The sequence below is a fragment of the Monodelphis domestica genome, chromosome 8, assembly GCF_027887165.1.
Source record: "Monodelphis domestica isolate mMonDom1 chromosome 8, mMonDom1.pri, whole genome shotgun sequence".
In the NCBI taxonomy this organism is placed as follows: domain Eukaryota; kingdom Metazoa; phylum Chordata; class Mammalia; order Didelphimorphia; family Didelphidae; genus Monodelphis; species Monodelphis domestica.
The window spans coordinates 38,343,901-38,488,079 of NC_077234.1; the positions used below are offsets into that span (position 1 = coordinate 38,343,901).

The following is a 144,179-nucleotide window of genomic DNA, read 5'->3' on the forward strand; positions in this document are numbered from 1 at the left end:
TGCAGACAATATGATGGTTTACTTAAGGAATCCTAGAGAATCAACCAAAAAGTTACTCGAAATAATCAACAACTTTAGCAAAGTTGCAGGATACAAAATAAACCCTCATAAGTCATGAGCATTTCTATATATTTCCAACACATCTCAATAGCAAGAAATAGAGAGAGAAATTCCATTTAAAATCACCCTAGACAATATAAAATACTTAGGAATCTATCTGCCGAGACAAAAACGGGAACTATATGAACACAACTACAAAACACTTTCCACACAGCTAAAACTAGATCTAAACAATTGGAAAAACATTGATTGCTCATGGGTAGGATGAGCTAACATAATAAAAATGACAATCCTACCCAAATTAATTTACTTATTTAGTGCCATACCCATTGAACTATCAAAAAACTTCTTTACTGAATTAGAAAACACCATAACTAAGTTCATTTGGAAGAACAAAAGGTCAAGGATATCCAGGGAAATAATGAAAAAAAAATGCAAAGGAAGGAGGACTTGCAGTACCAGATCTCAAACTATACTATAAAGCATTGGTTATCAAAACAATTTGGTACTGGCTAAGAGACAGAAAGGAGGATCAGTGGAATCGACTTGGTGTAAATGATCTCAGCAAGACAGTTTAAGACAAACCCAAAGACCCCAGCTTTTGGGACAAAAATCCATTATTTGATAAAAACTGCTGGGAAAATTGGAAGACAGTGTGGAGAGATTAGGTTTGGATCAACACCTCACACCCTACACCAAGATAAATTCAGAATGGGTGAATGACTTGAACATAAAGAAGGAAACTATAAGTAAATTAGATGAGCACAGAATAGTATACATGTCAGACCTTTGGGAAGGGAAAGATTTTAAAACCAAGCAAGACTTAGAGTCACAAAATGTAAAATAAATTATTTTGACTACATCAAATTAAAAAGTTTTTGTACAAACAAAACCAATGTAACTAAAATCAGAAGGGTAGCAACAAATTAGGAAACAATCTTCATAAAAACCTCTGACAAAGGTTTAATTACTCAAATTTACAAAGAGCTAAATCAGTTGTACAAAAAAATCAAGCCATTCTCCAATTGATAAATGGGCAAGGGACATGAATAGGCAATTTTTAGATAAAGAAATCAAAACTATTAATAAGCACACGAAAAAGTTCTCTACATCTCTTATAATCAGAGAGATGCAAATCAAAACAACCCTGAGGTATCACTTCACACCTAGCAGATTGGCTAACATGACAGCTATGGAAAGTAATGAATGCTGGAGGAGATGTGGCAAAGTGGGGACATTAATTCATTGCTGGTGGAGTTGTGAATTGATCCAGCCATTCTGGAGGGCAATTTGGAACTATGCCCAAAGGGCAATAAAAGAATGTCTGCCCTTTGATTCAGCCATAGCACTGCTGGGTATGTACCCCAAAGAGATAATGGACAAAAAGACTTGTACAAGAATATTCATAGCTGCACTCTGTCGTGGCCAAAAATTGGAAAACGAGGGGATGCCCATCAATTGGTGAATGGCTGAGCAAATTGTGGTATATGTTGGTGATGGAATACTATTGTGCTCAAAGGAATAATAAAGTGGAGGAATTCCATTGGGACTGGAACAACCTCCAGGAAGTGATGCAGAATGAGAGGAGCAGAACCAGGAAAACATTGTACACAGAGACTGATACATTGTGGTACAATCGAAGGTAATGGACTTCTCCATTAGTGGTGATGCAATGTCCCTGAACAATCTGCAGGGATCTAAAAAACACTATCCACAAGCAGAGGATAAACTGTGGGAGTAAAAACACCGATGAAAAGCAACTGCTTGACTACAGGGTTGGAGGGGATATGACTGAGGAGAGACTCTAAATGAACACTAATGCAAATACCAACAACATGGAAATGGGTTTGAATCAAGAACACATGTGATACCCAATGGAATTGCGCATGGGCTTTGGGAGAGGTGGTGGGAGGGGGGAGGGAAGAAAAGAAAATGATCTCTGTTTCCAATGAATAGTGTTTGGAAATGACCAAATAAAAATTTAAAAATTTAAAAAAATTTTAAAAAAATTAAAAAAATTAAAAAATTAAAACAACCCTATCTTAAAAAAAAAAAAGTTACTAGTGAAGTGGATAGGGGACATGGAAAAATAACCCAAGGGGACACCAGGGTGAGTTTTTAGAGAAGTCTCCAAACTGAGAAATTTCTCTTTGAATTCATCTATTTTTGCCTCTGAAATTATGGATTAGAAAATGAATAGGAGGTACTGATTTTAAAATACTAATTGGCTTGGTGAATCTATCAACAAGTCTAATTAGCAAAAGACCAATTAACTTGGCAAAGAGAGCTCATGAATAGCACCATATCTGTAGGGTACTGGGGTAGCAGACATCCGATTAGTCTCCACATTCCCTAAACACCTCTGAGGGAATGGGTAATTAAAGATAGGCAGGAAGTAGTTTCCCTATCCAGAAAATTGATTATTTTTTTTTCAATTTTCCTATTTTCTATTATGTAGACACAACCTAAGAAAGTGCAGTTGGAATAAAACAAGCAATTTGCAGGGAAAAAGATGTGATTTCTTTGAATGAAGGATTAGAGTTTCATATAAATGAGAACTACTTTTTTCTTGGTTGATTCATTTTGTTTTGACACAAATCACTGTCCAACAATCCAACCACAAGGAAAGTACATCCCTTGTCTCCCCATTCTTTTCATTTCAATCAATAAATCAGCCAATCAGTCAACAAACATTTTTTCATCAGCTGTAATATTTCAGGTACTATCTTAAGTTTATGCATATCTGCTGATCTATCTATCTATCCATCTATTTATCTATCTATCTGTCTGTCTATCTATATCTCAATCTTTTCTATGTTCTGGCCACCCAGCTGTTTGTCTTTAAGACCTTTTTTGAAGTCTATTTAATGTAAACCTCATAGCAACTTGGGAGGAATCTACAACTTTTTTTTTCCAGTTCTCTCCTTTGTCAAATGATTTAATAAAATTATTTTTTAAAACTTTTTTTTTTAATTTGGGGTAGGGGAGTTGTTATCAGTTGATGATTTGGTGTAAGACGTGTGATCATGGCTTGAACTCTCTCCAAGACCCCACAAGATGAATAAGATCTCTGGACTGAACTAGGCCAGACTGACAATATGTTATCAATGAAATTGGGCATAGCAAGAACAAGTCCCTTGGAATTCAGTTTGAACACAATGAAAGCCCTGGTTTAGGACTGAGGATTCCTGGTATTTAGAAAGTTAAAGGATGTGTTTGGCTTAGCCCAGGGAATTACTCAAGTTTGATTAAAACTTGCCTTACTGCTCTGATTTGCAAACATTTATTTCCCTTAGCTTGATCACCTGAAGGCTTTAGAGGTGGCCCTGAAATTAGTTAAAATTAAATCATGAAATTCATGAACATAATTTTAAACACTTTTTATATAAAGTCAGATTTAAATAATTGGAGAAATATTAATTGTTCATGGTTGGGCAGAGACAGAAATAATCTATCTATACAATGCCATCCCAATTAAATGACCAAAAAATGTGTTTTATTGAACTGGAAAATATAATGACAGAATTCATTTAGAAGAACAGATGGTCAAGAATATCAAAGGAATTAATAAAAAAGTGTAAAGATATAGCAGTTCAAGATATTAAACAATTATAAATAAGTAATTATCAAAAGTATGTTTTATGAAATAGAAAGGCAGATCAATAGAACAGAGAAGATATACAACAGATGATAGTAAAAGATTATAATAATCTTATGTTTGAAATAAGTAAAAATGGAAGATTTTGGATAAGAATTAACTAACAAGAATAATTGGGAAAACTAGAAAGCAGACTGGCAGCAGCTAGTTATAATTCAATATCTTACACCATTTACCAAGATAATATCAAAATGGATACATGATGTAGGCATTAATGGAGGTATCACAAGCAAATTAGAACTCAGAACATAATCTCTATTAGACTTACAGAGAGGAGAAGAATTTATTAATTAACAAGAGATAGAAAGTATTATGAGATATTTAATAGAAAAATTTGAGTACATTAAATTAAAAAGATTTTGTCATAAAAAAAGAATGTAGCCAAGATTAGGAAAAAAGCAAAAAATTGGGGGGGGGGGGGGGAGGGAGTGATTTTAGAAACAGTTTCCCAAATTGAGATCTCATATCTAAAATATATATAGAACTTTGTCAAATTATAAGATCTGAGTCATTCCTCAATTAATAAATGGTCAAAAGATATAAACAGCTTCAAAGCTATATATAACCCCTTGAAAAAATGCTTTATTATTGATTAGAGAAATGAAAATAAAAACAACTATGAGATATCTCACACCTATCAGTTTGGCTTAAATGATAATGGGGCAAAGTGACAAATGTTAGAGAAAAAAATGGAAAAATTGGTACTTGTATACATGTGTTGATGGAACTATGAATTGATTCAGATTGGTTTTGATTGAAGTTGTCCTAAAACTAAATTATAATGTGGTCCCAAAGTGTTGTAAGAGAGAAAGTTTGTTATGGGAAAGATAATTCTGATTATTAATCAAAGAACTACAGCTCAGACCCATTCTATTTGAAGACATGACAATGTTTATTCAAAGAGGCTACAATGAGTGTAGTGTGAACTTTAGATTACTCCACCCTACTTAGTCTAACAAAATCAGGAATGTCTACACCCATACTTAAGGATTAAGTTTCTAGGAGGATGGCCCATGATAGACATGTGCTAGCAAATGACAAATCAGAAAAAGCTGACAGACCCCTGGACTGTCCTAAGTCAACCTTAAGCTACCATTGGTACATGTAAGACACAGGAAAGTGATGTAAAATCGTCTATATATTTCACATCACTTCCTCTCTCCGGCCTCTTTGGAGGCAGAGAGGTGTCTGGTGGCAGCTGGTGCTGGGTGTTTCGGCATCTTGCCGTGGCGGCAGCTATTGTCTAGGTTAGCTGTGAGTTTTCCTTGATACCATACTGGAAGAAGCCTAGTAAGCTAGTTCAGGTGAGGTGTTCTTCTCTGAGCTCTCTCAGAGTTAAGGCTGATTCTTTCTTCCTTTACCTTCCAAACACCACCCTCTTAGAAAAAGCCTCTAATCTTCAAAGACCTCATGGTGGAGGACTTTGAACTCTCCTTGGCACAGGCCAGGCGGGAGAAATGCTATACCTTTCCCTCTCTCTTCTTAATTCTTTCCCTTTATATTAATTAAACCACTATAAATGTCAAAGCTGACTTGGGTATTTTATTTAGGATATTCCCTGGTGACCAAAAATTCATTTAGATTAGGTCACAACCCTAAAATTATCCTTACAGTAGTCAGGATAATGGAAAAAGCCATGGTGGGATTTTAGATTTCTGGAGTTTATTGAGGGTCTGGGAGATTCCCCTCCATCCATATTTGGCAATTCTGCACCTTCCCTCAGCTTATTCCTTCCCTAGGCATTCCAGAAAGCAGGGGAAAGGGCATGGACATCTCCAGGAAGAGGTGTGTTTTAGGGACTGACATGCCATAAGGTGACTTAGGGCATTAAAAGAGGAAGGGAGAATGCTCAGGGCTTGGGGAATTTCTTCTCATCAAAAAGATATTCTCTTAATTGCAAATATTCCCAATTTGCACATGTTCCCTCCTTTGTCCTGTTGATGTAAGATCATCTCTCTGGCCCTTTGAGGTGGTTTGGGCGTATAAGTGTCCTTTGTCAGCCGTGCAAACTCTCATCAAAGGGAAGAAAGTCATAATAACATCAAGTTAGCTCGGGTGCTCCCTCCTCATTTAAGGCTTGGAAGAACAGGCAAAGCCTTTGTTACATTTAAAATAGTGGGAGCCATAAACTGTAACAATTAAAATAGTTGTCTGCCATAAACTGTAGTGATTAAAATAGTTGAGGTATAAATTATAGTAGATATAAGAGTAGGTGAGTAAATTTGTGACCGCAGAAAATATGTTTCACTACAGTGTCTTGTTTTTAAATCAATATATAAGGTGGTCGCCAGGGAAATATTCCCAATTATGAATATACCCAAGACAACTGGGTTTTATAGAGATTTTAATTAATATTATAATGAGGGATTAAAGAAAAGAGAGAAAGACAGAAAAAGGAAATAATTATGAAGGGCCTCAAGCCAATATGGCCTAGACCTGAGTCTTAAGAGAGAGAGATCAGTCAGTCAGTCTTTTATCACTCACCACAAAGTCTTTCTAAGCAAGGATTCTAGTGACAGAGTCTCCTCAGAGAGAGTTCCAGCCAGAGTCTTCCTCAAAGAGCCTTCCAGCCAGAGACTGTTTCAAAAGGCCTCTCTCCAGAGCCTCCAGAGGGACAGAGTCCCCTCAGAGGAGCTCCAGAGAGACCTCCTTAGAGATTGTCCTCCAAGAGCTTCCCTTCTCCAGAGCCTCCTTAGAGATCTTCCTCAAAAGGATTTTTCTCAAGCAATCCTCATAAGAGATTCTGCTTTTTCTTATATAGGGGTTTTCTCCTATGTCACCTCCCCTAAGTTCTTACATCTACCAATCACAGTAGACGTTTTCTAAAGGACAGCCCATTACTGCTGGGTCGACTAATCCCTTTAGTAAGTTTGAATCAGAAAAAACACTGCTGGGTAGACTAATCCCTTTAGTACATTTGAACCAGAAAAACTTCAGAATAAGTTTTCACTTCTTTGCTCCTGGCAAGTTTACAAGTTGCCTGACCTTTTAATAGGTACTTAGCACCCCATTGTATTAATTCTAAAAATAGGCATGGCTTAAAGAACTTTTTGCCTCATTATAAGTATGGGTTAAAGTACTTTCATTGTTTAGCAAGGAGTTCTCTCCCCCAAAGCAGTCCCAAGTAAGGGTGGAGCAGAGGTCCTCCCATTTCTGATCCAAGTAGAGTTTTCACAGCCAAATGTGGAATGTTCCCAGTAGGGAATTGTTCCAATTGAGAATTCCCCGATGGGGAAATTTTTAACATTCACAAGTCTGAGAAATTTCAAGATTTACACCTTATCAACTGGAAGAAGGGAACACGATGAAACAGACATTCTATTCGGCAATATCTATTAACTAGTAAAAAGCATATTGTCTAAAAGCACCATTTAAAAAAAGATTTCAATGCATTTCTAAGATTTGAAAGCACCATTCCCTACTGCCAACCTTCATCAAAAGTGAGATGATTTCTCCTTTTAAGATAATTGTGCTCTTTGATCCTTTATAGGTAGATCTGAACTTAATGCAAAATACACTTGATATTTGTCATTGAGGTGAAATGCTTGGAAACTGCATAGATCAGGAAAGCCTGAGTTCAGATCTGTTCTCTGAAACTTACTAGCTCTGTGACTCTGGATAAGTCATTTCACCACTTTTTGCCTCAGTTTCCTCCTATTAAGAATAGGCATGACAATAGCACCTACCTCCCAGGGTTGTTGCAAGATCAAAAGAGAAAATAACTGTATATATAAAATAACTGAAGTGCTTAGCACAGTACCTGAAACATATAAAGTATCATATAGGTGTTAGCAATTATTTTAAAATATAATTGCTTCAAAATCACTCTATATTGGTTTTCGAATGTAATGAACAAAGAATGTCAAATGAGTAGACAGATGAAGTGATTTTTTATGTCAGGATTCAAAAAGGCTTTTAGTGGAATCGTTGCCATTTGACTGGCTTAAAATTTTATTTTGCATTTTAGAAGTTCATAATATTGTTTATGCTATTGTTAGGTTTCTAATTTCTCTTCTTGCATGATTTTTGGGAAATCATTATATAAACAATGCTATTAATTTGAAAAATGATACACATAGTGATATAAATATGCCATTAGAAAATGAACTTTTAATCTGGGTGCTATTAGATTATGAATCGAACTGTTCAAGAATGTGGCCATAATGTCTGAAAATGAAGTATTTAATTGAGCATCTTTTGCTTTTAGATGGATAAATAATAATATCCACTTTGGGGGAAAAATACCAGAGATCTTGTGAATTTTCCTTATCTATGAGTTTTTGAGTCGGCGTGGGGGACAGGGGGAAGGGGGAACCTTTTTTGGGACAGAGTTATAAGATCTTACTAGCCTTGCTGACAGCATGTTGTGAAATTCTACAATAATTCAGGGATATGATGAGGAACTAGGACTTTTCAAAGCTGAAGCGGCTGTTCAGTTTATTTTATGAAGAATGGTGGTTCCCTAATAAATTGTTTTACTTATATAATTATATAAAAATTAGGAAAGTATACCTGGAACAGCAGGTATTAAAGGTAAAACTTTGAGCCCATTTTGTATTAACAGATCCCAGTTTAAAGGATTTTGTTTTTGCCTTGGAATTAATATGTAATATCTTCAGATACAGATATTTATTAGTTTAGAGGCTGATAATAGCCAGCATTTTTCCAAGTTCTGAATGAACTATCATGTCTTTACTTTCTATGTGAAACTCTTAAATATGATTATTCCTAATTTTAATGTTTGATTTCCAATTTCTGTTTAAGAATGTATTTAAACTCAAAGCGATAATAAGACCTCAGATACTTATTAGCTGTGTGATCCTTGGGAAGTCATTTAACCTTGGCTTTAATTCACAGGAGAAGGAAATGGCAAAGTGCCCCAATATCTTTGCAAAGAAAACTCCATGGACAATATGGTCCAAAGGGTCATGAAGACCCAACCAATGACCTGACATGGTTGTCTGAATTGTCATGTTTATCTGCTGCTCAAAGAGAGTGCAGTCTGAGAATTGCTAGAAGTTAATGTCTATGCCTGGGAAAGTTATGGGGACAATGTTGCTTTGGCAACGAAAGGACCCTTGACTCAGTTTCTTCATGATGCTATTTCTTTGATGAATAGGAAATTTGGTGAATTCTGAACCTGTCCATTCACCCTGTGAATAATATGGAATTTTGCTGTTTGATTGGATATTACAAAATAAAGGTTAACTGTGACACTGAAAATAAACAGAACTAAAGGAGTTCTTTCCTGTTTAGGCGAGCCTGTGCTCTTAAAGAAACAGTATTGATATTATTATAACTATATACTTTTTCCTTTTCAGAGCAAATTTCTATATTAAGAGAAAGTGAATTTCAGATGTCTTTTTTATATGATGAATCTTTTCATTGCAATATTTATACATCTTTGACTTGCTATAAATTGGATGCAAGCATGAAGGATCTTGTTCAGTTTAATTTTACTATCCTGAATTTGTGGTCACTATTTTTGGACAACTTCCTATCCTAAGCAATTAGATAACTGAGTTCTTGGGTTTTCCATACATCCCCTTGTTAATGATTATGTATTTATGTATAGTATCAAGTTTGTATCGAATCAACTGTTTTCTAGATGACATGATTACATATATATATATACACATAGAATTATCCATAACATCAATCATGTCATAGATACATGCATATTGTGTATTGTGTATGTATATGTGTATATACATATATATTTATTGCTCCTCAGGAGAGACCAGCTCTTTCCTCTATCAGATGAATTAATAAAAATCTTTTTATTTATTTTATTTTTTTAAATTATTTTATTTTATTTATTTTATTATTTTATTTTACTGATGGCATAGAAGTTGCTGTACTCCAGAGATCCTACTCCTATCTGCCTATTGGTAGCAGTTGGGTCAGCAGTTATTGATGTTGGTACTATTCTATAATTAATTTTCTTGTTCTCTTGATGAACTTTAGATGTGTTCTTTCAAATACACTTGCTTACTTTTATCATATCTTTTTATAAATTTTGCTCGAAGGTGATTTTATTTTGCTTCAATTCTATCTATTGATGTTTTCCTATATTTATCAGCCCATGATTCCATTAGTGTACATTTTTATCCCCTTGATCATATTGACTGGAAACTTCTACTTTTATTCATATCTGTCTCTTGTCATGTAAGAGTTGTACAGGTAGATTTAAAACAAGATCAGGAACAGGCTGGAATAACTCAGGAACAGACAGGATCCAAAAAGCAGGACCACACAAGGAGAATCAGAGAGAGAGAAATAGTAGTCCAGAAACTGGGAACTTTTCGACCTGCCCCCAACTGCTCCTCAGGGCTGGCAGTTAACTCCTAGAAGCCCCCTCAGAGTTCTGAGTGACTGAGAAACTCCCCAGCTTCAGCGTCACCTCCCCTCTTTATCTTGGTTTTCCATTCTTTTTCAGAATCCTTCTCCTTTGCATTCTAGCCAAGACCTTGTGCTTTTCACCCTGAATCTCTTTGCACTTTTCTTTTTCTCTCACTTCATTCTCTCAGCTCCTTCTGGAACTCTAGAAATTGGTAAGTACATTTCTGAATGAGTTAAACTTGTGGCTCTTCTCTGTTGGCAAACCAAATATTCTGGTCAATTGTGCTTTACTACCTGGTTCTAATACTGCTAGTGGATTTTCTTTTATATACTCTTAAAATATGATATTTAGACCCTTTCACTGTTTTTTTCTTATTCTGAGTAGAATAGTGATTCTTGATTTATCTCTTTGAATTTTATCTGAGTCATTTACTTTAGATTGTAGAAGCCTAAAATATTCTTCCAAATTTGTTGTACAATTTTAATTTTTCTCAAGTTTTTTTCTTGACCTTTCTCATTACTTATGTTTCAACTGTCATTCCTTGTTTCACAGAAAGCCCTGATTTAACTTTTGCTTAATTTTATATAGAATAAATTATTTTATTTATTTTCAGAATTCAAGGATTCTAATTTCAATTCTTGTATCTTCTCTAATTTCTTTAATTAAAATTTTTAACCAATTTAGATGTTATTATTGTAGTTCTGCTCTCATTTTAGTGTACTTGTTCTTATTCTTTTTTTTTTTAAACCCTTACCTTCCATCTTGGAATCAATACTGTGTATTGGTTCCAAGGCAGAAGAGTGGTAAGGGCTAGGCAATGGGGGTTAAGTGACTTGCCCAGGGTCATGCAGCTGGGAAAGTGAATGAAGTCAGATTTGAACCTATGACCTCCCATCTCTAGGCCTGGCTCTCAATCCATTGAGTTCCCAGCTGCCCCTGTTTTTATTCTTAAAAACCCTTTATTCTTTAAAATCTATTTTGATTTTTCTTTAATGTTTAGAGTTTATTGTTTCTATTAATTACCCCCCACCCCAACACACATATCTTTTAATCAATGCGCCTATGCAGGTTTTGCTTCAATGTTCCATTATGATGATTTCTTTACTATCTTTTTTTGGTTATTTTTCTTTTCTTTTATTTCTCACAGAAGATTTCCCGCTATTTTAAGTGATGGGAAGCAAGCTTAGACCCAACTGTTTATTCATCTTACTAAAGGTTTTGGATTTTTAAAATTTTTAATTACATCGAGAGTCTGCTTATTGTGGAAAAAAATAGATTTAAAAAAATCCTTATCTTCATCTTAGAATCAATACTGTATATTGATCCCAAGGCAGAAGAACGACAAGGGCTTGGCAATGGGGGTTAAGTGACTTGTCCAGGGTCACACAGCTGGGAAGTGCCTGAGGTCAAATTTGAACCTTGGACCTCCTTTCTCTAGGCCTGACTCTCAATACACTGAGCTACCCAGCTGTTGTCCAAAATAGATATTTTTAAAAGATCCTACTTCCTACCCCAAATTATGATGTTTTAGGCTGTCAAGTCAGCAGTCTAATGTTTAGCTTAAATAATCATATATAACATATATTAGCATAAATAATCACAACCAAAATAACACATGTGGAGGTACATGTTAATAAGAAAAAAGTAAACATGAGGCTTGTTTAATCAATGATGACTAGATGATTTAAAGCTGAATTTAATTCAGATGTAACCAACATTTATTGGATTAGTCCATGAAGGAGAAATAAAGATAAAAACAGCCTATTCTTTCTTTCCAAAAGTTTATGATTGAGTTAAGGAAATAAAATATGTACACAAATAATTATAATTATTTCCAAAAGAGAGCCATTACCAGACCTTATTCCCAATGCTCCCCACAAAGTTGCCATGAGAAAAACATGATGCTGGAGAGTGATCTGTTACTTGGAAAACATTAGATGTAAAATTATACATATTTCCAAAATATTAGTTATATAGGGCATCTTCCACTATCCTGGTGTTATCATGTACTTGGAATCAAGAGAATATATGGCTTAAACCTCCATTGAGTAAAAATGTTAAGTATAGGCCAGACACAAAAAGATTTGATCAAGGTCCAAACTAGCTTCTCTTTCTGGGGAACAGAAAGAAAGAAAGAAAGAAAGAAAGAAAGAAAGAAAGAAAGAAAGAAAGAAAGAAAGAAAGAAAGAAAGAAAGAAAGAAAGAAAGAAAGAAAGAAAGAAAGAAAGAAAGAAAGAAAGAAAGAAAGAAAGAAAGAAAGAAAGAAAGAAAAGACAAGAGAAGAGAAGGAAAGGAAAGGAAAGGAAAGGAAAGGAAAGGAAAGGAAAGGAAAGGAAAGGAAAGGAAAGGAAAGGAAAGGAAAGGAAAGGAAAGGAAAGGAAAGGAAAGGAAAGGAAAGGAAAGGAAAGGAAAGGAAAGGAAAGGAAAGGAAAGGAAAAAGGAAAGGAAAGGAAAGGAAAAGAAAAGAAAAGAAAAGAAAAGAAAAGAAAAGAAAAGAAAAGAAAAGAAAAGAAAAGAAAAGAAAAGAAAAGAAAAGAAAAGAAAAGAAAAGAAAAAAGGGAATTCTTCAGATCACCCCTGCTCCACATTGGGTGCAATGTCTAGGGGAAGTCCCTGAGGGAAAGAGATAAGATAAAGCCTTTACTCTAGAGGCAGTAATTGTTACAGTGGATAGAGTTCTAGACTTGGAGCCAGGAAGGTTTGAGTTTGAATCCAGCCCCAGGAACTAGTTGTGTGACCTTAGCTGTGAGACTCTAGACAAATGGCTTAATATTTCCATGTCATTGTTTACTCTGCTAAAAATGAATAGTTTAAACTCTGAGGTCTATTCTAATTCTAAATCTATGGTACTATGATCCCTCTTGGATCTTACAATCTAGTAAAAGAATATTATGCGTATAAAGATATTTATAAATACAAAATAATATTACAAGAATACATGATATGTGGTGGGAAAAGAAAGTGTGAACTTTAATGGAGAGAATGTAAAGGTCTTTTTATAATTATTTTCTAATTAAAGGTTTTGTTTGTCATCATGAAATATGAATTCTAATACATGGCTCTCCTGGGAGAAGGGCCAGGAGTCATTCCTGAGTCAGAGCCTGAACACTGAACTTTGAAGGCCAGCTGCATAAGAATCAAAGGAGACAAAGACAGAAATGATGCTTCATAGAGTGTGTATTACAAATTCAGACCTTGCAAGAAGGAAATAAAAGATGAATGTAAGAAACAGACCTCAAGCTGGCATGAGCACACATCATATTAGCGAGATGGGATCAATTATCTGAGCATCTGCTAGAGCTCTTTCTTGGCTACAAGCAAAATACTTGAGAAAAATTTGACTTGCCTCAATAAAAATATCATCCATCAGGAGATGAAGGAAAGAACTTTAGAACTCGACCCTTGACAATACGGGGAAAATGCTTGTTTATTTTATTTTTTAAATGGCAAGAAACTCAGAAAAAAGGACTGTGCCCTCTTAGGATTTATGAGTTTGAGAAATTCTTAGTTTGGAGAGATTAGATGGAACAGAATGCAGAGAATTGATGGGTAGGATCCTATGACCCAGATTCCATAAAGGTAATCTTTTCAAGAGGGTCAGAAATGTTTTTGTTTACACTAAGAACTCTGATACATTAATCAAATGCAGACTGAGTATTGCTCATTGACGCTGACAGGCTGTTTGAAAAGCATTTGATCTTCCACTATTGCCAGTGATGACGCGACAGTGAAAGGAACACTGAGTCATAAGATCATTGATCTAGATTTGTAAGGGATAGTGTAGTTTTAGCCCCTCACTTTTACAGATGAGGAAACTGAGGCTAAAATATTAAATTAAAAACAGCAAACCAATTCAGAGTTGGGCAGTCAAGCCGTGAATTAGTCTAGTGGTAAAAGAATTCTACTTGAGAGGAAACCAGGTTACCAGTTAAACACAAGAGAGGGGATTTTTGGAGAGAATGCAGAATGTTTCTCTTCTTCTCCTTCCCAGCCTCCATTCTTCTACTGAAGAGGATGGTAATAGCAGAGAGTGCACTGTAAGAAAGAAAAGGAGTTCTTTCAACGGAGGAAAGAGCCAGAGCCCAGAAGCCAGCCCCACTGGAGTCCAAGAAGAGAGCAAAGATTGCTCCCTGTCAGGGACCAGCAAATTTATAGACCAACCCACGCCAGGACGCAAGCAAAGGGAATCCTGGGAAATCAAAAAGAATGCTGGGAAATGAAGTCCCCAGTGTGCAAATTTTTAAAACATAGCACGTTTTATGTGCTAAAATATAGCGTATTCTGTATGTATAAAATCATAAGGACTGGACTAATAGAAGATAGTATATCTAGCCAGAAGCCATAGTCACCAGAGGAAAGACTTCATGGTAATCACATGACATGGAAAGACATGGTGGCAATTCTCTAGAGAGCTGCACCTCCGGAAAATTTCATAAGGACGCTACGAGGAAGAGAGGCAATTCCAGTTCCAAGAATTGTGAATTATTTCTTTGCCAACAGGTATTCCCCAAATATAGGCTTCACTCTTTTGTATTTTAAGATGATACCTATTCTCTTTACAGAGACTACAGAGGTGCAATGCATAGAGTGCTGGGCTCCCTGTCAGGAACATCTGAGTTTAAATCCAGCTTCAGATTTTTACAAGCTTTGTGATCCCAAAGAAGTCACTTAACCTCTGCCTCAGTTGTCTCAACTACAAAATGGGGACAATAACAGAAGCTGCCACTGGACGTTGTTGTGGGAATTAAATGAGCTAATAATTTTTAAAAGTGTCTGGCACATAGTCAGTCTTATATAAATGTTTATTCCTTTCTTTCACCTACAGATGTGTTTGTATTTTTGAGAGACTGTGGCCTGGACTTTTGTAGGGAATGATTTTGGAGCTACTGTTCTTCCTATAATATCCTAGAAAGTCCCTTTCCTAAAAAGTTGTCTGGCTGGTTATTTGTGGAAAATATACTAGTGTAAAGATTAAAATCAATATTCAATACTCCGAGTATTATTTTAATACTGTTTATTAAAATACACTTAGAGCAAATAGAAATTAAAAACAACCGGAGAAATTTAAAAAAGACAACAAAAAGCAGAAAAGCCAAAAGCCGCTCCCTCCTTCATGCTGATAACAGCCCCAGAGACTCATGGGCTGAAAGGTAAACTCAAAACTCACAAACAGGGAAAGGAAAACGGGATTATGGGAAATGTAGTCTGTAGGGTTCAAGATTCTAAATCAATACACTAGTAAGCAATAGAACTAGAAAACTGATCCCTCAAGGTTAATTCTGGTATTAAAAAAAAAAAAAAGTAGTAATAACTTTCCTATATGAACCTGACCTACCAGTAAAAGTAAACATGTATTTATATGCATTTTCATACACATGTATATGTATGTATATAATATGAATATATACATATGTATATGTGAACAAGTACACATAAATGTAAAATAGTTAAATAAAAGAAAGCTTGGATAGGAGAGAACCAATACTTGAATAGTTTCAGAAAAGGTTTCATTTAACATCTGGTATTTGAGTCCCATTGAAAGAAGATAAGGTAAAGAGGAACTCAAGTCCAGGTAAGGGGATGTCTAGTTTATGGGTACAGAAATAGGAGAATGAGGTTTATGTGTAAGAAAAAAGAGAAGACCAGACTTTTGTAGGTTTGGTTCCTGCATTTCTAAGGGTCTACAATGTTCTTGGCATCTGAAATGTCAGTTTTCTTCATAAACCAAAGAGAGACATATGGAGAGGAATATGGCAGGGTAAGGATCCTTGGGTTAAAATACCAATTCTTTCACTTGCTAAGTCATTTATGGAAACACTTCCTATTTTAATAATAAAATGGAAAAAAAAACAAAGAAACAAAGAAAGAGAAAGGGAGAAAGAGGGAGGGAGGGAAGAAGGAAGGAAGGAGGGGAGGGAAGGAGAGGAGAGGGGAGGGGAGAGGGAAAAAAAGTAATTAAGTATTTCGATGAGCCAAGTACTAAACAAAGAGCTAAGGATGCCATTACCAAAGCAATCTTAGTTCCTTCTAGGAGTTTTATTAATGTGGAAGACAATATTCAAAAAACTATGATGGCCTGGGAAGGGTACTTGGTCCAGAAAGCTACAAAGATGGTCACTGGGGACTCAGGGAAATAGACTGACATGCCCCATCCAAGAGTAATGGCAGAGTTTATTCAATCATGGTTTGTGGTGACAGAATTGAGTGAGAGGGGAGGGAGGAAAAGATTGGTGAGAAGCAGCTGGTGATAAGTTCCTGCAAATCTTCCCATGTTTCTGCAAATTCTTCATGTCATTTGGTCACTAGTCAACAAGCATTTACTAAGGATTTACTATGTGTCAGTCTCTGTATTAAGTTCTAAAGATACAAATAAAAAAAAGGGCAAAAAGAGTCCTTGGCTTCTAAAAGCTCACATTCTTATAGGGGAGAAAATATGTAAATAGCTAGGAGATAGAGAAATAGAAAAACAGAGAGAGAGTCAGAAAGGGACAGAGAAACAGAGACAGAGAGAAGGTGGAAGATGGTAGAAGGTAATAAATACAAGATGGAAAGACACTAGTAGCTGAGGGAAGATTGAAAGTGGAACAGGCAAAGCCTCATGCAAAGAGGGAGAAATGAGCTAATAATTGAAGGAGATCAAGAAAACCAAGAGGTAAGAGTGCAGCATAATTATCCTGACTGTTTAAAAATCCCATTGCAATGCTAGCCATCCCTTTCTTAGAGCCTACTTTCCCATAACCCTCATGGGAAGCCAGGTTGCACTCTGTGGGGAAAGAGTTGCCCTTTCACCCTCCCATGACACATTATCACCTTTAAGCAAGCTCTTCTCTGGGCATCTACTCATTCAAAATTGCCCTAAGCACAAGACTTTTGAGTTACTTATCTTGGGTGCCAATGGTTCAGTGAAGAAGAAAATTAACTTGCCCACCTTGTAAATTATTTGTTTCCTGACATTTTTTTTTGTAATTTCTGGAAATTTTATTTGGAGATATTTCAAAATAAAACAAACAGATATAAATTAAAAATAACAAACTCACCACTTTTTTTGTACGCATATTTCCTGGATAAATCATTGAAGTAATTTACAGGAAGAGTTAACAAATAAATCCTTTTCAGATCAGTTTTCAACTTTCATATATTCTTTCCAAGTTATAGATGTTGTATTGTCAATTACAGTTTATAAGATGACCAAAATTAATGTTTGTAAAATATTACAGAACAATATTAGTTATTATTTGATGTAATTAAAGTATTTATTATATGAATAAGTAGGCTGCTCTAGAATGAGAAATCAAGAAATTGGAAAAGGTGAGTTCAGGATAGAAATATGGTCATATTTCTGCATTTCACTTGGTGATATGTTAAGTATTTTTAAATCGCATGGCAACTTTTAGACTGATTTTTGTATTTAATTGCTGAAATTAAGTAAATGGGTTTAGCTTCTTCACTTTATGCTAACAAGGCAAATACAAAGGCAGTCTTTCTTTATTGAAACATAAAATCACCTCTCTCCAGCATTTATAGGAAGCTGGGTCTTGCCTAACTGCCTCCCAATAATTTTTTATTCTGTATTCCTTTTAGCACTCCTCGGAAACAGGTCAGTCTTATTAACTAAAGACTGAAGGAGACAAGAAAACTGAGGGTCAGTTAGGTTAAGTGTCTTGACCACACTTCTACCTACAGTCACTAGCTGATACTGCTCTCCATATCCCTTGGAAATTTCATTTAATTGCTCACGTCTAATGATGCTGTCAGCCTTCCCCCTGTACAGAGCTGGCTTATTAAGTGTTTTTATATGTAGTTAGTAATTATTATGGTGGCTGAAAAGTAATTTTGAGCAGGAACTTCTTGTTCCAAATTACAACAGAAATCAATCATTCTTAGTGATCTCAGATGTCCTTTTCTTATTATTACCAAATCGTAAAACTAAAATGAACTTCGTCAATTTTTTAGAAAAAAATTTCAATCAGCTTCTATTTCATTAAAATTTGGAATTACTTTTTTTCTTGTGGGTGAATTAATCCATAAATGCTTCAGGTCTGTGGCTTTTTGAAGAACCAATTAATGCCCCAGGTTAGGGACAATCTAACAGTTCTGAAATTTCCATTAAATTGAAAAGCTTCACATTAGTTAGGAAATGTTTTTGTTCCAGCTGTCCCCCATAGCTCCTCCAGCCAAATAAAAAGACCAGAGATGAATGCTAATGTTTGAAGGAAGAGAGAAGGGGGAACATGGATAAAGGACCAAGTATCTTTATTTTCAAATTCAACAAAAAGTCGTCATTATATAGAAATGACAACCTTGAGAAAGATAGGATGTTCACTTCTCTCTCCAGATAGGACCTACAAATACCATCAATCACCAATGTTCTCAGAAATGAGGTCTTTGTTTTAGGGTGAGTCTAGACTAAATCACCTACCTATGATAAAGTTCCAAAGACCTACTGCTTGAAATCAATGAATTAATCATTTACAAAACACTTCCATCTTGCCAGGAACTCTGGTAGACACTGGGGATACAAAGACAATAGAGAAACATTCCCTGTCCTCAAGTATCAAACTTTCTAAAGAGGGAGGCAGCTTGTATGTTTATAAATATACATAAAGTGGACATCTATCAAAACAGTGCTGCTATGAATATTTGGTATATATGCAACTGTTCACCAATGGAATGGGGTCTTTTGTGGGCTGACTAATTTCTTCATCAATCAATCAACTGATCAACAAGCATTTAGCAATCTCCTTCTCTGTGCCAGGTACTATTCTGAATTCATCCATAGATACAAAAACAAAAGTGATACAATTCCTTACTTCAAGGAGCCTATATTCTAGTTGGAGCATAAAACACAAGTAAATATTATCCATATATACAAATATATGTATGAATATGTTTGTATGTATGTATATTGTGCAGAGAGACAGACAGAGACAGAGAAAGAGAGGGAGGAAAGAAGGGAAGAAAAGAAGGAGGAAGGAAGGGAGGCAAAGAAGGAGGGAGGAAGAGAATGGGAGGGGAGCATTAAAATTTGGGAGAAAAGGCCACCTTTCCCCTACATCCTTCTTAGTATTTATTCAAACTCCCATCACTTTCCAGCATCAAAAAGAGTTTGGGTAGTTGTGTGTACTCCATTCTTGTATGTACCTTATTACAATACTCAGTGCACCATTTAAACCAAAACACTTGCTCTATACTACATAACTAACTTATAATTGTCTTGTGATCACTCACTAACAGTGACTGCCTTTCTCATCTTAAAAAACACTGTTTGGTTCATATTAAACATTATGGAATTTTCAAATTTATGTACGAGTTAGGTGCTGGATTTGGGGTCCAGAACTGGGTTTGCATCCTGCATCAAATACTTATCAACTACGTGACTCTAATCATGTTTACTGCTGTTGTACTAAAAGGTAAATAATGCAGAATTTATATTATGCATTTGGGAACTTTCAAATTCATGTGCAGGTTAATGCAAACTCGTTGGCACCACAATGCACAGAACATTGGACCTAGAGTCAGAAAAACCCGAGTTCAAATTAACCTTAGACACCTACTAGCTTTGTGACTCTGTATAAGTCACTTTATCCACTGTTTGCCTCAGATTCTTCATCCATAAAATAGAGATCACAGTAGCTCCTACCTGCTAGGATGTTGTAAGGATCAAATGAGATAATATAAATTGTAATGTGCTTTGCAAACTTTAAAACTATGTAAATGCTAACTAGCTATTATTTTAAGTTATATCTTATTTGCTTCATTCAACAAAACTTGTTTTATTCCGTTTCACTTCTCCTCATCACCCAAATGAGAACAAAAGAAAAATAATCAATTACAAACTTGTTTAATTAATCAAAGCAAATTTCTTCATTAGCAGATTTTTTTTTTTGATGGCTCATTCTATTCTCTTAGACTTTCACTTCTCTGTTAGAGAGTGGGTAGCATGTTTCCTTATTAGTCCTCTGGAATTATGATTGGTCATGATGGTGATTAAGTTTCTAATTCCTTCAAACATTTTTTTTACCTTTGCATAAATTGGTTTCTTGATTCTACTCACTTAATTCTTATCTAATCATGCAAGTCATCCTAAGTTTCTCTGAAATCCAATTCTCCATCATCTCTTACAACACAATAGTATCTCACCACACTTATATAACCAAATTTGTTCATCCAGTTCCCAATTTATAAACCCCCTTTCAGATTCTCATTCTTTATTATCTCAGAAAAAGCTATAAATATTTTTGGATATTCTTAGAGTTTAATTGGATTAGGAATGATCTTCCCTTAACCTAGCCTCCCTCCGATTCTTTTCTTCCCCTTTCCCTATTTCTGTGTCCAGATATATTTGCAATATGTATTCTTCCTTCCTTTGACCAATTCAGATGAGAGATTGAAGTATCAGCTGCTTCTTCTCTCTGCCCCTCTTTGTGTAGACATCTCTTTGCACACCTTGATTATGTATAATTATAGATATTTTTTTCCAAACCTTCCTTACCAAAGAATTCTGCCCCTGTAGGCAGTTCTACTTCTCAGGCTGCCCTAGATCTGTGACCTGGAACTGAGTTGTGGGCACTAAAGCTTCCAGTTAGCACTTGTCCCCATCACAGATTCTCCAGGGTGGGTCTGGGACATCCTTTTGGGTATTGCACAGTCTCTCCCACTGCCCTGTAATGCTAGCTATTATTATTTGCAAAAGCAAACTTGGTTGACTTGAAAAAGCTTAAAGGCAAACTTTGGTTAAATGTGCCTCACTGACAGGTACACTATTACAATGGAAGGTTTGTTTCCAGTTCCCATTGACTGAGTCAGTCCAGAAGGCTTTGATTGTATCTTCTTTTAGCTGACAAACCACAGGTATTGGAGGTAGCTCCTTTGACATGTTAACTCATTCACTGGGTATGAAGATGAGTGTTTAAATCTCAGTACTATAAATGATTTGACTTGCTGAGTCTATGGTTGACTGAATCACCCTCTTTGTGCTAAGACAAAGAAATCTTCCCTATGATGAGATTTAATCAAGCCTCTTTTTTGAGGTGTAAATGAGTTGGTAAGTACCAATGCTCAAAGTACTTCCAAACACCCATCATTAGGCAGATGTCCTAACAAATTTCAATAAGGTCTCCATGGCTAGGTCCCTCTCTTTCACAGGATCATACAATGAAAGATCTTGTACCTGCCCATCCAGTCTGTTCAGATGTACACATCTATCCAAAGAGTCTGTGACTATCTAGAAAGTAAGTTGCTAAAGTTCTGGGTTTAGAATCAGGAACACCTATGTTGGAAAGCTGCCTTGAATGATTACTAGTTCTGTGACCCTGGCAAGTGTACCTCAGTTTCTATAGCTTTTAAGTGGGGATAAAAATAGCATCTGTCTCCCTGGGTTGTTGTGAGAAAGGTCCTTTGAAATCTTAATATTTTATAGCAATAGCTCCCCCCTGAAATGATTTTCTATTTACTTACTTGTGTGTGTGTGGTATAACCTGTGTAGAGTGTAAGTTCCTTTGAGGCTTCTAGCTTAAAGAGAGAAGATGGAAGAGGTCAACCTCACTTTAGGTTACTGAAGGAGAAGACTCTGGAAAGAAAGGAGAGGAGCCAGCAGTCTTCATCATGTCCCTATCCTCAACTTTCTATATTAGAGATTTTGGGAAATTTCCCCTTGGGTGAGATCCAGTTTGTCAAACTGAGTTTTCTCATCCCAATGGGAGAGCGCCTTCATTCTTTGTTATTCTTATATATTATATATTATATATATATATATATATATATATATATATATATATATATCCTCTGATTTTTGTTTTGCTACAGTTTGAACAAATGAGCTTTTTTGTTATTCTTTGTTCATTGTAAAAGTGGCATTTGGTGGAAAAGGGGTCAAATTTTGGAGTCTCTCCCCAAATGATGTCATAATCAAAAGTTGGATGAAATTGGATCATATCCTCAAGATGAACAATATTTAAGGGAACAAATCAATACAATTTTAGCTCCAGACCCCTTTTTCTGTAGAGAATAGAGTGGTGGCTTCTTGTCACATCCTCATGTTTTCCTTCCTGGCAGGAATATAAGCCTCTCTTGGAGAAGGGGAGGAGAAGAAAAGACTAAAGATGTCTATTCTGCCTCCCTTCAAACCAAACACATGTACAGGTCCCTAGTCTTACACATAGAGTCCTCTCTACTTTTGTGGGGTCCATTTCCTCTCCATATTGCTACACACAAATATATTTTAAAAAGCCAATCCACTTTTTATTAAAAGAAACATTTAATAATTAAAAAATGCTGAAATGAATGCTGTTAATATTACAGATTAAATGCTCTTATGGCTGATCTTTGCTGTGAAAAGTCTACAACAATCAAATAATCAATCTAGTGAGATATGTAGGGCCGATAGCCTCAGTTTCCTTATTTGAAAGTAAAGAAGGTGGATACATTGATCCCTAAACTCCCTTCCAAGAGTTTTGTTGTAGTGGAGAAAAAAGAATATTATAGTGGATAATGGTCTGTCCTCAGAACTCCAAAGACCTATATTCAAGTCCAGCTCCAGGCACATTCTGGCTATGTGAGACAGAGAAAGCACTTCACTGCTCTGTGCTCAAAGCAGCTCTGCCCATTTGAATTGGTAGAGGGAGATTCTCATACAGGAGTTTACGAAATCAAGGAAATCCTAAATCCAGTCCCCCTCACCCCCCTCCTACCCCCATGCCTATGTTCTGATTATTTAAGTGATGAGTACTAGAGCAAGAAATTATAGACCTGTGTTTGAATTTCCTAGTCGTCAGTTTTAAAGTGTGGTCCCTGGGGAAGTGCATCCCCCAGGTGCCCCAGGGGTCCCTCCCTACTACTTCCTGGTGTGGGATGGGTCTTGAGTGGACCAATCCCGTGCTGAGGGAGGGACCACTGGCATGGGACTGGTTTTGAATTGGACCAATCCTATGCTGGGGGAGGGACCATTTCCCCCCCCCCCCACGTCCTGGCATGGGATTGGTCTCAAACTGGTCCAATCCCGTGCTAGGGAGTGGCCATGTCCTACTTCCCTGGGTGGGATTGGTCTATATAAGGACCAATTTCAGGCTTATGAGAAAACAAGATTCGAGGTGGAGGAAGTCAGTTCATTTCAGCGGGAGGAAACTGGTTTTTCTTACTTTATTAAAGTTAATAATATAAAAAGAGTTTTTCTTATTTTAATCACTTCACCATCCCACTCACACAATTACCAGGTGCTGACTATAGGAAATCTTTTGTTTTCTCATCTGTAACATAGGGATAATCAAAACACCCATCTCCTCAGGATTATTGTGAGAACTGATATATATGCAAAAATGCTTTCTTAAAGAGATATGCATAAATATTGGTAGTTATTATTCTGGAGTCATTAGGACAGCTCCTCTCTTCTTTACTTTTGTTGATAGACCATACCCTCTGTGATGAATAAACAAAATCCTTCTGGTTAAAAGGAAGAGGAACAGAAAAGGACCATTCTTCAGGGATTTGTCTTGAGCATTGCCATTTGGTATTCGTTAGCTTTTGCCGCATGGCTAGGAGGAAAAATAAGCCGGAACAGATTTTAAGAGCTTGCTATCTGTTCCTTCATCTGAGGAATAAATGCCTGACACTGGCATCCTTAAGGAAATAATCAACAGATTTGCAAAACAACAGAAGGTACCAACTTTTACTGTCTGTCCCCAAATTACAATATTAAATTATGTGTTAAAAAGGTAATAGGAGCACAGTCTTCAGGAATAACCATTAGAGCCTCTGCTTTCCATTTGAATTAGCATATAGATGAGCAGAGAGAGCCAAAGAAACAGCTAAAATGAGAGATGGCACCCTAAGCCTTTAGTTGTCTTGGAAGCAAAGGTTGGTAACGGGACACATGGCAGGAAGCATGATGCTGGTATTTGTATTGTTTCATTATTCTGGAATTAAAATAGGAATTGGAACAACATAAATGCATGCAAAGCAACTTGGCATGATGGAAAGGGCACTGAATTTGGAGTAATTCAAATACAAATTCTACAATTTACTATCTTGAACAACTTGTTTAGTGTCTATGTCCCTCAGTTTCCTCATCTGTGAAATGAAGAGTTTGGGCTATCTCTTTTAAAGGGATCTCTTTTAAAAAATAAAACAAAAGCCCTTACCTTTTATCTTAGAATAAATACTATTCTTTGGTTCCAAAGTAGAAGAGTGGTAAGGGTTAGGTAATGGAGTTTAAGCAACTTACCCAGAGTGTCTTAAACCAGATATGAAAACAGGACCTCCCATCTCTAGGTCTGGCTCTCAATCCCTGAGCCACCTAGATGCCCTAGATCATCCTAGATGATCTCTTAGGATCTTTCAAGTTCTAAGTCAGTTATTGGTATAATCATTCATCCATTCATCCACTAGACACACTAACCATTATGGCCAAAGTGTTATACTAGATATTGGAGTAGATATAATGAATAACAATGTTATAAACCATGCTCAGAATCACATCATTTGAATACACTGACAATAATTTTACCAGAAAGGGCATACAATTCTAAAGCAGCTTACTTCTAGAGGGACAATTCCTTTAGGGAAAGCATCTAATTTATGATTAACATGTAAAAAAATGTCTAATTTTTCTATGACTCCACATCTGTCCAAAACTAAACTCTCCATCCCATGGTGCTTCCCCCCCCCCATTTCTGTCATTATCTCCTAAATCTTTTACCTTAGTACCCCATTAAAATGTCCTTCGTGTGGATCTAAGGGCTCAAAGTCCTTCCCCAGATCTGTCATTTGGAATTAAGTGCTGACAATGTGTATAATGGGCTGGATATTTCAGAACATTCCACCCTCCTCCTCTAGAAACCAACTTTGTCGGAAGATATTGATGTCGATGCACAGGAAACTCACCAAACAATTAACTTGGATTTTAAAAAGGTATATGAAAGAAGACAGACATAGTCAATTAAAATAATGAATAAATAGGAGTGACTTGTCCCTGTAAGATTACATGTCCAAGATGCAAAAGCCCAGAATGAGCTAAGAATAAGAGGAGCTGAGATCACACACACACACACACACACAGTTTTGTTAATTGTTTGCTTTGGCCATTTTTCAGGAAAAGAAAAAGCTCAAAAACAGGATAGAAAGTCTGCTTATGGTGGATGGGATGATGATAATTAACAATAGAGAAAAGGAAAAATGACTATTTTTATTACCCAGAGAATAAGAAAGAGTTGCATGGTAGACATAAACATGTTGCAACAAACTAGATACTAATAAGGAAATACAAAGTAAAAAATATCATTGAACAAAACATAGGATGAAAATCCATGGAGATGGCAGTTAGCAAGAGTGAGACTTTCCAATGGATAATCCATGTACATAGTGTTATTGTTGAGATGTTAGAAGAAAGCAAGATAAGCCCCATAATGCTAGATCAAAATCCTGTAGACAGTTTATGGGAAGATACAGATTAGGGTTGCATAAGGAGACAGGCATGAATAGGTTTTGGCATGCCTCCTTTGAGGAAATGTTTGCTTTGATGAGGTCTCTGATCCATTTGGTTGGATGAATATGAACTGGTTTATTTCTGATGTAAGCTCTCACTCATTGCTAGGAAGATATGAATAATCATGATCTTCTAGACAGGTGAATTACATTCATATCATATAAATAATATTAAAAAAATGAAGAGATGACTTCTATTTTATAGACACAGAAACCCCTTTAAGTAATTTCATTTGATCAGAAATAATGATTTTCTGTTCTGATATAACCATATCCTTGAAAGTCTAATTCATAAACAGAGGTGTGATGAATAAGTCTCATTTTAATTCTTTGGTTTAACTATATTTCTGAAATTATCTCATTTGGTAGTCCAATAGAATCAGTCAATTGCTGAAAGAAAAATTCAAACAAAAGAGGAAAAAGTGGGAGGACATAATATGATTAATGTTATCATGAATCTCCAATCAGGCCAACAATGATGTTTTATTCAAACACAGAAATCTTTATGTTAAGGATTAAAAAATGACAAACATTTGATGAACCGTTTCTAGACATGAATTTTCAGTTTGATTCTTCTCAATTTTCTGCTCTAGGAATTCTAGTGAAGATGCTTGAAGAAATATATCCTTACAAGGGATATATCTTTCATGGCTCAAGAAGGACTATTTCCCATTCTATTGAATATGGACAGAGAAATTTTGCATATGTTTATTGCAAATGATGACTATTTAGATTGTACAATTGGTAATGGAACAAGTTGGGCCTTGGCTAGTTTTGGCAATGAGATTTGTGTAAATTTTTAGATTTATGCATATCCTGGTCATACTTCCCCATTTCTTCCCAAGGGAGTGTAGGTAGGCAACCCTAGGGGCAATTTATTATTGGGAGGAATTTATTAAGTGCCTACTATGTACTAGGTACTTTTCTAAGTTCTGGGGATACAAAGGAAGACAAAAATAGTGCTTACTCTAAAAGCTCACATCCTAAGGGATACAACATAGAAATAGCTATGTTGTATCAAATAAGATATACACAAGATAAATGAAAATAATCCAGAGGGAAGTCAATAGGATTAAGAGGGATTGGAGAAGACTTCCTGTTGAAATTAATGTTTTATCTGAGACTAGAAAGAAAGCAGCTAAGTTAGGAGGCAGAAACAAGGAAAGAGAATATACCAAGCTAGGGCACTAGTGAAAATGCCTGGAACTGATAGCAGAACAACTTGAGCATACCCCTAGTACATGGACAGAAGTCTGAATAAAGGGGAGAATCTTGGGGGAAAAGGAGAATGTTCCTCTTCACACAAGGCCAATTTCCTTTACACCTAGGAATGTGATCAAATTCATTGTTTTAAAGTTTGTTGTTATTATGATAACAAAAGGAGATAGTAAGAAAGTGATGGGGAAGTAGGAGTAGAAGGAATAAGAAGAAAAGTAGAAGAAAAAAGAGAAGAAAGAAGAAAAAGAAGGAACAAGTAGAGAGGAGATGAAGGAGAAAAAGACAAAGAATGGAATGGGGGAGAAGGAAAAAAAGACAAGGAAGGCCAATGAAGAGAAAAATTCAAAAGTATTAAAAAGATAAGAAATAGAAGGGAAAGGGAAATTAGAAAAGAGAAATAAATAAAGGATTGTAAATTGAGGGAAGAGATGAGATAAAAGAAAAGGAGGGGATAAACAGAAGGAGATGAAGGAAGAGGATGCAAAAGAGGAAGAATTGAAATAGAAGGAAAAATGAAAGAGGAGGAGGAAAGAGACATGAATGAAGGAGAAGAGAAGGAAGAGAAGGGAAAGATAAGGAGGAAAGGGTAGAAGAGATGAAGAAAGGAAGAGCAAAAGGAAGGACGAAAAAGAGGAGGAGCAAGACAAGATCATAGTAGAGACAAATTAATTGAAGGAAAAAGAGGAAGATGAGAAGGAGGAAGGAGCAAAATTTTCCACTAACATCCAATATGGCTGTTTCCCAATAGTATGACAGTGACCTTTGGTTCTCAAAGACTGTTCTAGAGAAGTGGAAGCTATTGTAAGTCATACTAAGCTGGCAATATTTTGAATACACGAGTTCATCCATAGTCTATGAGACTGTTCTTTGAGAACCAGTCTTCCAACATTTGGAAAGGCTTGTCACTAGATAATTTACTGTCATAGGATGATTTGGCAGGGGGACCAATTATTATATGAAGAGAATCTTCTAATGATCAGAGAGGCAGCAATCAGCTACACTGAAGAGTTGCTTTTTTTCTCCTCATAAAATTGCTTAGAAGTGTTGTAATAAAAACAATAGTAACCCTTGCCTCTTCCTCTGATGGAGCATTTTATTTTCAATGCAGAAATTCACAGGTGGAGGCCATGTGTTGCTTTAGGTAGAACTCAACATGGTAGTGAATATTTTTATAAAAGGTCTCTTGAGGATTCCACCTTAATTAAAGACTTGGAGAAAAAAGAAAACTAGGGAGAAGACAAAGAAAAATTTTTAAAAAGTTGTCAAGAAAACTATTTGTAGGCTTTCTCTATATGTGGCCTAGTTGTTCATCCATTATTATAGGGTTAATCCTTCAACTGTACAAAGCTCTAATATGTATGTTTTCTCTACAGTGAATAATGTGAACTTTATTGACAGTGGACTATCCATCAAACAACATGAACTTTAACCATCTGTATTGACTTGTAATTACACATTCCAATGTCATTGAATAATAATATTTCTCTGCCATTGTTATTTCATTTTCTTTTTTTATTAATATGAACTTGACAAAAATCAGAAAACATGAAGACATTTTTATACAAAGGAAAAAAGAAAAGGGATAACATAGATACCAGAAATCTTCGTTATATACAAATTGAGTTTATAAAGTATATTATGAAATCAACATGGCACAACCAACAGTTCCCTGCTTGTCTGTGTCTCCTTCTGAACTTCTTTCTGCTGTCATCTTCATATTTTTTAAATGTTTCATTGACATTCTTAAAAATATCTTCCTCTTTCTCTTCTGCATATAAGTCAGAATCTGGAGATCTGATAAGGATTTTCTACAGCCTAAAAGATGGCAAGATCTGGGATAATGATAATACTCTGGCAGAACCATACAGCAGAAAATTGTGCATAACCAGAAAACACAAAAGAGAGCAAATCGACTGAGTGAGCAACCCTGAGCAAATAATTTAATTTTTACATGGCTCAAGAACACCTTAGACTGTAGCTACTACATCATCAATAGATTGCTATCTACAATAATGAAGTTTCCATATAATTACCTATACTGACAAAATCATAGTTCCCTACTATATCTGTGCAAAGGAGAACTTTCTAGTTATCAGTTATTCAGAAATGGAGCAGGTTGATCCAAGAGGTACGAAGTTCTTTGTATTGATCACATGTAGGTTATTATGATCACTTCTTGCTGAAGGCAAGAGTAGGAATTCTGTCAATCTTTGTATTTGCATCATCAGAACCTTAAAAAATGCCTAGAATATAATAAAACCTTAATAAATGTGTGTTAAGTGATTGATGTAAAAAGACTCATGTTCCAGGTTGATTTACCAGATCAAAAGTTCTCAACTTTATCTATGTTTGTGTATGTGTTCTCATTCTTAGAATAATGTTTTTAAATGCATAAAATCATACATACATATGATTATAGAAGAAGCAAATTACATTAAAATGCTGTTATAATTATTTTTTATTCTTATGGACCTCTCCAGGCTATGTGTGTTATATTAAATGATCTCTGGGGACACTTTCAACCATGAGATTCTAGAATTTCTAGATTTGGTTCCCTGACAAAAGGCAGGTTTTTTTTTTTCAAGTTTAATGTTTGCTTTGCTCTGATAAATAACAAACTATACTGTTTCTATTCCATATAAAATGGTTCACTTGGATATTGAAATAAAAATTCATTATTTCAGGAATCCATACTGCTATACATCATGGTAGAGGTGTGAATCCTCAGGCGAGTGCATAATTGTGTGAAACTGGTTCTCTTAATGCAGTTATGGAAACATTAAAATAAATTCTTGCCCTCTCTAAAGCTATTTTTCATCTTCACTCTTTTACTCACAAGCAGTCCATTTTAGGCCTCTTTCATCATCTTGGGGTACGTCTCAATTTCCTGATTCATCCACACTGGGGGTCTCTCCATCTCTTCTTTTGTTGAGGCTTATCTTTTCTGAAAATTCACATCTTAGATATAATTTAAGTTTCAGTAAGCAGATTTCCCTTCACAATGGCCTGTTTCCAATCAGTCAGCTACACTTAGCATAGCTGTCATTTCAGTATAATGAGTAATAAGAGACTGAACTGTAGCAGGTTTATATGTTGTCAGGTCAGTTTCTCATTTTGGAATCCCAAAATAATAGTGACAAGGAGCCAAGATGGCAGCAACCCAGCTGAATATTTCCACTTAAAACAATTTTAAAATAACACCTCAAATTGAATTCTGGAGTGGCAGAGTCAACAAAAAGTAGAGGAGGTGAGACATTTTTCCTGCCCAAGACAACTTAGAATGTTTGAAAGAGAGGTCCGTGAGGGTCAGCTCAGGCTTGGCAGCAGCTATGACAGCAGTGGCCACAGCAGTAGCTTCAGGAACTCTCAGCCCAATGAAGGTAAGGGGATTGGGCAACTGGTAAAAAAAGAGGTTATAGAGAGCCTTTTTCCAGTATTGAGTGTAGGAACTCATTGCATTGTCCATACACAGTTCCTGGTCACAATGACAGGGCAGAAAGGAGTACCAGAACTTGTGGCCTCAGAGAAGCAGGAGTCCTAGTCCCAGTTTCATGGTCAAGAGGAATACTAGTGCTTGTAGCTGCAGGAGAGTAGGGACCTTGGTCACAGTTCCAGGGAGGATAAGGGTACTGGTGGTCAATTATAAGGGAGCATGGGCCCTGGTCTGGTTCTGAAGGCAAAGAGGAGTGCTAGTGTTTATGATTGTAAGATAGCAAGGTACCTTCCTAAGTAGAGACCAGAACAAAGGCCAAGAAAACAGTGACCATATTTCTCTAGGATCAAACTACCTTGGTAGCACCAAAAATCGACAGACTCTCAGAACTAGCTCTGAAAATAGCACCTAAAGCATGGGGCAATGCTCCCTCCGTCTCAGGAGCAAAGCCCAGCTTTAATATAAAGTGAAAAGTCAAGAAATAGGCTAAGAAAGCAACAATAAAAAATGACATGATCATAAAAATATACAATTGTGACAGGGAAGATCAAATACAAACTCAAAATAAGGCATAGATATCAAAACGGCTAGAAGAAAAGCCTCAAAGGAAAAAAAAATGTGAATTGGACATAATCCCGGCAAAAATTCTTGAAAGAGTTCAAAAGACTTTTTAAAAAATCAAATAAAAGAGATAGAGGGAAAATTTGAGGGGGAGGGAAATGAGAGGGATATAAGAAAATTATGAAAAAGAGAGTCAATGACTTGTAAAAGAGAAAAAAAAACTGGAAAAATTATCTTCAAACATAAAATTGGCCTAATGGTAAAAGAGGAACATTTTTTTTTAAATCACTAAAGAAAAGAATTTCTTTAAAAGTAAAATTGACTAAGTGGAAAAAGGTACAAAAGCTGACTGAAGAAAATGATTTCTTAAAAACTAGAATTAACAAATGGAAGTTAGTGATTCCATGAGATATTAAAAAAATAATATAATGACGTAAAAAGAATGACAAAAATGTGAAATATCTAATTGTAAAAACAACTGTCCTTGAATGAAATGAAGGTAAAATACTTGAGTAATTATTAAATTATTTGAAAGCCTTAATATCATATTTTAAGAAATTGTTAAGTAAAATTGCCATGATATCCTAGGATAGTGATGATGAATCTTTTAGAAACCAACTGCCCAAACTGCAACTCTCATGATATATGTGAATCCCTGGCCTTACCCCAGACAGAGGAGTAAGGAAGAACTCCCATTGGGCAGCTGAGCAGAGCATTGAGTGATATGAGAAATGTCCTCAGGCACATGTGAAGAGGGGGAAGGGAGCACCCCCCCCCCCGGCATGTGTGCCATAGGCTTGCCAATATGGTCCTAGAACAAGAGAATTAAAAAAAAAAATGAAAAAAATCTAATGATCACCTGAAAGAGTTCACAAAATGAAAACTGTGGGAAATTTTATTCCCAAATTTTAGAGTTTCAAAGCCACTTAACTCCCATTGCCTAGTCCTTACCACTCTTCTGCCTTGGAACCAATACATTGCATTGATTCTAAGGTGGAAGGTAAGGGTTAAAAAAATATTACAAGCAACCAGAAAGAAATATTTCAAATATTGTGGAGTCACAGTTAGGATCACATGATATCTATCAGCTTCTACATTAAAGGAGTGGAGGGCATGGAATAGGATATTCTGGAAGACAAAGGAATGAGGATTACAACCATGAATGAACTATTCAGCAAAACCAAATTCAGTCCTTTAAGGGGAAAATAGATGTTTAATGAAATAATATACAGTGAAAAGACAATAGTAGAATAGATTAGGAAACAGACTCCAACTACATATCATTAACATACATTTGAAACAGAGGGATATACACACAGAGTAAATATAAGGAGCTAGAGTGGGATCAATTATGCTTCAGATGAACTAAAAGGAAAAGGGGTAGTAATCACAATCTTAGACAAAACAAATGCAAAATTTGACAATTAAAATATGTAAGCAGAGAAATAACAGTCTGCTAAAATGTATCATTGACAATGAATTAATATAAATTCTGAACATATATGCACCAAATGACATAGTGTTCACATTCTTAAAGGCAAAGTTAAATCAATTATAGGAGGAAATATGCAGTAAAACTATACTAGTGTGGAACCTCTGTTTTCCTCAATTAGAGCTAGAAAAGTAAAACCATTAAAAATAAGAAATAAGTTTTGGAGATGAATAAAGTTTTAGAAAAGTTAAATTTGATTGACCTCTTGACAAAATTAAATGGAAATAGGAATATACCTTTTTCTCAGCCATCACCTACACAAAATGGTCATATATTAGTAAATAAAAAACTCACAAACATAGAAATGCAAAAATATTAAATGCATCCATTTCAGACCATAATGCAATAAAATTACATTTAACAAAGAAACATGAAAACATAGATTAAAAGTTGATTTATAAACTAAACAATGTGATCCTAAGGAATAATTGGGTCAAAGAACAAATCATAGAAACAATAATTTTACTTTAAAAAGAAGAATAGTAATGAGATAGTATGTCAAACTTTGTGGGTTGCTGCAAAAGCAGTACTTAGAAGAAAATTTATACCTCTTAATGATTACATGGATAAAGTAGAGTAAAATCAGATTAATGAATTTATGGTATGCAATTTTTTTAAATGAAAAAGGGCAAATTAAAAATCCTCAATTAAACATCAAAATGGAACTCCTGCAAATCAAAGATTGATAAAATTGAAGGCAAAAAAAAACAAACCTAAAAAATAAACAAGATAGATAGATCATTGGTTCATTTCATTTTTAAAAGAAAGAAAACCAAATTATCAGTATTAAAAATGAGAAGGGTCAATGCATCATCAATGAAGATCAAATTAAAGCAATTGTTAGGAGCTATTTTGTCCAAATATATGCCAAATAAATTGAACAATATAAGTGAAATCAAAGAACATTAGCAAAAATATAAATTATTCAGATTAGCAGCAGATGAAATAGAATATTTAAATAATTCTATCTTAGTAAAAAAAGTTTAACAAGCCATAAATTATCTCACTAAGAAAAAAAATCCCACCCAGCTGTGTGACCCTGGGCAAGTTACTTGATCCCCATTGCCTAGCCCTTACCACTCTTCTGCCTTGGAGACAATACACAGTATTGACTCCAAGATGGAAGGTAAGGGTTTAAAAAAAAAGAAAAGAAAAAAATCCCAGGACCAGATAGATTCACAAGTGAATTCTACCAAACATTTAAAGAAGAATTAATTCTAATACTATATTAAACTGGTAAAATTGGCAAAGGAATCTTAACAAATTCCTTTAATGATACAAATGTAGTGCTTATACCTAAACCAGGAAGAGGAAAAACAGAGAAAGAAAACCATAAACCATTTTTAAGGAATATGAATGTAAAAATATTTTGATTAATTCCCCAGTTGTTAATTAGTCAAATGTTATGAACAGGAAGTTTTCATAAGAACAAATAAAAGCTATCTATATTATGAAAAATAGCTCTAAATCACTATTTATTAGACAAATGAGAATTAAAATAGTTTTGAGTTACCAACATATATTTATCAGACTGGATAATATGACAGAAAAGGAAAGCAATAAGTCTTAGAGGAAATGTGGAAAAATTACACACAAATGAACTATTGTGCATTGAGTTTTGAACTGATCCAACCATTCTGGAGAGCAAATTGCAACTATGCCCAAAATATTATAAAACTGTGCAGATCTTTTGGCCATGTAGTATCACTACTAGATCTATATCCTAAAGAAATGAAAGAAAAAGGAAAACGACATATGTTGTTTTCAAAACAAAATGTTGTTTTCCTTTTTCTTTCATTTCTTTAGGATATTTCCTTTTTCTTTCATTTCTTTAGGATATATATATATATATATATGTATATGTGTATGTATACAAAAATAGCATCTCTTTTTGTAGTGGCAAAGAACTGGAAATTGAGAGGATGCTCATCAACTGGGGAATGACTATAAGAAATGATGAGTAGAACAATTTCAGAAAAACCTGGTAAGACTTCTATGAATTGATGCAAAGTGAAGTGAACAGAACCAGAACACTGTACACTGTGATAGTAGTACAATGACTCACTGTGAATGACGTAGCTGTTCTGATCAATACAATGATCCACAAAAATTCCAAAGGACTTACGATTGCAACCTCCAGAGAAAGAACTGAGGAGTCTGATTGCAGATTAAAGTATTATTTTTTTACTTTATTTTTTTCTGAACTTTTCAGCAACGTGGCTAATATGGAAATGTGGTTTGCATGATTTCACATATATAATTGATATCTCATTTCTTGCATTCTCAAAGGGTGATGGAGGGAGAGAATTTGGAATAATTTTTTAAATGAATGTTAAAGATAAGGAATAGTGAATTCTGCTCAGATTTACAGTCTATTATTAGGGCAGACCTGTTCAAAACATTGACTAATATCCATTAGTTTTATCTCATTGGTCTTGGATATCCTTTAAGTCTCTGGACTGTGAGACAGTATTACTCATACAAGTTCTAATACGATGAACCAGGGATGGCACTCAGTACCAATACCCTCTGCCACCCATCTTTCCTGCTTCCTCATCTCTAATTCTTTCTGTCACACTAGCAATGAGAAGTCTATGAGAAACTATCAAAACAATCTATTCTAGGTCTTGATCAATGACACATGTAAAACCCAAAGGAATTTCATGTCAGCTATGGGAAGGGGTTGGGAGTAGAGGAGGGAAAGAACATGAATCTTGTAATCCTTGGAAAAAATATTCTAAATTAATTAATTAAATAAAATTTTCAAATAAAAAAATTTTAAAGTAAGTAAATAAATAAATAAAAAACAGTCTATTCTCAGGTTACTGGGGCCTGGAAGTCCTGCTATGACTCATACTATATGATGTACAAACCAAAATTTTTGAGATTCTTGGTAAGAAAATAAAAACCCATTGAGTACTTGTATATAGTTAGCTGTTTACAGATTGCGTGCCCCATTAGATTATGAGCTTCTTCGGGGCAGGGGTTATTTTCACCTTTTTTTTTTATCATAATTCCTGGCATGGAATAAGTGCTTAATAAGTGCCTATTACCTCACTGACAACTATGAATTTAAGAACTATCCATATGCAGGAAGGTTGAGCATGAGTTGAACTATATCTAGGCCATTAATAAAAATAGTCAACATTAATATAGCAATGTAAAGATAGTAAAATACTTTCTAGACATCTTCTCACTTAATCCTCCTAACAACCCACTGAGGCAAGTCCTACAGATATTTTTAACTCTGTCTTATAGAAGAGGGAAGTGAAGGTCATACAGATTAATGGCTTACCCATGATCAATTTCAAATGAATGATTCATACCTAAATTGCTCTCTACCTCAGCCCAATGCTTTATTCAGTAATAACTTACTGTCTACTTTACTCACATTACTCTTACTGGGAAATAAGTACTATTAATACTATTTTATGAGAAAATGAGTCACAGTGGCAGTGAAATTCATCCCTAACAAATAATCATAAAAATAATTTACATTTATATAATACTTTAAAGTTATCAGAACAATTTACATATATTATTTCATTTAATCCTATTGATATAAAAAATATCTTATCTAAACCAATCATTCTGATTTATTTATTTTCCACTTTTCTGTGTATCAGATAGGATTTGGGGCTACAATAGGACCATTTCACCATCTCTTCTGTCCAGATGCTTGATGCAGATGGCCATATTTTGAAAGATTTTCCAAATGGAAGGGATTTAGAAAGTAGCTGTGTCCATAAATGGCAACTTGTCCTTTATTTTAAGAATGCAGTTTCTAGAGAACAGCTGAGCCAAGAACTCTGGTGGATTCAGGGAAGGAGTAGTGTGGGGTAACATGTTCCATTTTGAACACATTGAGTTTGAGGTACTTATGGGATATACAAGTGGAGATGACCAATGGATATTTGATAATACAAGACTAGTTTTTAGGATAGAGTCAGATTGTCATAAGATCATAGATACTGAGTTTGAAGAGACTTTAGAAGTCATATATCTAGTCCAACCTTTTCATTTTTTAGGTGAGCAAATTGATACTGAGGGAATTTAAGTGACTTATACAAGATGGCAGAACCAGGATTCAAACCCAAGTTTTCTAACTACAAATCCAGTGTTCCTATTACTTCACAATATTTAGAATATTTATGCCTATTTATAGGGACAGACAGACAGACAGATAGATAGATAGATTGGATGGAAGGAAGGATAGATATAGATATGTATATGACCAAATGGAAGCCTAAGACTGTGGATAAATACTGGATGAAGACCAGGGAAAGATATTTAGAAAGGATGGTTATCCAGGAAGATGGAGAATAAGATTGGTATCCTAGAAACCATGGTGGAGAAGAGTAATTAGAAGAGGGTGTCCAACAGCATCAGAATGCAGAAGAGAGATCAAATAAAATTATGAGTGAGAAATAAATACAGTCTTACTGAAGTTTTGAACTTCTTTAAAAGCAATAACTTCAGCAGTTTAAAACTTCACTAAACTTTTAGGACATTGTGTTTAGCAGTTGAAAACATTAAGATTCTTGGAGAAAGGAATTTGGTAGTAGAGCAGATTTGGTATAAGGCAGATTGCAAGGTCTTACAAGGTGAGTGGAAGATGAGGTTTTGGAAGCAACAAACATAGAAATTGTCTTCAAAGACCTTGTCAATGAAAGGGAAGAGAAGTGTGTGATGATGGCTGGATGGACTAGGATGGTCAAGAGAAGGAATTTTAAAGGATGCAGAAAACCTGAGTATGTGTCAGGATCCATATCAGTGTGAGTGTTACACTTGTGAGACAGCTATATAGTACATTGGACAGCGGGCCAGGTCTGTAGTCAGGAATATCTGAGTTCAAATCTTCCCTCAGATATTCATTAGCTGTGTGACTTGGAGCAAGTCACTTAATTTTTGTTTGTCTCAGTCTCCTCATTTGTAAAATTGGGATAATAATAGTACTTACCCCCCAGGGTTGTTGTAAGAATAAAATGAGATAGTCATGATAAATGTGCTTAGCACAGTGCCTGGCACATAATAAGCATTACATTATTATAAAACATAGTATTACTTGAAGCCAGAAAGGATGTGCTTCTAGCATTTTCTGACTGTGTAACCAAGGGCATAGAAGTTAAGCTCTCTGAGCCTCAGTTGCCTCATCTGTAAAATGAGGTGACACTATTTTACCTTCTTCAAAGGTTTTTCCTAAGACTGGAATGAATTAATGATGGATGTAAGGATTGTGCAAATTCAAAAACAGGTAATCCACATAGCCCAGACAGCAGTACATGGTCTCAGAATTTCTCTTTCATTTTTGTGATTCAAAACCACAGCCACACACAAATAATAAAACAAGGATCTCACAGCTCAAACTATCTCTTAAACTATATCAACTACTCTTCCTTTTCCTAGCTACAAATGATTTATCTCATTTGATCTTCATAAAAGGTACACATATTATCATCATTTGACAGGGGAAATACAGGCTCAAAGAGAGAAATTGACTCATTCCTGAATCATATAATAATAATTTTCCGAGGCAGAATTTGAACTCAGATCTCTCCTGATTCCAAATCTAGTATACTTTTTATTATTCCCTTTCCCCCATACTACACTTAGCCCAATCAGTGAAAGACTGGGGATTTGTTCTGGCAAATATAATGGTTTTCTTTTTTCTTTTTTTTTCTTTTTCTTTTTAAAAATATTTTTGCATGTTTACAAGATTTATTTTCTTTCCCTCCTCTCTTCTCTCCCCCCTCCCAGAGCAGAAAAGAAATTCCACTGAGTTGTACAAATATTATCACTTGATACCTATTTCCATATTATTCATTTTTGCTAGAGCGATCTTTTAAAGCATAAACCCCCAATTACATACCCATATCTATATGTATATATATACATACATGTGATAAGTGATGTCATATGTTCTTCTTTCGCGCTTCTACTCCCACAGTTCTTTCTCTCCATGTGGATAGCATTCTTTCCCATAAGTCCTTCGGGAATGTCCTGGCTTGTTGCATTGCTACTGGTAGCAGAGTCCATTACATACAATGGTTTTCAATGCTATTTTTTAATATCAATAAATCAATCAACAAGATTATTGCCTGAGTTATTTACTTTAACAGCAAGTGAAGTAATAACCAAAATACCATTTAATCATTTGCCTTGTTTAATTAACCTTCCTATTACTTGTTTTTCATTGGTGCCTGATTCTTCATGGTCCCATTTGGGGTTTTGTTGGCAAAGACATTTGCCATTTCCTTCTACAACTCATTTTACAGATGAGAAAACTGAGGCAAACAGGATTAATTGACTTGCCCATGGTCACCCAACTAGTCAGTATCTGAGACCAGATATGAACTCAGGAAGATGAGTCTTCCAATCTTCAGACCTGTCACTCTATTCATTCTGACACCAAGCTGCCCAGTTAACCTACTTTGCTCCTAACAAACAAGACCCCAAACAGTCCATATGTATGATACTTGAATAATTAATTGATGATGAGAGGGGACAGTGAATTGAGAGCAAGGTTTAGAAATGGGAGGTCCTGGGTTCAGATCCAACCTCAGACACTTCCTTGCTGTGTGACCATGAGCAAGTCACATTATACCAATTACTTAGTCCTTACTACTCTTCTACCTTGGAACCAACACATTGTATTGATTCTAAGACAAAAAAGTAAGGGTTTAAAAAATTATCATGAAACAAAGCCTGAATTTAAAACAAAAAGAGAAGGGGGGATCTCTTACTACTGATATTACCTAGGAAAAAAGTAACAATATTTGAGAACTCCCATTTCTTGTCACATTTGTACTGACATCAATGGAAGAAAGGGGTGAAAAACCAGTGGAAGAGTAAATGCTAAGAAGAAACAGCTTTCAAAGTCTTTCGTATCAATAATTATCCACATTTGAGTCATGCTCCTGTGATGACTGTTATTTATAAGGCATTAATTATCTATATATTACCTATAATTCTTTTTTTAAGACAACTCCTGTAATTCAGGGCTACATTCTATAGCCAACTGTTCACAGCTGCCTCTGGTCTAAATACTCTATTCCATGACAAATCCAGTCCCACTGAGAATTCAATTATGGCTTTTAGCATTTATTAAACAAATACAAATAAAGCACTTAATTTGAATAATTCAAATCCTCACACTTCATAAAGCAGCAGATGCTATAGCGGAATAAAGCATCACTCTTTGAGGGTCAGGAAACCTAGAGTTATTTCCCACTCCATCACTAACGAGGTGTGTTTTCTTGGGCAAATGGCTTTCCATCTCTCAATGGAGTTTCTTCAATTGTTAAAAGGCTGGACTGAGATCTAAAGTGGGAAGGGACTTCAGAGCTCATCTAGTCCAAATTGGTCCTTTTGGAGATAAGGAAACAGTAACTTGCTCAGTGTTGCACAGCTATAAGAAGAAAAGGTAGAATTTAAAGTTAAATTCTCCGATTCCCAAGCCCACTGTGAGATGACTTGTTCATTGGCTATGGCAAATTTGGAAGTGAATTTTGGGGGACCAATCCTTCATAGCTATTGCTTTAAATCTTAATGCACTTGATTTGGGCTGCTCCTACAGGTCTGAGCCAAGTAAGTCATTCCTTAGATCTACACTGGTTCCTTTCCCAGGGACATATTCTGTCAAACTCTAGCATGGATTCTAGTTCCTGAATCTCTGGAGGCTGTCATTTGACTTTGGAAATCTCACAAGGTCCTGTACCAAAAAAAAAGAAGACAAGACCAGGAGTTGGCCCTATCACAGACGTAGTCTTGCCAAGAAATCTGTGCATTTAGTAGTTTTATGGTGGCTTAGATTGAGAGAGGACTTTCCCCTATACAGAGGACCTCACTAACTTCTCCTCTTTGAATGATTCACTGGGACTTTTTGTGTACCTATTCAGTTGGCTAGTTATTGGAAGAGGCGAGGCAAGAACCCAGGTCCAGACATGAGAGAAAACTTGAAAACTGACAGAACAAATTAGGGGAAATATCCCTGGTAAAAGGGCATGCCCCAGGGAGAGTTGGACAAAAGTTAAAGGTCTACAGAGGCTTTAAAAGGTAAAGTGGAAAACCTTCAGATGGAAAATAGATATTCACCATCCCAGAAAGGATGGGAGGTAGCAATGCCTTAATTGATTTGAAGAGGACAATAAGACATTGAATGTGCTTTTGGGCACAGACAATATATTTATATATTTGTCCCAGGGACTCTAGAAGAACCTTCTGGTAAGAAAAATGATGAGGATTCTACATTTCTGGAGATATGAATTGGCTGGATCCTGGGTGCCTCACTACCACTGCATTTCCCCTTTCTGTATTTGTGAGATCCTGGGTAAGTAACTTAACTTCTCAGTATTCTAGGCATATAATTATAAAATTATAAATTGCAAAATAGGTACTCACTTACATAAGTACAGGTGTTTTTTCCCCCTGTGGACTGTCTAATCACAATGAAATCATAAATCAGTCAATATCCCTCTAAAATGATGTAGTTAGACTAGACAAGTCTCGAAGGCTCCTTCCAGCTCTTGCCTGGGGCAAAGTCCCAGGCATCTTGCCCTAGTTATAACTCTCTCAGAGAGTGACTACCTGTCAAAAACACTTGGATGTTCATCTCAAAATTTGGTTAATGCAAAGCATGTTAATGTTTTCCAAAGTATATGTGTCTAGTATGCAGGTCAATGATCTCACAATGACATGCTTGTGTGGGAATAGTATTGCTACCACTCTATCATCATGAATAATATATAATGTTTTATCAGATATCTAATCAAATACATTTACTGCCTCTTGCCAGGTTCCCTCAAAATAAAACAAATTGAAATTTTGATTTCTAAAATGATTATTTGAATTTCTTTTTAATTCCTGAAATACATGAATTTTTTAACCTTAGAAATTAATCTTTTCCTATGAATTTGCAATTCCACAATTTTAAATGGAAGAGCCTGAACAGAGCACCTGAGATGATGACAAGTAATATAGAAATGTTACAGGGTGTCCCAAAGTGTTAATGCAGCTTTAGCAACTTAAAACTGCCAAAGATTTTCAGAATGACTTAGGATACCAGGAATTCAGAATTTTTCTTTGTCTTGGATCCCTTTGTTAGACCAGTGAAGCCTCTACAGGATCCCTACTCAGAATATTGTTTTTAAACTCATAAAAGGAAGCAATGTAATGATAATAAAAAACTATATTAAAATAATGATCAGTATGTTAAAAGTTATTTATTCATGTAAACCCTGAAATCTATCCATGAATGTCTTCTGGGTCTGTGGACACCAGTCTCAGAGCCTCTAGCTTTCACTATTTGCTGATTGCCTCTTAGAAGGGAAATGATACTTGGGAAGAAGCAGAGAAAAAAATTAACCATGTTTTTACTCTTATAAAAAAAGGAACCCCCCAAAATAAGGGGGTTTCCCTCAATTGGGGAATGGTGGAACAAATTGTGATTTATAATGGTGATGGAATACTATTGTGCTGTAAGGAATGATGAACTGGAGGGATTCCATGTGAACTGGAAGAACCTCCATAAACTGATGCAGAGTGAAATGAGCAGAACCAAGAGAACATTTTACACAAAAAGTGATATATTGTGGGATGATACAATGTAAACAGCTTTGCTACTAATAGCAATGCAATGATCCAGGACATCCCTGAGGGACTTATGAGAGAGAATGAAATGCAGAAGAAAACTATATGCTTTATCACTTTTTTATATGGGTATAGGATTTGGGGTTTTGGCTTTAAAAGATTAATTTATTACAAAAATGAATAATATGGAAATAACTATCAATTGATAACACATGTATAACCCAGTGCAATTGCTTGTCAGCTCTGGGAGTAGGGAGGGAAGAGGGGAGGAAAGAACATGCATGTAACCATGGAAAAATATTTTAAAATGAAAAAATAAAAAAAGGAACCCAAAGAGTCTTCATCTCTTGTTTTTAATCTGAAAAACCTCAACTGATTCCTTTTATATTAAGATTCCTCTTATATTAAGAAGTCAGTATATCACTTGTACTGCTATGCTTTATCCCAGTCCCTTCAGTAAGACCCTTGTTGTAAAGACATCTAAAGGTCAAGTCAACATTGGGAAATGGAGACAGAAAATGAAAGCAATTAGAATTCAGAACAAGAACCCTGTTTTTAACAGAAATATTGAAGCACTCAAAACAAAAGTTGATTAAAAAATATGGATCATTATAATAATGAGATTGATTCCCTACTTGCAGTTGCTAATGTAGACTATGAGTATCTATCTGCTAGAAGAAAAGAATAACTTAGATCTGGTCTTGTGTGACCATCAGGGAGAATTATGGAGCAATATAATGATTTTACTCCTTGAATTGCTTTTTACTTCTAGTGTGAGAAGGGTTGACTAAAAGCTATTCTTTTGTCTTTTCTGCAAAGTAATAGTAACAACAAGAGTTCACATTTCTAGAGTGCTTTAATGTTTACAAAGTGCCTTACATATATGATCTCTTTTGAAGATAGGTTTTTTTAAATACATATATATATTATACATATATATATGTATATATATATTCTGGTGGGGGGGAAATATATCTACATATTTGATAGTTTAATGGATTTGTGATTTTAATAATGATCTGCTATACAAAGACTAATGAAGAGTGGCTTATCACCAGAAAAATGACTTCCAGTTGATGAGTTTTATGACATTTTTTTTTTAGCCAATTATGACCTACAAAATGGACAAAAATGGCAGGGTGGCCCCATTCTGTTCCTTTGGGACTAGTTTTGAATAAGTGGCAAAAAAGAAACAAAGGAGTAAAAATGATCTATATATTATAATCATTAGAAAATACCAGTTAGACATAACACATAAATGTTTATTTGTTTGGTCCTAGTTTGTGATTTCCCTGGCATAATGAGCTCTCAGGATAGAAACTCCCTTCCCTGATGCAGATGTAGACTTTTCTGTGAGGCATAGCCTTACAGAATTGCTCAGAGGCATAAACTTTAAATGGCAGCACTCTGTTTTTGTATATGTCAAGGTAGCCACTGAATCCAGATCTTCTTGACTCCAAGGCCAATTCCTATACTATACTGTCTTTTGGATTGTACACAGTGCTTAATAAGTGAATCTAGCTGCTAGCTGCTATTGTTAGCAAAGTATAAACAAGTCTCCCTCATGCACAAACACCTCAGTAATTACTGATCTTTCAGGAGTAAGGGACTCCTTACCTGTGACAGGTCTGAACTCTTTAGTTGACCAACTAAACTACAATTTTCCATTCCATCCAAGCAAATCATGATCATATAGCTGTAGTTAAAACTTCCTTTTTTTTTTCTGGATTCAACTCTCCAGATAATTTGCCTGTGTAGACACAACCTTTATAATGACAAGCCAAGAGTAGGACAAATTGTATGTCAAGTTAGAGTAGCCTAGAAGAAAAGAAGAGTAGACACAAAATGCCAAGGGTACTGCCTAAGGGCATTGAGTAAAGTTTTCCTTTAATTCTCAATGAATTAGCATCCAATTTTAGGTCTTCCCTCCCACCCCCATAGCATTCTTGGAAGCATTTCATTTTCATCAAAGGATTATTTGAGTTGTTCTTATGTAACTGGAATTGGGCCCATTAATTACATTTGGATTAAAAACAACAATTATTCTAACTTTCAAAGTGCTTTAATAGACTGTCATCAGCTCAATGAGAGCTCTGCATGCTCTCTTGTCATGGCTTAAGGACAAGTTCAGGCTGATGTATTTTCATTTCCCAATTCATCTTCACAAATGGGTAAGAGATGTCAAGTTCTGTTTTACCCAACTGTTGTTTGCTTTGACCAACATGTTTAATTATAAGATAGCCTTTCCATTTGCTTCTCTTTTTAATTCCCATCTAGGGATACCTTGAATTCAAGGCTAGCTGCTTCTGGAAATTTGGTCCAGTGACCTTGATAGAATGGAAGCTACTCATTCCTATTTTGGAAGAAGCATCACTTTACCTGGAATCAAAACATATAAGAAAAGGTCAAAATGCGAACATTTTTCAATGTTAGCATGGGTCAAAGGAAGCCTTTGTTAGCCAGAAGGTCTAGCTAGGAACTTACTTAAGGAAAAAAAGGAATAAATTTATAGCAAGTTTATTTAATCAGAGAAATACCATGGTACACTGAAGAACTGGCCTTGGAGTCTGGAAGATTTGGAATTGAGATCAACTTCAGATGCATAGGAACTGTGTGACCACAGGTGAATTGTCTACTATCTCAATGTGCCCAGTGCCTATCTCTCTAAGACAATAAGTTACAGAGCACATGCTACTCTCCAATGGTAAAAGGGATTTCTTCACTGGGAATTCCCAAGGCCAATGAAATTACAGGTCTGGGAAAAAGATACAGTGTATAAGCGCTTTTAAAATAAATAGTTAATTTATACAAAATTGAGAGTTTATTTTGGGAGCTTTTTTGTCATTTCTATTTTAACTAAGAATATAGAGTTTTTTTTTAATTATTCAGATATTTCAAGTGAAACTGATAATATCTCAGCAGCAAAACAGGGTTAGCTGCCTTTAACCCACAGTTTAACATCCCTGGGTCTAGGCTTACAAAGGACCTGGTTCATTCTTGAGATAATACTCAACATCACTCTCTTGGACTTGTTTTGCTCCCATTTCAAGTTTGCTCTGAAAAAAAAAAATCTCAGGATGTAGCTTGAATATAATTCAGGTCTATCTCTCTAAAGATGTGGGTGATAGGATCTCCATTTCCTGTATAAGCATTCAATATAGGAATACATATCTGGAATAAAATCATTTTTATTTCTGGCAAAAATCATGGAAAAAGACAAAGTAATTATAGTGTCTCATAAACTACTAATAGAATTTTCTTTCTCTTACTTTCTCCTACAGAACCCAGATTCAAAACACCACCCTCAATTTTTTACTCCCTCTAGAAGGAAAATGAACTTGGGGTTGGTAGAGAGGTAATTTACTTCCTATGGGATCTTTGATATTCAACTTATAGAGATAGGTAAAGCTCTGTTGCTTTATCACTACTGGATGGCTAATGGATCAAGATTTTACCTACCCTCCTCCTTCAAATGCCACCTGTTTTCCACTCTCTCCCTCCTGCCTCCCTTCCCCTCCCCCCTCTTAGTCAGTCACCTTCCAAGTAACTCAAGGTAAACTATGAGGTTTAAAGAAGATAAGCTTTCTCTTTTTATCAAGTGAGGAGGTTTATTGGGGAAGACAGGACAAGGATAGAGGATGAGGTAAGAGGAATGGGGTTTTCCCTGGTCTATACAAGGAGCCTTGGTTTTGAGGATATTAGAAACAATGGCAGTTCAGTCAGAGCTGTGACACAAAGTCTGTCAGGGAGTCACTAGCAGGGACAGTCAGAGAATTTGGAGGAAAATTATTTTTCTTCTTTCTTCTTTTAACCAGCCAGTTAAATATCAGTCAGTCAGCAAAAGCTTCAGGATCTTCACCATCAGCCACAAACAGCTAAAACAGTTCAAAAGACTCTCCCCACCTCCAGAAGCCACAAGGGTCTCTCAGCCTAGGACAGAAAGAAGATACATCTCCCAGTTCAGCTGTTGGTTTGGTTCCAACTGCTTCTCCTGGGAACATTCCAATGGAATGTTCCTTTTGATTGACAGATGATGTCCTTTGCATGCATTGCAGATTCTCTCTTTTACACTCCTCCACTCCAACTATTGTCTTCCCCGACTTCCTTTAAGTTCCAACTAAAATCTTTTTTTTTTAATTCCACCTTTTCCTCCCCTCCCCATACCATAGGAGGCACCATCCAGCAAAATATATAGATTAAGTCTTTTGTGTTTCCACTTTTCACTTCATTCTCTGGAAGTGAACATTCACAATTTTTTTTCTTCAAATTTTAAATCTATAGCTCTACATAATGCTTTCTTGGTTCTCCTCATCTCACTCTTCATAATCTTTAGTAGTTCTTTCCAAATTTTTAAAATTAGCCGGCTCATTTCTTACAGTGCAATAGCATTCCAACACAATCATTTGTTTAGTCATTCCCAACTCATAAACATTCCCTCAACTTCCAGTTCTTTGCTGCTACTAAGAGAGCTTCTGTGAATATTTTGGAATGTATTGGTTCTTTTCTTTTTTTCCTGACAAAAATCTCATCTTCTACAGGAAACCTTTCCTAACTTTGATTCTAGTACTTTCCCTGTTATTTTCCCCATATGTAGCTTGTTTGTGCCTATTTCTTTGCTTCTTTTTTCCCCCATTAGATTATGAGCTCCCTAAGAAAAGAGACTGTCTTTTGTCTTTTTTTTTTGTGGTCCCCTTCCCTTTTTCTTTTGTTGAGCAGAGCCTGGAATTTAGCAGGTGATTAATAAATATTTATTACTTATTAATATTAATCTTACTATTTCTATCATATTTTTGGTCCATTCTACTTTTTGACAATATCTAAGAGGCAGGAAAAGAATAAAAGTATTAGCAGAATAATCTATTATTATGGTGAATGTATGTTTCTAATTCATGCTACTGTAAATGATTCAATAATATGGCAGAGACACACTTTTTGGGATGGGCAAAGATTTTTAGATAAAAAAGAGGATTAGGTATTCCAAAGCAGAGACTAAATAGAGTTGTACAACCAAATGTACCCGAGTGGAAACCAAGGTATTATTTCCCAATTTGGGATGTCTGAATTATATTTGGCATGGAGTTAGAGGCACAAAAATTAATATCTGCCCTTGAAACAACTCTGCAATCATTGAGGTACTCTTTCAAATTCAGAAAAATGGAGTAAATTGAGAAAACAATTGTAAGTCAACAGATTGGTGGTCAACCTCCTCTCCATCCATTTAGGCTCATTTCTGATACTGACCTTATTTTCTTCTCAGACAAATTGAAATGAAAGAAGCATTGCCAGTCAGTAAAACATGATTTTGTCTCAGGCTGGGTTCATTCTGCTCATTATACAAGTTGACCAGCAATAAGGAGGAGAGAAGGAAAAAAAAATAGAATTATAACTAAGACAGAGAAAAGAGGACTTTATCCAAGAGCACCACAATTTATAGGGTGCTAATCGGACTTTCCTTAAGCATTTGGGAATAACTAGGGTAGTATTTAGTTATAAGGATGATTAGTTGGAAGTGGCAGGTACCCCATGGCAGGCAAATATCTCACTGCCAACATTATCAGCAGCAACCTCCTAGTGTTCTGAAGTCTCTTCTTGCTTCCTCTTACCTAAATTTGCTTTCAAAGGTTTATTTGAGGTTACTTTTCATGCTGCTTGCTCAAGGTGAATTCAGTTGTTTTCTCTGACCACCAGAACTGCCATAATCACTGAAAAATTCACTGTTTTTTATTCCATAAAATATAGTGTCAACAGAAACCATTTATTGAGTAAAGACTGTCAGAATTTTGAAGCTTTTGATTTTTCTCTTATTTTCTCTCACTAATAAGATTGTAGATTTAGCACTAGAGAGGATATAGAGGTCTTCCAGTCTGACTCCTTCATTTTTCAAACAAGGTAACTAAAGATGAAAGCGATTAAATAATTTGCCCAGCGTCACACAACTTAAAAGTGTCTGAGGAAGGATTTGAACTCCGGTCTTCCTAAGTCTAAACTTAGCCCTCTTTCCATTGAACCACTCATATAGAAGATATTCCATTGCCTTGATCATATAAGTACCTCCTCTTGGAATCTTTCCCCACGCCTTTATATATTTCCTTTGGTGGAATAACCAAGATGGCAGACGGCATCCTTATATGCTCCTCTATAGCCATAGATTTAGCAGGTCTGAGTAAACATGACCAGGTGACCACATTGCTTTTGCAACCCCTCTAGTTTCCAGATTCCATAGTTCTTCCCATGAAGGTTGATTTACCAGTGAGAATTTGTAGTTAAAAATAGGAAGGCTATTGATATTCATGCAAACCTACTTCCTAACCGAACCTGTAGAAGTAATAGAGCATTTATTTGGAACTATTTATCACTCTCCTCTCTGTTTTGAAACATAATGTTCATTGCTTGGAGTACCAACTGCAAGGGCATGCCTGGGGATTGAATTTGGCTCTAAGGTGACAGGGAGATTACACGACTGACTTCTCAGTCATACCTCTGCTTCAAACCAGGCGGAAAGAATAAAGCTCTCTGTTATCCTAATGGGAAGTTTGTGTGGAGAAGTCACAGTTAAAGTCCCTGCTTCTTAACCCGAGTGCATAAAACACCATTGGTGTATTAGGAAGAAGACTGATAGAATCCATTTAATTTCCTCAGTGGCCTAATGAAGAAGGCAGCAGCCAGTGAGAGAGTTCCCTGGCTAAATTTGCCAGAAAGCTCTCACCGCATTATTTCTCCAAACAGGGATGGGCATGTAATGAATCTAGACCAAGAGAAATATAGAGTTACCAAGTAGTCATTTGGAACTGAATATTCAGTCATCTAAAAAAAGAAAGGTATTTTGTTCTAACGGTGCATTCAATAAAATAAAACATACAGATATGTACCTTGCTCTTTGTTTTGGCTTCTAGAGTTAAATGTAGATAAGCGCGATGCTGAATATGGGTAATATACAAAAAATTAAAATATTTTGTTCAGTCTATTTACAGGGAAATCCCAGACTTTCAAATTAGACTTTTAATGAGGCATAGAATGATAAAATAATGAAAACGATGCCCTTACCGTAGGATCAGAGAAACAAATTTAGAAGGGATATCAGAGGCTGTTGGGGCCATCACCCACATTTTAATGATGAGAAAATGAACAATCTTCATTTAAACAATGTTTATTTAGTGTTAGAACTAATACTATTGAGGACAGAAAAAAGCATATTCCAGGAGAAGCTAAGGAATTAGCAGGGGAAAAAGTATCCTATTTCAGAAAGATATAAAATATGTGGAGACAAGGTAGGATAGTGAAATCCTGAAGAAGACCCTGGCTCAAATCCCAATTCAGCTACCACTACCTGGGTATCCTTGGGTCTCCTTTTCCTCACTATAAACCAAGGACTCCCAGAATCACAGTTTTAGAGATAGAAAGGACCCATGAGGCCAATGTATTCAAATTTCTTCATTAGGTAATTGTGAGTTAGACTCAATGGTCCCTTCCAGCCTCAGATCTTTGACTCTGTAATAAGGCCACCTTCTAAAAAGAACTTCCTGTACTTCTCCAGACTATTCATCTCTTAAACACATCCTTAGAAAAACTTTAAAAAATTATAATTCCATATTTTTTTTTGTTGGTAGTCTTTTTTCAGGCATGTCTGACTCCTGAAGACCCTATTTGGAGTTTTCTTGCCAAAGATACTGGAGAGGATTGCCATTTCCTTCTCCAGATCATTTTACAGACACCTAACTGCTCACCATTATATATAATCTGTGTTAAATGACTATTGATTGAAAATGTCCCTCATAGGAGATGGAATAAAAACAAACAAACAAACAAGATGGAAACCAAACCAAAGTTTTTCTTAGAGACACTGATGAGAGGCATAGTCTCAATCAACAAGAGGAAACATAACATTTGCTGAAAAGTCCTCTCAAAGTGGCTCCTGTTCAGTCAAAGTATTGAAGATATTCTGATAGTGAGGGATAGAAAAGGGCACGTAGGTGGCACAGTGGATAGAGTGTCCAAACTGGAGTCAGGAAGACTCTTCTTCTTGAATTCAAATCTGACTTCAGCACTTAATAGTTGTGCGATCCTGGGCAAGTCTTGTAACATTGTTTGCCTCAGTTTCCTGATCAGTAAAAATGAACTAGATCAGGAAACACATTTCAATATATTTTCCAAGAAAACCTCGAATGTGGTCACGAAGAGTCAGGTGCGACTGAGTGGCCACAAATGATAGTAAGGGAACATGGATCCCAGTCTTCCAAGTAGGCTGTGGGACAGAACTGGAGAACAGACACAATTAGACTAATAGATTGAGGTGATAACGGATACAGACTTTCTTTGGTCTTCCTGAATCTTCTAAGAATTGAGGTAAAATACACTTTACTGTACTCTTTAAGCCTGGGATTATCTCCCAAGTATAACCTTCATGAGAACTTCAAAAATGCTGATTGTAGGCAAGATTGGGGTATATATACATGCCCACAATTCTGATCTACTCCCTAGATAAAATTAAGGTCATCACGATCCCTGGGAGGTCAGGGTACCAAGCAACAGCGAGCATCGGCAGGGAAGTGAGACTACCGAGAACCTCTTGGTTTAATCAGCAAAGGTATGGATATATAACTGATGGCAAACAACATTATTGGGGGCCTAGAAATGGGTTTCAATGGTACAGTAAGCTAAGAAGGTGAAAACAGGTCAAAGTTGTGCCAAGATGTGAAAATCTTAGAAAAGGTGATGGGCAATATGGGTATGGAGCAATATGATTTCTGGCTAATGTCAAGAGAAGCATGATGGCATTATATATCAAATGTGGATTTTCAGTAAACATTTTATAAGATTCAATAACATTGAGAAAAATCATTCCAATAGAAGGGAGCAAATAAAATGAATATAAATAGCATTTTTCCTCCTGACTGCTAAGTAGGGCATTACATAATTCATTATGAGAGCCTCTTTTATAATCCACATAAATGAGTTTTATGACAATTGCAAATCAGAGGTATGGGAGAAATATTGCAATCTGAATCAAAATAATTTTTAACCTTAAGATCTGGTTTAGTCGCTGATCATTTAAATTTATTATCCTGTGGGCTCATGAGAATGCAGAGCATGTGCCAGTCAGAAAACATTAGGAAGAGAAGAAAATCTTGGAAAGTGTGGTAGACTCTTTGCTGGGTTGAGGGTAAAGAAGTGACTCTAATCATTGGTTTAAGGACAGAGAGAGGACATCAGTACAAAGCCGTCATCTCTTGCCAATGGAGCACCTTGATTAGACACAGTATGAAATCATTTGGCTAGATGAAGAATTTTACTGCCCCAGGGGGTTACAGATTAGTACAGTGTGTAGGATAGCAGGTTATGAGAGGAAAAGAGATGAGAAAAAGCTAAGGGACAACAGCAATTGGATTGTTCTGATTGGTTATAAAATTAGGAGACACATTGAAAGGACAATAAACATATGAATTATGTTTCAAGGGATTTGAAACGAAAGTAATAACAAGGACTGAGAAGGAAACAGGACCTTGAGGTTGAGATTAATCAAAACTGATCAAGGCTCTCTGACATGACATTTCTTTTCTGTTGTCAAAGAATTTGTTTTTAGACCTTCCTATCAGAGTTGGTGGTTGAGTTTAAATCAGGACAAATTACTGACAACCTCAGATCTGGGGCTTCTTGTTAGTCTCTAAGATTGGGAAAGAGGAGGAAATGGACATGGCATGATTTATGGCAAAGCCTATCAGAATCCTTGAATACTAAAAGATAGAGTCGGTCAGTGTAACACAGTGGCAAAGAGGAATATGTTTGAATTCAGAGGACTTGAGTTTGAATTTGAACTCTTTTATTACCAGACTCACTTTAACTCTCCCGAGTCTCAGTTTCTTCAACTGTAAAATGAGCATTTGGAAAAAAAAAAAAGATTAAATTTAAATTCATTTTTAGCTCTAAATCTATGATCATCAGTAATGACATTTTGAAATTCATTGGTCTCTGCTTCTCTTAAAGAACCTATAAGTTATATATTTACTTATATAGTGAGGTATACCTTATGGGAAGATTAAGTTCTAAAGCCTTTATGTAAGGCAAAACCAGCATATACTCAAAAATTATAGTTAGAAATTCCTTTAATCACTTATAAAGTACAGTGAAGAATATTTAAATAGATGTACCTAGGAGAGGTTAAGGAACTCTTTATAAATAGGAAATGTCTAATTAAAAATCTGTTACCCTTAAAAAAGAACTACATTTCCCAGGAGCCCACTGACTTCCTTTCATTACATACTTCCTGTAGACAGAGGATATTAGTGAGTGGGCAGTTCTCTTAGGCCTCTTTCTTGGGCTTGCAGCCAGCATGATGGTAGTGGTGAGCTAAGCTGGGGGGATTTTAAATGGACTAATCAGCCATGGGCATGTGGTCTTTATTTTGTATCCTCTTTATAGCTTGATTTCTAATGATCATTAATAAATCCCTTTAAATATAACATTTTATTGTTTGGGATATAATTTTAATTTTTACAGAAGTTTGTATAAGTAAATAAGGGCCTGAGCTGCTTGCCCTGGAAACAATTGAATACAAATTTAATTTTTCATAAGCCCAGCTGGAACACTGATCAAGAGAGATCATGAGTATCAGTGTTCATTTTTATTGCCTAAATTATATATATGTGTGTGTATATATATACATATATATATATGTATATATATTCTAAATGAGGGTCCTATGCTTACTTGAGGACATTGATTCATTCATTCATAGAGTAAAATGACAATGGATTCATACTTTTAAATCTCTTTCTCTGTCTCATATGAGATAGAATTAAATCCATATAAACTAAGTATCCATAAAAGGTTACTCTGAAATTTTATTTATGTGCTTATATGTGTGTGTAGAGTATTAATTCTGTGAAAAACTATGAGATACCTGGACACCTTCTGGTATATCCCCAAACCAAAGGTGAGAGTCTTTGTTTGAATATTTATTTAATATGACTGTTATGCCAACAGGAGGGCAGAAAGAAATTCCCACTGAGGGAAAAACAACAGATGGAAAGGTGAGACTATTCTTTACAAAGCCTCTCAGGAAGGTTATGTCTACGTGACACAAGGTGTTAGGAGTGAAAGGTAAATATTTAGTCAGAGATCACAAATGACCTCCATGTGTGTTCTAGAGCGTAGATGCAAAATACCAGAGGGAAAAATCATATAGATTTTCAAGAAAGTAATTCTTCCAGTTTTTTTCATGGATGATTTAGGATGGTGGTTAACCCCAAACTCTGGTAAAATTGACATTTGTTGGCTAGTCTTAAAATTAGTTGTTATATACATCTGGGTAATGATGCTCAGTCTTTGACACATTAAGCAGAGATTATTTTCTTATTAACAGGACTATGAGATGTGTCAACCCCAAGCATGAAGGGCATGTAATTATTGGCTGTGAGTTTTTCTAATTGTTCATTTCCATTTTTTCCCCACTCTACAAGAGCCTTTGGACAAATGCTACTGTTAAGCTAAGTGATAATCACTACATTTTAGACCAAAGCTGCTATAGTGAGAAAATCCCCAAACCTCTTAAGTGATGAGTTACATACCCACAAACTCTATACCAGTGGATCAGTTAATTTCTTTACCAATCATTCAGCCCAATTCATAAATGTATAAGCTCCTGGAAGAGGATGTTAGCCATGTCTCATCTACCCGTATAGCTCTTGCTTCAGTCATGTCTAACTCTTCATAACCCCATTTAGGGTTTTCTTGGCAAAGAGTGCTTGGTCATTTCCTTCTCCAGATCATTTCACAGATGGAGAACTGACACCAATAGGGTTAGGTGACTTGTCCAGGGTCACACAGCGAATCAGTGTCTAAGACTGGATTTGAACTCAGGGAGCTGAGTCTTTCTGACTTCAAGGTCAGTGCTCTATCCCCTGTGCCACCTAGCTGAACAGTCTTTCTGACCTAACCCAAGCTAATTTGAATATGTTTTAACCCTCTAAAAAATAACTACTATTTGTACAATACTTAAAATTGTTTTTTGAACTTCAAGAAAAATGAAGATCTGTGCAAACAACCATCTTCATACACAAAAGATAATTGTTTGCATGGTGTTTTCATGATTAGAATATACTCTCCTGGAGGGCAGAGACAGGGTTGATTTTTTTAAAAATTTTTCTATCATTACTCCTAGAAGATGATGGAGAAGATCTTGTATCCTCGAAACGTGGGCAGATCCATGATATAAGGGGGTGTCATAGATTTTGTAAGAGATGGTTCTCTCTGTTTGATTGTTCATTAACAAGACAGACTGTACCCCAAAGAACTTAGAAATTGGCTGTTGCTTTTTTTTTTAAAGGTTTAAGGTTAAAGAAGTGGTAAGCAGGAATAGCAGAGGCAACCTGGTCCAAAAGGACTTAGCTTCTACCTCAAACCACAGAGATTTCTTATAATATCACAGCTGTCTTCACATAGTCTTCAAATATACCATATGGGTGATGAAATAATTTAAAAGGAATAGCCAAGAAGAAAATAAAACTATTAATTGAATATGGTATACTCTAGCAAAATGAGAGAGGTCTCAACAGTATTCAAATTATTATTGAACCATTTGGTGCATCTCTAATAAAAACCTTTATCCTTTAGCCCCCTGGTGCCTGCTTAGGCAAATTAACTCTTTTATATGTAGATCAAAAGAAAATGGTATGTTATAATGAAATGATCCTATGGGGGACTGTAAACCTCCCTTCTAACAGCTTGGATAGCGGCGTTGTGTGCTTTCTCCATCTTGCTAATCCAAGAACATTTCTTTTACAGGGCATGTGTTTTAGGAAAGTCTCTGAGGATTGTGCACTTGTGATGTACAAGACCAAGAAGAATTGAAGACTCTGCTCAGAGATGAATACCAAGTTTAGTTGGCCCTTAAAGAATCTCAATTTGTTCTATATTTTTCTATACCTGTATCTATCTTTATATGAGCTATATCTATGTTTAAATATACTTATATAAATATAGATATAAATGGAGAGATCTACCTCTCTGCAGATTTAGATATACAGATGCACACATGCATACATATTTATTCAGTGATACAATCATATAATTCACTTATATAATTATGTATATAATTATAGAATATGTAGATTCTGGCATTATATAGTCTTGGGGAGGTGGAGAAACATATTTTTTGGTAATTCTAATTTTAGAACAGTACCATAGAAAGAACTCAAAATAAAGAAGTCAATTAGAACTTTTCCCTGCCCATCATTTTCTTTTTTAAAAAATTATTTGTGATACTATTTTTCATTTCTTTTCTAATTTCAGAAGCCATGTGGTATAGAGAGGTGGCTGTGAAGTCAGGAAGACCAGGATTCAGGTTTTGGGTCTAAGACATGCTAGTTGCTCATCCCTGGGTAAGTCTTATTTTTTCCTGCACATGCCAACTCTTTAAGATAATAACAAAGAAGGTGCTGACTTGTATTCTAACTTTAAGGCTTTTTGATCCACTGTCTGTGACTTTCTTGGATAAAAGTAAACAACCCCAAATAAATAATCCTAAAGTTCTGCCTCTAAAAGAATTTTTTCAGATTGGTTATTTGTATTTAAATAGACACTAACTCCAGTTTGAGGTTGGGTGGTACCAGTGACTAATGGGAACATTTAAATGGAATATATCCTTTTCTTAGATTCTTTCCAAGAGTCACTTGGGATGCTTTGCTCTACCTAGTGGCAACATTTTGTTCATTTCTACCTTGGATGAAGATAATACAACCAGTTCTACCCCTAGCCACCCCTCCTTTTAATGAAATCATTTTACATTTTTAGAGGGCAAGGAGTAGTGTAATTAGATCATTGTGCTAGGTGGCACAATGGATATAATACCAATTATGGAATTAGGAAAACAAATTTTTCTGAGTTAAAATTCATCTTTAGATTCTTACTAGCTGTGTTCCCTGGTCAAGTCACTTAATCCTATTTGCCACAATTATCTCATCTGTAAAGTGATAGTGAAGGAGATAGTAAATGGCTCCAATATCTCTGCCAAGAAGCCCCCAATGGGATCAGGAAAGTCAGACATGACTGAAATATGACCATTCAAGATGTTGGTTATTCATGTTGTAAATCTATATTTTTATTTGCTTCATTTTATTTTTATTTTTTTCTTCAATTCAGCATATGTATTAATCATCTACCCTGTGCTAAGGATACAAAGATGAGAAGGAAAAAAGTTCTTGTCCTCCAGGAATATCCAATCTTTTTAAAGGAGTTTTCATTCCACTACTTCAAGAAATGATACTTTCAAAGATTCACCAAAGTACTTGTTTTTCAAGAAAAATGTTATGTCCTGTCCTAACCAAGAACACATGGATTATAGGGTCATACATCTCAAATTTGTTAAGGATCAATCTCTACCTCCCCCTTCTTCAGTCTCCTTTGTTTTTTCCCCTTAATTGCTTTCTGAGCTAAGCCTAGAAGGATTCAATGAGACAAATATGAGAAGGAGAATAGCTAATATTTATATAGACCAGCACTATGCTAAGCACTTTACAAATATTATTTCATTTGAACCTCGCATTGATCCTGTGAGGTAAGGGGATATCACTATCCCCTTCTTTTATCCCCATCTTAAAATAAAAAACAACAAAAAAAACCCTTACATTCTGTCTTGGAATTTACATTAAAAATCAGTTCCAAGGTAGAAGAGTGGCAAGGGTTGTAAGATGAGAAATAAAGTAATCCTTAATGATGTTTTCATCAATTGTTGTTGGGATTAATTGACTTGCCCAGGATCACATAGCTAGGAAGTGTCTGAGGTTAGATTTGAACTTAGGAAGATAAGTCTTCCTGACTCTTCTCCTGGTACTTTATTCAGCTGTCTGGGAAGAGGGGAGACAAGATAGATGGAGGAAATACTCACAACTCAGTTGGCTTGGTTGGTTTTCATGGAAGTCTTTAGTTGTTGCTCAGTAATATGTATGGGATGGATCTGTTTTATAGAAATTTGGAGGTTATAAATACAGTCACCCATCCAGGTTGCCCCTGAACTCACGCCTGGCTGCTAATATCTAGCACTTTTCTACAGACACGTCCTGAGACCAGCACTTTTCACTTTTCCAGCTTGGTGGGAGATAGGGAAGCTTATGCCCTTCCAATATGGCCTCGGTAAAGTCAAAAGCACCATCAAGAGATAGTAGAGGAGGCCCAGAGAGAAGAAAGATGTTTCTTGAGAAAATAGATTCCAGTTAGAGGGGACATAAAGACCAAAAAGCCTGCTGGAATTCCCATCCTTTCATCTCTACTGAGGCAAACTACAGATCATGTTGTACTTGTAAATAAATGGCAGAATTGAGAAAGAAACAGGGCATCTGATATAAGAATGAATCATTTTGGGAATGAAAATGACAGACTCCACTTTTCTACTTCTTACCAGAACTTAAAAATTGACTTACGTCAGTCACCACCTCCTCTTGGAAAAGGACCATTGACTATTCCTAAAACTATTTTTTAAAATGTAAATGAAAATAAACGAAGCGGGGATTTTAGCCAATAATTGCATTGTCGGGAATAAGCTCTGGGAGCTTTATCAAAAGGAAAATGAAAGAGAACTATCCATTCATTTTGCAATAGCATTATTTCTAATTTAAAAAAAAGAAGAAGAAGAAGCAATCTCGAACAATAGAGCAATGATGAAATAAATTGTGGTCCATTAATGTAATGGAATACTATAATGTCATTAAGACCAACTACTTTGAGGGATACAAAGAAGTCAGGAAAGACCTTTGTGAGATAATGCAAAACAAAAAAAAAAAATCCAAAAGCAAAGCCAGAAGAATAGAATACACATCAAATAAAACTATATAAGAGGAAAAAGGAAATGGGAAAGAAACTGGGAAAACTAAGAGGGAAGGATTAACAAATTATTAAATTTCATATTTTGAAATTAATTGATTTAAATGTAAATAGTTGCAAAGTAATTTCAATTAGGTATTGTCATTGTCTAACATGATCATTATAAATCCATTTTTAAAATGGGCTTTCAGTGATTGAGGCATTTTCCTAGAAGCCACAGAGTCTAAAAGTGTGAATATCTTTATTCTCTGAACTAAAAGCAAAAACGTGACTAATCAGAAAACATAATTCAATATGAGGAACCAGCAAGGAATACCAGAAAGGGAAACGACTTTTGAATGAGAGGACTTGTATTTGAATTCTAAGCCTTTTACTTCCTAGCTGTGTGACACTGGGAAAGTCACACTCTGGGTCTCAGTTTCCTCATATATTAAATAAGGGCAGGGGAGGTAGAACTATCTGGTTTCCAAGATACTTTCTGGTTCTAGGTCTATAATCTGCATCATCTTGTGAATCCTGACTTAACTAATTGACATCTTTTCTCACCTTAAGTGCATCAATTAACCACTCTTTAATTTTATGCTATACCAAATGAAGAAAGTTGGGATAGATGCCCTCTAAGGTCTCATTCAGGATAAAATCTATAATTTTATGACCAAAACAAAACAAAACACAAAAACCAACTACAGATACTCTTTGGATAAAAGTAGATTTAGATCTGGAAAGCTCATCAAAAGCCATATCCAATTCCTTTATTAAATAAGTAGGGAAACTGAGGCAGAAAGATTCAGTGACCTGCCCTGGGTCACAGAGGGAGTAAGTTGCAAAAGTGAAATTGGAATCCTTTGTCTTCAAAATCATTGCTTTCGTAACTGTACTGTTCAGAGACTGTCCCCTGGACTCCCTCTTGGCTTTTCTCCACCAGAGTAAAAGGTTTCTAGTTTCTGAATCTTCACCATGATGATTATTCTTAAGTCTAATGAGAGACTATGGCAGGGAAACTTAGTCTCATCTTCAGTCTTACTTTTGTAATTAAGGAGAACAAATAACAAAAAAGGTAATCCTTGGGGGATGGTGGACAGAATGATCTACTAAGCAAAGAAACTTCTAGACACCAATCCATAGCCTACCATCAAGCCTTTTCTACTTATACGGTCCCAAGATTGAAAAGTTTCTTTTTTCTAAACTCTTAGCCCTTCAGTGATCATTTATCCTTCCTGGGAAAACACTTTGAGAAAGGTAATTAGCAGCCAGTAATTGATCTCTTTTTGGCTTGGTGAGTACAAGGGGGTCACTAGTTCATTCTCTGTGAAGTACAACTTCTCTTAAGTGGTAGTCCATAACCGTTTCTCCCATTTCTTTAACGTCAGCAAATTGCTTAACCTTGAGGTTAGCTGCAGTGTGAGCCTCTCTCTCTAGAGCATGGCCATGAGCTCCATTTTTGCAAGGCACAGGCTGTAGCAGAAATATCTTGCCCTAAAGATGACGCCAAGTCTCAAGGGAAATGAGGATGTTGCTTAAAGTTTCACCTTGAGGTTGGAGAAAATTCTCAATGAACTCTTTAAGATGGTGGATGGCGTAACTGGCTTGCCAGTCATCTGATAAAATCAGTCTCTTAAATATATTTCTAATGTGGAACAGGAACTAGAGACAATCCAATTAGAAACAAAAATACTCAATGATCAGTTCCTCTCTTTCTCTCTCTCCTCTGCCTTGGACCCTGCTATTGTTGCCCTCCTTCCCTCTCTTAGAATCGCTGAGATTTTTCCAAGCTCAGCTCAAAAGTCTGGGACCTTCCCTGATCCCCTTAATAACTAGTACCCTATCCACAAAATGACCTTTCATTTGCTTATATATAATTGGTGTTTACTCATATGTGTCACTTTTGTTTCCCCTCATAGAATGTGTACAGAGTACAGAGATCATATTTGTTTTAGTGTATTTATTTTGTTGTTCTGATTTACATTTCTTGGCTTGGCCATTCTCAAGGGCAAGGGAAGATTTCGTTTTGTCTCTGTATCCTCAATGCTTGGCACGATATCTGGGGCATAAAGGTAGCTAATAAATACTATCACTTGATTCCCAGCTCATCTGGATGGAGAAGGGACAGCTCATTTTGTTCTTTGTGATAGGGAAGTGCTAGAGCATTCTCCAGAGAGCCAATCATTAAATTTTCAACATGAACATTTACATCTCAGAAATCAACACTCATTATCATTTACGGCTTGATTTCTTTTTCTCTTGATTGTCTAGGTTTCAGAACAGATGTAGAAAATGTTAATAATGGAGATTAAATTTGGAAGTACATCATTTGATTGTTCAGAGAACCAGTTGTCAGACCAATACCAAGGCTTTTTTGTTAATGCACATAGGCAGCACCTATCTTGTGCTTATTAATTGATTGATCATGTACATGTATCGAACTATCACAGAAAAAAAGGAGAATTAAATTATTGAAAGAATGGCAAGGCAACTTTCTGTACTGATAAACTTTGAGATTCCAAAAACAACAACAACAAAAAGCCCAAGCCCATGAGAAATGTGATAAAAACTTTTGCCCATTTCTAAAACAGAGGGTGCTTACATTCCAATAATATTTCATTAAATTTGTGTGTAACCTGAATCCCAAAGACTATTGGTATGGGATGCCCCTCCTCATTGGTAGAGATCTATAATCCTGAATGAAAGGTATGCCAGAGTAGTTGAGAGTGGGAGGGAAGACAGATCCTTTCTCTTCAGTCTCTTCATTTTCTTTGGAGTCTGCAATCACTTTAGGTGATTCTGGCTTTTGTCTCTGAGAGGGGAAAGGAAAAATCCCCTTGGATTGCTAAAAGGAAAAATAAGACCTTAGAATGAAGATGACATGAGAGGAACTAATAGCCTCCATCATGTTCCTATTCTCAGCTTGCTACACTGGAGACACTGGGGAATTTCCCCTTGGGTAAGATCTGAGGGGTTCTCTCCCTCTCTCTGTCTCTCTCTGTCTCTGTCTCTGTCTCTGTCTCTGTCTCTCTCTCCTCTCTCTCCCCCTCTTTCTGTCTCTCTCATTCTCTCTCTCTCTCTCTCTCTCTCTCTCTCTCATACCCCATGAAATTCCAAATCTGTGGAGAAGTCTGGAGCCCCAGCCCAGGAAATTGTAGTCTGGTCTTGGGACAAGGAGTTAATTCACACTTTGGGGTGGTTGATAGTACTAAGTACTAAGCACTGATCTTTTTGCCTAAAGCTCAGGGCAGGTCCAAGACAGGACAATCAAGGGTGTGCCTGATTGGATCAAGTACACAGTGACATCAAAAACTTGAGACTAAGCTTGAGGCTAGAATTTGACCAATCAATTACCTGATCAAGATCAGAGTGAGATCAAAAGCTTACACCTAAGTCCAAGGCAAGTCTTTAAGCTATCAGCTATTAACCAGAATCCTACTATATGTTGTTTATAAGAAACACATTTGAGGCAGGGTGACACAGATGCAGTTTCAAGGTAAAAGGTATCAGCTATGTTCACCTAATTTATTTATGATTTCACTATTTGTATTTGTCATTTACTCATTTTGAATTTGTCTTGGTATAGGATGTAAGCTTTTGATCCAAACCTAATTTTTCCCAAACTCTTTCCCAGTTTTCTCACAGTTTTTGTCAAATACTGAGTTCTTGTCCCAAAAGCCTGGCTCTTTGGGTTTATCAGACACTAGCTTGCAGAAGTTATTTATTGCTAGTCTATTACACTGATCCTCTCTTCTGTCTCTTAGCCAATATCATATTGTTTTGATGGCCACTGCTTTATAGTACAGTTTAAGATTTGGTACTGCTAGGCCCCCATCCTTCACATTTTTTAAAAATTATTTCCCTTGATATTCTCGATCTCTTGTTCTTCCAGATGAACTTTGTTATATATATTTTTTTCTAATTCAAAAAAACATCTTTTGGTGGATAGTTATGGCACTGAATAAGTAGATTAATTTGGGTAGGATTGTCATTTTTATTATGTTAGTTCATCCTACCCATGAGCAATTAATGTTTTTCTAATTATTTAGATCTAGTTTTGTTTGAAGTATTTTGTAGTTGTGTTCATATAATTCTTGTGTATGTCTTGGTTTGGAGGAAAGGTTCAGTTTGGAGGGGTGATTAAAGGTCTTCCCAAAAATGAAGGTGCCAATAAAATATATACAGTATTAGTAAAATATAATAAAAGCAGCCATCAGAAGGGAATAAAATAACTCACACATATGGCAACCAAAATGACATAGTAGATAGATGACTAGAAATTAATTTAGTCTTGTCTTGGACACATATTGACTATGAGGCCTCAATCAAGTCACTTCACCTCTTAGTGAGGTCTCATCAACTCTCTAAAGCTATAACCAGTGTGACCTTGGTCAGGTCACTTAATTTAGCTGTGCCTCAGGTTTTTTATATGCAAAATGATAGTTGGATTATATAGACCTCTAAATTCCCTTCTATCTCTTAATCTATGATTTTATGATGATAAATCGCAGACCAGTTGCCAATCTGCATTAGTAGAATGAGTCTCCATATAAACATATATAATCATATAAAAAACCCACTAAAAAGTCAGAGGCAATATGCATTTATTAAATATCTATTATGTGCCAGGCACTGTTCTAATCTCTGGAGTAAAAAAGAAAGACACAAAATAGCTCCTATCCTCAAGGAGCTCATGATCTAATGGGGGAAGAAACCCCTTGACAGAAGACACCAATGAATAATTTTAAAAAAAATATACTAATGGAATTATAGTTTTAGAAGCCCTAGTACCAAATCTCTATTTTATCTCTGCCTTCTTTCTATCTCTTTTAAATGAGAGAGAGAGAGAGAGAGAGATGGGGGGAGACAACAGGGAGGAGACAGAGAGAGAGAGAGAGAGAGAGAGAGAGAGGGGAGAGAGACAGAGAGAGAACAAGTCAATCTCATTTACTTATGGAAACTGTGATTGAATCTCAAAAGACACTTAAGTATTTGGGACAAGATCATGTCTGGCTACAAATTATATTAGCCATCATTTTCCTTAGATTTGTTTTCAAAAACAACTTAAAATTCTTCCAAGCATAAGTACAGAACTAATTTACCCTCTGCAAAATCTGAACTCTTGAATTTTTTTTTTTTAAGGGAATGTCATTTTATGTCGCAAATGGGCTCACATCAGGCACCATTTCCATCAAGTTTAAGATGGTGACCCTTTCCTTTCAAACTGCTCCTGATGGTTAATCAGCCAATCAAGAAAGACTTCAGTCCTAATTAAAGCTTAGGGGGGAAAATGTAAATAAGTATAATGGACAGAATGGAGACAATCATACCCTCATCGGAAAATTAAAAATAGAAGTAAATGAGAGGAAAATGTTTATTGCTTATTTGCATCTTCAGAGGGCATATACAGTCATTTCTGCTGCATTGCTTATCATGAGTGTTAATAATGAGCTCCAGTGTAATTAACCATTAAATCAAGAAAATGCCCTATGCTTGGCTGATGAGGGGCTTAAATAATACTGTCTTCTCAAGTATGAAATCAAGTCTTTCCCTAAAGTCAACCAGCACTCTGTTTTCTTGTCCCTACCAAAATGTCTTCCTTCAGTGGCATATTTTCATTTTACTCAGTTGCTTTCAGATAAACCTGGGAAAATTTGTATATGTTGATGCATAATAAAATGAGCAGAACCAGGAGAACAAATTATATTCCAACAACACAATTTTGGAAACTACCAACCTGATCTGAAAATCGAAAATCTTACAGGTCTTAGGAACTCAGGAAAGAGTCTAAATATGGGTCTGGTGATGGTCTAGCCAGACAACTCACAGAAGTTCATCACTAGACTGACCACAGAACAATGCTTTGGGGGAATTATAGTAACTATTGAAGATTGATTTATAGATTAATTACAGTCTCCACTAGTTGAAGAAGGGCTTACCACAAAGTATATAAAGTTCTTCAAAAGTGTGTGAAATAATCACAGAACATATTGGGACAATTAATTTCTTTTAGATTGCTAAATGGAACCTAATTGTATTATTTTATTTTTTAAAATGGGATATATTTGTCAGACTAGTATTTATTCAATTCTTATTATGTAAAAATTCACTCAACACATTTACACAATGGATTTTTTAATATTGTTAAATTGAGTCTGATTGTATTATTTTAGATTTTTTAAATGAGATATGTCAGTTAACAGGCATTTATTAAGCACTTACTATGTTTTAGGAACTGTGCTAATTACTGGGGATATAAAGAAAACCTGTAGATTCAATGGACAATCGAAAACTTTGTTTAGTCATAAATATGAAGGTCTGTATATGTGTGAAAAAGCATCTATTATGTGCTTACTATGTGCCAGGCACTGTGCTAAGTAGTGGTTAAACCAATACATAAGCACAATAATCTCTTCTCTTAAGGTGTTCATAATGCTAAAGGTTCATATTATTAGTCTTTCTTTTAATGGAATAATACTAGTACCAGCCCTCTGATATTATCTCCAATTTACCCTGTATAATTCTTGTATGCACATAATTTTTTGTATGTTGTCTCTACATCCTTAAAATGTGAGCTCTTTGACACTGGCAGGGACCAGTTTTGCTTTTTAATTTTTTTAATATCCCTTTTTATATCCTTTGCATTTAGCATTTAGCATTTAGCAAAGAACTTGGCATATATTAGCAAATTAGCAAATGCTTGTTGACTAACTTTAGCACCATCAGTGAAGGTTGAGACATAGTGAAGAAAGGGCATATGTGGGGCAAAGTCCATAAGAAGATAACAGAATGGCATAGTGGTTAATGTACTCTGGAATAACCAGTTGGATCATTGAATATGACTCCTAATTTCCATTAAGGAATGTTAGAAAAATAAGTCAATAAGAAGTAGAAATCAAAAGAAACTCAATAAGGTTAAACTGTTTATATTCTTATGTGGGAAGTTGATGCATGCAACTCTAAGAACTTTATCATTTCTAGGGAAGTTAGATGAATATATATAAACAGAGGGAATGAATGTGAATCGATTATGTTGGGATCCTCTAAAATAACAGCTGGGTGAGAAAAAGGCATAAACTGAAGAAGAGCGATGGGAATAGAAGAATGGAGAATATTATCTTACATAAAAGAGGTGATCAAGAAAGAGATTATATAATGGAAAGGGTTGGGAATGTGGTGCAGTGGCAATTCTTTTTTTTTTTTTAACCCTCACCTTCTGTCTTGGAATCAATACTGTGTATTGGGTCCAAGGCAGAAGAATGGTAAGGGCTAGACAATGGGAGTTAAGTGACTTGCCCAGGGTCACACAGCTGGGAAGAGTCTGAGGCCAGATTTGAACCTAGGACTTCCTGTCTCTAGGCCTGGCTCTCAATTCACCGAGCTACCCAACTTCTCCCTGCAGTGGCAATTCTTGAACTTCACTTATCTAAGTTAGTCAAGAGAGGAAAACATATATATAGAGAGAGATATGGATATAGATAAATACACACAATTAGCTATTAAAATTTATCTTATTCAATGGGGAAGTGTGAGGGTGAAAGAAGATAAAAATAAGGAAAGAATAATAAAAAGGAGAATGGATAAAAGAAGCAGTGTTTAGAAACAAAACAGATTTTAGAGGAGGAAGAAGATCAAAGAAGAGAATTAGGACTATTAGGAAGGAGGATGGAAAGAAATGCACAGTAAATAAGTATAACTATGACTGTAAATGGTATGAATTCCCCTATAAAACAGAAGCAGGTAGCCAAATGGATTAGAAACCAGAATCCAAAAATATATTGTTTATAAGAAATATACTTGAACAAGAGAAACATATACAGAGTAAAAATAAGGAGCTAGAACAGCATCTATCATGTTTTACCTGGAGTAAAAAAGACAGGAATAGTAATAATGATCCTAGACAAAGAAATAGCAAAAACAGACAATTAAAAGTGATAAACAAGGAAACTATATCTTGCTGAAAAGGTACTATAGACAACAAAGTAATATACTTTGTTGTATAGTAATAATATATAATAAAGTATATATATTATGTAATAATATATAATAAAGTAATAAACATACATCCACCAAATAGCATAACAAATTCTTAACAGAAAAGTTAAATGAGTTATTGGAAGACTTAGTAAAACTATATGAGTGGGGCACATTAAATTTCTTGTCATAAAGCTAGATAAATCTAACCATAAAAAACCAAGTTAAGAAGATGAAAAGAATTTTAGAAAAGTTAGATATGATAGATGTCTGGATAAAATTGAGTGAGAAGAGAAAGGAGTACAACTGTTTTTAAGGACTCAAAAGAGCCTTTCTTTAAAATGATAAGCAAGATCTATCTAAAACCAAAAGTAAGCAGTATATGTAATGGGAATAAAGACTAGAAGTCCTTCCAATAAGATCAGAGATGAAGCAAAGATTCCCATTATCACTACTCTGCTTTAATGTTTCATTAGGAATGCTACCGACAGCACTAAGATAAGAAAAAAGAAATTCAAGGGTTTAAAAGAAGGAACAAGGAAACAAAACTCACACTCTTTTTAGATGATAGGGCTGTATACTTAGAAATACTAATGAATAAATTTTAAAAGCTAGTTGAAACAATTAACAATTTTAGAAATTACCAGGAAAGGAAATCCACATAAATCATCAATATTTCTACATTCTACAAACAAAACCCAGCACCAAGAGATAAAAAGAGAAATTCCATTTAAAATAACAGTAGGAATTGTTTTTGGTGGGAAGATGGCTAAGTAGAGCATAAAGATTCTTCAGCTATACCCCACAAAAAAAACAAAAATTACTCCACTGAATCAATACTAAAAGTGGCAAAATCCATACAGGAGTTGGGAATGAAGCTAAAAAGTTAAGGACAACTTGGGAGGAAGACTTCTGACTTCCTTAGTCACAGATGCAAAACCTTGGAGCAGGAACAGAGCACATAAAGTGGAATCAACAACATTCCACCTCATCTTCTTTGCTGAGCCCCAGAGTTTCCATCCCTGAAGATGCCATTGTATGGGGGAGGGCAGCAGATGACCCTTGGGACAACAGTGTCTTCTGTGATCCCTCCTGGTCCACAGCTGGAGACTGAAGGAGTGGAACATGGAGTCTGCAGTGCCAGGCCCTGGGAGCAGGAACTCAAGTCTTGTTGCTAGCAGGCAGGGGTGTGTGTGGGGAACAAACACAAACAAAAACACCTGAAATCTCAAGACAGCATGCTAGGAGCTTTGAAATTCCATTAAAAAGCCAATAAGTGAGTCTATTGGTCTGGTGGCTAAAATTAAAATAACATTAAATTAAAAAAATAACAAAGGAGAAATAACCCAACTATTGATAGTGATTATAGAGACAGAGAAGATCTTGGCTCAATCTCAGTGTAAAACACAGTAAAAACATCTACTTGAAAAATAGCAAAGAAATACAATAAATGGTCACAAGCTCACAAAGAGCTTTGGGAAGAGCATTAAAAAATTTTCAAAATTCAAATGAGAAAGATAGAGGAAAAATCAGAAAAAAAAGATCAATTCAAGAAAATGAAGAAAATTATGAAAGAAAAATCACCCAAATAGAAAGGAGATCTAGAAACTTGCAGTAAAAGAATAATTCATTAAGAACAAGAATTAGACAATGATAAGCTAATGATTTCCTAAGACAACAAGAAATAATGAAGCAAAATCAAAAGAATGAAATAATGGAAGAGAATCTAAAACATTTTATCACAAAAATATCTCACCAGGAAAGATCAAAGAGAGAGAATATAAGAATAGTTTGACACTCAGAAAGTCATGATAAAAAAGTTTAGACACCATACTCCAAGTCTGGAGAAGTACAGGAAATTCTTTATAGAAGGTGGCCTTATTATAGAGTCAAAGATCTGAGGCTGGAAGGGACCATTGAGTCTAACTCGCAATTACCTAATGAAGAAATTGGAATACATTGGCCTCTTGGGACCTTTCTATCTCTAAAACTGTGATTCCAGGAGCCCTTGGTTTATAGTGAGGAAAAGGAGACCCAAGGATACCCAGGTAGTAGGTAGCTGAATTGGGATTTGAGCCAGGGTCTTCTTCCGGATTTCACTATCCTACCTTGTCTCTACATATTTTATATTTTTCTGAAATAGAATACTTTTTCCCCTGCTAATTCCTTAGCTTCTCCTGGAATACCCTTTTTTTTCTGTCCTCAATAGTATTAATTCTAACACTAAATAAAGATTGTTTAAATGAAGACTGTTCATTTTCTCATCATTAAAATGTGGGTGATGGCCCCAACGGCCTCTGATATCCCTTCTAAATTTGTTTCTCTGATCCTACGGTAAGGGCATCATTTTCATTATTTTATCATTCCATGCCTCATTAGAAGTCTAAATTGAAAGTCTGGGATTTCCCTGTAAATAGACTGAACAAAATATTTTAATTTTTTGTATATCAAACATATTATTAGAAATGACAAACATAGGTATAAAGAAATAAAAGAAATATATGAACAGATGAAAAGAGAAGAAAAGAAAATAATAATACATACTATGATTACAGTTTTAAAAGTACCAGCCACAACATCAAGAAAAAAATAGTAAAGTAACAAATCCAAAGGGCACTTAAAAGCAGAGGGTGCTTTAATTAGTACACATATATAATTTACGTATTTTAAACAAATTACAAACAACATGGAATTTGTGTTATTACACATAATTATTTTGCATTTATTTAAATTTCTTTTATTGGTGGTGGTAGTGCTTACTAAGTATCTAATAAAACAAACAAACAAAAAATATAAGTGTAGACAAGGTAAAAAATTTGGGACTTTATCTGCCCAGACTAATCCAGGAAATACAATGAACAGAGTTACAGAATACTGTTTATTCCGGTAATGACAGATCCAAATAATTATTAAAATATTAATTCCTCATGGACAGGCCAAGCCAAAATAATAAAAATGATAATTCTACCTAAATTAGTTTACTTATTCAGGGGCATACTAATCAAACTACTGAAGAATTATTTCACAGAGCTAGAAAAAGTAATAAAATTTATTTGAAAGAACAAAAGGTCAAGAACATGAAGGGAATAAAAATAAAATGTGAAGGAAGATGGCCTAGAAATACCAGATTTTAAATTATGTTCCAAAGAAATAATCATGGATTAGGTACAAAATACACAGTAACTGATGATTATCATAATCTAGTGTTTGATAAAACCAAAGATTCAAGCTTTGAGAGGGCAAAGTCCCATTTGACAAAAATTTCTGGGTAAATTGGGAAGAAGTTTGGCAGAATATAAGCATAGGTTACATCTTACACTGTATACCAAAATAAGTAAAATGAAAATAAAAGAAATAAAGTGTAATATAAGTAAATCAAGGGAGTGTGGGAAAATTTATTTGCCACATCTATGGATAAGGGAAGAGTTAAAAACCAAACAAGAGATAAAGAAGATCAGAGTATAAAATCTATAATTTTGATTATATATGAAATTAAAAATCCTTTTGTACAAACAAAAACTAGTGCAATCAAAATTCAAAGGAAAGTTTGAAACTGGGGAATAATTCTTACAGTAAATTCCTCTGGAAAAAAATCTCATCTTTCAAATATATAGGGAACTGAACCTATAAAAATGAGAGCCATTCTCCAATTGATATATGGTCACAGGATATGAATAGACTATTTTCAGAAGAAATCAAATTGATCAATAGTCACATAACATGCTTTAAACCATCATTGATTAGAGAAATGTAAATTAAAATAACTGAGAGGTACTACAGCACATTTAGCAGACTGACTAACATTACAGAAAAGTAAAATGACAAATACTCGAGAGGATTTGGAAAAATGAGGATTTTAATGAACTATTGTTAGAGTCATAAACTGATCCAGTTTTCTGGAGAACAATTTGAAACTACACTCAAAACACTAGCAAACTGCAAGTACTCTTTGATCCAGCAATACCCCTACTAGGTGTGAATCCCAAAGATATTTAAGACAAAAGGAAAAGCTCTATTACAAAAATATTCATAGCAGTTCTTTTTTCTTTGTAGTAGCAAAGAACTAAAAATTGAGGAGATGCCTGCCAATTGGGGAATGACTAGACAAGTTGTAGTATGATTTTGATTGAATACTATTGTGCATAGGAATTGACAAGAAAACTAGATCTCAAAATATATCAAATCAGTAATTATCAAAACCATATGGTACTGGTTATAAAATAGAATGGCAGATAAGTGGAGTAGGATAGGTACACAATAGATGGTAGCAAATGAACATAGTCATCTAGTATTTGATAAAGCAAAGATTCCAGATTTTGAGACAAGAACTCTATTTGATAAAAACTTCTGAGAAAACTGAAAAGTACTTTGGCAGAAATGAAGTACAACTAATAATGACATCTGTGAATTTTAGATTTACTCCACCCTGCTTAGTTTTTAGAATTCTAGCAACCAGGAATGTATACACCCCCACTTAAGGATTGACTGTACGGGAGGATGGCCTATGACTGGCATATGCTAGCAAGTGACAAATAAGAAACAACTGACTGACCCCCTGGAATGTCCTAAGCCAAGCTTAAGCCACCATTGGCACATGTGAAACACAGGAAGTGATGTAAAGAACAGCCTTTATATTTCACGTCACTTCCTGTGAGGGGGGATTTTTTGGCTTTTGGCATCCTTTGTAGCTTTGGTGGACTTTGGTGGTGGGGTTGACTGGGAGGAGCTCTGAAGTGGGGGTCTAGGTGAGACTGCTTCCTTGAATGGTCACCTGGTGAGTGATAAGGTTGACTCCCCTTTCCCTTGACACTTCTGAAGGATCCAGCCTCTAAGGAGGCCCCTCATCTTGGAGGAAGCCTCCTAGCTGGAAGCCGAACTAGATTTAATCTGCTGGGAAGGCCCCTTGGCTGAGGCCTCTGAACTCCCCCTGGTTCAGACCAGGCTGGAACAGATCTTCTACCCTTTCCCTCTTTCTCCCTCATTCTTAATTTTCTTCCTTCTATTGTAAATAAACCACCATAAAATTCTATTCTGACTTGCGTATTTCATTGAGATTTAGAATTTAACTCCCTGGTGACCACTAATAAAATATATTCAGTCTCAACCCTAAATTTTACCCTTAACACATCTTGTGCTGTATACCAAATTAAGGTCAGAATGGGTACATGATATAGACATAAACGTTGATCCCTTCAGCAAATTAGGGGACCATGGAATACTTTACCAACCATAACCATGGTTAAGAGAAAAATTTATGACCTAACAAAAGAGAAAAAACATCACAGGATGAAAAATGATTAATTTTATTGCATTATAATTTTATTAAATTTTATTGCATTAAATCAAAAGGTTTCTGCACAAACAAAACCAATGCAATCAAGACTAGTGGGAAAGCAGAAAACCTGGTGGAAACTTTTTTTACAGTAAGTTTCTCTAATAAATGCTTCATTTCTCAAATATATAAAGAATAGATTCAAATTTATAATATAAACATTTCTCTACTGATAAATGGTCAAAGGATATGAACAAGCAGTTTTAAGATAAAGAAATCAAAGCTAACAATAGTCACATGAAAAAAAAATGCTCCAAATCATGATTGGAGAAATGCAAATTAAAACAAGCAGAACGCAAACCTATCAAATTGGCTAATATGTCAGAAAAGGAAACTGATAAGTGTTAGAGGGGATATGGGAAATTTGGGACACTAAAGCACTATTGGTAGAATTATTAACTAATCCAACCATTCTGGAGAGCAATCTGGAATTATGTTCAAAAGGGCTATAAAACTATGTATATCCTCTGACCCAGCAATAACATTAGTCAGATTTTATCCCAAAGAAATATTTTTTTTAAGAAGATGGGAGGGGAAGGACTTATGTGTACAAAAATATTTGTATTAACTCTTTTTTGTGGTGGCAAAGAATTGGATATTGAGGGGATGCCCATCATTTGGGGAATGGCTGAATAAGTTGTGGTTTATGAGCGTGATGTATACTATTATTCTCTAAGAAATGATGAGAGATTTTAGGGTGATTTCAGTAAAACCTGGGAAGACTTGCATGAAATCCTGCAAAGCCAAGTGACCAGAACCAGGAGCACATTGTACACAGTAACAGCAATATTGTACAATGATTAACTATGGATGACTTAAGTAGCTATTCTCAGCAAGATAATGGTTCTGAAGGACTTATGTTGAAAAATGTTATTTCTCTCTGGAGAAAGAAGTGATAACATCTGAATATATATATTGAACCATACTTTTTAAAACTTCATTTTTCTTTTTTTCTTTATTTTTTCTTTCATAATGTAAGAAATGTGGAAATATGTTTTGTGTGATGGCACATGTTTAACATGTAAAATTGCTTGCCTTCTCATTGAAGAGGGCAGGGAGGGAGAAAGAGAACTTGGGATTCAGTTCTGTTTTTTAAAAAATGAATGTTAAAATTGTTTTACATGTAATCAGAACAAATTTTAAAAAGAAATGAAAGCATGATGGTTTGGGGAAAAAACAGTTTAAAAATACTGCAGAAAAACAAAACAAAACTAGGTTTAAAATTTTGTATGAATTGATGCAAAGTGAAGCAAGCAGAATCAGTAGAACACAGCACACAGTAAAGGTTTTAAAAAAGATTTTGCTATTCTGATCAAAACAAAAATCCAAGACAATTTCAAAGGTCATAAATACTCTCCACCTACAGAAGAACTGATGAACATTGGGTGAAGATTGAAGCAGACTTTTTTCAATTTATTTTTCTTGTTTGTGTATTTTATTTTGCAACAAACATAAGATAGAAATAGGTTTTTCATTACTTCTCATGAAAAATTGGTATTATATTGCTAATTTTTTCAAGGGGTGGTGTAGGATAGAAGGGAGGAAGAGATTGGAGACTAAAGTTGTTTTTTTAATTAATACTGAAAATTTCTAAAACTGTCTATAATGAAATAATTAAAATATATATTATTTTAAAAAGGAAAATTCAGGGTCAACTGCTATGCCACAATGAGTTATCAGAGTACTACTTTAATATAGAAATTCTGCATTAAAGTTATTAAATAACAAGTATAGAGTATATTTATCTAAAGAGGAAATTTTTAAAAGAAAATTCATTTCCTATGATTCCTTTCTCTCAAATTCTAACAGTAATCATAGATTGAATCATTATTTTTTTCTGTGATAACCAAAGTTTGTATAATAGCATAATAGACCAGGTTAAAGAAAGCCAAGACTAGAAGTTAGAACACCCACTACATTCCATTGTGGAGAGGCAGTATAGGACTATGTAGTGAGAGGGGAGAATTGTGGGGAGGTCTTACTGGAAAAGAATGCTGGATTTGAAGTCAGATCATTGGGATTTTCATGACCTTGGTCAGGTCAATTGACCAACTCTCTGTGCCCCAGCTTTCAAATAAGATGCTTAGACTTGATGACTTTTGGAGTCCCATATCCCTTTGTTTCTAGGATCTGATGTGATCTTGAGATCTCCTTTCTCCATGACTTTGAATGTCCTTGGAATGCCTTCCATCATTAGTTCATAGAGCCAAAGAGTTAGTGCTATGCCCCTAGCTCCTTCTCTTCTGAGCTTCTTAGAATCTCTAGTTTCCAATAAAGCTCACTTCAAATCCTACTTTCTACATGGTATTTCTTGATCTTTCTAGCTAAATAATAGTTCCCCAACCAAAAGACCTTGTCTTAATTTTTTATCTATTTACATGTGTTTTATGAGATTTAAAATGGTTGAGGTCTTAAACTGTAGTGATTAAAATAGTGGAAGATATAAATTGTGATAGATATAAGAGAGGGTGAGTAAATTTGACCGCAGAAATATGTTTCACTACAGTGTCTTGGGCTTTAAAATCAAATATAAGGTGGTCACCAGGGAAATATTCCCAATTATTCAAATACCCAAGTCAATTGGGTTTTATAGAGATTTTAATTAACAATACAATGAGTAATCAAAGAAAGAGAGAGAGAGTAAGAAAGGAATAAGTATGAAGGGCCTCAAGCCAATATGGCCTAGACCTGAGTCTTAAAAGAGAAATCAGTCAGTTTTTTAACACTCACCACAAGGTCTGACTAAACAAGGATTCTAGTAACACCAGGCCAGCGTCCTTCCTCAAAGAGTCTTCCAGCCAGAGATTGTTTCAAAGGGCCTCTCTCAAGAGCCTCCAGAGCTCCTACCCCAGAGGGACAGAGCCCCTCAGAGGAGCTCTTCAAGGAACTCTCCTTCAGAATGAGAGTCAGAAATCGAGAACCTCAGAATGAGTCTTCTCAAAATGAGCTCCCTCAGAATCAGAACCAGCTCTTCTCTGAGCTCTTATTTTTAAGGGCAAAATCTCCTATGTCACCTCCCCTAAGTCCTTACATCTACCAATCACTGTAGATGTTTCTAAAGGACCGCCCATTTTTAGTCCACACCTAAGAAGGTGTGGATTTTTGAGTAATTCACACCAGGAAAGCTCTGAGTAAGTTTTCCAGTTCTTTGTTCCTTGTAAATTCACAAGTTGCTTGACCTTTATAGGTACTTCGCTTAAGAAAAGTATGGGTTTAAGTACTTTTCATTGTTCAGAAAAGAATTTACAACTTTATTTTCCCGTAGGGCATACCCAAGTAGGTAAAGTAGAATTCTCACATTCCTGCTTTAAGTAGAGTTCACTGCCCAAATGGCGAATGGTCTTCATCCAATCTTATAAAGTAGGGTCTGGGAAATTTTAAGGTTTACAGTTCATGCTGTCTCCCTAGATAGAATGTAAGCTCCATAAGCACAGGGATTCTTTTTTTTTTTTTGTCTTTGTGGTTATTCAATCATTTCAGTGTCTTCAAGGCACCATTTAGGGTTTTCTTGGCAAAGAAACTGGAGTAAATTCCTTCTCCAGCTCAATTTACAAATGAGGATACTAAGGCAAACAAGGTTAATCGACTTGCCCAGGGACTTGTAGCTAGAAAGTTCCTGAGGCCAGATTTGAATTTAGGAAGATCAGTCTTCCTGATTCCAAACTCAATGCTCTAGTCAATGTGCCACCTAGCTGCCCCTCAGTGACTCATATATCATAGTATGTTACTTGCTTGATACACCAGAATATAAATATAAAGAAATCTAACTGAACATGGATTTGAGAGAATGAGACTGAAATAGACAGTGTGAAAGAAATGGAAAAAGAATAAGAGAAGGAGGGGCTAGACAGAGAGAGAGAATGAGAGGAGAGAGGAGAGAGAGGGAGAGGAGGAAAGAGAGAACTGTTACCCATTTTTATTGTTTTTGTTCTGACAGATGATCTTGTTTTTTTCAGAAAATGTCTTCTCCACAGAAAATTTTGTAGTTAAGGAAAAGCCAGAGCTTAATTATCCTTTCCCGCTTCTCTCTCTGTCTCTCTCTGTCTCTCTCTGTCTCTCTCTGTCTCTGTCTCTGTCTCTGTCTCTGTCTCTGTCTCTCTCTCTCTCTCTCTCTCTCTTTTCTCTGTCTCTGTCTCTGTGTCTCTGTCTGTCTGACTCTTTCTTTTTTTTCTCTCTCTCTTTCTCTGTCTGTCTCTCTCTTTCTCTCTCTCTCTCTCTCTCTCTCTCTCTCTCTCTCTCTCTCTCTCTCTCTTTCTCTCTCTCTGTCTCTGTGTCTCTGTCTGTCTCTGTCTCTCTTTTCTCTCTCTGTCTCTGTCTCTCTCCTTCCCTCCCTCCCTCCTCCTCTCTCAGGCAGTGACCAGTCCCCAAAAGAAGTGGGAGCCTCCCTTTTCGTGTGAATTGATTTAATTTTAAAAGAACATATAGGACCCCTCAAAAGATGTGCTTTGCAACCACCAAACAAATTTCCAGCAATAAAAGTGGAATTCATTTTTAATCATAAATCTCCACAATCCCTGTCTCTGCCAGGACAACAAGTCTGACCTCTGGTTTCCTTTGACCCTATTTGATTCTTTTCAGGACATAGTCATGTATCAATTTATATGACTGATTAAATATATCACCTACTGTCTCACTTGTGTCAGTTAGGTCTCAGCCATGGTCATGACCCCCCCAGCCCTCAAGGTCTTATTCCTTACTTCACTTGCTTCCTGGAGCAGAAATATCAGTGACTTCCTTGTTTGCCTTTTCTTTTCTCTTAGAAACATGAACACGATTTCCCAAGCCATCCCTAAAGCTTCAGCTCGTGTACACAGAAGCAATAGTCCTTTTGGCACATTGTTTGTCACAAAGGCTTAGAGGAAGGGGACTTTACTTTTTCTGTCATGGTCCTCTTTTGCCATCTAATGAAGCCTTGTCAGAATGAGGTTTCTAAATGCATGAAATAAAATGTGAAGGGTTACAAAAGAAACTGATTATATTGAAATACATTTTTCAAAGTGTTATCTAAAAGTTCACATTTCTTAAGTAAAGAGCCTCTGCCTTAGAAACTTAATCATTCAATCCAATCTCTAGTCAAACAGGCCATCTGGAGGCCATCTGATGGAGATTCCAGATGTTCTGGCAGTTTGGAGACATAGCCTAGTTGGGATGAAAATGCCTAATTCTTCACTTGGAAATGAGAACCATTTATTTTTCCTAAATGGCAGCTTGACTTGCTCTGTATCATATATTATTAACCACTGTCACAATTCTAACTGCTGAATCTATTATCTGCAAATATTTTTGAGCAGGAAAAAATGTGTAGATGCTAACAGCCTGGTGATCTGCCTTTTCCATGACGACAAAAATAAACATTGGCAGTCATCAACATTTGACTCAAGTTAGAAAGGAGAGCATTTCTAAGTAGGAAAATTTGATGGACCCATTTGGTTGGTTGTTTTTCTCTTATCCAGAAATATAATTTTGTTATTGTTTCTCCTATCTTGCATCTCTGCTCAAATGAGGCCCAATGTGAAACCAGGAGAGGCTTTGTTAAATAAAAATATTGTCCCTTGAAATATTTCAGTAAGATATTTATTTTTATGACAAATTTCTGTGAAAAGGATTTGAGTCATCATGAAGTCCAATCTGTACATTGATTAGAACTCCCTAAAATGTATGCAACTGGAAGCCATCCAATTGTGACTAAAGAGCTATGGTGAGAGTGAGAGGGCTCACTACTTTCACTTTAGCAGCACATTCAGCTATGGGCTAGCTCTCATTCTTAGGAAATTCTTCCCAACATGAGGTCTAGAGTTGCCTTTTCAGGTACCACTTCTACCCATTTTCTTAGCTCAGGTTTCTGAGTCAAATAGAAAAAAAATCTTTCCTTTTACACGAAGTAGCTTTTTAACATCCATTTCATTGAGTGGTTAAAATCCAAAATGGGTAGATCGCCATACTCAACTTTAAGTACTGTGCTTACATTTTGGGAGATTAAAATCTAAAAATAAACAGAGGATTACAATTTAATCTTCACAATCAGGATAGCTAAGTACCTTCATTGTTACAATCAGGAGAAAGCCAAATGCAATCTTCACAATCTGAAGATAATTTCATGGCTAACTTGGCTCTTCTCTTCTCCAGTCTAAATATCCCCTGTTTCCAATGTAATAAACTTCCATCCTAGTTGCTCTCCTCTAGATAATCTCTAGGAAACTAATGAACTTTATGAATTGTAGAGCCCTAGAATTGGATTCATTTCTTCAAATGTAGTCTAACTGGGGCAGAGTACAGTAGGACAATCACCTCTTTTATTCCTGAAATGGATGCTTTTTTTGAATGTATCCCAAAATCTCATTAATTTGGGGTGCTACCGTATCACATTGTTAAAAATACGCTTCTACTCCTACTAGTCATTAGCATTTATATAGCCCTTTAAAGTTTGAAAAGAACTTTACAAATATCTCATTTTATCTTCACAACATCCTTACAATGTCAGTGTTATTATCAACATCTTCATTTTATATGTGAAGAGACTAAAGTCAGGGAGGCCATTACTTGCAGAGAATCACACAGATAGCAAATGTTTGAAGCCAAATTTGAGCTCAGGACTTTCTGCTTCTAAGCTCAACAAATCCAACTGTAATTAAGCTTGAAGTCCACCAAAGCTCCCAGATAATTTATCAAACTGCTGTTCATCCATATCTCCCTTTTTTATACTTGGAAGATCTATTTTTGAAACTAAATATAATAAAGCTTTACATTTCTTCCTATTAAATTCCATCTAATTAGGTATGTCCTATAATTCTAGCTTCTTAAAACCTTTTTTCTTTTTTTCTTTTTTCTTTTTGCTCCTGATTCTATCTGCTACCTCTTTCAGTAGCCTTGTGACTACTATGGAGAAATCTGGACGCTTTCATAATATAAATGGATTTAAAATCATTCACTGAATCAAATCCCTTGTTAAGTTTTGAATTTATCTGTCTACATTTTGATGATGACCAAAGCTCTCCATTGTGGTCACAAGACTACCTATCTGAAAGAAATCTTGTCTAATACCTTGCTGAAATCCTGGTATGCCACCATCTCTAAATTTTATTTATTTATATATATGTACACATATGTACATACATGTATACATATATGTGAGATGTCTGAGTTGGGATCTGAATGATCTTGCTTTATCCAAGGTTAATTCCCTGTCAGCTACATCACACTATCTCTCATCCCTATGCCAAACATTGCCTTAGAAAATATAGGGGAAACTAGGTAGCTCAGTGGATGGAGTACCAGCCTTGGAGTCAGGAGAGCCTAGATTCAAATCTAGCTTCAGATATTTCCTAGGTGTGTGACCCTGGGCAAGTCACTTAACCCTGTTTGTCTTGCCCTTCCTTGCCTTTCCATCTTAGAGTTATTACTAAGGAAAAAGGTAAAGGTTTTAAAAAGAGAGAAAAGAGAAGAAAAGAAAAGAAAAGAAAAGAAAAGAAAAGAAAAGAAAAGAAAAGAAAAGAAAAGAAAAGAAAAGAAAAGAAAAGAAAAGAAAGGAAAAGAAAAGAAAAGAAAAGAAAAGAAAAAGAAGAAAAGAAAAGAAAAAAGAAATGATGGAAACTTACCCTCCATATTCTGCAGTTTAGGACTACCTTCTGGAAATTGTTCTCATATCATACCACATTCTTTGTGTATTCTCTAGGGGATATCTCTTGACTATTCCTGAGTAAATCGAGAATCCTGAAATCATTTTGTCCATATTCTAATTTTCTATTTGAATATTGTGCAACCATTTTAACCTCTTTGGTAACTCAATCCCTTCAGCTGAAAAGCTAGAGATAATACCAATTTTACAAGGTCGTTCCTAAGGTTAATGTTTGCCATTTTTAAAAGATTCTTTGATGAGAGCCCTGATAGGAGAGGAATGTGTTATTCTGCATAGTTTAGTCCCCCCTCTCATCACAGACTAAGCCTTGAATTTGGAATGTGATTGGAACATATCATTTTTCTCTTTACCTGTCAATTGTTCCTTTATTGAATAAATAGATTGAATACCGAAGTCAGCATTTCCTTAAAGGTTCCACAGCATTCGGTCCCTTTTCACTGACTCTACCAATTTTGTTTGTTTAAAAAAGTGCTTTCCAACTGTGTCTGGCCTGCAAAGCACTGAATAAAATTACCATGAAAAATCAGTACTGCCTGCATCAGATTGATGAAGTAACTGAATGATTACACTAAGCTCTAAGTAAGTACCTGGTGATATTCACTTTTCGGTTATCAAAAAAAAAATCACATTTTCAAAAAAGTACCTTGCCAACTGAATTTGGAATCCTCTTTTTAATTTTGGGCATATGATAAATGTATAATTCATCTGCTGAAATAGAAGCAGTGACACCTCCATTTACCCACTCAGCAACTGAAAAGAAAAGTAACTGAGCCCTGAGCCCATTTCATTTGGTACCAAACAGCATCTTTCAGAGATGAAAGATTCTTTGATTCTTTGTAGGCTCTGAAGAGCTCACCAGTCATCCCATATCTCTTCAGGTGTTGAAAGCAGATGGTTCTTTCTGTGTAAGTGGACCTCCTGATGTTAGTTTCAATTGACTTTACTCATTCATTTCTAGTGGCTGTGGAGACTCTGCCCCCATCAATCTCTAAATTAAGACCCATCCAAAAAAGTGCTGACAAATTGGCCATAGTGCTTGGGAAGGTTATTTGGGGGTGATAGAAGGAGTATTGATTCTGCAAAGGCTCTGGATTCAAATCCAGTTTCTGATGCTTAGTAGCTGGGTGTTGTTGGACCAGTCCCTTTATTTCCCTGATCCTCAGTTTCCTTCCCTATAAAATACACAATTGGACTAAGATTCTGAGATCCCTGGACTGGTGAGTTTATGAGCCTTGATGATAGATTACCAGCTTACAAATATGCTGTGCTAGTGATAAATGTCTTTGGAAAAGAGGGTTTAGAGCTGCAAGTGTCCTTAGAGATGAAAAGAGTCTTGGATTACAAGTCCATAGAAGACCTCTACTCATTGCTAAATATCTCAGTGATCTCAGACAGGTCACTACTTTCCCTCTCTAGACCTCAGTTTCCTCATGTAGAAAGTGAAAGAGTTTGTCTAAATTCTATCTAAATACCTTATTATTAAGCATACTATACCCCACATCTTTTACAAGTGAAAGGTTTGGGGATATTGTAGGAATTGGCCATTGGAGTGGCTGAAAACTCTTTGGAGAGAGGGAGAGAGAAAGAGAGAGCTAGACAGACAGACAGAGGCACAGAAAGACAAATATTCAGAAACACAGATAAAGACAAGACAAAGAGAATAAAAGAAGATATAGTTCTCTGAGGTAAATGGACTATAGAAGGACTTTCTTCCTTCAATAATGACCTCTGAATTAACTATAAATTCAGCTTTTTCAAGCACATGAAATACCAGAGGAAATTCCTAGCTAGATAAAAATATTCATTCATGTATACATATCCCATATAAATGTTTAGGACTCTTATTCCAACTTCTACACTTAAGGATGAGCTTCAAGTATTGAAATAAGGCTACCATACCTTTCCCATTCAGGTACCCCTAAGTAGTAGTAGTAGATGATTCTTGAATACCACTAGCTCTATCTTCCATCAATGTCCTTGCTCCCCCCCCCCCCCGCCCCCAACATGTTTAGTTGAGAATCAATTTAATCAGCTTAAGTAGCTTGTAGAAAGGTGTTTTTACTAAGGTGGTATAAGGGCAGCTAATTTAAAATGCTACCCCCAAACCCAACACACAAATCTATGACAAACTCTTCCATTAGTATAGAGTCCAAAAGAAAATGGAAGAATGCTTAAAAAGCAGATGTGGCAAAGGGATATCTCACAGAACCTGGTAGCTAATAGTCCTTTTCTCCTATTTGTTGGGTAGTCAAACATCTTCCCTTAAGCATGGAGTAGTTTCATTACTAGAATTCTTCTTTCTTCTTCTTTCTTTCTTCTACTTTCCATCCCTTTAGTTTGCCAAACCCCAATATCTCTCCCTGAACACCATACCCCAATATTTACTATCTTTCCAGAACACAAACTCCTTGAGGGCAAGGTACTGTCTTCATTTTTGTATTTACTTAGAGCATATTAAGAAGTTGATATATATATATATATCTATATGTATATATATATATACATATAGATATATATATTTAAAGCATTCATGCATATTTCTCTGGTTAGGCATCAAATACTTACTAGTCATTTGTGTTTTGTCTTTTATAATCCAAAGATCATTCTCCTCAGCAGGAAAAAATAAAATTTGAATAGCTTTGCCTTCTTTCCATCAGGTTTTCATATCAACTTTTACCCCAAGCAGTAATTCTATCTTCCTTTGAACCTTCTGTTTTCCCTAACAGCTTTAAACAATACTTCTTCCCTTCCTTCCTCCTTCTTCTCTACTTTTGTTCCTTCCTAACCCCCTTTCTTCCCTCCTTTTCTCTTTCTTTCCTCCCTTCTTCATTCCTGCTTTTCTTTCTTCTTTCTTCATACTTTCCTTCCTTCCTTCCTTCCTTCCTTCCTTCCTTCCTTCCTTCCTTCCTTCCTTCCTTCCTTCCTTCCTTCCTTCCTTCCTTCCTTCCTTCCTTCCTTCCTTCCTTCCTTCCTTCCTTCCTTTTTCTATTATCACTACACTTAGCTAGACATTCTCTAATATACTCCCACAACCTCACCTTCCTTTATTTTTCCATTTGTTCCTACTCAGATATTCTCTCTTATATCTCCTTTATCAGATTCATGATTTCTCATGTAGATTTTTTACTCTTGATATAAGATATTATTGCCTTACTCTCTAACATGAATTCTTTTGAATTAAAAAATTACCCATTCCTATCTACTAATTATAAGCCCCAATACCCCCAAATATCAATTCTCAGTGATAGCTGTTTGTTCATATTTGCTTCTTTCTTGATTATTCACTCTGTTTACAAAGGTACCCAGGGCTTACCACAACGCTCAGCACATTGTAGGCACTTAATAAATGCTGTTGACTGACTATAGCTGTAGATACATCCCGATCCTTTCCCTGTGCTCAGTTTTTTTTTTCTTCTTATGCACCTACTCCACTGCATTTCTTTGCCCTGTCACATCAGATCCTCTTCATCTCTCTCGTTCGTTTTATGTCACTTTTCCACCTCCCCATTCCTTTCCCCAACCCCAAAAGGTACTTAATATGTCAAAGGTAGAAAAGAGATGACAAAATGTAGCGCCAGCCCAACCTTCCATGTAAATTTGCTGAATGTATCATTTCCTATAAATGTTAATGAGGATGCCAAATTACTCTGAGGTTCAACCCCCAAAGGGCCCTCTGGAATCTGCCAGGAGGTGAAAGCACTGCATGATAACAAGAATCCCTCCGTGAGATAAAACTAGGATGAAGGTCTACAATGCACAGCTCCATTAGGCGCAGAATAATGATGAGCTGGGCATCTTGTATATTCATATAATTGGGGAACTGTATTCTGCATGTACTCCCAGTGTCAGAGGGGTGCTCATTAAGGGAGAAAGCATAAACACCTCTCTTTGTGGTAGCCAACAAGTTAAAGATTTGGGGGGAGGGGGAAGAACATATCTAATTAGATCTGCTTCACCTATATTTTTCATGAGTGTTTCTTCTCCTCTTGACAAGCTCCTGGACCTGGGGCTAACTTAATTAGTTCAATCTATCACAAGAAAACTTGAGAAGGGAGACAATTGAGGAAAAGAGGGCTAAGTACTGGTTTTAATTGAAGTCTTTCTCTTGATATATATTCTATGGGTGCACAAACACACACACATATATCCATAATATATTTATGTTGTGGCACAAAAAATAAAAAGGCAGGCTTTGGTCACCCATTGCTGTGGCCACAGACTCTTCAGATGGGAGCTCTTAAGAGGCTGTCCACATGAAAATTGCTGACAAAGTGTGCAGTTGATTCAGCATTTTCCTGAAATGTGTACTTTTCTGTATCCTCACAAATGTGAACTGCTTGTACTGGAGTAGCTTTTACAAACATTTCCCCCAGACCTTTCCCCTGCACTCATCTTGGTTCCCTTGTCAATCTATAGTCTCTCCCATCGCCCTGAGCCTCTTCTCCATCTGTCTAAGGCCATGTTCAGGCTCCCTTTGGAACTGGAACAAACCACCTCACCTTCCACCCTTTCATCCTTATCTATAAGTCCTTTTCTTCCCTTTTCTGCAAAAGCGCTATCAATCCAGGCATCCGCTCTCTGTTAATCTAGAGCATCTGCTTCACTAGCAAAATAGAGTTCGTTTGTGCCTGTGCCAATATAGCCTGCTCGTCTTGGTCTAAGAATAAACAATCCCAGTAATTACCCAACAGCTCCAGCTCATTTTGTCAGACCCCAAATTGGGAATTAAAGCACTGATCCAAAGTGCTTATCAGCAGAGTTGAGATGGGAAGACTTGGGTTCAAGCTCGCTATCCCAGTATGGACAAGGCACATAGAAATTCTAGATCTTTATAAAAAATTATTAATAATAATAATAATAATAACTACTTAACAGGCTTTGGGGTTCAATTGATATGCCACAGATAAGCAAATTTTAGAGCACTCTATGCATGCCTTTACCTTCACCATCAACATCATCATCAAGATTCCAGAGATGAATTGGCTGAAGCAGGCCAATTAAAAGGAAAACTCACGTAGTCTAATCTATAATATGCTTCAAGAATATGATTTGAAGAAGCTCAGAAAAATCCATAGCAAAACTAATCAAATGTTAGAATATTCAGATAGAAAATTAGCAAAGCACTTTGTGTTGTGATTACCACGGACTCATAGTAAGTTAATGAATACTTTACCATCGAATGAGCTGTGATTTTTATCAATGTCATTTTTTCCCCTACAAGTTACAGCTTTTTTTCCAGAGCTTTCATGAATTTGGGGTCAAAAGAGTCACCCCTGCTAGCCAAAATCCTGAAGACTCGCTGTATTGGGCCAGGCTGGCTCCAGACAAGTTTATTCTATCATATATTTCTTCTGTCCCACCTAGTTCTGGAGCTAAAATCATATCAAAACTGTCTTCTCTCCTAGAAAAGGCTTCATTTTCTGATTATCCGTGTAGTAATATTCATTCCTAGCCATCGTTTCTTACTCCATTTAAGGGAAGAAGCTGTTTTCTTTTGCATTTTGCAACTCCAGTGCTTAACCCAAATCTTGGCACATAGTAAGCACTCCTCACATAGAACTCTCTCCCTGTCAGTCTCTGCCTCCATGCCTTTACACTGGCCATCACCCAGGCATGGGATGCATTTCTTTCTCCTTTCCTTCTACCTTTTAGAATCCCTCTTAAGATGCACCTCAGGAAGCACTATCAAATGCATGAAGTCTTTTCCGATCCCCAAATCTATTACTTTCCCTCCCAAACTATTTTGTATTTAACTACATATATTTGTACCTATTTGCTTTATATTTCTGCCATACATTTTAAAATGCATTTATTGTCTCTCTCATCAAAATGTAAACTTCTGTGAATAGGGAATCTTTCATTCTTTGAAGTTATTCACCAGGTGCCTTCCACAGTGCCTAGCACATATTAGATGCTTCATAAATACTTTTTGATTGACTGTTTATGCTTTTCATTCATTTATTCATCCTTCTTCCCTCCATCCATTCAAATGCAGTCTCTCTGAACTTGTTTAGGTTCAGGTTTATTTTAAACATTTATTTTTTAAAATTGAATTCTCAATTCTCTCTCCCTCCCCTTCCTCATTAAGTGAGAAGGAAAGCAATATGACATCAATTGTTAAATTGTAAAATGTAAAGAAAAAACATGTTAAATCATGAAAACATTTTCATATCAGTCATGTTGCAAAAAAGTAAAAAAAGAATGTGAAAACTTAAACTTCAATCTTCCCTATGAATTTATAAGTTCTCTGAGGAAGTAGATAGCATTTTTATCATGTGTAATTAGAATCTATTACCCTAAAAACTATGATCCCCAGCAAAAATACAATTCCCAGCACCCTATTCACTTCTTGTCATTATATGCTGATGTAGACAGGATATAAATTCAGTGGAGTTCCCCATTTCATGCTTTTATCTCCCTGTTGTGGCTTTGTTGGAGCAGGGATTTTTTAGGTAGGTAGAAAAATTTAGTCATGGGGTTCCATTTTGTCAGATAATAAACTTTATAAAAATAATACTTGGAATATTGGACATTAATTTAAATCTTACAATCATGAGTCCTTTAGCACGGTCTTGCTTCAATATCGCTGTTCCTGAGTCCAGTGGCCTCCTAGTTACACTTATTTTACTCTGAGTTAGTTCACACAAATCTTCACAGATTTTTCTGAAGCTATCCAGTTCGTCCTTTCTTATAGCACAATAGTATTCCATCACAATCATATACCATGACTTGTTTGGCCATTCCCCAATTGATGGGCATCCCCTGGATTTCTAATTCTTTTCTACCACAAAAAGCTCTGCCACAATTTTTTTTTTTACAACTTAATGTACTAGATTAGTTTTTTAATAATAGGCACATAATTTAGTGCCAGGCTTGAACTTGAAGTTTCTATAGATTGGTGGGATCTGACAGAACTCATTTCCTTGGAATGTATGTCAAGGAGTCAGAGTCAATTTCATAGTATTCATAGTTGAGTCATCTTCAGGGGGACTTTAAAAGAGGAATTGCATGAATATTTAATTTTACATTCTCTCTTCAGGTCCCAAATTCTTTCAGGATTATAAATTGCTGAACATTTAAATTTCATCACTTCCTTGATTACTGCTCACTCTCATTGTACTCTACAAACACTACTGTGCTAACTAGCAAGCCTAATGCTTGTCTGCTACAGTTGTGACTGTTTTGAATTCTACAATCCTTTTGTTTTCAAGCTCATCCAGTGACTGTGCCATGAGAGCTGATACTATTAACAAGGAGACTCAATTAACACTCACAATTGGAGCTACAATTCCACTTAACTCACACCTAACGTCAATGTTCTCTTTTCTTGCTAAACAGTATAATAAAACTGTGGACTGTTTTTCCTTGGAAAGGAAAACAAATTCTTCTAAATCAAAAGAAAATGCACATGAACTCCAATCATGTTATTTAATAATAGAGGAGATAGGGATGGGGAAAAATTGCTCACGTGTATGTGTATTACTTACCATAGCCCTGACAATCAATCCCTGAGTTGATAAATGAATTTTCATGGAATTTTAGGCTGGATCTTAGGAACCTTCCATTCCAGTTTGTGGCTGAACAAATATCCCCTCTAGTTTACCTGACAGGTGACCAATCACTTCTGCTTGATGAACTACAGTGGAGAGAGAGAGCTCATTCCACTTTGGGATAGCTTTAATTCTTAGGAAATTCATCCTTAGATCTGTCCTAAACTTGACATTTTGCTGCTTTCATCCATTGCTTATTATAAGTAGCACAACATAGCAGATAGTGTATTGGACTTGGACTTAGACCAGGATTGAATTTCCTCCTTTGACACTCCCCTGTCTACTACTCTTCTAACATACTGTTTGATTTCTCTGTTAGAATATAAGCTCTATGGGGCAGGGATCATCTCACTTTTGTATTTATATTCTTAGAACCTAAGACAGTGCCTAGAACATATTAGGCAATTAATAATGCTCCTTCCTTCCTTCCTTCCTTCCTTCCTTCCTTCCTTCCTTCCTTCCTTCCTTCCTTCCTTCCTTCCTTCCTTCCTTCCTTCCTTCTTTTCTCTCTCTTTCTTTCCTTCTTTTCACTCTCTTTCTTTCTCTTTCTTTCCCTCTTTCTTTCTCTGTCTCTCATTCTTTCTTTCTCTCTTTGTTTCTCTGTTTTTCTTTGTTTCTTTCTCTCTCTTTCTCTCTCTTTCTTTCTTTCTTTCTTTCTTTCTTTCTTTTTCTTTCTTTCTTTCTTTCTTTCTTTCTTTCTTTCTTTCTTTCTTTCTTTCTTTCTTTCTTTCTTTCTTTCTTTCTTTCTTTCTTTCTTTCTTTCTTTCTTTCTTTCTTTCTTTCTTTCTTTCTTTCTTTCTTTCTTTCTTTCTTTCTTTCTTTCTCACTATAGCATGACATAGAAGAGAAGGATTTAGCCTTAGAGTCAGAAGAACCTAGCTTTAAGTTCTAACTCTCATCTAAGACCCAGGGCCAATCTCTCAACCTCTAAGTGCCCCAGGCAATTCTCTAAGATTATCAGATGTGTTATAGTTACTTTATGTTTATAGGAGCAATTTCCTTATCTAGAAGACATCCTCACTGATGAAATTAATTATATATGTGAACAATACAAAATAAAAACTTTTATAACATGTAATGGATAATGAACCATGGGAAAGAAACAGGACAAAGAATGTCATCAAATAATGTGTGATGTATGATAGAATAATAATAATAATAATAAGTGTCATTTATATAGTACCTACTGTATGCCAGGCACTGTGCTAAATACTTTACAAATATCTCCTTTGATTCTCACAACAATGGGAGATAAGTGCTATTATTATTCCTGTTTTACAGTTGGGAAACTGAGGCAAAGGTTTAAGTTCTGAAGGTAATGCAGCTAGCATGTGTATAAGGTAGGACTGGAACTCAGGTCTTCCTGGCTCCTGGTCCAGTACTCTAGACATTGCACCTACTCTAGCTACCTTCTACAAAGGGGGTTACCTGGTGAGAGTGAGGAGATAACTTGAGGACAGATCCTGTACATGACTGAAATGAAATCATTAATGAAAATGAAGTGGGTCAGTCACTGGAAGCATGTTCATGGAAGGATCTAGATAAGATTCCTGTAGGTTAGGCAGACTCAGATGGGTTGCTCTCTATGTCATTGCAGGATACATTTGCCTTGATGAAATAAGAGCTACTTGAGCACTTGATTTTTAGTAAATTTGACATCATTAATACAGTACCTGAAGCTGTCCCTACTCAGAAGTGGACTCTCAGTTTAGCTCCCCAAGATTAAAGGTACTCCAAGAACTGTCACCCCCTCAAAACCATCATTCATGAGTCTTTACTAATTAAAAATAAATTTTCTATAGTCACAAGAGAACACAATCAGTCCTGAACAAAGACATCAAGGCACACCCATACAAGGGCTCCTACCTCGACTACCACAAAACCACCATTATAGGGTTTCAGGACTGGCCAGTGTGATGTTTTTCTTGATGCATATTTGCTCCTTGCTGCTCCTGTGGTGGCTACTGATGGCTGCTGGGAATGACAATCCCTGACAACCATTGCTTCTTACTACGATTTCCCCAGGACTATAAGCTAGCCATCTCAGCTCTAGTGGACTAAGGGGCGAGAATCCTCTAGTAAGTCACGATCTCTCCACCTAGAAAACAAAACAAAAATGAGCAAACAAAAACCAGAGTTTCACCAGACTAAAGTTAAATACTTTCTTTTAAAAATTTCTATTTTGGCACCAATCATAGTTATTTCTTATAAATAACAACCTGATTTTCGATTAGGCATTCCCAAGATCCTCTTTGACTTAGCATGAATATAAATTTGAGCCAGAATAAAAGGACAGCTTAAGGAGTCACGGTAAGCTTGCCATCCATGGAACTCAAATTCCTGCCTTTATCATTCATGCCTTTCAGTGGCAAATCCTGATTTGTTTTAGTGCTATATTTTGACCAGCAAAAAATCTTGCTATTTCTTCATATTAAAAAATGCATAAATTTTCCTAAAAATCTAGAAACTTGGAGACTAACAATATTTCGTAATAAATGACCTTAATAGTTGTTTTTTTTCTTTTTCTTTTTTCTTTTTATTTTTTTTTAAACCCTTACCTTCCATCTTGGAATCAATACTGTGTATTGGCTCCAAGGCAGAAGAGTGGTAAGGGCTAGGCAATGGGGGTTAAGTGACTTGCCCAGAGTCACCCAGCTGGAAAGTGTGTGAGGCCAGATTTGAACCTAGGACATCCCATCTCTAGGCCTGACTCTCAATCCACTGAGCTACCCAGATGCCCCCTAGTAGTTGCTTTTTTAGATACATCTTAGAAGCACAAAACAGAAAAAAAAAACCCTTAAAAATTTTTTTATGCTTCTATAATAGCTCCCATCTAAAAGAAGTAGACAGTATTCCTTAGAGTTCGTTCTGTGGTCTTTTTCTAGGGTTGCAAACACTGGAAGTCAGGGGACTTGATAGAAGCTGATTTTCCTACTTATCCTTAACTTTGGGGGGTCCCAGCTACTCAAAAGTCCACATCTTATTAAGGACACAAGTGATACCCAATGCAATTGCTGCGGAAAGGGTGGGTAGAGGGGAGGGAGGGTGATTATTGCAACCAAAAATAAATAAATCAATAAACAAATAAGCAAATGAATGAATGAATGAATGAATGAATGAATAAAAATAAATGAATGGATAAACAAATAAACAAATGAATGAATGAATAAAAAATAAATGAATGAATAAACAAACAAATAAATGAATGAATAAACAAATAAATAAATAAGTAAATAAAAACCCAAAAAAGTCTACACCTTATCTTGTCTCATACATACAACTTGCAAACCAACTTAAATAGCATCATAATTAATATGAATTCCTGGCTCGGTCCATAGGTGGCCAATAAGTCAATTGCTTCAGCATTTCCATGGATCTGTAATTTCATGGCTCTAGGCATTCCTTCTAACAGTGCAGATTGCTACCCATCCATGACATCTCATTCTCTGTGACTCTTGTTTGTGTCTTATGAAACAGCCTGTAATATGACAAACATGGTCTGCTGGGTTCACTGCCTCCATTCCTCCCTACCCACTCAACTGATAACATTCCCTTCCCCTGGGTCCCACACTACTTACCAGCTGGTATCTTTACTTTCCTCCTCTCATTCTTATTCTGCTCTCTTCTCAAGTGGAAAACACTCACAAATCCATGCGCTCCCAGAGACGCACACATTTACATACATTCACTCACTCACTCACTCATAGATAGACTCTTGTTTCCCCTAAGGACAGGCTCACAAGCAAAAATGTATTTCTGGAAGGCTTCAAAGACTCCTTCCCAGTTCTCGCTCTTAAAATGAGATGGAGAGCCTTCCAACTATGGAGAAAAACTAAATCCTGGAATTTAGGGATGGGTATAAAAGTGACTTCTGTCCCTGGCTCCCATTTAGGAAGGAAGGAGAAGGATTAGAAAAGCAAATACCTCCAAGGAAGACAAGAAGGTCAAAACATTCTCCTAAGAGATGATGTGGGTCCGTGTTTGGGGAACAAGTAGCCTGGCATAGGAGCCAATAGGGAATCTCAAGTGACATGAGCCAGGAGAGAAATGGAAAAACAGAATACCTCCATAATTAGAAAGCTGAAGCAAGAGCACTTGGAGGTTTAATGAGTCCCCATGAAATGATACTTCCTGGACACAGCTCATTCATTTATTCATTCAACAAAAAATTGTTGAATACCTACTCTGTGAAAGACATCATTTTAGGCACTGTGAGAGATACAAAGGATGAAAAATATCTGGCCCAGACAAGACATTTACTCAAAGAACTATAATTCAAAGGCCAAGAGTGTATAGAAATCAAAGAATAAGGGAATTTCAGAGTTGAAACAGACCTCAGTGGATATTTACCTCAACCCAAACTGCACAAGCATCTTCTCTACAAAATATCTGAAAAGTGGTCAGTCATCCAGGCTTTTCATTCAATGAGTGGAACTCCTTACCTCTCTAGGCAGTCCATTCCACTTTGAGGATAGGCCTAATTATTAGGAAAATTTTTCTGAAAAAAAAGCCTTTTTTTTGTTGCAGTTTTCACCCTTGTTTGTGGTTCTGCCCCCTGGGGCTAAACATAACAAGCTTGAATTTCTTCTTTCATGTGACAGTCCTTCAGATACTCAAAGGCAACTAGCATGCTCCCCTTCTTTTCTTGGGATTTAAAACTCCTAATTTCTTCATCTGATTCTTGATTAGAATTAACTTGAAGTAACTCGCCACTTTGATTGACCCCCCTCTGAATGCTCTCCAGCTTATCAATACCTTTTCAAAAATGTGTTTCCCAGAACTGAAGACAATGAGGAGAGCTAAAAGTATTTTGAGGGAGCAGAGGGAGAAATGGGAAGACCAGGGAAACCTTGCAAGAGTGGTAGATTCATTTTTACTTCAGATTCAGATTTACTTAATAGAACTTATAATGTTCAGGCATAGATGGCACCTGAGATCCTTCCCAGCCCTGAAATTCTCTGATTCTGGCCAAATTTCAATAGACAAAAAGGAAGTCACTCTAGGCAGATAAAACTAAACCGAACTAAAATGAAATGAATTGTACAAATAGAGGAAGAGTTCAAAGGAATCCTAGTATCTTAGGATTATTGTGTTGGTCTGCACCAATGCACAAAATGATGCCTCTATATCTTAGAAGACAATTCTCATCAACTGCTGGGACAAAAAGTTTTATTATCCTGGAGCAAATCTGATAATAAGGCTCTCTGAATTTATCTCAGATAATCTTTGGATTAAAGATATATAGTCCATAGCTTAGTTCATTATAGACAAAAAGATATATAGATTTATAAATAGGTAGAAAAAAAAAGTATATAATTCTTACAATGCTCTTAGGATACAAATATAAACAAATAAGGCAGTATTTGCCCTCAAGGAGCTTACAAACTAATGAGAAAAAAAAAGACACAAAGGGGAGTAGGAATGAAGATTCCCCCCCCCCCCCTCCCATTCTTTACAACTATCAGGAGAACCATTATAATTTTCTTTTTAAAAAATAAATTTTCAGTTCATATTTTCTTAGAGTCTAAATTTCCTCCTCTCTCCTCCCAGAGTGTCATCTCATGAAGTTTTTAAAAAGGATTTTTCAGAAAAAAATAGAAAGAATTTTTAGAAAGAAAAAGGGAAAAAGTGGAAGTTTAAATAAAAACATTAAAACTGATCAATACATTGAAAAAAATCTGACAATATAAGCAGTTTTTCAAACCCATTAATTCTCCCCTCCCCCATTTGTGTCTGTTTATTTCTTATCTGGGACCAAACTTATTCTTAATATTTTTGAAATATTCATTTTCAATTAATTTTGGTTGTGGTTCTTTCCATTTCCATTTTTATAATAATTGTATATTGCTTTCTTGGTTCTTCCTCTATCATTATGTATTAGTTCATGCGAGTCTTGCCATGATTTTCTGTAGTCATCATCATCATTGTTTCTTATAGCAAATAAAGACTCCATTACATCTATGTAGCACATTTGTTTCAGCTGTTCTTCAGTTGAGGAGCACCAACTTTATTTCTAGTTATTTGTTACCATGTCAAGTACTTTTATATATTTTGACTTACATGGGACCTTTCTTTTACCCATGATCTCCTTGGGGACATATTCCTAGAAGTAGAATTTGAGGATTAAATGGTATGGATGTTCTAGCCTTTTATTTACATGATTCCAAATTATTTTCCACAATTGTCATAACAGTTTGTGGTTCTACCAATAATGTATTACTCTGCCTATTTTGCAACAACCCCTCCAATTTTGATTATTTCCACCTTGTGTCATCATTGCCAATTTGATAAGAAAGAGGTAAAACCTCAGGGTTGTTTTGATTTACATTTTAAATAGAACCATTATTAACAGAGTAGTACATTTGATACTATTTGGTTCATCTAATTTTTATGGATTTTTATATTCTTTCTAGTACCACTGTTTATAAATTTTGTTTTAAGCTCAGATGATATGATTAATCAGCATGTTATCAATTTGAGAGTACTTATTTGTTCAGATAGACCAATACTTATCATAAAATCATCACTCAAATAATGTACTTTAGGAACTCTTTAGGAAACTTACAATCTTCAACTCTCTTTTCACTTGGAAAACGGCAGGGAACTCAGAAGCTTAGCATCCAAATGTTCACTGCGATACAGACTAACCATGGCTCCTTGGCACTGATATCAGAGAAAACAGAACAAGGACTTAGTTTCTAATCTCTACTCCTGTATTTTCAGCAAATCACTTAGTCAAAAGTTGGACTAGATCAGTGGTGTTAAATTTAAATAGAAATAGATCCTTTCAACCACATTGACTTAGAAAACCACAAAACAATCTCTAAATCATATTGCATTTTTATTTATTTTATTAAACATTTTCCCATTACATTTTAATCTTGTTATAGTAGCACTGGAGTTTTGCTGGCTGCTTACCATCTGCAGTCATAAGTTCAACATCTATGGGCTAATGACATCTCAGATGAGCCTTAACTAATAATTTTAATGCTCAAGGTAAACATAGGAAATATATACTTAAATTATCCTTTAAAAGTATATTCAATTTTTCTGGAAGTAGGGAAGATAAGTAAACAGAGACATAAAGACAGAATTCTATAAATGGAGAAGCTGGGACACTAGGAAACTACTACTTGAGAAGTCCACCTTTAAGTTCCAACTAAAATCCCACCTGCCACAGGAAAGCTTCTCAAATCCCTCTTAATTCCATTCTTTTCTTCTTTTAATTATTTCCTATTTATCCTGTATGTAGCTTGTTTTAGATAGCTAGAGAGACAGATGAGAGATAGATATGATGAGAGATAGATAGATAAATAGATAGATAAATATGATGATAGATGGATAGGTAGATAGATAGATGGATGGATGGATGGATGGATGGATGGATAGATGGATGGATGGATGGATGGATGGATGGATGGATGGATAGATGGATGGATGGATGGATAGATAGATGGATAGATAGATGATAGATAGACAGATAGATAATAAATATGATGATAGATGGATAGATAGATACATATATAGATGGATAGATAGATAGATAGATAGATAGATAGATAGATAGATAGGTAGGTAGGTAGGCAGGTAGATAGGTAGGTAGGTAGATATTTGTTGGTTGTCTTCTCTATTAGATTGTAAGCTCCTTATGGGCACAGTACCTGGCACACAGTAGATGCTTAATAAATGTTTTTTGGAGTGGTGGGAAATAAGAGAGAAAAGTAAATTATATTTAGGCCAAGGAGTTCATCTTGGGTATGGGAGAGAGGGTTGGGGCAAATGGGGAGAAATTAAGCCAATTCATAGTTCTTATTATTAATTTTGTCACCTTGTCCATTAGGTACTAAACTTTAGTAATGAGGGTGCTGTCTTGCATCTATTAAATATCACTGCACAGGGGTAAGGCCCAAGATGCTTCACTTCAGTTATAGCTCTACTATAAGCAATAACATTCTTAATATTCTTTAATGACAAGGATGAGGATGACCATGATGGGGATTCTCCTCCTTCATCCTCACTTCCTCCTCTCATTATCGTCCACATCATCAGTTACAACGGCATAAACCAAAGGAAAATCCTGAATGTGAGATTTTAGAACATTGGTTCAATAGCAGCTGAAAAAAGTTCTTCCCAAGGTACCTTCCATGAGACAACCTGCTGGCTCCAGAAGTCTGTAAGACTGTAGGATGGTCTCAGTCCATGTAAAATATACCAAAAGACCATAGGATGGTCCCAGGTCAGGTAGAATGGGTTAGAGCTTTACTCACATACGATATTGTATTTTTGCTTTCTCACAGCCTTGCTTCTCGTGTAGTGGGGCTGAGGACAAATCTCCTCTTGTTTGTTTGTCTTCCATCAGCTCCCATTAAGACAATTACTGCACAGCTGGGCATAGCTGCCTGGCACACAAGGGCCTTTCGTTTCCAAAGCTCTTTGTCAAGCAAAGCAAGGAGAGTCAACAGAGAAATTAATTACACTTTAAAGGGAGCAATTTGTGTTGTATGCAAACCTTGAATGAGTCAGATACTAATGGTTAATTATTTATTATTGTTAGGTTTGTTTTGAATGCTGGAAAAAAAATATTGAGCTCATATATTTCCTGTGCTTCTAGGCTTAATCCTTTCAGTTCTGTCATCTCCTCTGGCTATATAGACTTTTGCAATATTGCTCAACCTTCCTCCTTTGACTGGGTAATGAAATTGGGTCATGGGCCAGAGAATTATAGCTCTAGAGCTGAATCTTAGAAATCAAGACTAACACCTTCATTTTACAATTGAGGATAAGTGGCATGCCCAGGGTCACCCAGCTGGCAAATGTCTGAGGCATGACTACAACATTCCATCTACTATACCATCTAGTTGTTCTTTATACTCCTGACACATGTCCAAACATGTATATACATATGAAATCATTGCAGGAGTGCTCTAACTATAATGTTTCTTTTTATAGCTTAACCACAATCCTTTCATAGTGTGATAAAATTATGTCATGATCCACAGGATCATAGATCCAGAAGGGACCCCAGGAGAAGAGCCTTGGGAGTCATTGTATTTGCTATGTCCTAGGCTCAGAAGACAGTGGCTGGCCCATAGTTGGAGACTGAAGGAGTGGAGACCTCAGAGTTGGCAAACACCAGGCCAAAGTACAGGAACTCAAGCCGCATAGCTAACCATCCAAGGACTTTGGAAGCCTGAAAAATGCAGACTGGTCACTTGTTCTGTCCAGAGCTATGGTAGTGGGAAAGGAGGAGGAGTGAAGGAACACAAACCACTGGGACTCATCAGCTGTGGTCATTCCCAGGAGAGTTGTGGTTGTTACCACAGAGGGAGGTGAACTGGCTATTTGCAGATGCAATAACAGAACTACCTGAAGCTCTGGTTGAAACACCCGAGGTCAATCATGGACTGGGGCTTGAGTAGGGACTGGGAGTACATCTGACTAGAATATAAAGATGGAAAAAGCTAAATGGGACTCGGGGGGAAAAATGAACACACTAAAAAAATCCTGAAACCAGAGATAATATATATCAGCACAACAGGAATCCTGGGACTTTGAGGTGGGGGGTGGGAGGCAGGGGTCAATAATTAAGTCTATTGGCCTGGCTACTAAAATTTAAAATAAAAATAAAAATCACCAAGCAAAAAGAAAGAACCCAACTACTGAGAACTATTATGGGGACAAAGAAGATCTCAGCTCAAACTCAGAGGGTAGTGAAATAAAAATACCTACTCCAAAAAAAGTAAAAAAAAAAAACAATAAATGGCCAGAAGCTCAAAAAGGGGCTTTTTGGAAGAGCTTTAAAAAAAAAAAAAACGAATGAGAAAAGTGGAGGGAAAATTAGAGTAATGCAAGAAAATTGTGAAAGATCACAAAATAATGTATTAATAACTAGAACTGGCAAGACAAAGTTAATGATTTCCTAAGAAAATAAGAAACAATAAAGCAAAATCAAAAGAATGAAAAATATAAGAGAATGTAAACCATCTTAACACAAAACAACTGATCTGGAAAATAGACCAAAGAGAGACAATATAAGAGCAGTCAGACTGCCAAAAAATTATGATTTATAAAAAAGATCTTAGATACCATACTCCAAGAAATCATTGTCAGAAAATTTAGAAACAGAGGGGAAAATAAGAGTTGAAAGAATGCACTCCTCACCATCTCAAAGAGGTTCAAAGATGAAAATGCATAGGAGCATCATTGCTAAGTTCCATAGCTTCTGAGTTAAGAATAAAAAATTACAATTAACAGGGGCAGCTGGGTAGCTCAGTGGATTGAGAGCCAGTCCTAGAGATGGGAGGTCCTAGGTTCAAATCTGGCCTCAGCCACTTCCTAGCTGTGTGACCCTGGGCAAGTCACTTGACCCCCATTGCCTAGCCCTTACCACTCTTCTGCCTTGGAGCCAATACACAGTATTGACTCCAAGACAGAAGGTAAGGGTTTTTTAAAAAAATAAAAATAAATAAAAAATTACAATTAACAAGAAAAGAATAATTCAAATACTGTGGAACTACAGTTCCCAAATAACAGAAGACTTAGCAGCCACAACATTAAAAGAACACAGTGTGAAAAGGGAATTCTTTGTTCTCTTTATCTATTCTGAGTTTACACTTGTGAAAAGGAATCCTTTATTACCTTTGTCTATTTTGAGTTAACCCTTGGTTAAAAATAATGTAAGTACCCCTACTTAGTACCTCACCAGATTTCGAAGACAGGATTTACTCTACTTTGTCAACTTTTGAATTAAATCAACAAAAGCTTGAATACCTTACTTAGCACTAGGTGGAGGAGCTCCACAAGCCATTTAGAGAGCTCTACCTTTTCAACTCAGTCATCCAGGAAATGAAAATCCATGCTCTCAGAAACTCAATCAGCCAGGAATCTATGAATCCTTTTGATAATAATTTACACCTCCAGAGGGTGAAAAGTGGATCTCACAGACACTGCCATATGGGCAGTGCTAAACAATTTGGAAACTGTGATTGGCCCCTGTGAAGAGGGGATTGGACAAGAAGTCACCATAAAAGACATGGAATCCTTTGGCTTGAGGGTGATCTGGTGAAGGCTGGTCAGGTGGAAGCAGTCTTGTGGAGATTGTCTTCTGGGGATTGTCTTATGAAGATAGTCTTTGAGGGAGCTCTGCTGGAAAAATCAGTTTGGATCTCTGTTTCAACTTGTTTTGGACTCCTGGACTGCTTCGTGAATGAGTGAAAAGGGCTGACTCCTTTTCTAGTTTCTGGAGAGACTGGTTTCCATCTTGGAGTAGGCCATGGTGGTTACTCACCATAGGCCCTCCTGGCTGAGGACTAGTATAGATATCTTCTCTAACCTCTTTCACATTTCTCTACTTTATTGTTTTTCCTCCATTTTGGTAAACACACTTTTGACTTGAGATATAAAATTTCAGCAATCACATTATTTCATATATTTTAAGTCCAACCATTAAATTTAACCCTTATAACAGGATATGGAAAATAACATTTTGTAGAGTGAAAGAACTGGGCTTACAACCAGCAAAAAAAAAGGTAAAAAATTAAACATAAGCAACCCAGAAGGTCAAATTGTTTGATTTGGGTATGGGATAACTATGGCTCCTGAGAATGCCAGCATTGCCTGGGTATTTTGAAGAGGCATATGTGGATGGAAGACTTGAGGTCAAGGGAATGGAATGGAATGAGCTATAACAGTAGTAGAATAGACCAGGAGAAGGAATGGCTGTCTCATTTGGAGTAGGAAGGAGTGGAGTGACTTCAATGGAGAAGAGAACAAGGGGTTGGAGGACTAAGAATACTAGATCCCAACTCTCATCAGACCTGGGGTAAAGAGAGAATAACATACACAACTGGAAGGGTAACAATTTTCTGAAGGTATAGAAACATAGGAGGAAAGGGGAATGGGAAAAGGCAGGGACTGGGAAGAAAAAGAGAACAAAAAAATAAAAGGAGGGAAGTGAGGGATATCTAGAGAGATATTTCCATATCTACATATGAAGAGTCAGTGGGGTAATGTGGGGGGATAAGGGAATTAAGAAGTAGGAGGGCACATTTGAGGGGTGAGGAAGGGATTTAGGGAAACACAGATAGAATAAGAAATAAAAGGTAAGGATCAAGGATTAAGGGAGTGACCTTTGGAGACTAGGAGGGCAAGGGGGAGGATAAGGGAGGATTTGGGGGAAGGTAGTTAAATAGGAGAGATATTGGTCAAAGGAAATTGCACATCTGAGGACAGATACAGCAGAAAGAAAGGAAAAGGGAGACAAACAGTAAGGAGGAACAGAGTAGATGGAAATGTACAACTAGTTACTATGATTGAGTGTAATGGGATGAATTCACCCATGTAAAGAAAATGGAAAGCAGTAATGATCAAAAAAGAGGAACTAATAATGTGGTGTTTATAAGAAATACATTAGAAATGAGGCACACATAGAATGAAAGTGAGGGACTGGATCAGCTGATCCAGAGATTGTATGGGTAGCAGTCATGATCTCTGACAGATGTGGACTAAAATGTATATAATTGAACGAGACGAATGGAGTAATTATATTATGATGGAGGAGGGGTTACTATAGATAATTAAAATTATCAACATTGGATCTTTATGCAACAAGTATTATAGTACCCAGATTTTTAAAGGAAATATTAAATGAGATGCAGATGGAAACATAACAAAATAATAATAGTGGTAGACTTTAATTGTTCACCCTCAGAACTAGATAAATCAAACCAAAAAATAAATAAAGAAGTGAAGGAGATAAATAGAACCTTAGATAAGATAAGTAAAATGGATATCGAGAGATCCCCATATTATTGCATGAGGCTAGTAAGTCTTAGCATACACATGATGACTTAGAGAGTATAAATGTTCAGCAAACATCTTAACACTCATCATACTATGAATGTAATCCTGCATTCCTGAGGGGTTATGGCAATGAAAGAAAATTTCCACTGGGTATAATCAAACTGGAAAGACTTGTTTTGGAAGCAGTATGGTCCTGGCAACAGACTGTGTCTGCTGCCTAAGGACTAATCTAGCAAAATATGCTCCTGGTAATATATATTAACTGTGAACCATATGGGCTAAGGTGATTAAATTAAATGTTGATAGTAATGGAAAAAACAGGCCTAATATTAAATTGCTAGAATAGCTGCTGATTTTTTAAGAAAGTGAGATGGAACATTAAGAGCTGTAAAGCTGTTCTTGCTCATTAACCTAGAGATCCCATTACTAGGGGTAGGCCCTAAGGGCATTATTAAGAGAGTAAAAAGCTGTGTTTGTATGAAAATATTCATGTAAGTGTTATTTATTATGAAAAAATAACTAGAAATAACACAATTGCAACAAAGGGAAGAAATGGTTAAATAGACTATAATGTTTGAATTTAATGGATTGTATTATGTTGTTGAAATGACAATTATTGGAAATATAAAGAATATAAAGGAAATATATGAAGAAATGAAAAGAGAAGAGAATAATACATATCGTGATTTCATTAAAAAAGTCACAAAATCAAGAGAAAAAGTATACGGGTAAAACAAATTCAAAGGTAACTCAAAAGCACAGCAAGTTTATAACAGCATAGATATACATTTTATAGATTGTAAAATTTTGGTTAATTTTTTTGTTGTTGATGATGACATGACTGTTGGGTTTCAGGGGATGGGTTTGGATATTACTTTAGGCTAGTAACCTTGTTTGGGAAGGCTATTCAAGCCCAGTTTAGGCAGAGCCAGACTCTGAGATCACACACACACACACACACACACACACACATACACAAAACCCTAGGTTATAAATTATAGGTACTTAATACAATAAGGATAGATTGGAAGGGATTTGGTTATACCTTACTCTATCTAAACCTCCCCATATCTACAAATCCTTCCACAGAGATTGCTTCTGAGGGGTTTCCTACTCCATTCCTTATACTCACTATATACCCCCAAATTACTAACCTTAACTAAGCTAATGCTACCCCCCCCCCCCTTGGATAATCTAAATGTAAAAGGTCTGTATGCAAGTCTGACGGGGCCCAGCAATGGTCTCACAATCAGCTGTTAGTTGTCACAGTACAGGAGCTCAGTAGATGTCAAAAGGCCAACAGATACAGGATAATCCAAACAACAGTAAGATGTGATGAATAAGCTATCAAATGGCACAAGGAAAAGCTAATTCTCCTCACATCCACCCAGAGGGAAAAAGCCACAGCCCTAGGCTTAACTGTCTCTCTTCAACAGTAGCGGCTCCCTCAGAATTCCAGAACTCTGTTCTTTTGCTGTCAGTCTGAAAACTCAGACACATTTAACTTTTACCTACAACAGTTGTACTTAATAAACAATGTTTAAAAATTCAAATTAAAAATAAATCCAACATATGGGGAGTTGTGACTAATGAGGGGCTACCTTGCCCTAATGAAGCATAGTTAAGTGAACAGTTTTTCTTAAAAAAATAAAAGTTAAAGGTTTAGATGGACTCCAAGTTCAGTTTGAGTCTAAAGTATGATTGTAACAAAAATATCATGACATGATCTCGGGTTTTATTATGTGAACTTAGAAATTACTCCACCCTAATTAGACATACATTAGGGGAAGATAAAGTTGTAAACTCCTGATTGAACAATGAAGGTACTTAACTCATACCTTATAGTGAAGCTAAAACTTAAGCTAAATGTAGTTTTAGATCTAATACAAAAGGGTGTTAAGTACCTATGAAGGTTAAATTAATCCCCCAAAGGTCAAGTAACTCACAAAAGGTAAGCTTAACAAAAAAGTGTGAAGTACCTCAGAAGATATAATCTAACCAGAGAAGTTGAGAACTAAAGAGTGGACAGTCCTGGAGAAAATCTAATCAAAGAAGGTGAGAACTAAAGAATAGGCAGTCCTGGAAAAAGCATCTACTGTGATTGGTAGATGTAAAATTTTAGGGGCGGCGACATAAGAGTAAATTTCTTTAAAAGTCAATACAGGCAATTTCAGTTCGAAGTGCACTTAGATTTGGAGTTCAGTTCAGTGAGGACTGGAACTCAGCCTGGAGGATTCCCCTCAGACAGCTTCCTTGGAGATGGTCTCATGGTGAGTGATAAGACTGACTCCCTTTCCCTTAGGCTCAGAGAGGCCACTTTGGCCAAGGCCTTTAACTACCACCTGGCTCAGCCTGAGCCAGAGCAGTTTAAATTAATTCTTCTCTTTCTCTCTCTCTCTCTCTCTCTCTCTCTCTCTCTCTCTCTCTCTCTCTCTCTCTCTCTCTCTCTTCCTGAATTCCTTCTCATTCCTTCTCTCTCTATTAATTAAAATCAAAATAATTCCCAACTGACTTGGGTATTTTATTATTTGGGAATTTTCCCTGGTGACCAACTATTTAGATTTCAAGTCACAAAGCAAAAATCATCTTTACATTTAGGAAAGGCATAACTTCCAGGAATAAGTAACTAACAGTTTTGTTGTCCTCTGTTTTAGACAGATTGTACTTGGAGTATGATGTTCTCAGAATGACATTTTAGGAAGGATTTTGACAGTTGGGGAAATATCCAGAGTAGACAAGTAGAATGGTAGAGCACCCCATGTTTATTCTATGCAAGCTTCCATTGAAAGAACTGTGAATGTTTAGTCTAGAGAAGAAGGAGCTTAGGGAGCCTGAGTCGCTGCTTTGCAGTAGGTAAAAATCTATCATCTAACAGAAGATTTGTTCTGTTTAAATAGAGCATAATCTGGGGCCATAAGTAAGAGTTGCTAAGAGGTAACTTGAAGCTTAATGTTAGAAGAAAAACAAAACTAAACAAAACAAAAAGATGTTCAAACAATTAGACTACCCAAGATTGCAATAGGATGCTTCAGGAGGGCATGAAGTCTTTCTCCTTGGATAACTTAAGCCAAAGGTTGGATAAAGCTTACCAAGTGTTAGGGAAAAATTCTTTTTAAGGTATAGGTTGACCATCGATGTACTTTGATGAAATTTTGCAATTTAGATTCTTAATGTAAACTGGGGTTTGCCACTGTTGTTCCAAAGGAAAAGGATCAATGAGTGAGTCATAATCTGTATCATTGAAGAGAATGCACACTTCAGGAAAATCACATATCTATCAAAGTATTAAAATACTTATCTTACAGGATTGTTGTGAAGTGCAATGATGTAACATATGCAAAGCCATTCTTTATAACTGTAAAGTGCCACAAAAATAGGAATAATTTAAAGACCAAGAACATAATAAATCTGAGAAAGTTAGAAAATGAGTCCTGTCAGTTTGTAGAGGTTTCGAGTTTCCCATATGAGCATTACCTTTGTGTGGATTATGCAAATTTGACCAAATTTTATTTGTTCTAATTCTTCACTTTTGATTGAAAAGTTTCCTCAAACATGGCAGCTTTAACCTTAGAATGAACCAGTGTACTATATGTCTTCACCATGGTGATTTACTTGGTAGAAATAAGAAAGTAGCTATCATTGGCCAATGTCTAAGACATTGCCCTTATCTTCTCATTTTATCTTGTGTTACTTGAGAGAAAAATAGAGTAAATCCATTTCAAACTCTAGCAAGCAAAAATAGGTCCTTTTTTTCTAATCACATAAAAAGTGTCAAAGTACAACAATGTTGTGAAATTTAAAAATGGAATGTTGCCAGACACCTAATTATATTTGAAAAGCTTTCCACATTTAGCCTCGTACAAAGTGATCAATTTCTGGTTTGGAGACAGTATTTCAATCTCTTCCTTGAGTTAAAGGCATCAGGAGTATTTTTATTTCCATAGTGGTCGAAGATTTTATTGAATTCCCCCCCTCCCATTTAGAACCTCTCTACAAATAACAAATACATTTTTCTATTTCCCTTAAAGGTCCAAAGTATCTTCCTCATGGTCATCCTAAGAGGAAGGCCATGCCAATATCATTAACCTATTTTTTGCAAATGAAGAAAATGGGGCTCAGAGTTTCATAGTGATTTGGCCAAAATAAGATAAGTAGTTAATGTCCAAGCTAGGACTTGAACCCATATTTTTAAACAAACTTCAAAGTTCTTTTCATTCCATAACAGTGCCCATCATCATCCTCATCATGACCACCACCACCATCATCATCCTAATCACTCTGTCATTGTCATCATCATTGTTGTCATTATAATTATCTATTTAAAAGAACTTTACATACATTATATTATTTGATCCTTAGGCACAAAATGCTCTTTCTTTCTAGAAGTATATATGTAAAGGAATAATCTTCATTTCAAAAGTGAGTGAGTGTATAGGGCAACATCCATGTTATTGGTAGTGAATTTTAGTTTATTTTCTCTCAAATAGTTGTGCTAGGTTTTTTTTTATCACAAGTCAAATTGCTAAAAAGAGATAGAGTTGCAGTGCATTTTTATTTAATAATCTAACCAACAAACATATTTTGTATTTGGAAATTAATATGGCAAAAATACTCAAATAGCACTAACAGAGGTACTATAACTCACTGTAATACCAATAACTAATTTTTGGCATTTTATCAGTTGGTTCACATCCAATTTGATTTTTCCATGACATCTTCAATGTGATTCACAGGTGAGTTACAGCCACTAAATGCTGGAGAGAGCACGTATTCCAAGATGGCACCTTCAAGGCTGAAAGAACACACACATATTACAATTGAGCAAGAGAAGATCAAGAAAAGATCACACACAAAATGTGTATGTGAATTAAACCTGAAAAGTTATTTTGGTGTGTTTTGTGAAATCTGAGAGTCATGTAACAGCTCATGCCGTAGTGACCTTTCTAATTGATGCTTTACAAGTTCTACAAGATCTAATTTTTCACTGGTTAAAAAGATGGAACCTTTGTGTCATCTGTCGGGTGACTGTTCCGTTTCTAATTATTTTCTCCATTTTTATCTTTGAAGAGCATCAATATGACATACTTGATAGAGAGCCAGCCTTAGAGTTGGGAAAAACAGGTTCAAGCCCTTACCCTCTGATACATGCTGGATTTATGCCAATGCATGAGTCATGTAGCCTTTCAGTGTCCCTGGATAATTATCTAAAATCCAAAGTTAGAGATGAGTTGCTGTATCAGTAGGGAAAGTTCCCCTCACCCATGAAATCATAAATCTGAAACCACTAAATATGTGCATGCATATGTATGGAAAATGTGTGTGTTCATGTGTGTATTTACACACAGATATGCATATATGTATATATTGCATGCATAATGTGAATATTTTATTGCTATATATTTTATATATGTGAATATGAGTAAGTATTTTTCTGAAATAAAATAGAATTGTTGATGCAAGAAAAGTCATTTTTATGAATTCTTTCTCTTTTACAATATTTTTTTACTATCTCCTATACTTCCTCTGGCTATATTTTTATTAATAATGTCATAAAGAATATTCTCCTAAGATATCACAATGGGTCATTCACAAAGGATAATTTTAACAAAAGTCTTTTAGGTAATCTATTTTATATGCTAAGAACTCTCCACACCGTATTCTCAATTCTATGTGTAAATTACCTTTTGAAAATTTTCAGTCATCATCTGAAAACTCAAGGATGTTGTTCAGTTAAATGAAAGTGGTCAAAGAGAGATGGACAGACAGACAGACAGAAAGAGCCAAAGAGAAAGAGCCAAAGGGTAATAGTCAGAGAAATAGAAACAGAGTCAAAGAGAGACAGAGTCAGCAAAAAAGACAAAGAGAGAAAGAGAGACAGAGAGTGAAAAACAGAGAGAGAGAGAGAGAGAGAGAGAGAGAGAGAGAGAGAGAGAGAGAGAGAGAGAGAGAAAGAAAGAAACAGAGACAGAAACAGAGAGAGAGAGAGAAGGAGAGGGAGGGAGAAGAAGGGAGAGGGAAGTAGGGAGGGAGGGAGAGAGACAGAGAGAAAGAGAGAGTGACAGAGACAAGGAGAGGGAGGGAGAAGGAGAGGGAAGGGGAAAGAGAGAGGAGAGAGAGAGAGAGGGAGGGAGAGGGAAGAAGGGAGAGAGAGAGAAATACACATACACACACAGAGAAATAGAGACACAGAGAGACAGAGACAGACAGAGAGAGAGAGAGAGAGCGAGAGAGAGAGAGAGAGAGAGAGAGAGAGAGAGAGAGAAGGGGAAAGAGAGAGGGACAAAATGAAGCAGAGCCAGAAGGCAGAGAAATATATAAGGAACTAATACATTTGTAAATTGAGGGGGTTGAAGTAAACAGTTTTAAAGATCCATTCCTAGCCTATTTATTGTTTATTAACACTCTATTACCATTATGAAATAATGGTAAAAATTAGGAATATTTATATATATAAACACTTATTTTGCTGAGTACAAAAAAAAAAGTATATTCTATTATGTATAGGACCGACTCAAAGGCAGATAAAACTATTGAGAACTCTAAAGAACATAAAATATAAGATACCCCCTTTTTGGGGGGAGATGTAGAGCCTGTATCTGTGCTTCCATTGTTGGGCAGTGATTCCTCCATGAAGGCAGATGTATAACTCATCCGTCACCTACAGGTTGCCTAACACGTCAATTTGCCCTCGGTTATTGATGATTTGTGTTTAAGAGTTAAAGTAGAAAGAAAACTGGATGTAGAACCAAAGGACTTGATGTTTCCCAACATCTGATGCAGTAAGGCGCAATGAAAAGAGTGCTAGGTGTGGGGTCAGTGGACGGAGGTTCAAATTCTGCCTCGGACATTTGCTGTGTGTTCAATGTTGGGCAAATGCCATTTCCTACATCTACCTCTCTTTGCCTGCTTATAAAGCGAGGGGGTTGGACTAGAGATGGTTCATGGTCTCACCCTGCATCTGCATCCAGGATGCTGCGATGCTCTACTTCAGCAGCTACAATGGTTGCCCTCCCATGCACAAGCCATCCTCATTCTAACCCCTTTGTTCAAGAGATGCATCCACAGCATCTCCACTAACATCCCCAAAGTGACTTAAGTTTTGCCAAGTACTTTACCTATATTATCTCATTTGAAGCTCATAAAAGCCCTGCAGGACACATGCTGGAGGGAAGTTCTGGCAGGAGTGACACAATATTCACATTTCCATACCACTAGCCAGATGTCTCAATAAGAAAATCTTGTGCCACATCCTCCTAGTGGTATCCCTCATTTCCGTTCTGCCTCCTATTCAAGTACAATCATTTCCACGAGGAGGAGGAACACCCTGAGATCGACTTCAAAGTCACTGTTGCACTTAGGGGAACTTTTTATGAAAATGCCTTAATCAGGAAAAAGGTCAATGGCCAACTCAATTATCCCCTTCTGATAAGAAACATAATTATCTCTGCTAATAGAGAACAGGGATTACATGTATAATGGGAACCCTCACATAATACAAACAATTCATTGAAACCATTAGGATCAGGTCTCTAGTAGGGCAAGAGAATGAGACACAGGGGTCTTTGGGAATATACCATCGGGATGATCAGCCCCTGTATAACGGAGCTGTTACTGTTCTCTTCTTTGCTCTTCAGGTAAAATCTTCATCTACATTTCATTTTAATTTCTTTTTTATGATAGTATTTCCAACATGAATTTTCAGCATCAGACTTCCAAAGGACCCATGATGGCAAACAAATAATTGCAGCTATTATTTATTAGATTGTTAGGAGAAAAATTAACAGGAAATTTGAAAGTTGAGATTGGCGTGAGGGATGGCTTTAGATTACAGGTCAGTTTTTTTTTTTTATTCCCCAAAAGAAATAATCTCAGTTCTTTCCCATGGTGCCATTTACAAGTATAGTATATGGATTCTCATTTGTTTCATTCTGTTTTGAAGTCTCTTCCTTGGCATTATCTTAATCAACCCAGCAAGATCTAATTCTGTCCGGTATCCTGGAGTGTATCTGATTATCAAGGTGAAGAAAGCATTGAATTCCTTGCTGTTGCATTGCAGTTTTAAATTGTTTTCAAATGAAGGCAATGCCAATCAACAAAAAGATGCTAGGATACTAATCAGAAGGAATAGAAAAAAGGAGAAAAGAGGAGCTCAGCAGTTGAGTTAGAACAAACAACAAAAAAAGTATAGGAGTTGGATAAAGAATAAAGGTCTGATTACAGTGTAAGGAAACAATGAAAAGCTTTATTCTATGAGAAGTTTTGCTAGTTAATATTCATTCAGCAATAAATCTGGTGGGAAAAGGAAGTTGCTATTGACAGAGCCACATACAAAAGTTAGGACTACAGGACTTTTGCTCTGGCTCAAATGCATGCCAAGCTTGTGAGGATTCTGGGAATTTCTAACCTTAAGTCAGGTAGTGACCAAGAATGAGGAACTGTGATCTTAGCCATGGAAACAGGGCTCAGAAACTGATGCCATGGATGTGTGCCTCTATGTGTGAATTTCTGTTTTGACTCTCCACCGAGGGTGTATGTGTTTGTAGACATGTTTGATTACTATTTTTTTTTTTACTATTTTGACATGTGTAGTTAGAATTTTGCTCCCCAGGGACTCTATTTCCCAGCACCCCAATTACATATCTATGTAACATATTAACATAGGTAAGATATAAGTTTTGTGTAGCTCTGCCCTCTCTCTTTTTTCCTGGGAACATGGTTTGAGGAGGTTGGGGGAGATCCAGGCAGAAGAATTTTACCCACAAGGCTTTACTCAGACTTTTACTTTTGTTCTTTTATTTTTTCTACATCAAGTGATTATTAATACATCTTATAAAATATAATACTTGGAGATATAGGATATTAATTTAAATTTTACAAACATAAATAATGTCTTTTCTTTGAACTAATGGCATCCTATGCCTAACTAGTAAAAGTAAACACCTTCTGAGCTAATCGAGTAGACATAGAAAACCTCAAACCTGGGGTACCATTTCTGGAGGTCCTGTGCAGCAAAGGACCACTCCATAAAGGCTGTAATAGAATTTTGAATTGGAAGAGATCTTTGTTATTGTTTAGTCATTGTTCACTCATGTCTTACCCCGTTGGGAGTTTTCTAGGCAAAGATAGTTGAGAGGTTTACCATTTCTTTCTCCAGGTCATTTTATAGATGAGGAAACTGAGGCAAACAGGATAAATTAATAGCCCAGAGTCACACAATTAGTAAGTGCCTGGAGGGGACTTTACATGGCACCTAGTCCTACCCCTTCATCTGATAAATGAGGAAAATAAATCCCAGAAAAGAGAAATTTATTTTCTCCTTTTATTTCAGAAACACAATGGTTGGATTGGGCTGAATCCAACATTATGGGCTATGCTAATGTAAATCATGGGTAGGAGAAACTCTGAAGAAGTCTATATGAACATAAAAATCCTGAACATAGAAAAACCAAAGCAAACTCTGAGCCCCGACTCGTTTGCCTCTTGTAGTAGTTCAGGCGAAGGCACCTTTGAAGGTCTTTCTAATTGGAGCTTCCTCATAGCATTTTTCAAGGCTTCTTTGATCCGTCTGAGGTTATTTTTAACTTATTAGCTTGGTCATCATTCCTTTGGATGCAGAGTTCACATTTCCCAATGGAATCATTAGGCTAACTAAGAGCTTTTAAAGTGAAAAAAGAGATGGGTTCAGAGGCTACTTATGAGGTAGTGTCTTTAATTCACCTCACATCTCTCTAGGTGCAGAAAAGGAATGAGTCCATCGTATTAATTGCTAGAACATCGTCTTCTTTCTTCTCTCTACTACTCATTTTGGGCCTTTTCTTCTCAGCAGTCCTCTCCCCCTTGCTTCTTTCTCCTTTTCTCCTCCTTACTTTTCCAAACAGATTACTAATTGCAGTCACACTTACTTGGGGGGGAAAAACTCTTAAACTTTTAGGTCTAATCCCAGACAGAAGACACGACTTAACAAGGAAAGAGATAAAAGAAAAGCAGGAAAAAAAAATAAAGGACAGCCCAGAAGCAGGTCAGCATGCTGCAGTGTAATTCATATGAAACTTGGAGAGGAAAAAAAAACACAAAAAACTCACTACGAAACCTTCAAAAACAAATTTTCCTTTGAAAACTAGTCTACAAAATTTTTTGTCTATTTCTTTGATCTCAGAGCCCTTCAGTGGGTCTTATGTGAATCCTGAAAGATTCCCATGAGGGGGAAGGGAGTGGAGAAGAAAACACACACGTCCCATTCCAAATCAGGAGGTAAATGGAAATAGGCGATTCTTAGCACTCTCCACGCAATCTCATTTCTCTCTCCCGAGTTTTGCTTTGGAGTGAGGAGAGTGTTTGCTTTTATAATTTTATAATTTAGCTGGTGGATTACTATCATTTTTAAAGTCCAGCCTTCAGGTGTAGCCACTATGGAGCTCTGAGCATAGTCCAGCAGGAGAAATCACTTCATTGACTTAGATATTGCCCAGTTTATGGCCAAGATGGGAGGAAAACACAGAAAGCTCATACTAGTCCCCCAGATCAGATCTGGAATTTAAGAACTGCTTGTCAGTCCAGTTTCAGATGATTATAATAATAACTCGCAATCACACAGTTCTTGCATGTACATAATGTGCCTTCTTCATAATACTCTGGGATTGTTCTAGACTGGGGATGCTGCAGAGGTTATCTCAATTTATTTTCCCATATATTTTCCCAAGAAAGAAAAAAAAAAGGATTTTTGTGTGTGGTGTGTTTTTGGACTCCATCTTCCAACATTCTTTGCTTGTCCCAAAATTCCCTTTTCCCTTTCAGGTGCATGCTGGGAGATGAAGTCCAAAGGACACACCGTTACCACTTAGGCAATATTGAGTCTTTCACACAAAGAGTTGGAATTGGCCTTGGTAGTCATATGGTTCGGCCATCTTTTTTTTTTTAAATAGCATTTTATTTTTTATAACCATGCAAAACACCCTTCCACATTGGCCATTGCTGTAAGAGCAAACTCATCCATAACCAAAACCCCAAACATAACATAAAAACATAAAAACACTGATGTGAAAGGTGGAGAGCCTTCCCCATCCTGTCCTTCAGGGCTGTCCCAGATCACTGCATGGCTGAGAGAAGCCAAGTTTTCACAGATGATCATCATCCAACATTCCAGTCATCTATTTTTTTAAAATAATATTTTATTTGATCATTTCCAAGAATTATTCATTAGAGACAAAGATCATTTTCTTTTCCTTCCCCCCATAGCCGACGTGTGATTCCACTGGATATCACATGTGTTCTTGATTCGAGCTCATTGCCATGTTGTTAGTATTTGCATTAGAGTGTTCTTTTAGAGTCTCTCCTCTGACATGACCCCTCAACCACTGTAGTCTAGCAGTTGGTTTTCCTCAGTGCTTCTACTCCCACAGTTTGTCCTCTGCTTGTGGATAGTGTTTTCCTCCTAGATCCGTGCAGATTGTTCAAGGACATTGCATTGTCCCTAATGGAGAAGTCCATTACGTTCGATTATACCACAGTGTATCAGTCTCTGTGTACAATGTTCTCCTGGTTCTGCTCCTCTCGCTCTGCATCACTTCCTGGAGGTTGTTCCAGTCTCCATGGAACTTCTCCACTTTATTATTCCTTTTAGCACAATAGTATTCCATCACCAACATATACCACAATTTGTTCAGCCATTCCCCAATTGATGGGCATCCCCTCGTTTTCCAGTTTTTGGCCACCACAAAGAGCGCAGCTATGAATATTCTTGTACAAGTCTTTTTGTCCATTATCTCTTTGGGGTACAGACCCAGCAGTGCTATGGCTGGATCAAAGGGTAGATATTCTTTTGTTGCCCTTTGGGCATAGTTCCAAATTGCCCTCCAGAATGGTTGGATCAATTCACAACTCCACCAGCAATGAATTAATGTCCCTACTTTGCCACATCCCCTCTAGCATTCACTGCTTTCCTCTGCTTCATGCTGGCCAGTCTGCTAGGTGTGAGGTGATACTTCAGAGTTGTTTTGATTTGCATCTCTCTGATTATAAGAGATTTAGAACACTTCTTCATGTGCTTATTAATAGTTTTGATTTTTTTGGCTGAGAACTGCCTATCCATGTCCCTTGCCCATTTATCAATTGGAGAATGGCTTGATTTTTTTGTACAATTGATTTAGCTCTTTATAAATTTGAGTAATTAAACCTTTGTCAGAGGTTTTTATGAAGATTTTTTCCCAATTTGTTGTTTCCCTTCTGATTTTAGTTACATTGGTTTTGTTTGTACAAAAACTTTTTTAATTTGATGTACTCGAAATTATTTATTTTACATTTTGTGATTCTTTCTGTCTTGCTTGGTTTTAAAGTCTTTGCCCTCCCAAAGGTCTGACATGTATACTATTCTGTGTTTACCCAATTTACTTATGGTTTCCTTCTTTATGTTTAAGTCATTCACCCATTTTGAATTTATCTTGGTGTAGGGTGTGAGGTGTTGCTCTATTCCTAATCTCTCCCACACTGTCTTCCAATTTTCCCAGCAGTTTTTATTGAATAGTGGATTTTTGTCCCAAAAGCTGGGGTCTTTGGGTTTATTGTATACTGTCTTGCTGAGGTCGCTTGCCCCTAGTCTATTCCACTGATCCTCCTTTCTGTCTCTTAACCAGTACCAAATTGTTTTAATGTCCAATCATCTATTCTTACAGATGAGGAAACTGAGGTTTAGTGAAAATAAGGAACTCAACAAAGATCACATAGAAATTTGAACCCAGGTCCTGTGACTCCAAAACCAATTTTTTTTTGCACCATACCACAATGACTCTCAATGGCTTTGTGATTCTCTAAGTCCATGATACAGGTGTAATTCATGACATATTGATATACATAGATATAGAAATAGATATGGATACAGATATATTGATACACGCTTGGATATAGAAGTAGACATAGATATGGAAATATATAAAGGCATGGATGGAGATCATTTGATGGGGTGCCCATAAAGATGTCTTCTATTGAGTAAAAACATCACCCTTAGGGGGGCAGCTGGGTAGCTCAGTGGATGGAGAGTCAGGCCTAGAGACAGGAAGTCCTGGGATCAAATCTGCCCTCAGACACTTCCCAGCTACATTCTGGGCAAGTCACTTGACCCCCACTGCCTAGCCCTTACCACTCTTCTGCCTTGGAACAAATACATAGTATTGACTCCAAGATGGAAGGTAAGGGGTTAAAAAAAAAAAGAACAAAAACACCACCCTTGCCATTTATGGGAATTAGACTCTTCAAGAGACCTTAGAAATGAATATATTGGGGCAGCTGGTGGCTCAAGGGATAGAAAGCCAGGTCTAGAGGCAGGAAGTCCTGGTCTCAGATATTTCCTAGCTGTATGACTCTTGTCCTGCCACTTGACCCCCATTGCCTAGCTCTTACTGCTCTTCTGCCTTGGAACCAATTCTTAGAATCAATTCTAAGACAGAAGGGAAGGTTTAAAAAAAAAGGAACATGTTTTACATGATAATACACATATAACCTAGTTTGAATTGTTTGTCAGCTCCGGGAGGGGGTAGGGAAGAAGGGAGAGAGACATTATGGATCATATAACCTTGGAAAACTTATGTGGAAATTTGCTATTAAAAGAAAAAAAGAAAAAGAAAAAAGAAATGAAAGTGTTCTCTTCCTTTTTGAGAGCACAGTAACATCAGCTCATCTACTCTTCTCTGCACTTCCTTTGTAAAAACCATTCACTTTAGACACCACTTTTTTATGTCTTCTGGTTTCATTTATATTGAAAATGTTAATCTGGGCTTTTTTGTTGTTGTTCATTCAACAATATGTCCCTGCATTGGTCATGGATCAAAGATTTCATATTAAGAGTACCAATAAATGAATGTTTGCAGAAGGCTAAGAGTTGGGTCAACCCTTTCCACTGGCTGATTCTGCTCCCCCGCCATCACTATGGAAGCAGAAGAGGCCACACAGGACTGCGCGCCTTCGGGAAATGCTAAGGCCAAAATGCCCTCCATCAGCTGGTGGCCAGCCTTCTCTGCACACCTGTTTCTTGTGTTGAATAAGCAGATGAATGATTGGCCAAATAATCCTTCTCCTTTATGCGAGGATGCATCCCTCATGAAGCACTTTCTTCCCAGAGAAGCTCTGCAGTAGACCATTATTCCCATTTTACAGATGAAGCAAAGGGAGGCGCTTGGAGAAGTTAAGGGATCCTCAAAGCAGAGATTCCAAACCTTCTCTTCTGATCTGCTGCTTGGACCCAGGTCTTTGGTTTTTAGTTTTAGTTTCTTTTTTCCCCCATGAGCACACTCAGACTACCAAGGGACTTGTCACAGCACCGATGACTAATTCATAAGAAATGTAAAGCTTGTGTGTGTGTGTGTTGTATGAATATGGAAGTGAGTGGAAGGCTATAAATACTTAAAAAAACAAAACAAAAAAAAACAACCTCTCTGGTGTATTGTGCTGTTGGCACTTGTTCTTTCCCCAGAGTTTATCTATTTTATCTAACTGAGAAATCCTCTGCAGGACATTCCATATTTAACTTTTACCCATCCATAAAGGGAAGCCTTGAGAAACAGCGGCTGTCTTGTGAAGTGGGGAAAAGGTATATTTTCCACCTCCTCATCTTTAAACCTTTAAGACTCCATAGGGAATAGGGTAGGGCCCCTCCTAAGTACCTCTAAAGCTGTTTCTCCCCAGGCAGGGAGAAGACACGCGACAATTCAGTACGAAATGAAATATGCTGTTGGAGAGTTTGATTCTCTTTTATTTGGGCATAAATTGACCAGATTTGGTTTATTTCAGTGATCTCCAAATAAAACCACAAGTTGGTTTATATTTATTGGGCTCATGTATTTGCATTACAGTTTAAATCTTTCTTCACCATTACAAAAACCTGCCAGTCCCTTTAAGGATTTATCTGAACAAAGAAATGAAAGGTTGCTTGCGCTAAAAGAATCGCAGAATTTCAGGGTTGTGAGGTACCTCAGTGGTCATCCAGTTCCACTCATTCCTGAAATAGAATTCCTTCTAATAATATCCGCCCCGTAGTAATAGATTCTTTGCTTGTCAGTCTCCTGTTGGGGGAACCCACTACATGCGACCAAGCGCTCTTGTAGAGAGCGCTCATTCTTAGAGAGTGTCTTCCTGGGAGCGAGCAGAAATCTGCCTCTGGAGTTCCTCCTGGTTCTGCCCTGTGGGGCAATGTAGGGATAAAGGATCATCTCTTTCCTCCTATGGCACTTCCTCAAATACTTGAAGATGGCTGTCGCGTATCTCTTTTCAGGTTAAACGTTATTTCCAATTCCCGTGTGGTCTGTCTGTCTTCCACATTTCGTAATTAATATTATCACATACATATGCTGAAACCACTCAGGGTCCTCCCGATCACAGCGCAGTCTTTCAAATCTATGCAGAATCTTAGGGTCGTCCTCCCAAGGAGCACCCTTGTACCGGCCAATAACACGGAGCGTCTATTTTCAGGGAAAGTCTAGGGAGATTGGTTAACCATGAATGCCTCTAGCCTCAGCCTGAAGGCTAATTGGGAATTCTTATAGCATTTCTGGGTTTGTAGTGGTGGGGAAAGCAATAATTTTGACAGGGTTCATCTTATTGCATCAATGGTTTTGTGTATGTAACTAGTGATAAAAGGCTGGTCTGACTTGGATCTTTGAAACCAAATGGAGTATATTTCCCTACCAGGAGTTTTCTATTAGTTCTATGCACTGGATTTATTCTCTTTTTGTCTTTCTTAATTCTATGGGTTTTAAGAATGGATATTATTCTAGGAAATGTGAAGAGTTTATTCTTAAGGAGCACACGTCAATGAATGTTAGCGATATCACAGTGCTCATTGCTGTGGGAAAATCAAGAGTTTTCTGAATCATTTAAGACTTCAGTGAGATAGAATCAGTTGCCCTAAAGTCCAAAGGGCCATCCAGTTGAAAATGAAAAATAATACCAAGAACTGACAAATGATTTCAGGGGAAATGGCTTAACTAATACTTACAAAATAAGTCTAGACCTTCAAAGGCATCTGGTAGGTAGAGAACTTGTTACTGTAAGATAGAAACCTCTTGAACAGTCTGAGAAAGTGAGAAGATTTTTTTAAAGTTATAAACCATTGTAATGAAGACAGTATAAAGACTAGATTATAGATGTCTGGGAAAATGGAATTTTTATTGATGAAACATTTATTTCTCTCAAGGATAAATGAAAATCATTGTCAAAAAGAAAAGTTCAGGTGAGTCTATAAAAGCTGAATATCTTCATCAGACTGTAAAACAAAAATGTTTAAAAAAAACAACTTTCCCTGGGCCTGAAAATTTGGCCATTTGTTAAGGGATGATGCATATATCGATACTGTGAGAACCAGAATTGTATCTGAATTAAAGAAATTCTCAAATGGAGATGGAATATGGCATCACAGATTTGTACAACGTTCCATATCATGAAAAGTTAATAACGTTATCCAGAAGTCTGAGATAAACATGCTTCAATGGTTTGGTGTCTGTATTAATTATAATTAAGGATAAGTCTGGAAAAAATGTATCTTGTCACATGTGATAAAAAGTGGTTTTTAATGAGAAATTAATAAGCATGTATCAAATATTATGAGCTAAAATATGATTTTAACAAAAAATGTACGGCATATTAAAATTTCTTGAAGGGTTATGAAGTTGTAAGGTTTGTGCCATGTCGATAAATTTCAATATTTTCTTTTGTCTCCTTGAAACTTCAAGTCAACCCTATGAAATTAGGTATTGTGGGTATGATCTATGTCCAAATGTATACCATCTACAGTCTATAAGATGTGTTTTACATATAAATGTGTGTATGTACATTGGAGAAGAAGATGGCAAACCACTCCATTATCCTTGCCAAGAAAACAACACGAAGAGTGTGGTCCATGGGGCCCAGATGAGTTGGACACAACATATATGTGTATGTGCATTCATATACATGGACGTTTATTTATACATAGTAGTATACATGACATACATATAGTTTGATAGTATAACAACTACATATGTGTGTAGGCATGCATGTATAAAATTATATTTTTAAATATAAAATTATATATAAATATTCACAACTCATCTTTTCCAAATTCAAGCCAACATTCCACAAGGATATTCATGGATAGGTGCTGTTCTCCAGGTCCCTGGCCACTTAGATGAGCCCAAATGATACCAGTAGCTCACTGGGAATAAATAATCAGAAGCTACACTTTCTTCATTGTACTAGTGTATAACCAAAAATGAGTCTTGAGTGGTTAGTCTCTTTAGTCTAGGTCTACATCATCACCACTGTCAAAGTCAGCGCCTTCAGGCACAGGACTCCAGCAGAACCCGCAATGTCTAAAAAAGTAAGGATACCAATAAAGCACAAAGAATATCCATTGGCTTTCTTTTGTTCTTACCACATCCTGGCTGGGTCTTCTGAAAGGCAACATAACAAATTGTGGAAGGCGCTAGGCTTGGAGTCACAAAGACCTGACTTCAAATTCCACATCTGATAGCAGTTGGGTGACCCTTGACAAGTCATTTAACTCTCAAGGCCCCCATCTGTGATAGTAGGGGGTTGAATTTTATGGTATCAGAGGTTTCTGCCAGTTTTCAATCTATTCTTCTATCTACCAGGCAAAGGCAAATATTAATCTAAGGAATAAACTATTTAATTGTTTTAAAAAATGAAGTTAGAATCTATAAACAGAGATGATTGGGATTCAGTGAAGTTAATAAGTAAGTTGTTTGTTTGTTTTTCTGGCATAAAAAAGAATGCCCCAAATCTTGCCTCTACCTCCTTCTAACACCCATTAGTTAAGCTTTAATTCCAGAATACCTAAAAATATTGCTAAAAATTGTAAATGAAATCATGAAAAAATTACAATATGTAACAGTGGCACTGAAATTACTTTGATTTTTAAAGATTTTATAGACTTTTCTTTAAAGCAATTAAGAGAAAGGGAAATTGCCATAACTTTAATCAGATACCTTTATCACTTGACCCATCTCCGCTCACTCAGGAAGGAAGAAGTGGGGGAAAAGCCAGATCCATCATTACCATTTTACTGTTCACACCAATTTTAGAAGAGAGAAAATTAAGCTCTGCATTCTTCACTGGAACTCTGAAAAAGACTATGAACAAACTAGCAATTTTCTCCTTTTTTTTTACCTTTCTGAAAAGGCCAGTTCTTCACTAGCAGGGTACCATACCACATGTTCTGAGGCTGAACAAAGAGTGAGAAGTAAACACAGAAATGTTGTTTCTGGGTCACTGGCTCGAATGAGAATCACACTGATCGTGTCAAAATTCTTAGTATCTAGGGACAATTTGATAGCCGGGACTCAGTTTGGTTTCTTAAGCACACAGTAACTGTTACCCTCAGAAATGGGAGGTTATTAGAGAGAAATGGCACTGTGGGGGTGGGGAGAGGAACGGAGGAGATGACTTTTTCATGCCCAACCTAGGGCACTCTCTTTTGGTGGCGAGATATGGAGAGCTTTCAAAATTCTAAAGAACAAAAGAAAGAAAAACATAAAGCATTTCCAAAAAGATCAGAAGTCTGACAGAGAAGAAAATGTATTAAGACCAATGGACATTCAAATGGCCCTGCATGATCTTATCTTTAAATGAATTTTGAATGAATGGAAAAATATTTATTAATCACTTAAGCACGCAGCTAAGAACTAGAACTCCAAATAAAAAGTCAGATATATATATTTACATTGATCAAGTGATTCATAAGGATAGTGATAGGAGTTGGAGAGCAATTTATTGACACATCCTTTCCAGAAATTACAGAATTAATATGATTGATGACTGTTCCCAATGCTAGAGATAGAAAGCTGTGTGTTGGAGGGAGGGGCATATGCCCATATCATGGGGAAAAGATGGTCATAGGGAAGCAGTGTGGGGATCTTGGCCCAAATGGAAATACTGAATGGTCACCTATAAGCAGCCAATGGACCCAGGAAAGTTCAGTGGAATAGGAGGTGGTGGGGTCCGGAGAGGGATAACATGACAGGAAGGAAACTAAAACCAATATGGCCCTAGAAGGCAAGTGTTACTTTACTTTTCAATGTCCTAAGCAACTCTCTAAGTCTCTCAGGTACCTGGGAGGAGGGAAATGGTGGGGGGAATTTTTTTTCATCTGGAATATGCACCAGAGAAAGCATAGACCTACTCCTAGCACTTAAAAAAGAGTCTGGCACATAAAAAGTATTTAATAATGTTTATTGATTAATTGATCCATATATGTGAGAAGCACTCTAGTGTATAACTGGCATTTTTCTAGCAGTCTAACGTCTACAGAGTTACACACTTTACACACACTGTTTCATTTGATCCTCACAGCAAACTTGTGTAGTATACAAGTTTTATTAAAAAAGGAAACTGAGGCTGAGAGAACTTAAGCAACTAGCTTACAGCCATAAAACTAGAAAGTGGCAGTGCTGGGGTTGATGGGGAGCTCAGTGGCATCCCTGAAAGCGCAGTTGCCCATGAAGCAACTTCTCTAGGATCCTAGAGCCAGTCTATTTAAGAGCCAGGACTTGGACCCAGGTCTTATTGGCTTCAAGGCCAGATCTTCTACCTTTCTGTCATGCTATCTCCCAACAAAGACATGAGAGATCATGACCTGCCAGGACCTGGGGAGACAGGTGGATGGTAGAGCTATGGAGTAGGCCACACAGTATTTCCTGGCCATGAATTAATTCTGGCATTCTAAGCAGGTACAGTGACTCCAACCAACCCTTCTCTTTCTCCTTCAGACCCAGCCTCCTTAAACTAGAGGTGAGCCACCTGGATTTTATTTCATGCCTCCCTTATTGGTAACAACGATGATAATTGTCTACAGTATCTCCACTAGCTCTGGAAGGGTGCCTCTGACCTCGACCCTCGTCCTCCTCTGTCTGCATGGGTTCGTCTTTCTACCATTACATGCCGCCGCATTATTGAGCCATTCGAGGCCTGGGCTCTCCTTAACCCCGGCTTCCTTTGCTAAAGACATAAATATGCCTAGTCTGTGAATGGCCACACTAATTGGCAGAGGGCTTTCCCTTCTCCACATTTGGTTTGCAACACAATGTCTTCTATATTTTCCCTTGCAAATAATTAGCTGCATTCCAATCTCCAATGTCATGATCCTTTGCATTTACTCTGCGCTCCTCTAAGCACCATATAATTAAGAAATATTATTGCAAGTTTAGGCCTAATGATAATGAATATTTGGTGCATAGTAAGCATTTAATAAATGCTATTTTCATGGATTCATTCAATAACAGGCATTTATAGACGACCTAAAGTTTGAAAAGCACTTTTGGTTTTTATCTGAGTCACAACTCTGGGAAGTAGAGATCAGAGGCGCTCCCTGTTAGCCTCATCGGATATAGGAGGAAAACGATGTCCAGGAGCGGTTAGAGGGGGAGAGGACACACCGTGGTCCTCCTCAAATATCCATTCTTTGGACTCATCCAGTTGAAAGTTTCCTCCCATGATGGCAACCACCATTCATCCGACCCGCCATATCCTGTGCCTTCTTAGAGATGATAAGTGGGCTCCAAGGGGGACCCAGGTCTGCTGGGCACCTTCCTGGACTTCTCTTGGAATTACAAGAAAGCTTTTGGAGCCGTCAGCCTGTCAGGGTCATCCCTCAGCACATGGCGGGTCTCTTCCCGAGAGCTGCACCCATCTTTCTTCCAAGGCAGCCAGAAAGTCCAATAATTAGCATTTGGGCCTTAAAGGCAAGAAGTCCTGATTTCAAATCCTGCCTCATCTCCTCATGAGTTGTAGGACGCCAAGCAGGTCATTTAACTCCTCTTTGCTTCAGTTTCTTCAACTGTAAAGTGGGGATGAAAAGAACATCTGCCTTCCCAGGGTGGGCCCACTGCAATACCTGTAAAACACTTGGCACACAGTAGGTGCTTCACAAGGGCTAATTTCCTTTCTATTGTTATTATTAGCTGTACATGGCAGCCTGCTCGTACAGGTCATGGGCCTCTCCACCAACCTCTCCATACTCACTCACTTTCAGTTCTGCGGAATGCCTCACAGACAAATGACAAGAGTGAAGAGGCAGGGCTTCATTTCTGGAGTGAAGTGGGGGCCCATGAGAGGAGCCAGATTTCTCCTCATGTCTCATTGCGGGCCTTCCTCATTGACATCTCTACTGCCACTTCCATTGAATCCTCATGATGACTGTATGAGGGAGGTAGTCTTTCAGGCGGTCAAGAAGTCCTTATTAAATGCCTATAATATTCCACGCTCTGTGTTAAGCATTAAGCATATGAAGAAAGGGAAAAACGCTGCTCCCTGTCATCAAGGCTCTCCCAGTTTCAATGGACAAAGCCACATAAAACAGCCATATATATATATAAGATATAAGATGTTGTTGCTGTCCAAGAGTGTCCAAATCTTTAGGACTCTCTTTTGGATTTTCTGGGAAAAGATACTGGAGTGGTTTCCTTCTCCAGCTCATTTTACAGATGAGGAAACTGAGGCCACAGGCTAATAAGTGAGTTTCCTAGTTTTGCATAACTAGTAAATGTCTGAGGCTGGATTTGAACTCAGGAGGATGAGGTTTCTGGATTCCAAGCTCAAGGCTCTATCCCCTGTGCCACCTACCTAACCCAATATATGTAAGATATATACAGTGTAGATAGAAAATCATCTCAGAGGGAAGGGGTGTAAAAGGGAGGGGGAAATCCTCTGCAGAAGATGAGTTTTTGAGCTGAAATTTAAAGGAAGTCAGTTGTCAAGGGTGAAGAAGGAGAATATTCCAGGAATGGAGGAGAAATAGAAAAATGTCACTGGGTAGAAAACTGGAATATTCCTTGCAAAGATCAGAAAAAAGACCAGGTTCCCTGGATTGTAGAATGTATAGAGAAGAGCAAAGTGTAAAAGTTTGGGAAGTTAGTCAGGGATTAGACTATAGGTATAATTGTTCCCATTTATAGGTTATGAAACAAATTCAGAGCTTAAATGAGTTTCCTATAGTAGTCCTGGTGTCCCAGTACATGGCTGGATGGGATGAAGTATGGTTTGGGGTTCTTGATTGGACTAGGAATGGGCATTGAGGAGAGGTTTGGTTCATTCACCCTCTAAACTGGGTAACTCTCCCCCCAGAGCAAATCTCATATAACTGGTCAAAGGAAGAAGAATGTACAACTGGAGAGGAGACTTAAGAGGAAACACAGCAATTGTTCCAACAGAAATTTCTCCAAGAACTTTTATCTATTTTTATTTATTTATATTCATATTTATTTATTTGTGTTTATATACAAAATATATTTATATTTGTCTTTATATACATAAATATATTTATATTATTTATTTATATCTGTCTTTATATACATAAATATATTTATATTATTTATTTAGTTATATCTATTTTAATTTGAATCTCACAACAGTTCTATGAGGCAGGTATTACAGTTATTATTATTATTCCCATTTTATAGATGAGGAAATTGAGGCACGAAGATGTCAAGGGATTGATCTATGATCTCATAGCAAACAAGTATTGGAGCTTAGAACTTACTTAATGTCCCCAAGCCTGACAGCATTCAATAGAAAACATCAGAATAAATGGGCAAGTGAAGTCAGGAAGTGGAAAGATTCCCCTAACTATAGATCCTTAGTGTGAGTCATTTGGGGAGCCATGATTGGTTGCATGTGCTTTCTGGATAATTCATCAAGAGGAGCCTGGGACAAAATGCACTGGGGAATTTGGGAGGGAGTCGGAGGAAAGCCACTGTCCAAATAAACAGGTCATGTAGGCACCTCAGTGGTTACTTCCTTGGCAACTTAAAAGAGAGATAGGAAATGCCTGATTAATACCTACAAGTAAATAGTTCATTCCTGGAAAGCCACCTCATAATAAACGATCACATCTTTTCAGAAGAACTTGAATAACTGTTCCCAGCATTTAGAGAAACACAGCACCAGACAGGCTCTACAAACAGAATATAAAACATAATGGCAGCCCCAAACCAAAGGCTTCTTCATTGTTCCTGGATATTATGCTTTCATTCCCCAAGCCCCCATTATTTCTTACAAGCACCCCTCTTCTTCTTTAGGAGAATTTAATATTAAAAATGTACATTCTGCCCATCTATTTTTCTAAGGAATTATCGATTTCTTGAAAATCCCAGGTTTTCCCTTGATGTTGCTTCTTTCTCTCTCTGGCCATAAATGCAGGCACTATTCACTCTCCCCAGCCCATCAGCCGCCCTCTAGTTGCTAGGGAGTGCTTAAAAATTCATGCTGAAGGTTTCACCTTTCCTTCTCCCATACCTCTTGACTTCTGAGATGGATATCTCCTGGCTCTGGGGTAAGAAGTCGTTAGCTTTGATGTAGCCTAAGTAGAAAAAGAACATGTCATTTTCCTTTAAAGAGACAAATGGAAATGTGAAAACTAATAACAGGCAAAGTATTAGCCTTTTAGCTCTTGGCCTAAGCAGAATTTGGATTTCGATGAGATGGAGAAACAAATCATTTAGCCCCAGCGTGGAGAACAGGTGTTATGAAGTAACAGGATACAGTCCCTTAATCTAAGGGAACAGAATACATTGATTTTCCTTTGAAAATGTGCTTAGGAAGAGTGAACAAAGACTGCCTAAATGCTTCGTTTTTATTTGTAGTTATAGATGTGTACCATTGGCCTTAATGTGTAATTTTCTTTCCACCATTTCTGCCTAGACTCAGCTATTTCCCTTCTGTGACACATTGGTAGCAAACATTTTCCAAGATATGATGGTTTTTAAGCCATAAAGCAAAGGCATCATCAGGGAAATGCATGATCAGAGGAACAAAAGGGTTTGGTCGCTAGTGAGAGAATGAGGCATCAGTGGTAGGCTACGGGCTCTCCTCATAGTCACACTGTGTGAAACCTGCCCATTCATTGGGGAGAAGCCCTGCAGATTACTTAGGGGAGGGCACAGTTGATGGTGGTAGGCCTGGATGATTCTCAACTGGCATCCCTGAAGATGCCCACCTAGAGATCACCATCTCATTAGGGTATCCAAGTATAAAGGGACTTTCATTTTATTGGAGAGTGTCATTCACTTTGAACCCCCTGAAAGCTCTGGGTTAAATGAATTTCCTGCTGCCTCCTATGGGTGCTTTTCCTCTAATCTGCCAATGGGTACCAGCCCTTTGAGGAGATATTGCTTTTATCAAAGCAATCAATTTCAATTGGCGATGAATTTCAGTTTACCGTTATCTTCTTGGAAATTAAACTTATCGTCAGAAAAAAAATGTCAGGTGAAGAAAGCAGAAAATAATACTTTTCATGCAAAAAAATAATGCATTTAAGTATATTCAAGAGGTCGAGAATAGTCTCCCTTGCCTTATGCAAACATGAGGATGAGACAAAGCAGAAGACAGGAGAAGGAGCTGAAGCAGACACTTGCTGCTCCCCCTTGAAGAGTCAGTCACTCAACCCAGCCAGAGACGCCTGCTTTTGTATTGAAAAGTTCTGCATGGAGAAGTAAGACAAAGCTTCGGACTCTGGAACCTTGAACTCTGACTCCAGTTACTCAGAAGAAAACTCTTCTGGCAGGATGCAAGGCTGAATGGAGTTCTTTTTCTTTTCAAGACTCCAAGAAGAAATGAAACGAGACAACCTGGGGCAAGCTTGGGCGCGAGCACAGAAACACACACTGAGGATCTCAAGGACTTTCCTTTCAGGACCAGGAGATGTTTTCTCCCTCTCTCCTTGGGTTGGGGCTGGCGCTCCTGGCTCACTCTGTGGCAACTTTCCTCTTCTAATTGCTATGGAACACTCTGAGCCCATCTAAGGGTTTTTTCATCTCTCTCTGCTTTGTGTTGTTTTCACTGGGCTCCTCCGAGTCTTCTGCAGCAGATGCTGTTCCCAGCAGTCCTGTCATGGTGCAGCTTGCAGGCAAGTGAGATTCTTGCTTTTTGCTTAACCCTGAGAACAGTCTGGGAGCAAGAAACTCCAACTGCTCTTTTCATGGCCATTGTCTTTGCAATACATTTGTCCAGATGCTCTTCTGTTTCTTTCCAAAACATATCTGTTTCTGGGAAACAACGGAACCCCGTAGTTTCCCCCCAAACATTATAGTAGCTAGTGTGGACCAAGATGCAAGGGATCTTTAGGTAAACCATATACCCTCTCCAGGAGGAGGCTTCTGAGCCAGAAGTCAGCTTTCTCCTTCTACTAACAGAAGGTCAGAAAAGCTGGTCTGTCAGGAGAGGGGGTGGGTGGGCAAAACTTTCTCCTTTCCTAGCTTCTTTTCTGCTCTGCTTTCTGCTTCTAGCCCCCTCCTCCCTTCCCGGATCCCTGCCCTCAACTTATTCTTCAGTCCAGTGGCATTGGACTTTTGGCAGTTCCATGAAAAAAACAAATTAACTAGTCTATCTCAGCTCCAGGCATTTTCTCTGGCTGTCCACCCTACCTAGAATGAGCTCCCTCCTCATCTGCTTCCTGGCTTCCCTAGCTCCCATCAAATCCCAACTAAAATCCCATCTTCTATAGTAAGTCTTTCCCAGTCCCTCCTAATTCTAGTGCCTTTCCCCTCTTCTTTCTTATTTATCCTGTATAGTATTACTTCCATGCATTTCTTTGCTGTCTTCTCCCATGAGATTGTGAGCTTCTTGAGGGCAGGAACTGTCTTTTGCCTCTTTTTTGGATCCTCAGCACATAGTAGGCACTTGATAAATGCTTATTGATGATTGACAATTATGGCTGTCTAAAGGTGACGTCGAGTACCTTCTCTCTTGTCTCCCCAAGTCACTACTGCAACATCATTCTCAACTCCTCACTCTCTTTCTCATAACTCATGTCTAATAAATTGGCAGAGCTTGCCAGTTTAGAGGGAGCAGGGTGGTGCTGGCCTGGCGTTCACATCCCATCGTAGGCACTCAATACATCGGGCAAATCACTTCATTTCTATTTGTTTCAACGTACCCAGTTATAAAATGAGGATAGAAATGGCACTTATCACCCAAGCTGGTTTCGAAGATCAAATGAGATAATCTGCAAAGCTTGTAGCATAGTTCCTGACCCAGAGTAGGAGCTATATAAATACTGGCTGTCACCATTGCTGCCACCACCATGACCATCATCATCATCATCATCATCATCATCATCTTCATCATCATCTTCATCATCATCATTGTCATCACTCTACACAGTCTCTCCTGTCTGTTCCTTACTTTCTACTCACAAGTCACCATTCTAGTTCAGACCACCATTGCTTTTCTATTGCAGTAACCCTCGAATTGGCTTCCCTGATTCCAATTTCTCTCTACCCTAATCCATCCTCCACTGGGCTGCCAAGGTAATGTTCCAGAGGCACAAAACTGACCGTGGCACTTTCCTGCTAAAGACGTGGAAGGGAAGAAGAGCATTTTCTCTTTTTTTATGCTCTTTATTTGTTCAGCTTTTGGAGTTAATGGGCATGGGAATAGAGGGGGAAAAGAGTGGGTAAAGCAGCCATAGAGCCAGACAGTCAGAAGGGCCCTCAGAGTTCTTCTAGTCCAATTGTACATGTAAAGAAACAAAGGTCCAGATAGATTCATTTTACTTGGTTCATTGTCTTTTTTCATGTTCCAATAACTTGTGAAGATAAAGTATTTACCATTACTGTTATAATTTATAGAATTTATATATATAATTTATGGAATAAGAGGAAAAGCCATCCATTGAGGTTTTATAGAGAGAGAATAAGTACTATCCCTATATGATGTGACAGCATGCATCATGCTTATTCAAGTAACAGAATTCAACTAATCTTTACTATGTTGTTAACATGGCTATGTTGGCTGGACCATCTCCAAAGTCATCATGAAAACTGAAAAATCATTGTTAAAAAATCTAAGTTAAAAATGTGAAAAATCTAAGTTAATTTCATGCTTCTTGGAGGAGGGAATGTAGAAACTACCATTTTCATAGAAGCCGCTTTAATTTGAGTCAAGCCTTAGGGAGATAAGGAAAGAACCCATTTGAATTGTGGTTATGCTTAAACAAAATCTGAGTAATTCCTTTGCTAAGCCCTATAAAATCTTTGATGTAATGATGATGATATCTGATGGACAGACAGCTGGTAATATTATCAACCTGTAATTTAGCATTTCATAACAGGAGGGAATATATTTTATCAAGTCATCTGTATAAGTTTTAGAAGTCTTCCCATGTTTCTCTGAATTCTTCCTATTTGCTATTTATTATAATATATAAATAATCCATTACATTCATAGATCATAATTTGTTCAATTATTTCTCAATCAATGGGTAAACATTTTATTGTTGGTTTTTTCCTTCTTTGTTCTTCAGAGCTGATATATATATATATATATATTTTTTTTCACATCAATAGAAATCTTATAGGAATATGGTCAGACTTCTAATCACTAGGTTCAAGTTTAGTAGATTTCTTATACAATTCTAAACTATTGGTATTAACAGGTAGACTAGTTTGCATCCTTACCAATAGCTCTCATAGTCAGCCCCTCTGCTGCTGTTTCTATCTTTGACCATCTTTGCTCATTGTAAAAATGTGAAGTGATACCTCTTCTGGTTTGCATTTTTTACATTATTGTTTGTACTGATTTGGAGGGTTTTTTCCACATATTTGTTGATGATTTACATTCTTCTAAAAACACTACTGTTCTTAGAATATTTCATATGTTAATAATCATTTGAATGTCTTCTATATCTGTGTAAATATCCTATGGATTTTGGATGATAGACTTTTATCAGAAATACTTGATTCAAGGATATTTTTTCATCTAAATCTTCTTATTTAACTCACATTGACCTTGTTCATATGAAAGCTTTTTTTCTTTAAGCAAAATGATCAATTTTCACTTATAATGTCTAGAGATGATCAAACTAGGGATTCTCATCTAACTCTATGAAAATAAAATGGTCCATTCACCTAATTTTTAAATGATATGGTCATTTATATGTAGGTAGTCTGTCTAATTGGAATTTATTGTGTTATATTGTATAAGGTGCTAGTCTACACCTATTGTCTGTCAGCTTGATTTCCAATCTTCTGAGCAGTTTTTATCAGATGGAGAGGCCTTTACCCAATAGTTTATGTTCTTGAGTTAATGGAAAAGTGTGCTGCTATGTTTGCTTCTAACTCAGTCTCATTTTGTTTATTCCACTAATCTTTTTGATGATATTATTTGAGATTCAATGATGCTATGCTACTTCCACTTTATTTAAAAAAAAGTTCCTAAAACATTGTAATTGAGATATCCCAGGTTGTCCTTTCCGTGAGGTCAAAATCATTTTCCTATTAATACTAAAGCATTTTTAAAATTTCTGATATGGGAAATATAAGTAGACACAAGCCACCAATCAAAAGCTCTTTGGGGCCCTCTGTAATTTTTATATGATGACTCAAGACCAAAAACATTGAGAACTGATCTTCTAAAATTCTTGACCTTGAGTTTCTTCAAATTCTACTTTGGGAAATTTTCTTCATATCAAGACTAATTTCATTTATTTACAACTTCCACTCTTTACTCTGCTTTATTCTTTCTGCACCCAAGTATAACACATTTAATTGATGGGTCCCATAACAGCCCTTTACATACTTGAAGACAAGTTATTTTAAGTCTTCATCAGGATTATCATCCCCATTTCTTTCAACAAAATCTTACAGGATATGATCTCAGATTTACCATCCTGGTTCCTCTCTCCTAGACTTTCTCCTATTACCCATTTTTCTCTTATCCATAGTTATGTTTCTTTTTTTCTTTTTTTTTGTCTTAAAAAAAAAAAAGACCTTTACATTCTATCTTAGAATCAACACTGTATATTGGTTCCAAGACAGAAGAGCAGCAAGGGCTAGGCAATGTGGGGTTAAATGACTTTCCCAGGGTCACACAGCTAGGAAGTGCCTGAGGCCAGATTTGAACCTACGACCTCCTGTCTCTAGGCCTGGCTCTCAATTCACCAAGCCACCCAGCTGCCCTTGTATTTATCTTTTTTTTTTTTTAATACTGAATTGGTTTGAAAGTCTCCAGTGCAACCACAAGATTCTTTTTTAGACAAATTTCCCATTTCTTCCTCATCAGAGCTATTGTTCTTTTTATTATCAAATTTCATTTTGGAGAACTTCCCATCCATTGTGTACTGATATTACTGATAAGATTATAAAATCATACTTACATTTTCTCTGAATCCTTTGAAATATGCATTTCAAAAATCTCTGCTACATATGAGACTATCCCTGATCTCCTTTCCTCCACCACAGCCCTACGGTGATCATGAGTTCCATTCTTGAAATGAGTTCCTCCTGTAAGTGAGAATCATAATAGCAATTGCCCCTTCTCACTGCTTTTTGAAGTACCAAGTAATCAGTAAATCAAGAATTTATTTGCTGCCTTGCCTTTGAGACTCAGAGACAAGGACAGAAAAAGACAGATCCGGCAGATACTCGGGAGAACTATACTCCTTTATCATGATGATAGAAGATGCTTCCATGCCAGGTCTCTGATCTGTTTCCTAAATTCCTCATCAATTTCCTCTTGTCCATGTGGTCTGCAGTAAAGCCCCACAACAAATACCCTCCACATTTGGACATAATTTTAAGGTGTGCAAAGACCTTTATATACAGTATGTAAAGTATATGTATCATTTTAAGGCAGGCAAAGTTCTCTACATAAAATATTTTGCATGCCTTAAAATGATACAGATACTTTATATTATATGAATAAAGTTAACCACACTGACTCCACCTTCTGACTCAGTTCTGAATCTAGCTCAGCTTCCTTCTATTTAATTATGAGTAGAGTCCAAATTCTGTCTTGGGAGAAAACTATTCAATTATGGGAATTGTGAGAAAATGTTAGTGCACTGTTTGAACCAGCTCTGCATTGATGGGAAGATGGACCACCTTCACCTACTGTTTCAAAAACCTAAGAACCCATTTCATGCTAATCAGAAACATAGTCAAATCTGAAGATTTCTCACAATTTTATATCTCAAGAAACCCATATGTCTTAACTAAAAACTGGCCCCACGTTAGTTCATCAGTTATTATTTCCATGTTCCTTTGATTGAATACAGATACTGAGGCTCTTTTTCTGATTTCAGGGAACAATATCTGTTTGCTCTCCTCCCAACTTGGAAAGTTCTACTATTTCCCCTAATTAGAAATCAGATTACCTAATTTTGTATCTTGGTTAATTGTTTTCTTTAAATTATTTTCTCTCCTGATTGTTTTTACTACACAAAAATCTATCTCAATCTGTATTCAGGGTCTTTTGGCTCCAGGTAACTGATGAATTTATCATTCCTGTTTTGCTAATAAATTGTATAGTTCATAATTGTTACTAATTGTCCACCACAACATAAAGGACTGTATATACTTTAAGGCATGCAAAATATAGCACTTTGAATACCTTAAAATTATATATAAATGTGAGTCATTACTATTATGACCAAAATTATCATTATTATTTTGTTTCACCCAAATCTTCACTCAAATGTCCTCCTTATTATACTTCCCTCCTCTTTTTCCTAGATTTTATTACACGTCTATATCCTATTAATAGCAAGTATTATTTTTTAACCATTCCTCTCCTTTTAAATAAGGTATACTCTTGCTTTGGCATATTCTAGGTATGAATGCCATTCCCATCAAGGCTGAGAGAGGTTACTTTTGTCTCTTTGCATTAGTTATAGTAGCTTTTGTGTGATGTCTGTACTATTTTTGTTCATATTTAGATAGCCAAGGCCAGAGACTTTATTGTTGAATCCCTTTTTGGATTTTAGTCTGTATAAATTTCTTGATGTCTCTTCTGATACTTTCTTCTACATTATAGTCACTCTCTATGGCAGATTTGGGGGGGGGGAGGGACAGGGGGATAGACTATCAGACAGATATAGTGAAACCAGTTGACTTTTTCTCAGAACAATGTTTTTCAATACATAAAATAAAATACATAGGTTAACAAAAAAAATAATAAATTAAAATACTTACCAAAGTTTTTTTTTCTCAATTCAGGATTATGGACTCTAAATTTAGAACCTCAGATTTATCACATCTCCCCTAGTGGTGGGTAATTTTCTACCTCCCACTTCCTTTTTCTTTAAAAGTCCATTTAATTAGATTTATAAAACTCCCAGCAAATAGATTTTTATTAGCCATTGATTGCTACAATCCATCCTTTGTCAAGAACACAGCATCCCTGTGTTTTTTCTGTGCAGTGTTCTAGGACAAAGTCTGTTTTCAGTCATTCTATTTTTAGCTATCTTTCCTAAAAAAAAAATACTACCTCTTTGAAGTCTTTGCCCTTAAATGGGAATAATGAGGATTCTATCTGTGTGCATAAAGTGTACTGCTGTGTTTGTTTTTTTTTTTTTTTAACAGAATGCCATTCTACTGTAATACTGTTGAGATTCAAGGGATTACAGAAGTATTAGATTGGGAAAGCCAGCTTGTTCATCTTTCTCATTTTATAGATGAGGAACCTGAAGTCCTAAGAGGATCAATTTCACACCAGTGTCAGAGGTCAGAACTGAATATTGTGAATTTCAAAACTACTCAACCCTGTTCAAACCATTCTTTAGAGGATAGGATTTGGCTATTTCCTGATCAATAACAATATAGATACTTGGAATGACAGAATCAGGTCTTGGAAACTACAATCTCCACCCTACTCAGGGTAACAGGATTTAGGAAGGGCTGCAGCAAAGCTCAAGATTTAATTATTTGAGAATATGACCTTCAACAGACATGTGCAAAGGGGACAGACCTCTGGGCGGTCCTGGGTGAAGCTAGAGCCACCATTGGCACAGGTGAAACACAGGAAGTGAGGTAGAGGACAGCTGAGGAGTCTGGGGACTTCCTGTGGGGGGGAAAGGAGGTAGTTGGAGCCTGGTGCTTGTTGTGGAGGAGCCCTGAGACTGTTTCTCCATTTTGGTCACGTGAATGATAGGAACTGATCTCTTTTCTTTGCCTCTGCTATCCAGGGCTATCCAGGGCTATCCAGGGTCTTGGGCCTTTGGCTCAGCTTAAGCAGAGTAGGTATTTAAGCCCTATTTCCTTCTCTCCCTTTTCCCCCTCTCTCTCTTTCCCTCTAATACTTTTCTTCCTCCTGTTTGTAATTAAAACACCATAAAAAGGTTAACAGCTGACTTGAGTTTTCATTTAGGAATTATATAGCTGAATTCCTTGGTGACCTTAAATTAATATATATCAGTCTTTTAAAGTGATTTCCATATCACAATATCGTTCCTTTCATTGATTCCCAAACCTATGTGACACACAGCCTTTTTATTACTTCTGGTAGTACTATCTACATCCATAAGCATCAGTCTTAGGAAGATCTCCATCACATCTCAGATACTCTTTCTTGGAAAATGATCCATTTCTGTATTGTCAATGATGGGTATCCAAATAGCTGCCTCGTTATCACTCACCATTGTTCATTTCTCCCAACACCCATGGATCCCCTTCTTTATTTCTTTGAATACAAGTTTGTGCTTTGTTCCAAGGTCCAGCTCCTTCCTCTTCAGGAAGGGGCTCCTATCTAAGATATTAAAAAAAATAATAATCAAGCATTTAAATCATTATTAACTCTCATCTTCTAAAAATCAAACCAGCAGGAATTTTTTAAAAGAAATATAGTTTTATTAACTGTAGGTACATATTATAAACTCAGATTTAAGTAGTCTTAATGAGAAATGAGGCAAGTTAATGAAAAATCTAAAATTTACAATAGGTTCAGACTATATCATAACTTATCATAATTATAAATGCCTTTTAACATATGAGAATTAACTGCTAGCCTTAGAAACTACAGGCATGTTGAATGAAAATTTAAATGGGTCAGCCATTGCCATTTTCATGAGTGCATTTTTTCCCTCATATAGTTCTCTTGTCATCACTAAAAGCCCTGCCATGAGGATCAGGATCTCAGAAGATGGCAGGCTGATTCTCCAGCTTCAGGCTCACTAAAACTTGCTTCAGTCAGAACATACATGAGAGGGAAGAGTTAGATTGCTTTTCCCTTGGCAACTAGCAGGTTATGGCCTCCAAGGAAAAGGGGTGGGAAGTGGAGGAGAGTCTTGGCAGATCTCATGCATCATTTTTATTTGGAATACATTTGAGGCTGTTGTGTATGTCTATAACTCTTTGTAGTACTGGATTTTTCCAATCATTTGCTTTGGAGCCCCTGAATTATCTGCTTTTAAGGTGAGTGGTCAGCTCTCCAAGCAAGTGGCTTCTGAGACAAAAGCTCCCTTGGCTAATTAGTGGCAAGAGGTGTGACTCTTCTCCGTCTTCCCTGTCTCATTATTTGGCCATTTCTCGAATTTGAGACAATTGCTTCAGGGAAATTAACAGAATTGCTCTACTAGTCTAGGCATATTCCTCTGTCACTCATTCACTTATTTCTGAGTTAGCACAAATTAAAAGTATATTTTGCAAGGAAAAAACTCAATTATTGGAAATCCTGGAGGACCACCTATTGATCAAATCTGGGGCCTTATATTAAATCACCCCCTTTAAAAATGTTAGTAATGGTAGCATCCCATCTAAAATTGTGGGGCAGAACAAGAGTTTTTCTTTTGAAAGAATCATTTTCTTTCCATCAATCCTTAAAAATAATAAAAATTAAAATATTTTTAATTTGATCTGATTAACCATCAAACAATGATTTAAATAGGAAGTATGCCAATATTTTTAAGGGTTGATCAGGGGTGAACCAAGATGGTGGAGTAAAGGCTGTGACCCAGGTAAACACTTCCAACACTTCCCCAAAGCAACTTTAACATAGCACCCTCAATCCAATTTTGGAATGGCAGGGTCAGCAAAAGGCCAAAGGCAGACATTTATCCAGCCTCAGACCACTCTGGAGGTCTGAAAGTGATGCCCAAGCAGAACCACCAGCAGTGGGCCTTGAAGAAAGCAGCAGATTAGGGAGCTCTCAGTCAAGAGACAATAAAGGGGTTGGACAACTGCTCCAAAAGAGATTACAAGGGACCCTTTGCTGGCCCTTGGTGCAGCTGGAGCTAATTGGCAACTCTATTGCCCACAAGCTATTCTGGGTCACCATTCCAAGTGGGAAAGGAAGATTTGTGATCAGTCACCATTGTAGTAAGCAAAGGAAGTATATATTGCAAGCAACAGTAACAACACTAACATAACAGTAACACTGACATTACACTAGCAAAACAACATAACACCATGGAACATGGGCCTTGATCACAATTCCAGGACTCAGAGGAATATATAAAAAAAAAAAAAATATATATATATATATATATACACACACACACACACACATTCAGTTGGATATAGAAATCTATCTTATCTAAAAGGAAAATAAAAGAGGAAAGGGATAAGAGAGATGGGGAAAGGGGATGATAAAAGAGAGAGCAGATTAAAGCACTCAGCAATCAAAAGCAAAACAGACTTTTGATAAGAGAAAAGATAAAAAAAGAGAAAGAGAAACAAAAGAAAATAGGATAAAGGGAAATATAGAACTAGTAATCATAAATAAGAATGTGAATGGGAGGAGCTAATCCAGAAAACTGAAGTGGATAGCAGAACGGATTAGAAATCAGAATCCAACAATATGCTGCTTACAAGAGATACCCTTGAAAGAGAAAGACACACATAGAGTTAAAATAAAGGACTGGAACAGAATCTAATATACTTCAGCATAAATGAAGAAAGCAAAGGGAGAAATCATGATCTCAGACAAAAACAAAAGCAAAAATAGACCCACTTAAGAAACAGATAATCAGGGAAAATACATTTTGATAAAAGGTACCTTAGTCAATAGAATAATAAAAAAATTTATAGTATCTCTTATAAAGGCCACATTTCTCAAATATATCAGGAACTGAGTCAAATTTATAAAAATAAAAGTTATTTCCTAGTTGATAAATAGTCAAGGAATGTAAACAGGAAATTTTCACAATTATAAATCAAAGTTTTCTATAGTCATACAAAAATGTTCTAAATCAGTGTTGATTAGAGAAAGACAAGTTTTTTAGAAGTGAAGTACCACTTCATACCTATTAGAAATGACAAATGCTGGAGAAAATGGGGGAAACAGATACATTAATGAACTGTTGGTCTATTGTTTCTCAAAAGGAATTTGGAATTTGTCCCCAAAGTTATTAAACTATGTGTATCTTTGACACAGTGATAACACTACAAGATCTATATCCCCAAATAATTCAAAGAAAAAGAAGAAAGACCCATATGTACAAAAATATTTATAGCAGCTTTTTTTTTGTAGTGGCAATGAACTGGAAACTAACACGTGCCATCAATTAAAGAGTGTCTGAACAAATTACAGCATATGAATTTAATGGAAAATCATTGGACTATAAGAAATGGCAAAAAAGGAATGGCTACAGGGAAATCTGGGAAGATTTGTATAAACTGATGCAAAGTAAAATAATCAATTACAACAATTTTATAAAGGCAAACTCTGAAAGACATAAGAGTTCTGATTAATGCAATGGAAAACCCTGATTCCAAAATACTGATGAGGAGGAATGTTATCTACCTCCTAACAGAGAGCTGATATACTCAAGCAGAAGAATGAAGCATACATTTTTATTGGATGAAATGGCAATTTATTTTTTGTTTGATGGTGCTTATTTCTTAGCAGAGTTTGTTTTCTTTTTTTTTTAAATTGGTGAAGGAAAGTGAAAAGAAATGCTTGTTAGTGATTTTTAGAAAATAAAGGCCATTATATGGAGAAAGGGATCAATAGATTTCACCAGATTGCTAAAGAAGCCCACCACACACTTGCACACCCACACACACAAATGTTAATAATCCCTGATGTAGTTCAATAATATTTGATATATAAACATAAATTTATATAAACATATAATTTTATAAAATATATTTATCATATGCCATGTATGTTACACATATATATTATATATGTATATATTATGTAAATATATAAAGATCAATAGTGATCTTTAAAATGAAGAAATTGAGGGGTAGTTAAAGTAGAGTAGAGAGGAGTAGAAAGCCAGCATTTGAATAACTCACTGATTCCAAATTCAACACTCTTCAATATAATACATTACCTTTCCTTGGGAGCTCATGACCTGGTGACTAAAGTGGTTCCATGTGATGGGGAGACAGCCAAGCTGTACAGGCTCATGGAAGCATCTCCAGTACAGAAACAATGCCAGATTGAAAATCAAGGTAGGTAGAGAAGTGGGCAGATACTTCCTTATCCAAGCTGGCTTTTTTCTGGAAAACAGTCCAGATCAAATGGGAAAGCTACAAAAGGAAAAAATAAAGCACATGGTTGCATTTTATCAAATCTCTTTCTGAATAAGCCTTTCTCCCAAATATCCCTGTATTTAGGTCTTCATGATCCCATATGCTACTTTCAGAGAAGAGCATTTTGCAAATTCCCTGGCTTTTCCTGAGAGTTTTTTTTACAAGTTTAAATTAAGAAAATAAATCTAAGCAGGCTTTCCCTTGCTATGTAGCTGGCTGCAACACTCACAGTGTCTGCAAAAGCAGTCTGTGATTCTGCTAAAGAGCTGTCAAAGAGCAGATGAATGAGACTGAGCTTGGAAGCCTTCTTGCTCCAGAGTCTGACAGGTGATGCTTGGCTCTAGTCATTGCTTGAGCCATTTTCAGAGGATTTACATGTAGTAAAGAAAACTTCATTTGAATTTGCAGCCTTGGCTCTGTTTTTTAGGGGACCAAGAAAATAAGTCAAGACATGCAGAGACAAACTGACTAGTGGAAATGTTCCATGCTATGAACCATTAAGAAATCCAGTAGAAAAAATCTAGAGAAAGAGGAAAAGAAGACAAAGATGTAAAGAGAGAAGGAAATAAGGAAAGTAAACACAAAATGGTCTTATCTTTCCTATTAGTACACATTTACTGATCTAAAAATGGACTACCCCACAACATGGACTAAAATGGAATCTTAGTTGGATTCTTAAAATGGAAAAAAAGAAACACTAACTGTATTCTGAAAAACTAATTCTACAAAATTATAGAATGAGCAAATGTTGATCTACTTGAGAGAATGTAACTTTCCAAAATTGATATTTCATCTTTGTACACCTGGGACATCTGTTTGGTCATTAGTAGTTTTTATTCTGTATTTTCTACATTCTGAAACTTTCTAAGATACCAGTTAATATCTCCACCCCAGAAACTGCAACCAGATTAGGTAAAAATGATCAGATAGTGTGGATAGGTATGAAATAGGTCAAAGGATAATTGGGAGATATCCTTGGAAAAAGCATTGTTCTACTCCCTCTGACACCTCATTCTTAATAGCAGTAGTCAGTCAACAAGCATAAAAAAAGCAACCCTTATCTTCTGTGTTAGAATCAATACATGTACCAGTTCCAAGGCAAAACAATAGTAAGGATTAGGCAATGGGGGTTAAGTGACTTGCCCAAGTCACACAGCTAGGAAGTGTCTGAGACCAGATTTGAACGGAGGACTGTCTCTCTAGCCACTGAGCCACCCAGATGCCCCTCAACAAGTATTTATTAAGTGCTCAATATGCACCAAGCTCTGTAAACACTCTGTTGTAAAGGCAAAACCAGAGTCCCTCCCCTCAAATAATTCACATTCTAATTTGAGACAATATAATTAACTGTATAGACAAGAAATATATAGATACATAGATAATAAAACATAAAGAAGTGAATAAAGGGTACAACTTAATTGCTTTCTTTTTCCTGCTCTTGTACAGTCTCATAGCATCCTCCCACCTGACTCTTCTACCTTTGCCCTGACACTTTCACCAAGGAATGGCAGACTGGAGATAGGGAATGGGCATTGTAAAAATGGAGATTTGAACCCCAGACTTCAATCCCCAGAAGTCCTTGCTAGTTCCCAGATTGCCCTACAATCTCCCTGAGTCCTCACCTGAGTGTGAGAACACAATGGATATTTAAACTGACTATACCGCCTACTTGCTCTCTCCCTGCTTCAACTTCCTAGCACATGCGTCTCTCAAGATGTAGTAAGTGAAATTGAATGGGCCTTTCGGCCCTCCTAGGCACGTGCTTTCTTATTTGTATTTTCTTTATTTCTTAATCTTTAATAAACCTCTAAAAAGATAATACTTTTAGCAAAGAAACTAATTTTAATCTTAACAGCATGAAGCTTTCCTCTCTTCCTTGAGGAAGCCTCTCCTGTAACTGACATCTCTCTGACCACTGGGTCTCACTGTAAGGAACTGTAATGCTGAAAGAAAACTCTATTTATTTGATCTCACAAAAACTTTATTTCAAAGAAAAAACACCAGAGTTCCCCTACCCTGAAATTTACTATCCCTGCTAAACCCTAGTGTAGTCAGATCCAAAGGTCCCTCCTTGGCACAGGATTGGTCCTTATATAGACCAATCCTGGGCCAGGAAGTAGGGGCGTGTGTCCCTCCCTCACATGGGATTGGTCCAATTCAAGACCAATCCCACTATAGAATCTAGAGGGTGTGGTCCCTCCCCAGAACGGGATTGGTCCATTCAAGGAAGTAGGGGGGGAGGGACCCCTGGGGCATGCTGGGGAATGCAGTCCCCCAGACACAATATTTTTTAAATCCACAGAATTTAAGGGGGGGGAGTGACTTTCTCCTCACAGCTACCTGAATTCTGAGACAAAGAGTAGGTAAACTATGGAGCTTTGACCATTTTTATGAGTGAGATGGGGAAGTCACTCTTGCTAGACAATACTTTTAAGGTAGCTATTTCTTGCAATTGAGAACTAGGAAATTACTCTACACTCTAGGTCCACCGTCTTAACCACATTGTTGTCGTTTTGACTTTTCCATGTTGAACTCAATGAAGCAGTCAACTAGCTCAACAATCAGTCAACTAACATTTATTGAACATTTACTTGTCTCCCAATCTATGCCTCTATAACGCTATGATCTCCCAGGGTCCCTAAGACTGCTGGGTAGAAGCCACAGTCCACTTTTCTACAAGTCAAATTTCCCAGTAATGGGAAACCAGAAGAGTTACCCTTGTTCCAACTAATTTTGTAACTTTAAAATGCACCTTTATTCCAGTGGTTCTGTGATCTCATGGATAGGGAAAATTCTCTCCAAAAATGCTGATAGCGACTCATCCTTGTTTGCCTATTCAGAGAGGTTCTCCGCCATGTCCTCCTAGAACTATACCACAATGGCTCCACCCAATGTGCTGTAGAATTTCCTCTCCTCTTGTTATTATATCACTCCCAGTGGGGCATATGAGTCTTCTATCACTTTTCTTTCTTTTTCACCAAAAGCTATATTGGACTGAAATAAAATTATCCAGTCCAAAAAGTCACTCCTCTGAACGAAATCACAAAAACATGGCATCCTTGAGTGTAAGAGACTTCCAAAACTTCCATCATTGCTCATATTTCTATTCCTCTTTACAATATTTCCCCCATAGTTATCCAGATTCTTGTTTAAAGATTTCCAGTAAGGGGAAACATACTACCTTCAGAGGCAACCCATTCTACTTTGGGATATTTCTAATTATTACACTGAAGTCCAAAATGCAATTGTATTATTTTACCTCATTTGCAGAGGAGAGATCTGGAGAGAATAAGAGAGCATGGGGTAGGGAAGAATGCTGGGCTTAGCGTGGGAAAGCTCTGAGTTCAAATACTACTCTGAAACTATCTGTGAGAGTTTGGATTTATCACTGAACTTTAATCAGCCTTAGGCAGCTCCCAAGGACTATATCTTATAAATTATAGAAAGAGGGAGTTCTCACCCCAGGGAATTAACAAAGCCTTTGTGTTTCATATAGAAGGAAAAAATGAGGGCTAGGAATATTTGCTGATTCTCTCCTACTTTTTCTCACAGTTCACAGCCAGTACAAAGAAAGCATTTCTTCTGTCTACATAGCTACTTCTTTTTAAATATAACTACCATATGTCTTGAATTTCCCAGAACTGTTCAGATTTAAAGAAAAGCAAGTCTACTTTCTTTATAGTATTCATAAGGTTGGCAAAAAGGAATCTCCTCTTTCAGATCATGGAGTCTAATAACTGATTCTGAGAATATGGTCACTGAATCTATAAACCAAATGAATGAAACTTCTATATGGTTTCAATTTTAATTAAGACGTTAAAGTGCAATTAAGTTGTCATTTCCCCAAAAATTCCCAGAATGGAAGGTATTATCAGAGTAAAAATAGATATTCTGTGTTAATATCTCACTTATTCAGTTACAAAAATAAAAACAAGTTTTTGATGAAAAATAATTTATTTTTATTTATTCATTCAATAAACAACATTGAAATTATTATGTACAAAGTACTGTGCCAAGCATTAGAGAAGATAATAAGGTTTCCTCTCTCTCCAAATACTCATTATTATAGTCCCCATAGCTGCAAGTTTGCATTTTGTCTTAGTTTATATCTGTAATTTGAATATTAAAAAATATTACATTATAGGGCTATTAGGTAAACTGATAAACTTTCAACATATTTTTCATAAATTACTCCATAATCAGGCTGAGAAAGTCAAACAAGAAATACAGGATGTCACATTATGGTAATATGCAATTTTCTTGGAAACATGACAAAAATTAATGTCATTGTTCATTCTAGGAATTAGCACATAATAGTAATTATAATTGTGTTAAATATAGTAGAAGCATATTTTCATCATTTTAGGTTATTTTTTCAATATAATGTTCAGATAAAACTTATTTCCCATTATTGACTATGACATGTTTATCTGTATTTCAATGGATTCACTTTTAAGTGGTCTTTTTCTAGTACCCATTGTAACTGGATAATGAAGACCTCCTGCATAATGCCGAATAAGAAATAGACTCTGGCAAAACATGCCATATATCAGGCAAAAGAAGACACATGCATGGAAAATAAATGAATGAAGGAGTATGATGTATTATAAAATTATTGAGAGGAAGGATTTCCAGCTCAGGAATCAAGGAAGGCTTCATGGAGGAGGGAGAATTTGAGTTAGCCTTAAAGCATAATTTATATCCATCACTAGAAATGTTAGAATTTGAAAAGAGAAGAGTTTTCAAGAGCAAAGACACAAGGAAGGAAATCAGGAATTATTGCCAGAAGACAATGAGTTGTCCCCTCATGCATCTTCAATTTTTGACAGCAGCCAATTGGTACAAAGAGCTGAATACAGATGCATCTCCATCTTTCTTGATCATACCAGTTGCCTTTCCTTTCTGCAATTTATATATAGTTTCTGTATCTATAAATCATCATGTCTCCCCTATAAAACACAGTTATCCCTTCCACATCATGACTCCCCATCCTGGTTTCGATATATCACAGGTCAACATGAAAAATTAAATGAAAATTTCGGGAGAGTTTTGCAGAAGCCACAGATGACACATGAAGGCCAGCAGATGACATAGAAAAGATTTAGAAATTCAGAAATGCATAAAGCACATGCATAGCATTGTACAATATTAATGTATTTTTTCTTTTAGTACCATAAATATACACAATTGATTTTATGGTAAACATCCCATAAAAGAAAAAGAAAAAAAGTCAGACTTCTTCTCTGGTAGGAAGGGAGGGTCAAAAAAATTTATGATGATTTTCCAGATCTCAGGGACACTATTCCCCCTCCCCCCCCCGAAGCCACACATTGTACAAGGATGTCTCTATAAGGTCTTTGATGAAAAGGACCATTTATTTTTGTCTTTGTATCCTTAGTGCCCAGCACTGTGCCTGGTACATGGTAGGTATGAAATCCATGGCTATTGATTGATATCAACTGAGGATAACAAGGTTAAAATGGTAGGGTGTAGCTAGACAGTGAACAGTCTCAAATGCTAGGCTAAGAAGTTGGGTCTTTATCTGGATGACAAAAGAGACAAGAGCCAGTGATGGTGTTTGAGCAGAGGCAACACATCAACAAGCTTGGACATTGGGAAGACTATGACTTAGGATGGATCAGTGAGAAGACTGGAGTCAGAAAGATAGGAAGGAAATCCATTGCCCAAGAAGGTGAGATTTGATGAATACCAGGATTCTCTAAAATACTATTTTCTGGGGACAGCTAGTTGACTCTGTGGATAGAGAGCCAGTCCTGGAGACGGGAGGTTCAGGGTCCAAATATGGTCTCAGACACTTGTGTGACCCTGGGCAAGTCACTTAACCCCCATTGCCTAGCTCTTACCACTCTTCTGCCTTGGAACCAATTCATAGTATTGATTCCAAGAAGGAAGGTAAAGGTTTAAAAAAGATATTTTTTAATGTAGTGATATATCCTGCACATGGTTACCTTATATTCGTTATTTTTGTGTTATATTTGCCTCTATCTGTTAAACTGAGCAGAATCTCCTGTTTTCTTAATGCCCTTCTGACTCTTCAAATCATTTAAATGTATATACTACAACTGCCATATGGCCTCGGAAAGGCGGAGCACATAAATGATTCTAGGCAGAGCAGATGTCAATGTAATGCCTTGTTTAATTCATACATAGAAAGAAAAATCTTTCAGGTTTTTTTTTTCTAGCCTAGACAAGGTTTGATGGAAGGAGTGAGGCAGAAGACAGCTAATTTTCCCCAGAGAACTCACAACCCTAAAATGATCTAAACATTCAACTTGGAAATGAGGAGTTTCACCAGATGAATTAAGTGCGATTTCAAGGATGACTTGCTCCTGGAAGAATACCCATCCTCAAAGAAAATAGCAAAGCACTACAGCTGAACTCAAAGTAAATGGTGTTTTTAATTCCTATTCAGCTAAAATATTGAAAGATGGAGAGTTTTATCCAGTCTATTTTCTGTACCCATTAGTTTGGTATAAAACTACCACACAAGGACGGTTTGTGCCATTTTGACACTCTATAGAACATTCTTGTGTGACAAAGTAGAATTTGTGTTTTTTTTTAAAAGTTTGAGTCAATTCAATGTAATTCAGCATACGTTTATTAACTCCCTACTATGTCAGGTGCTGCGCCAAACACTGGGGATACAAAGGCAAAAATGAGAGTCTCTTCCCTTAGGAGGATTCCTAGGTCTTATGGCTCGATTCAACAAATATTTCTCAAGTATCTATTCTGTGCAAAGCAATGCTATGGGTACCAATCAATCAATACGTTTTTGTTTTTGTTTTTTAACACTTAACTTCTGTCTTAAAATCAATATGGCTTATTGATTATGGCTGGGCAATGGGAATTAAGTGACTTTCCCAGGGTCATGCAGCTAGGAAGTATCTGCCACTAATTTGAATCCATGACTTCCTTTCTCTAGACCTGGCTCTCAAACCTCAGAGCCAGCTAACTGTCTCCCAAAAAGCTTTCATTATGTATTTAATATGATTGTACTCCCTTCAGTGACACAGATTGTGATCCATGCCTACTCATCCTTTTCTGACTCTTTTCTGTCTTTTCCTATAATTCCAACATGGAGGCTCCACCCATTATGGTGATGTGGTTGGGAGTGGGAAGAAGTTCCTCTTAATCTCCTGCTCTTTACTCATATACAAATGGAATTTCATGGGCTGTCCAGCAGCTATGGCTCCTTTCCCCTACATGACCCATCTATCTTTAATTTCTCTGATGACGCCTTTTATCTTCTTTCTGTGTAATTCCTCATTTAGAGTATATTGCAGCCTGCTCACATCCACCATGTTTCTCAGAAAATAGGTGCTGGGGATACACAGACACACACAATCCATGCCCTCAATGAGCTTTCATGCATGCATGGATTTAAAGAGGAATGGACTTTGCTAACCAAATAGTCTCAACCTTTTTACTGTGGTTGTGGAAATAAGACAAAGACATATAGATGCTTTGCTTGACCCAGGTAGGATGACGATAGAGACTAGGTTCAAACCAGACACCTCTAACTCCAAATCCTGCTCTCCTCTCGCATTACCACATTACTTCTCATTAACTGGGAATTAAATTTTTGAGGGAGGGAGCCAGGTGGCACAGTGGATACAGCACCAAGCCCATAGCCAGGATGACTCATCTTCCTGAGTTCAAATTTGGGTTCAGACATGTATTAACTCCATGACCCTAAGCAAGTCACTTCAACCTGTTTGCCTCAGTTTCCTCAACTATAAATTCACTGGAGAAGGAAATGGCAAAATCATTCCAGTATCTTGGCAATTAAACTCTAAACGGGATTATAAAGAGTCAGATATCACTGAACAACAATAATTGAGCATTTCCTGGCAGATTTGATCATCTCATGCCCTTGATGAAGAAACACTGGTTGCCTCTAGGATAAAACACAGATTCCTTTTCCTTGCATTTGGAGCCCTTGGCAGTCTGGATTCAACCTTTCTTTCTAGACTAAAAAAAATTTGTCCCTCTCACACTCTCTACACTTTAGCCCGACTGGCTACTTTTTGCCACTCATAGATGACATTTCCTCTCTCAGTTCACTCACTGTCTTTGCCCTTTCTGTCTACTCTTCCTGAAATGGTCTCCCTATTGTGAATTTTAAAACTATTCCACCCTAACCAGACCATTCTTTAGAAGATCTGATTTAGCTATTTCCTGATCAATAACAATGGAGATACTTGGAATAACAGAATCAGGTCTTGGAAACCCACATTCTCCACCCTACTCAGATTAACAAGATTTTGAAAGGTCTGCATCAAACTCAAGATTTAAATATTTGAGGAGATGGCCTTCAATGCACATGTGCAAAAAAAGGGCAGACCTCTGAACTGTCCTAAATCAAGTTAAGTCCTCATTGGTACAGATGAGATGCAGAAAAGTGATGTTAAAAACATCCATATAAGGCAGGTCAGGGGCTGCCTCTTTCTCTTTCCCTGGAGAGATGACTCTGGCTGGCAGCATGCTAAGTGTTCTGACATCTTGGAGTGTTGGGTGGTGAGTTTTGCCCTGGAGCTGATTTCAGGTTCGGGCATCTTAGCTGAGCCCCTTTGGAGGTCAAGCTGATCCGTTCCTCCTTCATACTCCAAACCCTTACTCCCTTATCTCCTAATCTCCCTGCCCGATACTAATCAGGCAGGGGGAGAGGGAGAGGAAATACCTACTTCTTCTTCTTCCTTCTTCTTAATCTTCTCCACTATCAATTAAAATCACCATAAAATTTGGCAGCTGACTTGGGCATTTTATTATTTGGGATTTCCCTTGGTGACCACTTAAATTTAGATTTTATCAGTCTCAACCATAATTTCACCCTTTACACTATTCACCTCCTCCTTGTAGAATCCATAGCTTCCTTCAAAGAATGGTTCAGTTAGTATCTCCTATAGGAGGTCTTTACTCATTCCCATCCCTAGCTGTTAGATCTCTCCCCTTTCCCTGAAATAAACTTAGACTTAGTCTGCCTGTCTGTATGTTATATATATTTATGTGC

At 36.6% G+C, this 144,179-nt stretch overlaps 1 long non-coding RNA gene across 3 annotated transcripts; it reads right to left on the reverse strand.

Annotated features, from left to right (window-relative positions):
- Nucleotides 1-43,690: 43,690 nt before the first annotated feature.
- On the reverse strand, nucleotides 43,691-100,359 carry LOC103099963 (uncharacterized). 3 transcript variants are annotated; one of them, XR_008914239.1, is made up of 5 exons: nucleotides 100,166-100,359; nucleotides 92,683-92,780; nucleotides 85,116-88,215; nucleotides 56,712-56,780; nucleotides 43,691-44,209 (listed from the first exon to the last, which is right to left on the reverse strand). It is a non-coding gene; the product is annotated as an uncharacterized LOC103099963 (long non-coding RNA). The 3 variants fall into 3 exon arrangements; XR_008914238.1 differs by lacking the exon at nucleotides 56,712-56,780; XR_008914240.1 differs by lacking the exons at nucleotides 43,691-44,209; nucleotides 56,712-56,780 and adding an exon at nucleotides 75,271-75,860.
- Nucleotides 100,360-144,179: the final 43,820 nt, after the last annotated feature.